This window comes from Phoca vitulina, unplaced genomic scaffold (genome assembly GCF_004348235.1).
Source record: "Phoca vitulina isolate PV1807 unplaced genomic scaffold, GSC_HSeal_1.0 scaffold30, whole genome shotgun sequence".
Lineage (NCBI taxonomy): Eukaryota > Metazoa > Chordata > Mammalia > Carnivora > Phocidae > Phoca > Phoca vitulina.
Window position 1 is genome coordinate 1816103 of NW_022589733.1, and position 139611 is coordinate 1955713.

At 43.1% G+C, this 139611-nt stretch overlaps 2 protein-coding genes across 2 annotated transcripts in view; both read right to left on the reverse strand.

Moving 5' to 3' along the window:
- The window catches only part of LOC116644454, a 22434-nt gene extending 11569 nt beyond the window's left edge, over positions 1–10865 (reverse strand). The window contains exons 1-2 of the mRNA XM_032424031.1: positions 10799–10865; positions 3886–4046 (exon numbers count right to left, since the gene is read on the reverse strand). Coding sequence (XP_032279922.1) covers positions 3886–4046; positions 10799–10865 — 228 coding nt within the window. The remainder of the gene's footprint in view (positions 1–3885; positions 4047–10798) is intronic.
- Positions 10866–54278: 43413 nt separating this feature from the next.
- Positions 54279–121679, reverse strand: ABCC12 (ATP binding cassette subfamily C member 12). Its single transcript, XM_032424303.1, has 29 exons — positions 121561–121679; positions 118284–118439; positions 115840–115987; positions 115317–115550; positions 113604–113777; positions 112998–113145; positions 109685–109833; positions 107144–107251; positions 105069–105344; positions 97089–97160; positions 94633–94757; positions 86941–87013; positions 85072–85275; positions 81568–81702; positions 81378–81459; positions 81229–81303; positions 78258–78347; positions 77492–77595; positions 75369–75566; positions 74385–74611; positions 70171–70308; positions 66258–66414; positions 61820–61909; positions 59335–59524; positions 58682–58841; positions 57576–57654; positions 56437–56550; positions 54774–54938; positions 54279–54669 (listed from the first exon to the last, which is right to left on the reverse strand). The coding sequence occupies exons 1-29, from the start codon at positions 121677–121679 to the stop codon at positions 54577–54579; spliced, it is 4083 nt and encodes a 1360-aa protein (XP_032280194.1). The 3' UTR covers positions 54279–54576.
- Positions 121680–139611: the final 17932 nt, after the last annotated feature.

Genomic DNA, 139611 nt, shown 5'->3' on the forward strand with positions numbered 1-139611 from the left:
ATTGGTATGTGCACAAAAGGATGGTCATTTGGGATTTACAATGCAAGATAAAACAGCATTGTAAATGAAGCCAGGCCCAGAGGAAGAGGAGGATGTGCCCTAGTGAAGCAAGAAGAGGGGGCACCTTTGTCAAAGACACAGGGTGGGGAACCCCCAGTGTGGATTGGAAGGGAGCACCATTCCCACAAGGCTATGTATGTCAGGAGCACAGAGAGGGGTGCTTAGAAATCCTCACATACAAAATATTTTTCCTTCTTTGCAAAAGTCCAGGTCTCATTTGCTTTTAGGCTACAGCCAGTCACAAAACACATTCCAAAAGAGATTTTTGTAGCCTAGGCAAACCTGGAAGCTTGCAATGCACTAATCGAAAATTATACACTTGGTTTTCTGACTACCATCTGCTGTCCAAGGATGATCTTAAATATGGGTCTGAGCACACAGTTTACCCGACTCCTGACTCACAGGCTGTGTTTATTGAGCAGCTGAAATTGCTGGTGAACCTGCAGAAATAGCCCAGTTTGGCCCGTAAATCATTGTGTTCAGGCCAGAAGCTGCATGCCAGCTCCTTGCCTTTGCCCTTGCCCCACAGGACAGCCAGTCCAGGTGCTCCGAGAGCCAGGTGGTCAAGGGAGAGATGTGTGGGTGGGTGTCCACATGAGTGTACATGTGTGAATGTGTGTGGGCACACGTCCACATGGAGGGCAGCAAAGCACATGGCTCCCAAGAGCAGTGAAGGAGGAGGTTATGTTCCTAGACTATTTGCTGCTTGCACCTTAGGACTAGGATGGGAAAGGAGAAAATGATGTTGAGCATAGTGCTCGAAAAGTGACTGATATTTGCTGAGCACTTATTTTGCAACAGGCATGGTGCTAAGCTCTTTAATTGCAAAGTCACATTCACTCTTCATGATAGCTATGAGACAGCTGTTACTATTATCCCCACTCTACAGAAAAGGAATCTGGGGCTCAGGGATGTCAAGCAGCTGGTCAGTGGCCAAGCAAAGACTTGGACAATTTGACTGAAAGTATCATCCTCAGGGAAGCAGCCAACAGAAGCATTTTCCATCGGGGGAAAGGTAGCCTTCCAAACTAGGCTTGAGGCCTGTCCCAGCTTTCCAACTTGAGATGCAGGGGGGCTGCTGACATCTTCAGACAGGTTTGGATGTTAGGGACCAATGGGGAGGGACAGGGAGGAGAGCTGGAGGGCTTTGCTTGAAAGCTGTCTTTTCAAGGAGTGTACACTCTAAAATATGTGAGCTGGAATGGGCCTTTAACTTTGAAGATAGTGATATTGAGACCCAGAAAGGGGAAGTGACTTGCTCAAGGCCACCCAGCAAGTTAGTAACAGAGCCAAGATGAGAATATGCATTGACACTACATCTATATCTTTGGGGTAAATGCCTAGTAGGGCAATTGCTGGGTTGTAGGGTAGCTCTATTTTTAACATCTTGCAGAACCTCCACACTGTTTTCCAGAGTGGCTGTACCAGCTTGCATTCTCACCAACAGTGTAACAGGGTCCCCCTTTCTCCACATCCTCGCCAACATTTGTTGTTTCCTGTCTTAATTTTTGCCATTCTAACTGGTGTAAGGTGGTATCTCATTGTGGTTTTGATTTGTATTTCCTGATGGCTAATGATTTTGAGCATTTTTTCACATGTCTGTTAGCCATTTGTATGTCTTCTTTGGAGAAGTGTCTGTTCATATCTTCTGCCCATTTTTTGACTGGGTTATTTGTTTTTTGAGTGTTGAGTTTGAGAAGTTCTTTATAGATCTTGGATATCAGCCCTTTATCTGTAATGTCATTTGCAAATATCTTCTCCCATTCCGTGGGCTGCCTCTTAGTCTTGTTGACTGTTTCCTTTACTGTGCAAAAGATTTTTATCTTGATGAAGTCCTAAAAGTTCATTTTTTCTTTTGTTTCCCTTGCCTTTGGAGACATGTTGTGAAAGAAGTTACTGTGGCCGATAGTTGAAGAGGTTACTGCCTATGTTCTCCTCTAGGATTTTGATGGATTCCTGTCTCACATTGAGGTCTTTCATCCATTTTGATTTTATCTATGTGTATGGTGTAAGGGAATGGTCCAGTTTCATTCTTCTATATGTAGCTGTCCAATTTTCCCAGCACCACTTATTGAAGAGACTGTCTTTCTTCCACTGGATATTTTTTCCTGATTTGTCAAAGATTGGTTGACCATAGAGTTGAGGGTCCATTTCTGGAATCTCTATTCTGTTCCATTGGTCTATGTGTCTGTTTTTGTGTCAATACCATGCTGTCTTGGTGATCACAGCTTTGTAATATAGCTTGAAGTCAGGCAACATGATGCCCCCCGCTTTGTTTTTCTTTTTCATCATTCCCTTGGTGATTTGGGGTCTTTTATGGTTCCATACAAATTTCAGGACTTTTTGTTCCAGCTCTTTGAAAAATGCCAATGATATTTTAATAGGGATGGCATTGAAAGTGTAAATGCACCCTAAAAAAAGTAAATGCACCCTAATGTTCATAGAAGCAGTGTCCACAATAGCCAAACTGTGGAAGGAGCTGAGATTCCCTTCAACAGATGAATGGATAAAGAAGATGTGGTATATATATATACAATGGAATATTATTCAGCCATCAGAAAGGATGAATACCCACCATTTGCATTGACATGGATGGAACTGAAGGGGATTTATGCTAAGTGAAGTAAGTCAAGCAGAGAAAGACAATTATCATATGGTTTCACTCATATGTGGAACATAAGCAATAGCATGAAGGACTACAGGGGAAAGGAGGGAAAACTGAAGGGGAAGAAATCAGAGAGAGATGAACCATGAGAGACTATGGAGTCCAGAAAACAAACTGAGGGTTTCAGAAGGGAGGGAGTGGGGGGAGGGGATAATAGGGTGATGGGTATTAAGGAGGGCATGTGTTGTGATGTGCACTTGGGGTTATATGTAACTAATGAATCATTGAACACTACATCAAAAACTAATGATGTACTATACAGTGGCTAACTGAACATAAAAGAAAAAGGAATCTGCATTGACAGACTCCTAGTCCAGAATGCTCTTTCCACAGTCCCAACAACAAAAGTAATAGCAATACCATGCACATGAATCGAGTGCTTATTATCCTACCAGAAACCATGCTAAGTATGTTATATGTATTAACTCAGTTGTGCCTCACAACAACCTGATAAGACATGTACTACTATTATCCCCATGCCACAGCTAAGGAAACAGTGACAAAGAGGTTAAGCAACTTAAGATCACACAGCCAAGAAATACTCCATGTCCTTCAAAGCCTGCAAAAAAGGTTATTGCCCATCCTGTTACATTTTCTCAATTTAATTGGCTCAGTTTCCTCCCAATTTCATGTGCCCACAGCTGCCTGCTCTCCACTCTACCCCACTCCCTTCCCAGAGAACCCAAATGATCTTTTCCTGGCCCTGATTTCAAGGAGGTGAGGCCAAAAAGTCTCGAAGGGGTGGGAAGGAAGTCTGCAGGACCAGGAGAAGGGTTTTGCTCTTCTGAACAGAGGTTTCCTAAATAGCCTGGCTGCTACCCCTCCTCATCATGCTGAGTAACATCCAGCCACCCAAACAGCTTCTGGCCACTAGGCTGGGATGCACCCACTGGGTTTGATGGGCTTATGCTAGTCATGACTAATGGCTTTCCACCCTCCCCAAAAATTCCATTTTGATCAGGTGTCACCTTAGACAGAAAAGGCTTTTGTTTAATTTGGGTTATCTGGGTAGCAGTTGTTTTTTTTAACTGCACCTTACCCTTTTTATAGCTGTAGATAATCTTTCTTTCCATAGACAGGCCCAGAAATGTAACTCTATTTATGGGTCAGGCTTCGCACACAATCATCACTCAGAAGACGGTGATGGAGCAATAACTCACTGGAACAGCCGTGCCACCTTCACACACTTGGTTCTCTCTCCCTGAAGCTCGCTGCCATGGAGGGTTGGTGAAGGTGACCCCCTCTGGAGTGGAATAAAAGATGAGATTCCAGCCCAGGAGCAAGGAGACTGAAAAGAGGATGGAAGCAGCAGTCCAGAGACCTAGAGGGGCATGTGTAATGTGGTTATTGATCTGTTGTGACCTGCCCAGCACAGGGGACAGAGTCCAGGCCTCCTTTGATCTGCCCAGTGTGGGAGACAGAGCCTGGGCCTTTGACCTGTCCAGGACAGGAGACAGAACCCTGGCCTTTGACCCGTCCGGTAGAGGAGACAGAATCTTGGCCTTTGACCTGCCCAGGGCAGGAGACATAGCTCTGGCCTTTGACCTGCCCAGTGCAGGGGACAGAGCCTGGGCCTTTGACCTGCCCAGTGCATGAGACAGAGTGCCAGGTGCTTTGGGCCACAGGCTCTAGAGTCAGACACAGGAGCTCAAATTCTGCCTGGTCCACTGACCAGCGATGTGTTCTGAGCAGGTTACTTAACCGCTTTAAGCCTAGTTTCCTCAACTGCAAAATGGGGATAACACACTGTGGGATTATTACAAAAATTGAAAGAATGTAAAGTGCAGAACACAGTGCCTGACAACCCAGGAGGGTTAAAAAATGTTGGATGTTATTTGCAGGAGTGTAGATGAACCTTGAATCATTTTGTTGAGTGAAAGAAGCCAGACACAAAATAGCACATGCGATATGATATCATTGAGCTAAAGTTCTAAAAAGGCAAAACTAATCTATGGTGAAAGAAATTAGAGCAGTAGTTGTCCCTAAGGTGGGAGCTGGGGACAGAAGAAAGGGTCACAAGGGATTTTCCAAGGGTGATGGAATTGTCCTGTGTCTTGATAGGGATGTGTGCATGCATTTGTCAAAACTCATGGAACTGAATACATGAAATCTGGGTATTACTGTGTATAAGTTTTATCCTCATCAAAAAATTACCAGTAAAAATAACAATTATTATTCTACTTGTGCTTAACATTTTGAAATCTTAACGAGGAGTCCTTCAGTGGTGGAGACTAAACTTGATTCAACAAAAAGGGAATTTATTGACTGTCTTGTCTGGAAAGTGCAGGAATAGTTTGGCTTCAGGAATAGCTGGATTCAGGGGCTATGTATGTCTCTTCTTCTCTCAGCCTGCTCCCTACCACCAACTTCATTCTTGAGGAGCCTGTCCTCGCATGCTGAACAAAGGGCCTCAACATCTTCAGATTTACCAACTACCAGTTTGGAGACCCTGAGCAGTGGGGGCTGGCCTATTTGCTGATTACTCCTGCAAAAGCCCTGGGGTTGACTCTCGGGGTTCTCTTGGATGAAGAACAAGGAAGGGTGCCCCAGAGATTTCAGTCAAAAATGGTGTCCATTTTAGGCCATGTTTTATTGTTGTTGCTATTGATCTTGTTATTAAACCCTCTGATGAGGAAATTAAATAAATTGATTTAACTGAATTGAGAACCAACCCTGAAAAATTAAATAATTTTTAAACCATCAGTGGTTTCTTCATATGAGGCAATACTTCAACTTCCCTAAGACCCAAGCTGAGAAGATGAAAAGGACACTCATTTCTTATTGATGTCTCTGTGACCTTGTTTCTATTTTGTGAAGTCTCTTCTTCAATTGTGGGGTCCCTTCAGAGTTGCTGTGTGCAGACCCTCATTTGGCAACCAACAGAACTTTTGCAGATTTGATATCAGTTAGGCTTCACTCTCTTTTCCTCCTCTCAAAGGTGCCTATCAAGTAACCCGAGGATGTTTTCACCTTTAAAAAGTTGCTCTAGGATGGGGCGCCTGGGTGGCTCAGTCATTAAGCGTCTGCCTTTGGCTCAGATCATGATCCCAGGGTCCTGGGATTGAGCCCCACATTGGGCTCCCTGCTCAGCGGGAAGCCTGCTTCTCCATCTCCCACTCCCCCTGCTTATGCTCCTGCTCTCGCTATCTCTCCCTGTGAAATAAATAAATAAAATCTTAAAAAAAAAAAGTTGCTCTAGGAAAAGAACACATTCCAAATGTCTTACTAGGCTTTTCACACAGTTGTTTTAATTCCTGCTGACCTGTGTGTGACCTTGGGCTGTCATTTATCTCTCCTATAAAATGAGGATAATGTTGGCTTTCCAGTCTGCATCATGGGGATTATAAATTCCAAAGAAGCTAATCAAGTGAAGGTATTTTGAAAATCACAAGCATTTATAAAAGATTGTGAGTTATAAGAAAGACTCCTAAGTGCCCAAGTAGAGAGACCCTTGTCTGCCCCCACAGTCACCTGCAGGTCACCAGTTTCCTTGAGTAGGGTCCTAAAGGAGGAATTTGCTCTCCTTCTAAGCTGCAACTAATGACTGAGCAGAGATGTTGATTTAACCCTTTGTCAGGAAGCAGCCATGGCCTCAGAGACCCTGCCCTGCTGGGCCCTCTATTCCGTTGCCCCATCTCTGGAGCAGAATTTGAACTCTACATCCCCTTTGACCCAGCCGATGCATTAAGAGATTCTCCCTCACTGAAACATTCATTCATGCAAAAGAAGAAACCTGTAAAAGAGGGCTCATTTTACCACGTTTGTAATGGTGCAAAATACCTGCAAAATACCCAAGGAGATGGTTGAATATGTTAAGGTACATCTGGATTATGGAATGCTTGACAGTCCCTAAAAAGGGACGTAGGTTGATAGCTCTGTTTCTTGGAGGGAAAAAAAAAGTAAGTTGCTGAACAACATTCATTCATTCATTGATCCAGAATTCAACAAACATGATTGGCTATCTACCTGGGCCCTCTCCTGGGATCACAACAGTGAGCAAGACAGATATAATCCTGGTTTCATGGACCCTATTTTTGCCCCCCCCAAAAATGTGCTTCAGAAAATGCCTGCTCATAGCAAGTACCCAGCTACCCCTAGAGAGTGGGATTGGGGGATGGGCACAGAGGCATAGGGAAAAGAGGAGGGTGTTTTCACTTCTTCCATTATGCATGTCTATGCTATTTGAATATTTCACAATGAGTATTTATCACACTGTAATTTTTATAAAACCAACAGAGGAAACAAAATAAATGAACTGTGTGCACGCATGAGCACACACCATCCATAAAGAGCCAATCTGGGAGGAGATAAGGAGGAGGTAGGGGGAGTCCATGTGAGAGACAGATACTCCCCACGTGCCCAGGGAGACAGCTGAGAGGAAGCTGTTTCTGGAGAGAGCAAGTTGCTAAAGTGTTCATTCCCTTGAGTGTTTCTGTGCCAGGACCGGGGCCAGGCCTGAGAATGTGGCTCCTTGGGGTCCTGGGTACAGTGAAGGCAGATACCAGCTGGCTGGTGCTGTCCCCTTTTTGGGATAGGAGGCAGGTTCTGTCCCTGACTTCACCAGGACTTCGTCATCCCTGCTCTGTGCAGCACAGAACAACTCATGCCCTTATATTGTAATATAGAGTTCTTTTTTTTTTTTTAGCCTATGAATTCTTTTATTGCAAACAAAAGCAACACATGAGCAGGAAGTACAATTAATACAGGTGCACCCCTGAAACTTAGGAAATGCCTGTTGTCTTGAAAGGGGGAAAAAAAAGGTCTTCTCCAAGTCCCTGGAGGTTCTTTTCATGTTCTTTCGGGGAAGAAAGAAGGACTTGAATTAGAATATGCTTGAAGGGGAAAGGAATAGCCCTTTATGTTCAGGAGAAGCCCCAAGAGAGACCCCATGTGAGGAGCTGTAAATTGTTTAAGGACTTAGGTTATTCAGGGCAAGTAAAATGTTGAGCAAAACTGACCCTCATGTTAGCATTTGGGGACAAAACCCATTCAGCGAAATCATCAGTTTTATCAAGTCTAGCTGTGCGGCTCATGAGCAGTATAACCCCAAGCAACTCCCTTCTCCTCCCTGTGCCTCAGCTTTCTTACTTATAAAGTGGAGATGATGATGATGATAGCTGTGCTGAGGATTTAGTAAGTAAATACATGCAAAGCACTTAGAGTAGCACCCAGCACACAGTAAGAGTTCAGCAAGTGTTAGTTATTTTTAGAGCTGTTATGACAACTGCCTCCTACCGTGATGAGCCTACTATGCAAAAAGTAGTACATGTTTTCTGGCTCTTTTTACTTGGCTCCAGTGACTTGGGATTGATTCCCATCCAGTAAATCTGCCCTCAGAATTGGACATCTCAAACCCAAAAATCCTTAGAGATACTACAGACCCAACTTCCATTTATAGATGGAACCACCAAGGCTCAGAGAGGCAAAGCCTGAGCTCCTGAAACTCAGTGGGATAGAGAGTGAGGAAGGTGCATGAGGATGGGTTCATCCCTCTGCCCCTGCATTAAAGAGCTCTGGGGATATGCTAATTTGATCTCTTAATTTAATCAGCCTTGCTGGGACAGTTGGATTTTAAGCACCATAGTCTGCAGGGTAAAAATGATGCCACTAAAATTTTCTGGTGATCCTCTTATGGATATGACTAAGTATAAATTCCTTGCTGATACATGTATTTTCATCTTGGATCATTGTCACAGTTAATTTTGTGTGCCAACTTGAGTGGATTACAGAGTATCTAGATATTTGGCTAACCGTTACTTCTGGGTGTGTCTGTGAGAGTGCTTCCAGATGAGATTAGCATTTGAATCAGTGGGTTCAGTAAAGTAGATTGCCCTCCACAATGTGGGTGGGCATCCTCCAATTTATTGAGGGCCTGAACAGAACAAAAGGAGAAGGAAAGGAGAGTGTGTCCCTTTTTTGCCTGATTGAGCTGAGACAGCAGTCTTCTGCCTTTGGTCTAGGAATTACACCATCAGCTTCCCCGGTTCTGGGACCTCCAAACCCAGACTGAATTATACCTATGGCTTTCTTTCTCCAGCTTACAAACAGCAGATCATGGGACTGCTTAGCCTCCACTATTGTGTGAGCCAGTGTCTTATAATACCTCTGTCTATATAGGTACAGATGTAGATGAAATAAATGACATATGTAAGTATAGATGATAGATCTATAGATGAAAGAGATGCAGATATAGTTATGAATGATACAGCTATAGATCTTAGTAGTTCTGTTTCTCTGGAGAACCACAACTAATACATGTTATTTTTTTTTAACTTTTCATTTTGAAATAAATTTAGACTTTTTCTATAGAAAAGTTGCAAGGAGAGCAGAGTTTCTATATACCTTTTATCCAGCCTCCCTCAAATGTTAATGTCTTCCATGAGCATAGTACAATGATCAAAACTAAGAAACTAATATTGATGCAATAATATTGACTCAACTACAGACTTTATTCAGATTTCCTTTTTCTGTTACTGGATCCAATCTGGGACACCACATGGCATTTAGTCATTATGTCTCCTTAATCTCCTCTAATCTATGACAGTTCCTCAGTCTTTCCTTGTCCTATATGACCTTGGAACTTTTGACAAATGCTGGTCAGGTAGTCTGCAGGCTGTCCATCAGTTTGAATTTGGCTGATGATTTCTCATGATAAGATTGAGGTTATAGACTCGGGGAAGTGTACCACAGAGACAGGGAGCCCTTTTCATCCCATCATACCAGGGGGTAGGGGAGAGCAACATGTCTTACCCTGGTGATGCTAACTTCCATCACTAGATTAAAGTGGTGTCCATCCCAAAGTTATTAGTTTTCCTTTCTGTATGCTATACATTAGACTTGAGTCAGGGAATCAAGTCACATTCAAGGGGAAGGGAGTTAAGCTCTACCTCATGGAGGAAGGAGTGTCAAAGAATGTATAGATATATGTTAAAGGCACCACCGTAGTTAATGTGTATATGAAGGGAGATACATTGAGGCTATGCAAATATCTTGTTTCTCCTTAAATTTTACCTCACTAATTTTAGTATTCATTGATGTATTTTGCCTGAAGCAATGATTACTGTGATGCCCTAATGGTGATTTTCTATTTCCCCTCATTCCATCCCAGTTATTAGTTGGAATTCTTCTGTAAGGAAGAGTCAGCTTTTCTTCTCCATTTATTTACTTATTCAATTACTTATTTATGTCAGTATGGACTTATGAATAAGTATTTTCCTCTTTGGGAGATAATTCAACACTATTATTATTTACTTTGTTCCAGTTTGACCCTTGGGAGATCTTTCAGGTTGGCTTCTGTGAATTTTTAATATGTCCCCATCCTTTTGGGGGGTTGTTTTTGGTTTGGTTTGGTTTCTCTTTTTTGGCACAGGCCATGTGTTTCTCTTTTTCTTTTAAGATTTATTTATTTGAGAGAGAGAAAGAGAGGGAGAGAGCGGGGGAGGGGCAGAGGGAGAGGCAGAGAGAAACTTGAGCAGACTCTGTGCTCAGCACAGAGCCCAACGCAGTACTCGATCTCACAACCCTGAGATCATAACCTGAGCCAAAACCGAGTGGGCTGCTCAACAAACTGTGCCACCCAGGCACTCCAGCCATGTCTTTTTAAAGCATCAATTAGATCATGTTAATCTACAGCTCAAAACCCTCCCACACATTTCCACCATACTTAGAGTAAGCCCCAGAGTTCTTCCCCACTCCCCTGCCCCACACAAGAGCCCCTGGGCACCTCTGACCTCACCCACCACTCCCACACCTACTTCTCTTGCCTCTTGCTGAGCTCCAGTCCCTCTGGCTTTCTTCCTGTTCCTATGACACACCTAGTTTGTTCTCTGCAAGCCCCTTGCTCCTAAGTCCCCTCTGCCTGGCACCCTTGCACAGATATCACCTTGGCTGACCTTTGTCCTTCAAGTCAAACCTCAAAGAAGCCTCCCTGACCAAGCATGAAGTGGCAGGAGCACTCAGAGTAGGGATTGAAGAGAGTATAACTAAGGTGTATTTTACAGAGGTGAGGATGGGTTATGGAAATTGAGATGGAAAAGTGAAGCACACAGGAATGAGCCAGACAGGAGCCATTACCAATCTCCAGCTTGGAGGGGTGAGAGGAGAAAAAGGTGTAAACATTCCTGGCAAGAGCTGAGGCCATAGGTAAAGGAACTCAACCACTGCCCAAACCGTGGAGCCAGCTGCAACAGGGGTGGGTCCTGGGAGGCATTAACCTTTCCCTCCCCTTCTTCAATCTCCTGTCAGTGTTCCCCATTGGCCAGGGAGCCAGGGAACAATTCTGCTGCTGCACTCCACAGAGGCTGGCCTCCTAGGACACAGGGCAGGGCAGAGAAGGTGAAGAGTGTGTCTGCAGGGGCAAATGGAGAATACCCGGCTCACCACCAAGCTGTCATCAGTGTGTCACTTCACCTGCTTCTTCCCCACCCCTTCATGCATTCACCATTACCTGAAACTATGGTAGTTACTTATCGCTTGTTTATTGTCTACCTCTCTCCAATAAAATGTGATTTCAATGGGGAAGGGACTGTCTTATTCACCATTATATTCACAGTCCTTGGCACATAGTAGGTGTTCAACAAATATTTGTGCATGAATAAAAAAAAATGAATCAATGTTCAGAGACCAAACATATGTTCAGGTTCTTGGTACTCCCTTCAGGATGCTTCTTGTGGTTGGGATTATTTGTGCCACTCCAGAGTTGGAATTCCTCCAGCCCTTCTGATTCCCCCTCTCCTCCCATATTCCCCCATCAGCCTGGCTGAGCTGACTCCTGGCACAGCAGTGATGTCTCATCTGCTGTTGCTTTGGCCGTCTCTCTCCACCTCCTACCCCTGAGGCCCAGCTCCACCTGCTTCCTCAGGAGCCCCTCTGCCTTCTGTGCCCTTCCTGCCCTCCTCACTCCTCTTTGCAGACCAGTTCCCAAGGCCTCCCAGTGCTCCTATTTCTCTATACTCTCACTGTTCTATATAGTAGCCACTAGCCACATATGGCCACCCAGCACTTGAAATGTGGCAGGTCAAATCCAGATGTGCTATAAAGCACACACCGGACTTCAAAGAGTATGTATAAAAGAAGGTAAAAATCCTTTTTAAACTTTATTTTTTTATTGAAGTGTAATAAACATAGGGTGTTATATTAGTTTCAGGTATGCAACATAATGATTCAACATTTCTGCATATTACTCAGTGCTCATCAAGATAAGTATACTCTTGACCCCCTTTATCATTTCACTCATCCTCCAATTTCCCCTCTGACAACCACCAGTTCATTCTCTATATTTAAGGGTGTTTTTTTCTCTTTTCTTCTTCATTTGTTCATTTGTTTTATTTCTTAAATTCCATATATGAGTGAAATGATATGGTATTTGTCTTTCTCTGACTAACTTATTTCACTAAGCATTGTACCCTCCATCCATGTAGATGCAATGGCAAGATTTCATTCTTTTTATGGTTGAATAATATTCCACTGTGTGTGTGTGTGTGTGTGTGTACCACATCTTCTTTATCCATTCATCCATGGATGGGCACTCGGGTTACTTCCATATCTTGGCTATTGTAAATAATGCTACAACAAACACAGGGGTGCCTACATCTTTTCAAATTAGTGTTTTCATTTTCTTTGGGTGGAAAACAGTATGGAGGGGTTCCTCAAAAAAAATAGAATTACCATATGATCCAGTAAAAAGTACAGTTCTTTTTTTTTTTTTTTTGTCAGAGAGAAAGAGAACACAAGCATGGGTAGCAGCAGGCAGAGGGAGAAGCAGGCTCCCCACTGAGCAAGGAGCCCGATGTGGGACTCAATCCCAGGACCCTGGGATCATGACCTGAGCCGAAGGCAGACGCTTAACCGACTGAGCCACCCAGGCGTCCCAAAGGTACAATTCTTGATTACATGTTGAGATGGTAACATTATGGCTTAAATAAAATATATTATTAAAATTCACCTGTTTTTACTTTTTTAATATAGCTACTAGAAAACTTAAAATTATATATATGGTTCACATTATATTTCTGTCAGACAAAGCTGCTCCAGACAAAATGTCTCCAGAAGCATTGTTTTATTTGCCACGGCATTCCCAGGGCCTGGCACAGAGCCTAGCATGTAGTAGGTGCTCAGTAAATAACTGTTGAATAAATGAACACTTCCTACTTAAGGTCTTTTCCCCAGAGGGATCATGAGCTCCTAGAAGACAAGGCAGGGATTTTTCTGTTTGCCTCACAGGTGAGAGTCACCTCTGACACACATTTGCTGAATAAAGGTGATTAGGGAGGTCCAAATCTAGCTGAAGCTCTAGGAATGAAACCTGGTGGGGCCTGATGTGTGAATCAGGAAGTAAAGTCAAAAGACCAGATTGGAGAGTGAGTGGCATTACCTTTCTATGAAGAATAACTCACTTGAGGGTTTTAGAAGAACACAGGACTCTTAGAGAAGAAGCACAGGACCCTGGTGACCTGTTTTAACTCAGCCAGGGAGGTTGTTCTGTGCCAATTCTCTTGACAGGAAGATGCTAGCATCTGCTGGCTCTGCACATTTTTACCTTCAGAGGGGGGAAATATGTAACCTTTTCTGCTGCAAGAGGTTGTAAAAGGAAGAGATATCTGCCTATGTCCAGAGGCAGATCTCGAGCCAGACACTGTCATGAGCACTTTAGAATTGTTATTTCATAAATCCCTTCCATGCCTCTGAAAGGCAGGTAGTATTACCAACTCTGCTTTACTGATGAGGAAAATGAAGCTCCAGAGGTGAAGTAACTTAGCCAAAGTCTCAGATATAGTGGCAGAAAGAGCCCCAGAACATAATTTTCTTGATTCTTTATCCAGTGTACTGTCAACTGTATTACACCATCTCCATCCTCAAATTGAAAGAGAGGGAGAGAGGGAGGAAAAAAGAAGGAAAGAAAGAGAGAAAGATGTGGAGTGGGAGAGACAGAGTTTTGGGGTCTGTAATTCATTGTTTTTCTCATGTAATTCTTCAATGATAGAATTTTTCAAAGAGTATAGGTGCACTCTCCATCAGAGCACAGCTGTGTGACAGGAGCCCAGATCTAGAATTCTAGAATCAACACCCATATCTGCCTCACTTACTGTCCCACCACTAGCTTTCTGAGTCCCCAAGGATGATATTTCCCAGCTCCTTGTGTTTCTCTGTAAGATGGAGAGCTGAGATGCTGTGAATCTTCAAGTTTCCTGGTATACTTATATAAAATACCACCCACTAGCTGTTTGACCTTGGGCATGTAGAACACCTGTATCAATCAGTTATTGCTGCACCACAGAGTATCCCCAAATGGCCAATCACTCACATGTATATAGATCTATGGGGTGCTTCTGCTTCACAGACCTCAGCTCAGGACCCAGACTGACGGAAGGGGCATTAGCCACACAGGCATGGTCTTCTCATGTCAATTGCAGAAGCACAAGCAGGTAAACCAATCAGTCAAGCATACCTCAAGTCTCTGTTTGTAGTCTCATCTACTAACACCTCATTGGCCAAAGCAAGTCACATGGCCCAGCTCAAAGTCAAGATGCATAGGCGTTTACTCTTCCTATGGAGATTGGATGAGGTTGGTAGAAGAAAATATTTTTTTAAGAACAATGTAATCTACCATATCCTTTCGTCTATCTAGACCTCAATTACTATTGGTTTCAATGATCAATTGGTCAAGGAATAGAAACACACATCATGTTTAAAGGGTAATATTAGGTATATTCTTGATTTGTGGAATAATGCTAAAATAGATTTCTATTACTTGACTAGCTCATTACTTCCTTGACTGGAGTATTTCACAGGTCACATTCTATCTCTGAAACTGAACAACTACATCTGATTTGATGCAATTGGCCAATATATAAGTCCCATTTCCCATTACCAAGGTGGTAACATTTCCACTGCAATACTATAGAAACTTACCCATAGCATTGGCAGTGTTCTGTTCTCCAATGACAGTTTTCTCCCTGCAGGAGTTATTAATACAAAGGCTCTCCTTATAGATCTATTCACTTTTCCATAGCCCTCCCAGATTTTAGAATTTGCCACTTTTCTAAGAGAGTTGAATGAAGATTTCTTGTATTTAATGGCAAATGGATTGGGCATGCTTATTAGCCAAGTAATCATAAATATTTAGGCAACAGTTACACACAGGGCATTGCAGCAGGGAAGTGAAGACAGACTGAATGGTGAGAGACAGCCCCTACCCTCAAGGAGCATAGCATCTGGTTGGAAAATTGAGATACTCTCCCATATTGACATAGACCAGGCATGCCGGTACTAGAGTGTACATATAGTTCAGGTCAAACCATCACTGAAAATATCACCTTTTTTAAACATGTTTCTCAACCCTGATATCTCTAGCTTGGATTTCAGAAGCAAATCTGAAATTTTGAAAAAATTTCAGTTTTCTGAAATGATGGTTTTAAATCTCTGATCAGCAATGTTTAAACTTCTCTAGCATTCTTTTCAGCTGAATTTCTCATCTTGTAGAGGGTATTTTTCAATTTAGGAGAGAAGGCTAATTTTGTTTAATAAAAGAAAAATAGAAGCACTAGATGGTACACACTTATCTTGCTTTCAGTTGATGTTTCATTACAAATTTCCATTGCATCTGACACTCTTGCATTAACGAATCTTTGGATACATCATTTTGGAATTAAGACAATAATTTGCCTGCAAATTTGACAAAAAAATTCAGTAATGCTGAAGATCCATCATACAGATATAATTTGCTACTGCTGTGATCATTTTCAGTAAAATGATCCAATTATACTCCACATAGCTTGTTATTAGTTTCCCTCCCTCGACCAGCTGGAAAAGGGAAAATAGTTTCATGTTATTAGTAAATGGCTAAAGTTTGTGCAACTCCAAGTCTGATTCTGACAGTGAAATCTGGGGACATCAAGCCCCAAACCCTGTAATCACTTATTTGCTCAACAAATACACATTAACCCTCTGAACTATGCAAGACGTTGTGCTGGATATGAAGAGGAGTAAGAGGACTTCCACAGAAAGGAATAAGACAAGGGGTCCCAGACTCAGTGCCTCCAGTTGCCAGGCTGCTGACATAAGTTGCTGAAGTGAGCACAGGAGAGCTTGGCAAACAAGAGACAGCATGCCCTGCCTACTCAGCTCCAGTCACCTATAACCTGGCACAAAGGTGAGACTGGTGTGACTACAGCATCTAAATTTTTAAAAGAAGCCAAAAACCAAGCACCTGGGTGGTTCAGTCAGTTAAGTATCCGACTCTTGATTTTGGCTCAGGTCATGATCTCGGGATCATGAGATCGAGCCCTGCATCAGGCTCCATGCTGGGCATGGAGTCTGCTTGGGATTCTCTCTCTCCCTATCCCTCTGCCCCTCCCCCAATCCTTACCCCTTAAAAAAATAAAAGAAGCAAAAAACTGGGGCATTTGGTGAAAACTTCTGATTTGAAAAACTTGTGTATTGACCTATGGGCTACTAATTGGGACCCCCAGTTGGAGGCAGGATTCCTGCCTTCAAGCAACATAGGCAGCAGTAAACACAGGTCACTTTGACACAGAGCAGAGTGAATTAGTGGTGTGAGGCATGCATCTCCAAAGTACTAAAGAAGCAGGAAGGATGGGGAGAGAGCCCTCTAGATGTTGGTTTCAGCAGGAGTCTTCTCTTTTGAGGCATCTGTAAGCCCCAAGCATTTTTTCCTTTGAAGGCTCCACCCCAAGACATGGTCGTCATATTTAAACACATCCAGTTCTCAGATTCAATATATTTCGTTGTCAAAAATTTGTTTTTAATATATTATTTTGATTTTTTGTTTTTCATATTTTGAGGACCATTATTCTTTTCCCCCTTCACTGCACATCTGATTGTCATAGGCTCCTGAAAACTCTGTAGGGCCTGATGAATAAAATACTCCAGAAGTCAGGAACAGTGTCATAGATCTTGAAAGATGCGTGTATTTCCACCAGTAGTGAGGGAGCCGAAAGGCTTTCCAGAAAGGAAACAGGGGAGGACATTCAGGAACAGTCTGGAAAGGATAAAGTATTCAGCATTTGCCAGAGGCAGGTTAAAGAGAGGTCTAGAAAAATAGGTAGAAGACAAATTTTGGAGACAGGATATGGATTTTAGACTTTATTCTCCAGGCCATGAGGAGCCACTGATGGTTTCTGAGGGAAGCCTGATCTTTCCAGAGTATTATAGGTGGGACCGGCCTGGAAAGGCTTCAAGAAGGTGAATCTAAAAATTGACTTTGAAGAATTGAACCTCAGAGCAGAGCTTGGGGTAGAACTCAGTGCTGTATGCATTGACTCTACTCCCTGTTTTCCTATAATTCCTTCTTGCCTTTGCCTTTCAAAGCTCTTCACTCCCTTCCCCTGCCACCATGCTCCACATAACACATTCTACTCCTGCTTCCTGGTCTAAAGTTTCGCTTTCTAGAAAGGACTTATTTCATAGAACTTTAATGCTGAAAGGGAAATTAGAAGTCAAAGATTCTTCATTTCTTCAGCTTATAGTAAAGGAAACTTAGCTTAGACAGGAAAAATGAATTGCCTAAGGTCAACAGAATCAGAGCCAGAGTTGAGACAAGAATCTGTGTCACCTGGTTCAAATAATGTTGCTTCTTTGCACCTGGCCACCTCCTGTGGGTATAACCTAGAGATTGAACTGATAACTATACAGTGGTATGAGCCATCAGACCTCAAACACATGACTGTTTTCTGAATTAAGATTGGTGTCCTTTGAGACAATTTAGAAATACTTTTAGTAAGGGGGCCCTTGGCTTTGTGACCAGGCTAAGTTGTTTTGGGACTAGTTAGACTGACCCATAGAATGCATTCTCCATGGATTCTCCAAGTCAGTCTCTGATTCACTTTATTTTTCAACCTTTTTAAATAAGAATGAATGAAATAAATGTTGGGGCTGATGATCCACCCTTTTTCTGATCTTCTGAGAGGAAATGTCTGACCAAGAAATAACCACTTTTTTTATTGGAAAAATTTGACATATTGGATAAAATTATTGGATAATTTTGACAATAACATTATATGTGTTATTTTGATACATTTATATATTGTAATGTGATTGCCATTGTAGCAATATCGATCACATTATATAATTATAATACAGTATTGTCTATATTCATTATACTGTGCATCAGATCTCTATGGCTTGTTTATTATCCATTGCAAGTTTGTACCCTTAAGCAACATCGCTCTTATCCTCCTCTCCATCCCCTGCTAACCACCATTTTACTGTTTTTTTATGAATATGACTTTTTGAGATGCCACGTATAAGTGATATATAGTACCTGCCTTTCTCTGTTTGACTTATCACACTTAGCTTAAGGTGCTCAAGGGCCATCCATGTTGTCACAAATGGCAGGATATACTCTCTCTTACGGCTGAATTGTATTCCAGTGTATATGTACCACAGCTTTTTAAAATCTTTTTATCCATTGATGGCCATTTAGGTGGAAATAACCATTTTTTTAAAGGCTGCTGTTCATCCTTGGAAAAACAGTGATGTCAAACAGAGCCACGAGTTTCTTCAGTGCACTAACCTGCCTTCCCCCACCATTTTAACAGTGAGGGCTTCCCAGGTAACATGAAATTTTCATGAAAGCTTCGTTTGTCTTTATTTCTTTTTAAATTTTATTATGTTATGTTAGTCACCATACAGTACATCATTAGTTTTTGATGTAGTGATCCACGATCCATTGTTTTCATATAACACCCAGTGCTCCATGCAGTACGTGCCCTCCTTAATACCCATCATTGGGCTAACCAATCCCTCCTCCCCCCTCCCCTCTAAAACCCTGTTTGTTTCTCAGAGTCCATAGTCTCTCATGGTTCGTTTGTCTTTAAAAGAGATTTAGTGCTAAAACTTTCCATGACAGTCTGTTAATGTCAGTATAACTCATGTTGTGTTGGGCAGGCAGTGGAATTGAGCAAAATAGCCATAAAACCACCCAAAATGGATCTGTCTCTCTCACTTTTCTTGTCTTTGAATGGCTATCACATCCCTTCCTGAAGATCTTCAAGAGGGGAGATGCCATAGCCTCAACCTGATGTTTTATCATTAGATTTCACAAAGCTGATTCTCCTATCAAAAGTGTTATTCCTTTAACGTTAAACTTTTCCTTTCTCAGTTCAGTCCCTAAAGCACAGAAATCACTGCCCAACTTTGTTTTTCTCCTTCCTGTTCTTGCAGATGACATTGCACCAAGGGCCCTTGAGGGTAGAGGCAGCTTGCAAGGAAGGTTTCCCTGAGACTCATGACCCCAGATTCTCACCCTCAGCTGCATTTCAGATAGGCCCTCTTGAAGATGTTAGTGGCTCACTTCTCTGCTGCCTCTTCGTTTCTTCAGGATTCCAATGAACCTACTGCATGCAGAATGAGTTCTTCCCTTGTTTGAATCTGTGCTTACAGTTCCTAATTAAATAATAACTTGCACAGCACTCTGCTGCTCTAAGCCTGAGCAGCATTTCCATTACCTCTTCTCTGAAGTCAAAATTATAGGTCTGTCATTTCCTGGATTTTCTCATAAATGCAAGCATTAAATTATACCTACACTCACCCATTAGTAACTTCTCTTTGTAGTGGGTGTTTAAATGTCTTATAATGACTCTACTCTTTCTTCAACTTTCCATCTCTCTCAGAATATTAATAAGTTCCACCTTGTTCTAGAGTTCCTGTCTACTTTGTCTTCTAATTTCTTGATATAATATGAATGTGATTTTATAAAGCTCTTTCTTCCTTCTCTTTGGGAAGGGAGAAGGGAAACGTCTTTCTTAGGCAGTTTCTTTGAAGGGCAAGAACCTGAGAGAAGAGGAATCACTTTCAGATTTCAAATTTTTCCTTGAGCAGAAGTGCAGACAGTTTGGGTCCAGTTGCAGACAGACTGATTGAGGCCCTCTGTCTCTCCAAATAATGTTTCGCCACTTGATCACACTTTGATAGTGACACTTATGTCCTGGGTGCTTTATATGTATTAACTCTTTTAATCCTCACAGTGACCCTATAAGGTAGGTTCTGTTTTTGTTACCATTTTATAGCTGTGGAAACTGAGGCAAAGAAGTCAGTAAACTTTTTCAAGATCACAGAGCTAACAAGTCTCACATGCAGATCGAACCCAAGCAGTCCAGCCGAGTCCACATAATTGTCAGGGCCTTTTGAGTTACAAATGACAGAAGGTCAACGCAAACTGGCTAGGCAAAAAGGGAGAGTTTATTTCTTCATAAACTAATCCTTGAAAATAACAAGAAGGGAGCTGCTCTCTGAAACAACAGAGGCTGGGAACATGGCTGCCCTCATGACTCCATCTCTGATCTCTGGTGTTTGCATACTTCCCTCAGGCTAGCTTCTTCCACAAGGCTGCAGTGGGGGCCACCGATTATTTCCTAGCTGACACCCTCCCAGCTTCACAGGGAAAAGAAGGTTCTTTCCCGCAAGTTCCAATTAAGGAAAGAAAGAAGAAAGAAAGAAAGAAAAAGGGAAAGGAAAGGAAAGGGAAAGGAAAGGAAAGGGAAAGGAAAAAATTCTAATTGTCCAACTTGGGTCACATGACCAGCCCCTGGACCAATAACTGTGGCCAGGAAGGTGAGGCACTAGAATCAGTTTAGCCTGGGCTAGGTGCCCGTTCTTGGAGAAGTTTTGGCGAAGTTACTGTGTAGTTATCGTGCAGTCATTGTGCAGCTACCAGAAGTAGCTTCTGGTAAATTACATTTTAGAATCATGGAATAAGAGAAAAACAGTTCCCTAAAAGTTGGGGGTGGGGTGAGGTGGGGGGAGGTAGCACAGTTTTGCCACTGGTGCAGTTACTGTAAACTGAACAGCAGTTTACAAAAAAACATAAAAATTAGAGAAATAGAATGGGTAAAATAATTCTTCCTGAAACAGATGGAATGGATCTGCAGATCTGGCAACACCCGACTTGCAGGTCAACAGTTAGCTAGAGCTCAGGACCAGGTTCCCCTTTTTGGTGGGATGAGGACAGCCTACTTTCCAAAGCCACCATCAGTCCTGCTTTGTTCATTTATGTTACCTGCCCGGCCCCTGTAGGCATTTGAGTTTGAGGCCTGTGGCTTAGCATATTGCCAAATAGCACATTCCATCATTGGGGCAACCAACTAGAGCATTCATTTCCTCCATCATATTTGGCCAACAGCCCAAGAAGAAGGTTAATGCTTTGAAGAAAAAAGAGGCAAAGCAAAGGATCTGGCAGTTAAAAACAAGAGATTTCTTGACAGAATGGCTTATGGCATTTGACAGAATTTTTCAAGGCGCAGAAAAACAAGTTTGACAGCATGTGTTTTAAGCAGAGATGCATGTATGGCACTTCCAAAATCAATCACTGCCAGCCTTTGTGTGAGGTGGGAGTGGGGAGGGAGGGGGACTTTTTCTCTCTCTTTTCTCCTTCTTTGCACCCAGAGCCTTGGCCTGCCCTCTTTAGATGGTTGTGTGAAATAGGCAAACCTATTTCTTTCTTGTTCCCACTAATTTCTAGGTCAGCTCTCTGCCTTGGCATTCCATTTGTAATAATGCCCAGGGGCTCCAGGAAAAGCCATGAGCCCCAGGGCATTGTACAACACTGCACTTTTCAAGCTGTGGCCCTGGAGATTCTTTGCTGTGTAAGCCAGGAGGTGTTTTCTGGCAAGATGCCTGCCAAAAGCCTTCTAGGGCTTAGAGAAAAGATTTTGTTTTCCCTGATAGGCTGGGATGGAGTAGGCTAGTAATGGAAACACTGGATGAAGGTGTTATGCTTCACATTCAGTCTTCATTTTTCTCCACCTCCAGATCTGTGAAAATATAAAGAGACTCTGTGGGTGGGGGGAGAGGGCAGTGACCCTGAGCTGGGAAGTAGAAAGTGAGTAGGAGGTGATCATTTAGGAAAAAGCATTACTCTTGTCAAGCAAAAATGCAACTTTCTAGTCTCCTCTCAATGAGTGTCCATGAGAGGATGAGTCTCTTGCTTCCTTTTATGGAATTATTGGTGCCCTTATCACATTTGGGGTGGAGAGCAAGCTTGGCTGCCAGTGACTGTCTCCTTCTTCTGTCCCTTTTGGAATAAAACCCATATTTGTGCAGCATTGCTACACCTCTGGGCACTATTGTCTTCCCTGTAACTTGTGTAATCACCCTTCTGCATTCCTAAATGATTTTGGTGTTCATTTGTATGTTTTCCTCTCGTTTCACTGAGAGAGAAGAAACAGTTTATTGCTCCCTATTGCATCTCTACAAAGTCTCAGCTTCATTGTCCAACCCCTTATTTTGCTGATTTTTTAAAGATAAGAAATAATGCCTTTATCAAATTCAGTTATTGACCTGAAGAAAATAAGAATGTGTTTTAAATCATATTTTTTTTCAAATTTATAACCTGTGCTCAAGGTCATCCTTAATCTAACAAGTAATTATCTCTCACACCACATTAATCACTCATCTATCTATCTTTCCATTCACCCATGCATCCACCCATCCAACCATCCACCTATCTAGTCATCCATACATTCACCATTCTTTCATCCACCCATTCATCCATCCGTCCAACCATCTGTTCATACAACCATACATCCAGCCATGTATCCAATCATCCATCCATGCATCAATAACATTTATTCAGATAAAAAAAATCAAATAAAAAACCCATTTCTTTGATATGTTCATTCATCTCAGTGACCATATGGAATCAGCTGCATCACAAGACATAGCTACTATGCAGAAGTCAGTTTTTAAAATTACCAAATAGGATCACCTAGGTGGCTCAGTCATTAAGCGTCTGCCTTCGGCTCAGGTCATGATCCCAGGGTCCTGGGATCGAGCTCCACATCGGGCTCCCTGCTTGGCGGGAAGCCTGCCTCTCTCTCTCCCACTCCCCCTGCTTGTGTTCCTTCTCTCACTGTGTCTCTCTCTGCCAAATAAATAAATAAATTAAATTAAGTTAAATAACCAAATAAAAAATTTAATTAGGCAATTATTAAATGTATAACTGGACTTTTCTGGAAAATATTATTACCAAATCTTTAAAAGTAATTTTTAGTTGTGAAAGTTAAGTATGACTATTTCTTAAAAAGACAAACAAAAGGAAGGAAAAGAAAGAGAGGAAGAGAGAAGAGAGATGTGAGAAAATCACAGATATCTCTTTGCTAACGTCTCTACTCTTCATGCCCAACCTTGGTCCCCTCCCTTCTCCCTAAAGGCCTTCATTGTTGAGGTAAGATTTGCCAACCTTTTTAGATGCATTTATATAGATATACAGTATGATACAGTTTATATTAAAATACACACAAAATAAATCCACGTATTTGCTGATTTTTTTTTTATACAAGGAATTTCAAATATTTCCCAGAGTTTCAGTAGAAAGATACTAGGGTCATTGTTTCCTTGCTTTTTGGTAAAACTTTGAAGGCCCTGCTTAAACATCAGTGTTTTGGGTGGCATCAGTGTCAGAGCTTGGGTCAGAATATTAGCATAAATTTGGAGAAATGCAATTTTCCCAGATGAATTCAAATTTAAAACCACCCACTTTTACAGAGGGCACTATATTATCAACTCTCCCAGGGCTTTTCCTTAGTAGGGGCTGGAGATTAGGAAAAACAGCCTGTCCCCACCCTGATTTCCACAGGCTAGGCTTCTCCCACCAATTCACTTGCTCTCAGCTCACTCTCCCTGATTTGAGAGCAGAAAAATTGACACCCAGGGAAAAATAACTTGAACAAGAGAGAGTCTTAAAGCATGGGACTGTCTCTATATCAAGCCCAAACTGGAGGTGGTGGAGGCATAAAAAGAGAGCCTTAAGTCACAATGTTAAGCTTGCTCTCACTCTGACGGGAGTCTTTCCTTTCAGCTCTTCCCTCACATCATTAATTCACTGTAAATTCACTTTTTGCTTCACTCTGGTAGTTCTGATTGTAATAAATTCATTTGCCTTTAAAAAAAGTTTGTTCTTTACCCTCTGCCCTAACTTTGTCACCAGTTTTGCACCCCAACATGGATTAAGAAAGCATGGGTACCATACTTCAACAATGGCATAGCCATATATTAACATACAGAAACATTTCCAAATTGGAAGACTTTAAGCTTAAAAAATATGGATCTGTGTTATAAATTAGAGGGATTTATAGATATACTCAAATAGTCCATGTAAACATGAGTAATCATGTATGTTATCCTAAGAATCTATATTTTTTTTTAAAGATTTTTATTTATTTATTTGAGAGAGAGAGAATGAGAGAGAGCACATGAGAGGGAGGGAGGGTCAGAGGGAGAAGCAGACTCCCTGCCGAGCAGGGAGCCCGATGCAGGACTCGATCCAGGGACTCCAGGATCATGACCTGAGCCGAAGGCAGTTGCTTAACCAACTGAGCCACCCAGGCGCCCCTCTAAGAATCTATATTAAATTATTCATCTATACAGCAGATTTTTCAGTGAACCCAGAATCTTTTTCTTTAAGATGGTTTTTTTTTTAGAGTAATGACTGTATTGGGCTTTAAAAAAATAGTTTGTGTTTGTTCTAAAGAATTTAAGCAATGCCAAATCTACAAAGAAGAAAGTAAAAGAATTATACTGAATCTAACCCCTAGAAATGGATATTATTAAAATAACATGAATATTTTTTCAAATTGTCAGAATATCATTCCAAATACCTCTTTTTCTTTTGCATATATACAGATGGGAGGACAGATAAATCATGTAAAACATGTTTCTATGAAGTAGATGATACCATACATGCTACTTCTAAAAAAAATAAATTTATTTTACTTGAATTTAGTAGGAAAAAAATTGACATTAAACTAAAAGAATCTATAAATTTCAAGTAACAGTTACTGTACCATCAAAGGTATTAATTCCTAAAAGAGCTCCCTTGGATTAAACTAATAATAACAATTAAAACTTGAAAATACCTAATGGTATTTTTAGCTATCTATATCAATTTTTAGGTGTTGTTTATATATACCAATTTCAAATATTTACTTACTCCATATGGAAATCAGCACTGCCCTACCCTTATTTTTGTTGGTTATTTTTTCTTGATTTTCAAGGTTTATGACATTTGCAGGCTATTCTATAATTTTAATTCCCAATTATAATTTATTTAGTTCTGGTTCACAATTAAGTGACTCTAGTATTCAGAACCTGCCCCTTTCCATGACTTTTCCACCCCTACTTTATTTTGACTTCTCTCTTAATTGGCTATATTTTGTTATTGGGTGTTCTTCTTTTTTAATTTTATTTTGTTATGTTATGTATGTTGTATGTTATGTATGTAATGTATGTTAATCACCATACATTACATCATTAGTTTTTGATGTAGTGTTCCATGATTCGTTGTTTGCGTATAACAGCCAGTGCTCCATTCAGTATGTGCCCTCTTTAATACCCATCACCAGGCTAACCCATCCCCCCACCCCCCTCCCCTCTAGAACCCTCAGTTTGTTTCTCAGAGTCCATAGTCTCTCATGGGTGTTCTTTTCAAGAGGACTCAGGTGGGTTGTTTTTCTATGGTTCTTTCCACTGAGAATCTCAGTCTGCAACTGTTATAGCCAAATGACATCTTGTTGGAGTAGAATAGATTAGGAAGGTCTGTTACACCCAGACCCCGAAAGCCTTGGGCAGAGATCTTGACAGTATCGTACTCAGCCTGTTGGGTCCCAGTGGTCTCAAAGCAGTAACACTTAGAAGCAAAAGGAAGAGGAGGAAGAGGGCAATGTATTGGGGCAGGAGAGTGCAAATAATTCTGCAAGAACCTGTATGAGAAAAAGGTACCCTGGTCCTTTGTGGGTGCCAAGGTAAGGCCCATCAAAGGGTGAGCCCCACACTTGTTCCAGCTCTTCTATCAGCTACACATGAAACCCAAAGGAGGAGAAGAAATGCCCTCATGAAATCACAGAAGCAGAGATGGTGAGCAAAAACCAGCCTGCCAGGGAATGGAGGAAATTCTGCCACCTGAAAGCCAAACCCTCTGAGGAATAAAGCAGAGTAAAACTAACCAACTAAATAAATCAGAGCAAAAGCAAATTAACAGGGGCAGTGAGGATAGGAGGGAATGAAAAGCTGGTGATCAAGCACAGCTGGCCCATTCAGAACAAGCTTAATATCTCTCAATTACAGGATGAGCTCTGCTCTTCAAAAACATTTATACTCATTTCCTCATTCAGTTCACAGTAACACTGCAAAGTTGACAGGACTAGCCCCATTTTACAGACAAAGACACCAAGCTGGGATATGGCGGGTCTAGGACTAGGTCCCTAAACACTAATCTAAATGGGGGTTCCTTTGTGATGTTTCTGGTGTATTCAAAAGACAAAGAGGATAAAACTGGGAGAGCTTTAGACATCTTCCTCTGGATTTTCTTTTGGTTGTCTTTTGCAAGATGGATGCTGGCCAACTATGTCATGGACATCCATCAATGGCCCACTACTTTCCTATTGGGAAATTACTTCCTGTGCTCCCCATTGGGGATAGTCTTGGTGAAAAACAATTCCAGATGATCACCTTTCACTATAAAACTAAGGGAGCTACTTCAGGATAGCTACAGCAGATGCTCTCTCTCCAGACTTTGAATCTTGAAAAAGTGCTGAAAGGAAAAGTAAAACCATTTAAAAGTAATTGACCCATGATGAGGCCATTCATCATGGTAATGGTGGAGGTGGTAGCGGCCATGGCATCCACAATTGAGATAGAATCACTCCTACTTGTTATATCTTTCCCATCAGTCTCCATTTGTATAAAGAGACCAAAGGTGTTTTCTGTTGTGTGCAGCCCAGAATCCTAACGGACACAAAGGAGTTGGCAGGGCTTATAATCTTCTCAAAGCTCCAGCCCCCTACGTGGCCACAGAGACCCTAGATGGACGGTCAAGGAATTGGGAGGGTAGCAGAGAGGACTAAGTCTTTCTTGGGCCATGAAGCTATAGATGAACAGATCCTGTATGGCAGATGTGCAGCAATCCTTGTCTAATCAGTGAGAAATCCTTGGAGTCTCCAGAATGGTGGATTCATGGCCAAACAGAGGAGTTCCTGGGAGACTATGGGACTGAAGTCTGCATTAAGCTAGAGTTGCCTGAGGGAAGGGACACAGGCACATTCTTCTGGAAATGTAGAAATGTGTCTCCATCACCAAGCTTGTTCAAGGTGTCATTTTCTCCTGCAAATGATTCCCTGCACCAGCAGAATGGCAGGTGTCCTGAAGAAAGGCCATCCTCCGAGTCTCACTGTTTGCAGAAGAGATGCTTGAAAGAACCTGCCAGGAAATGTCAGTGGGTCAGCTCTTAAGCACTCACCCCTGGACCTGTACCGGGGCAGCCTGTAAACATGCATTTTCCATTTTGTGGCAGAGCTTTGTTTCCAGAGCATTCAGTGGAGTGGCCTAGCCAGTGGGCCTCCATAAATCATACCTCGGAGCCCACTTCACAGGCTCTTTCCTGCCACCTGAGGGCTGAAGGATGACTGTTTCCCTGATGCTGCAGGTTTCTGCTTCTCTCCTCTTTCCCTCCTTTTGCTGCATAGGAAAGGCAACGTAGTTCTAATGGTGGGAGTCAGTGTTAAAGGAAAAAGTTGGTTTGGCAAGAAACAAAGAGCTTTTATTTTACTTTATTCATTCCCTCAGTCTTAAGGCTGCTTGAAAAACAGAGATGAAGAACCAATAGTGTGACAGCAATAGAAGAAGCAAATCCTTCTCTCCTGACTCTCCTCTCATTGCCTTTCCAGCAACACTGCCTGAGCTGCAGTATGTGGGCCAGAGCTCTTGGACGAGAAGCTCATTTATGGGCCCTCTGTTTTTGGTCTTTCCCTCCTAGAATAGAAGATCCATGAGGGCAGATGCTGTTTGCTCTAGTTACTGCTACATCTCCAGGGCCTGGGAATGTGCCTGGCACTGAGGGAGAGGTGTGCTCAGTAAATATGGTGGGAAGGAAGTGGTGCTCACCAAGTGGTGCTATGTGGCAGGGGGTCTCTTTTTCTTCTTTTTCAGAGTATCTGGAATAAAATGTAGAATGTGAAGGGATCTTAGTGATGTACTCCAATAGCCATACTTTAGGATGAAGATGCCTGGAGAAATAAAAGCATTTGCCCTTGAGTCACCAGCTAATTAGTGGTAGCTATGGATCTCACACTAGAGACTTTAGACAATTCTGTCCAGACCACAGAAGTCCCCTTAAATTATTAATTTTTCAGGTTATATAAGAAATATGAAATTTTTAAATTTAATTTTATAGTGGCAAGAACACTTAACACTCAACAAATTTTTAAGTGTACATACAGCATTGTTAATGACAGGTACAACATTGTACAGCAGATCTCTAGAACTCCTTTATCTTTCTTAACTGAAACTCTATACCTGTTGATTAGTAATTCCCCATTTCCCTCTTCCTCCAACCATGGGAAACCACCATGCCACTTTTTGCATCTATGGATTTGACTATTTGAGATAATTCATGTAAACGGAATCATGCAGTGTTTGTCCTCCTGTGACTGTCTTATTTCACTCAGCATAACGTCCTCATGGTTCATCTCTGTCATTGCATATTGTAGAACTTCCCTCTTTCCAAGGTTTCATTTATTTTTTTTTAAAGATTTTATTTATTTATCTGAGAGAGAGAGCACAAGTAGGGGCAGAGTAAGAGAGACAGGGAGAAGCAGACTCCCCACCAAGGAGGGAGCCGGATGTGGGGCTCGATCCCAGGACCCCGGGATTGTGAGCTGAGCCAAAGGCAGATGGTTAACTGACTGAGTCACCCAAGTGCCCCTAAGGTTCCACTTATGTATGCACCACATTTTCTTTACCCATGCATCTGCCGATGGATATTTTGATTGTTTCCATATCTTGGCTATTGTGAACAATGCTGCAATGAACATGGGAGTGCAGGTATCTCTTCAAGATCCTGATTTCAATTATTTTGGAAAAATACACAGAAGTGGGATTGCTGGATTATAAGGTTAAAAAAAAAAGAAATATATGATCCTGTCTAAGTGCCAGATTTCAAGAGGGATTCAATAAATATTTTTTGAATGAATTGATGTTAAAAGAATTACTTTGACAACTGGGATGAATTGAAAAAGAATGACAACGAGGTTGGAAAGCCGTATCATTTGAGAACCAGCTGAATACATTGGGATCCTGGAGAAGGAAGGGCAATGGGGTGCAGAGCTGCTATCTTCACATACATTTCTTTCCTCCCCCACAAACACTTAGCACAGAGTCGGCAGACCATAAATATTTGTTGGGTGAGTCAATTAATTGCTTTGCTTGGAGAAGAGAGGACTGATATACTACATGCCGCTTCAGAAAGCTCATGATAGCTAATGAGTAGAAAAGTTTCCAAGAGCTGGCTCTCTTCGGGGGAAGTGGGTGGCATCTGTCAGAGTGGAAGGAGAACAACGCTTCTCAAACTTCAATTGTTCATGAATCACCTGGAGGTCTTGTTAAAATGCAGATTCTGATTTATTAGGTCTGAGGTGCAGCTGAGATTCTGCATTGTCAGTGAGTTTCCAGGTGATGCTGGTGCTTGCTCCTCATAGACCACCTTTTGGGCAGGGAGGATATAGATGAAACTCCTTAGACGGGTTAGTGTCAGTAATCATTGTAGGTCACCTCCATCCCTAAGAGTCCCTGAGTGCTGAGCCTTCAAAAAAAAGACAAAGTTGAGAAATCTGGTAGGGTGTGATTTCCAGACATACAAATTAATCTTTTATTTATTTATTTATTTATTTATTTATTTATTTATTTATTATGTTATGTTAATCACCATACACTACATCATTAGTTTTTGATGTAGTGTTCCATGATTCATTGTTTGCGTATAACACCCAGTGCTCCATGCAGAACATGCCCTCTTTAATACCCATCACCAGGCAAACCCACCCTCCCACCCCCACCCCTCTAGAAACCTCAGTTTGTTTCTCAGAGTCCATAGTCTCTCATGGTTCATCTCCCCCTCCGATTTCCCCCCTTCATTCTTCCCTTCCTGCTATCTTCTTCTTCTTTTTTCTTTTTTAACATATAATGTATTATTTGTTTCAGAGGTACAGGTCTGTGATTCAACAGTCTTACACAATTCACAGCATTCACCATAGCACATACCCTCCCCAATGTCTATCACCAGCCACCCCAACCCTCCCACCCCCCACCACTCCAGCAAATTAATCTTTCTATTTATGCAAATCCAGAGATCTCTGTGCTGGGAACTGTGATCAAAGGAAGGAGGAGGTATTTGTATTTTCACACCAGAAGAAAAGCATTCCTGGTGGCTATGATTCTACTAAAATGCTCAGCATAAGTGTGCTGCATTTCACAACAAATCTGCTCAGTTTGATGCATTTAAAAACCTGTCAAATGCTTTATAAGAAGAAAATACATAACTCATGCAGAACCTGTAGACACTTTAAAGCCCCTTGCTGTTACTCTCAGCAAAATGATCTCTCACCCTCCAACAGCCTCTCCATTAGGTGTGTTTCTGAGTCACCAGTTTTCCATTCAGACGTCCACCCTGATGCTGCTCCTTTACTTGGCCCTGGAGAGTGGGAGAAAATGCCCTCCCCCCTTCAGCTGACCACACTGGCCATTCCTGAAACACCAGATAAAAGGCCAGTTCTTCCTCACCAGAAATCCTTAGATTGACAACTTCTGGTTGACACAGGGGAGCAAGTCAACAGGGAAGGAAGAGGAGGGAATCACATTTGTTGAGCACCTGTTACATGCCAGACAATGGACCAGACTCATTCCACACATTTTCCCTCTGCTCATTATACATTGTTACAAGGCAATAGAGGGTAAAGAAGTTTCCAGATATTCATGGGCTTTGGGGGTGAGCACACATTTCCCAGACTGCTCCCGTGTCCCTTTATACACAGATCGTGACTTTGACTATGTCCCAAAATCTCCCACTTTGTCTAGAGGGCCAGAACAGATACCAAAGCATGCCCAGACTGCTGCATGAGGAGAATATAGTAAAGGTGGCTGTAGGCTGTCATTGTTTCCTTCCAGTGTTGTCTGCTCCTGGGGGAGGGCTGCAGAGATCAAATGCAGAAGTCCTGCCTAGATTCTGCCTTCACAAAAATCCTTTCCTGGGGCCTGAAGTGCCAAACCATAAGAGTGTTCAAGCCCAGACCATAATGCTGAAGCATGAAGATCCCATTATTAATGCTGCCAATTTCAGGTCTATTTCCAGTAGGGGAGGAATGGGGTTTGATTTTGAGGCTAAATTGATAAGTAACAATGCTTGTCCTTTGCAGACAATTGCTCACACTGACAAAAAATGTCCACAATAAGAACAAGAACAACAGCAGCAATAACAACAACAATAATAATAACAAAACAATGCCACCATGACCTTTTAGCAATATGGAGGAAATCATTCTTCAGCAGGGATTCATTTTCCCAGCTTTCATGCTTTTTAGTCATAAGAAATAAAGAAAGCACACACCTTATCCTTTAATTCACTGTTTTCCCCTTCCAGTTTCTGTTTCCTGGTAAATTAAATAAATGCAGTTTACAGGTTTTTCTTACTTTCCTTGCTCCTGTGAGCTGTTTTCAAAAGCCTCTCAGTTCTTCCCCTACGCCACCTTACAAATTTCTAACTTGGCTCTTCCGGAGGGCTTATATAAATACTCTTGAATTCAATCAGGTATCCTGCACATATAGGTGCCCGGTAAATGCTGTGTGGGATTAAATTGAAGCACTGACAGTTTCTTATCTTGGTGTTAGCCCTATAGAGAACTACAGAATCTGGGGAGATGGACTGGTCACACTTTGTCCCCCAACCTAGTTTGCTCTCTTCCACGTTCATTACCTGACTTGCAATGGAAAATCCAACTCCGCTCTGTATCCTCAGAAGAGCTTTTCCTCCCTAGAGACTGTGTTGGATGAAGCGTGGAGTCCAGCCCAGCCCGCATCAGCCATGACAGCCCGCACCTGTGAACACAAGGCCTGCAGATCAAATGGAGGGGACCTTCTAATGGGGCCGTTCTGGCAGGGCCACTCTGAAGAAAGGAGTCACATACTTGCAAAATGGGGGCAGAGGGCAAGCACACTACCCAAATCACAAAAAATAGTCACGAACTGAAATAATCATTGCTTTGTCTTTTTTTCTCTTTTTCCGTTTGTAAACAGCTCTAGGTTCTTGGTTCTACTCCCTGGCCACAGCAGCCCCTAGTGGCAGGAAGCTGCAACACACAGGACTGCAAAAGGATCCCAAATAGAAGGGCTTCAGAGTTTAGATTTTTCTAAATATGTCTCCAGATGTTAGTAGGAGCCTGAAACATCTTCACCACCACTCCCTGCTCACCTTCATTGATTTTATTTCTTAGGGCCTAGGTTAGTTGTAGACTCATACTGACACCGTGTGTGAGGCCTGGGAAAGCATCTGGGTCAACCAGTCCCTGGGGTGGGGGGTGCAGAGCTGGAGATTGGTGAGGACAGGAAGTGATTCTCAGCAAATTCCCATGTTCACTGACCCAGTGTATCTCGTGAAGCTGGGGCCCAGCTCTGACTTGATTTTTGTCCAGAGGAATTAGCTGTCAAAGAATGAGGGGTAGGCAAGCCAGACCTCACCCAGGGCTCACAATCTCTGCTTTTATCCTCACACCCACACAAGGAGCTGCCACCAGCCAGGGTGAGAAAAGCATAATGGCACCCGTTGAGAGAGAGCCTTGCATTAGCAGCAGAGTGTCTTCTCTCTTCCCAGGGAATGACTTAACAAAACCTGAAACTCCTACCTTGGATGACAGCTTACCCAACCTAAATGCAAAAGCTTATTTGAAACAGCATACCAAGGGTGTCCTTGGATGCCTTTCCCTGAAGGGAGTCTAAATAGTCAAGGTCCCCTGAAATTCCCCTTCCTAGGATCAAAGGCCGGTGGGAAGCACCAGCCCCTGCCCAGGGTTGGAAAGGGCGGGGGAAATGGATTTGTGAGTGCCTACTGAGTCCTGAGACTCTGCTGGATGCTTCCTTCATTAAACCTTAGCTCACTTCAAAATCACACAGAGGAAACCAACATGTGAAGAATTCCTCTGGGAGGGAATTGACACTTGGAGGAATGGAATCCTGCCTTCAATGGACTCTGCAAATATGTGAACTGATTTAAATACAACTGAAGCTGAGTTGGTGTGTGTTTTTTTTTTAATTTATTATCGAAGTATAGTTGACATGCAATGTTATATTAGTTTCAGGTGTGCAACATAGTGATTCAACAATTCTACACATTACTAATTGCTCACCACCATAAATGTAGTCACCATCTGTCGCCATGCAATATTATTATAATATTATTGACTTTATTCCCTCTGCTGTACTTTTCATCTCTGTGACTTATTTATTTTGTAACTGGAAGTTTGTACCTCTGAGATGGGTGATTTCAACATTGATTAATATACTCCGATAAAGTTAGTAGAAGGGATCTTTGAATTAAGCTCAAGAAAAAAAAGAAGAAAGACCAGCCTTTATACTTCCTACTTTAAATTTTAACAGTGTATACAGGGCAATTCCCTCAAGGCTTATTACAAAGACTCAGAAGATGTTAAATCCACAGGAAAAATCCCAGAGCTCTGGATCTTGGAGGAAAATGTGAGTTAGTCAGTAAGGGGACAGTAGATCATTTTAACCATGTGTGATAATGGACTTGGTGTGGCATGCTTCCCAGCTGTTTGAAGGTTGGATGTCAGAGCAAGCTGGCTGGGTTCTCAGGAGTGCACTTTCAAGCCATGATCAGGAGAAATCTTCCCGAGGGACCCAGGCATTTTTAAGAACCCCAGCCCCCACCCCATCATGGCCTGTCCCTCCTATCAACCTGAACGTGAAAGACTGTCCCCTTCCCACATGACCCTTCATTGCCCAGCATTTGTTCCTCTCAAGTCCCTAAGCCTGAACTGTTTCCACCTCTTCAACCCCCCCTTCATCAGGCTGCATCCACTGACTTGGCTTTGGAGAAGTTGAGTATGTTGAGTGCCCTCTTACCATCGAGATCCATGAGCCTCCTCTCCCCTTCCTGCAGTTGGCCTGCCTCTCTGATCTGTTCTCCTCATGCAGCTCCGGAGACATGGCTCCTGCTCAAGTGCCCTTTCCTCCTCTGTTCTCCCTCCTGTCCCTAAAGCTGACCTCTGTTAAGTGTTAATGCTCTCTGTGGTTTGGTAGCAGACATCCAATCTTTATACGAACCCAGCATCCACTTCCCTATTCATGCCACAAATACTCATTCAGTACCTACCATCTATCAGACATTCTGCCAGCATTGGGCGTATAGCAGTACATATAACAGACAAAGTTCCTGTTCTTATGGACTTAGGTTCTAGTGCAGGTGTTGGCAAACTTTTCTGTAAAGAACCAGTATATTCTTTAAATTTTAACAATGTATACAGGACAATTCCCCCATGGCTTATTACAAAGATCCAGAAGATGTTAAACCCATAGAGAGAAGCTCAGAGCTCTAGGTATTGGAGGAAAATGTTAGCTGGTTTGTAAGGGGACATAATAGTAGGATAGTATATATTACAGGCTTTGCAGGCCAGGTGGTCTCAGTAGTAATGACACATCTCTGCTGCTGTAGCTCTAAAGCTGCCACAGACAATGCATAAACATGTGGATGCAGCTGTGTTCCAAATAAACTTTATTTATAAAAATGGGCTGTAGGAGGGAGGATTTGGCCTGAGGACCCCTGTTCTAGTGGATTGACAGCACCTCCAATTTTCCTTTGTGCAGACATACCTTCTCTACCCTCAGTTTATATTGTTTCAGTGGCCCTGAGCCCACTCCTCAGGCCTAAGGGTGGTCATGTAATCCAGGCTCAAAGTCATGGGGATTGTCTCAGGGATGGGCACAAGAACAACGAACTAATGAGAATCAGTCTTGGTTCCTTTGCTGGAACTGCTGAGAAAGACATGACCTTTTTCTGTTGGTATTTCTAAGTTATAGAATAAAGCCTCGGGGTCATTTTTGCCCTACATGGGAAGAACATACCTGAGAATGAAGCCATACAGAAGGAGAGCAGAAAGAAGAATCCTCATGACATCCATGACATCTGTGACACTTGGAGGAATGAAATCCTGCCTTCAATGGACTCTGCAAATATGTGAATTGATTTAAATACAACTGAAGCTGAGTTGGTGTGTGTTTTTTTTTAATTTATTATCGAAGTATAGTTGACATGCAATGTTATATTAGCTTCAGGTGTGCAATGTAGTGATTCAACAATTCTACACATTACTAGTGGATTGACATGTAACCATGTGTGAAGCCACGTGTGAACCGCCCCTGGTAACTTCAGTTACTGGAGTCAATAACATTTCCTCCCTTCTCCATTTTTGTTCTTAAGCCACTTGAGTTAGGGTTCTATCACTTGTAACCAGAGTACTGACGGATACAAAAACCATTCTTGAAGGCCCTTTCTGCTTACTCTGTATACTTTCCCTGGGAAATCTCATCCACCTCCATGAATTTCTGCTATAACCTCTAAGTAGATGATCCTCCTATCTTTATTTTGGGCCCTGACTTTAGTACTGGGCCTTTACTACCTACTGCCTATTGGACATTTCCACTGAGATATCCTGCAAGTGTAACATGTCTAAAGCTCAACTCATCCTAACATCTTCCCCTATGTTTTGTAACAATACTAAAAATAATAACACCAATTGGGTTACTACTCTGTGCAAGGCCCTATGGTAGCATTACATATACATTATTTTTAATCTTCCCAGCTAGGATGCAAGGCAGATATTTTAAGCTCCTCTATACAGATGAGAAAACTAGATCTCAGAGTCTAAGCTCATTTGTTCAGTGAGTGCCTGACCTGCAGATGAACTTCAGGCCAGCTGTCCTAAACCTTGATCCTCTACTGTGCTAGTCTGTCAGCCCTCCTGTTTGGTTAATAGCACCAGCACCCAATCAGGCAACCAAGCCAGAAACTTCAATATCCCACTGGTCACGAGGACCCAGTGACTCTTCTTCCAGACCATCTTCTTTAGCTTCTTCTCTATATATAGCCTTTGTCTTGGTCAAAGTTCTCATTCCTGAGGCGATACAATAGATTTCCAAATACCCTTCCGTTCTCCAGGTCCTTCCATTCCACTCCAGTCCATACTACATTTCATTACATTATAAATCCAAACTGTGAATGAACAAAAATAAAAATTCTCTGCATCTTGAACTCCCCTTCTCAGAAATCAACAGAACAGTTCCTCCATCACCCAAGCACCTTAGTTTTCAGTCAGGGCCAGTTTTATCCTTTTTCTTCTTTCTTTTTAGAGTTGGGGGAGGGGCAGAGGGAGAGGGAGAGAGAGAATCTTAAGCAGGTTCCATACCTAGCACAGAGCCCAATGCAGGGCTCAATCTCACAACCCTGAGCCAAATTATGACCTGAGCCAAAATCAAGAGTCAGACGTTTACCCAACTGAGCCACCCAGGAGCCCCTCCTTTCTTCCTTTTTTAAAACAACTTTATTGAGGTGTAATTGATATACAAAAAAGGTACATATTTAATGTGTACAATCTGATGAATTTGGACACACACATACACACAAGAAACCATCATCACAATCAAGATAATAGACGTACCCATCACTTCTAAATGTTTCCTTGTGTCCTTTTTGTATATGTGATAAAAATGTTTAACATAAGCTCTACCCTCTTAACAAGTTTCACATTTTTTTAAAGATTTTATTTATTTATTTGAGAGAGAGAGAATGAGAGAGAGCATGAGAGGGAGGAGGGTCAGAGGGAGAAGCAGGCTTCCTGCTGAGCAGGGAGCCCAATGCGGGACTCGATCCCGGGACTCCAAGATCATGACCTGAGCCAAAGGCAGTCGCTTAACCAACTGAGCCACCCAAGTACCCCCAAACTTCACATTTTTAAGTTCACAATACAGTATTGTTAACTAAGCACTATGTTGATTCGTATAAAATTTCAGTTATACATGATGAATAAGTTCTGGAAATTTGCTGGGAAACATAATCAAGGCTGACTTCAATCCAGCCTGTGACCAACCTTTTTAATCTTCTCTTGTAGTGACCCACCATTTAATATATTCTTGATCAAGCCACTGCTTCCAGAATATAACAAGTTTAATCTCCTTTTCTAGAGCTATTGGGCCACTTCAGCTTGGAATAATCCAACTGCTATCTGACTGTCCTTCAGTCCCTTCTCAATTTGCAATTCTTCCACAAGGCTCTCACAAAGTCTTGAAACTACTCTTCCCTCCACACCTTCCTAATTTGTTTGTCCCTTGGAGTTGTTGTCTCATTTTTTTAGTTAATACATACACTGTTATTTAACTGCATATATTTCCCTAACTAGGCAGTAAGTACCTAGAGGTCAGGTGTTTGGTTTTGTTTACTTGTTTTTTTTGTTGTTGTTGTTTATCTTTCCACAGTTCCTAGCACATTTCTTCTCAACTTTAGTTGTACATTAGAGTCTCCAGTGGAGCTTTTTAAAAAATACAAATGCTATGTCCCATCACCAGAGATTTAGATTTAATTGGTCTGATGTGAGGCCCAGGCCCAGGTGATTCTAATGTACAACCAGGCTGGGAAACTAGTGGTCCAGCACATCAGAGATACTCAGAAAATGGCTGATGGACATCTGATTGATTGGCTTGAGTCTAGATGTGGACCCAGATTTCATAGTTAATTACCCTAAATATATTTGGCTGCCATAATAACCTAATTAATAAATATTGTTTGGGATTGAGGATGATAATGTCATTGATGAGGACGATGATGATAGTCATGATGATACAAACCTGAAACAAATTCCCTCTGTGTTCTACTTGCAGCACCAGGCAACAGTTCCCCAGCAAGAAATCAGGTCAGCCCCAGTTCAATCTCTGCAAATTCTTTTCTTCCCTAATAGGTGCCTGGTGCCTTCCCAGTCACTCCATTCAGGGCTGTTTGCAAGACAACAGGCTTCCTGCATCAGTGGAGCAGACTCCCTGGGAATAACCCAGTTCCTCCTCATCCCCAAGGCTGCAGTTTATAAAAAGTTTAGTTAATTTGTCATTCCGAGGAACTTTTGGACCTATCTAAGTTCTTTTCTTAATGAGGCCTGGCTCCCAGGGAATAGGTAGGGGCACAGCCTTTTAGTCTATGGCCTAAAACATTCTTGGAAGAAAAGGAGTTGGTGTCAATGGCTGTTGCCAGTTGTTTAGAGACATTTGCTAATGAGGCTGGTGTCATGGCTCCAACCCCTCATAGAGTAATGAGCTTTGTCCATTCTGTGAGTGGAGCCCACCCCTGATCTCACTCAGCATCTTGCAAATGCCCTCAGACATTCCTATAGATGGTAAGAGAGTGTGGAGGGTGGCTGGTTACTGCCAGATTAGAAAGCACATGTGTATTTATGAAGTAGTCCCCATAGTTACAGCCTAAGTATCAGGACCTGGGGGCTGTCTCTGCCATTTTATGGCAGTGCTGATTAGGGACTTATCTTGGTTAGAAGTCAAGTGAGATCTAAGATGCAAAAACCGGACATGTTTTTATTTCTTCTGTAGCCCACCTTCCATTTAAAGCCAGAAGAAACCAGGACAGGTCTGAGTAGATCAGAAACAGAGGGTCTTGGGCAGTGCTTATTTTGGGGACCATGTGGAGAACATGTCAGGGGCTTGGAGTAGTACAGGGGTCAGGAGTACAAGCTCTGGAGTCACACTGAACTTTGGCAACTGACTTCATGTTAGCCTTTAATTTCTATATTTGTAAAATAGGATAAAAATAGTAAGTAATAGTAACAATCCTAGAATGTTCTGGGTCAGGGCAGAAGGAACTAATTGTGGGAGCTATGGCACTGAGAAGCCTCTATGACTATTATGTGATAATAATGTTGACCCAAATCCTTGTTCCCTGTAGCCTGGCTTCTGTTTAGCACACTCCTCAAATGGGAGAATCAGCTTCTCATCTCATTGGTCAATGGAGGGTAATAGGCACTCTTTTGTCCTTGACCCACAGGATAGACCACTATAGTAATGAGGATCCAGTCAGAAAAGCAAAAGTCAGTCCAGGTCTTCCAAGCAGAAGCAATATGATATGGGGAAACTGTGACACAGATAATGCAAAAACCAAGATGCCACGCAGAGGACAATGTGGAGAGCCAGAAATTAGCAACAGTGACAAGTCACCATCACCTGAGGTCTGGAAGGATGATAGGAAGAGATGGGCCCACAAAGTGCAGAAGCTAGGCCTCCTGGTAGGAGCTAAAACCATGGCAGGGGCTTCTGGGAGGTATCTGGGACAATGGAGGGAGAGACTGCCTGGTGGAAGCTGAAATAGCAGAGGAGAGACAGCCACTTACACCCAAGTAGGCAGAAGGAGGTGAGAAGAAATACCCTGGCTTTTCTCCTTCTCTCACCCCACCCCAGGGAGCAAGGGAGTCTGGGAAATGTAGTTTCCAATGACACCACATGGATTTGAGAATGCAGGGAATGGATCTGGAAGCAAACAAGTGCCTGAGGAGCATAGCCTCCTTCCACAATTCCTACTGCACTTGTTTCCCCTGGAGTCAGCACAGAACTTTGTCTCGTTGGATGAACTAAAATACAAAAAGGTATCTCTCACCTGGGAAGTGTCAGAAGGCACGGGATAAACTGAATTAGAAGGGCCCTGGAAACACACAGCATACCCAGGGCTGCTCTGTTAGAATACAGAATACTACAGAGAGCAGAAAGGCAAGCACTTCTGGGATTTGGGGAATTCGATTAGCTTGTTTCCTTTAATTTTTTTTCTGACAAATGCCTCAGTTCTTTTTTATTATTAATCTTGGATTTTTCTTTCATGTTCTCCATGCATCTTTGGAAGATTAATTTAAACCAAATCTGTAGGTTCCCAAGAGGCTAATCCATTTTTCTGACTCTTTGAACAAAAGACAGCTATTATTTCTTATCAACAGAAAAGCACAACTTTCTGTTAAGAGTACAGGAAGTTCCCTGCCTCCTCAGCAATCTGGAGGCTTGAGACTTGGTTAGGGATCTCAACACAGACTGAGTTTCTTGTGGGACTGCTAATGTGATAAGGGAAGAGAGAGAATGGCCTTTGCCACACTAGGTGATGACCTCAGGCCATTAGCACCTCAGGCCATTACCCTTCTTTGCCCTCCTCCCATCCCAGTTCTGTGAAAGAGCAGGCTTCCCCTCAGCCAATGGGTAAATCTGTAATGAGGAGGAGAAATGAGTCTTCCATCTTTTGTCTGAAGTTCAGAAGCTAGAGCCTTGCAGCAAAAAACAAATAATGGCTGAGGCTGTCCAGGGGGCACTGAGAGACACAGCTAGTGCTAGAGATGCCAAGTAAGCACAGAAACTGGAGATAAATGCCCTGGCTTTTTTTCCTCTTCCTGCCCTCCAATCCTGGAGGACAGGAAGAGAAAATGAAGACTTTAAAATAATACAAACTCAGGGCGCCTGGGTGGCTCAGTCAGGTAAGCATCTGACTCTCAATTTTGGCTCAGGTCATGATTCTCAGGTTTGTGAGATTGAGCCAGCCTCAGGCTGGATGTGGAGCCTGCTTAAGATTCTCTCTCTCCTTCTCCCTCTGCCCCTTCCGCTCCCTCCTTCTCTAAAAATAAAATAAACAAAATTTAAAAACCACAAACTCAGAACCCAAATGTCTGGCCTTCTAATAAATGTCCCCTCCCTTAATATCCCCTCTCCCAACCCCACTACCCCACCCCAACACACAGAATCCTGATGCTGTTAGAATATGTCCAGCACTGGGAAGTTCACTTCCCTCCATCCCTTTGGTGGCGGGTCCAACCACTACACTTCTTCCTTTCACTGAGCCAAATCTGTCCACTGCATTCCAGAAAAGAAGGGCTCTTCCATGCATCAGTTTATTTCTTTTTTTCTCCTGGCTGAAAAGCCTGATAAGCACTACACTCAGCTCTGATTTTGTATGTCTACCTATTAAGTATTTGAATCAGATTTATCCAAAATTTGTCACAGTGTATGAATTGATGATCTTCGGCAAATACCGTCAGCATCCATCCATATTCTTCGCTCGCCCTCCTTCGGTGCACACCGGCCCTACTTCCACGGTCAGCGCACACATTTCTGTTCCTGAGGGCCTTGTTTGATCGTTGGAACCCACTTTGCTCAGCCAAAGGCAAGTAAGAGGTGTTGAGAAATGAACACACCTGAGGAGGAGCCCTCAAGCAAAGAGGGATAGAGGTGGTGTGGAGCTACCCCAGCTCTCCTGCACCACCCTCAGGTGGGATGACAAGCCTGTGTTCTATCTGGCTGCAAAGGTCCACAGTGGGATTAAACTTCAGTTCACAGTGGTAGCTGGTCCTCTAACTCATCCTTTACTGGCTGCTTTCCCTTTCCTGACTCACTTCACCACTCTTGTTCTGCATCTTCCAGGAATCAGGAGTCTCTATCTCAGTAAATGCTTTTGGGAAGCCCAAATTAAAACACAGCCAACTTGCACCGTAAATCTCCATAGTCTGAGGCCTTTCGCAAATGTGTTTAATCAAGGAACCCTTTTCTCACAGTTCATCTTAGGGACCAGGGTTCCAGAGAACACTCTTCTTTGGGAAGCCCTGTTCTAATTCCTAGGCAGCACACACTCCGGTCACTTGTTGTTGAGAGGAAAGAAGTTGAGGATGGATGCATAAGGCAAGATGATGCTAGCTAGGGAATATTCAGCCACCTAGAAATGCCTGAGATTAAGATTCCTCAGGGACAGAGCCCAGTCTGCCAGAAAGTGGCCAACGTGGTCGTTAAACAGGTTCATCTGTTGTTACAAGACCTGCTTGGAATTATCATTCTCACACTTAAAGTGCAGTGTGTGGCCCAGGCTAATTCCTAGAAAATTCACACTTCATGAAAAAATTATATTTTCACTGTCTATGAGGGAACTAACCCTCCTGCTCTGCTTCTATCTGTAAGGAAATGGTACCAATCTCCTCCAGCTGCGAGACAAAGAGGCAGAGACACCCCAGGATTAGGCAATTATGTCAGGAAATTCAACATTTGAGATGAATGGAAAATGGCTGGGGAGTTTTTTTCAACAACTTGGCTTGAGCAGGATTGATTCCAGGACTGAGAAGCATTCAAGCAATACAGTGCCTACAGTGTTATAAAATAGGATCATTTTATAGTTGGAAAATCTAAGGTGTGCCCTACCATCAAAGCACAGACATTTAATAATGTTGGTTGAGAATGTGGAAGCAGTAAGGGGGAAATCAACCATGAAACGCTCGGTCAAACCTACATCTGGAGTCTGGACCATCACAGAGGCACAGGGAGACATCCTCTAGATTTTGACATGAAGTGGGAGCCTTAATTTTGCCCTAGAAGGACTGGAATGTTCTCTCTGGGACACTTCACAGCACTGTCCCAGGAAATCTCCATGATTCAGGAGTGCTGTCTGAGTCTGCACAGATCCTTAGGGCTCCACCAAACATTGGCTTTACATTTGGCATTTGGTGGTCGGTGATATGTGATGGAATATAACATTTAAAAGATGAATGTTCCCAGTCTTCCCTGACCCCTTACCCACTAATGAGCATTCTGGCTGAGCCTTCTCCCTATCCATTAAGAAGGGCACCACTCGGCAGGCCAGCTCTTTAGACTCAGTAGCGCAGACTCTAGAGAAAGGGAGAAGGAGGAAAATACAAGAGGTCTTGGGGAGGCAGGGCTGAAAGGATGAAGATTTTCAGGGTGGTTTGGAAAATAATAAGTCTGGAATGCTATAGCACATGAACAAAGAGGATGAGAGAAAAAACAAAAATGTGTTAAGGATGACGAAGTTCAACACGTGCTCTCCTTGGACATCTGACTGGTCCAAAAGGATAGGAGTGCCTGCTTTGAAATTACTCTCGATTGTGGTTTCTCTGGACCTCTAAACCACCCTGGCACTGGATTCTGTGGGTCATGGCTTAAAGCATTACATAGATGTATACCCAAACCCTGAGCCTATAAATAAATCCACCCAGGGGCACCTGGGTGGCTCAGTCGTTAAGCGGCTGCCTTCGGCTCAGGTCATGATCCCAGGGTTCTGGGATCGAGCCCCGCATTGGGCTCCCTGCTCGGTGGAGAGCCTGCTTCTCCCTCTCCCTCTGTCTGCTGCTCTGCCTACTTGTGCTCTCTCTCTCTGTGTTAAACAAATAAAAAAAAAAAATCTTAAAAAAAAAAAAATAAATAAATCCACCCATCCACAGAAGGTTTGGCTAATGTCCAATAAAAATGGACATTGGGACCTCCAGCCTACTTTACAGATTAATGTCTTGGATCTTCTCTCTCCTCCCATCCTGTTCCTCTAGTCTTTTACTGTTTAATCTTTTCTTGACTTCTGACTTTCAACAATTCTCCCATTTTTGGCCCTGACCTTCTTTCTTGAACTTGAGCACAGAAGTTGACTTCCCTGGTATTGATCCTTGCTGTCCATAGGAAATAACTTTTTTCCGTTGCTGGCTCTCTCCTATCCTAAGCCTCCAGCATGAGCACCAGCCCAGCCTGGCTCCAGTCCCTGGACCACCATGATGCCTGTTAGCTGGGCTTGCTTCACACCCCACTTTGGCCTTAAAGGGTCATTAGATAGTGTAGAACATGGCTGTTTTCCCAGCAGCCTGTAACTACTGGCTGTAGTACTGTAACTACTCAAGATCCCAGATAGGTCTGGTTTATCATGGTGTCCTCCCCACTCCTATCCCTGCACCTTGTCTAGAGCAAGGGTTTATCAAGTATTTGTTGATTCCCAGACACAAGATCATCTTTAGATCTCAGTCTGGGGAAAATGCCAGTAACAACTGTGACACTTTGAATTTACCATCGAGATGTTTACATGTGTTAATAGAAATTCCAGAATGACAGAGAGGCTCCTGGAGAAATTAGAAATTGTAGGAAAGAGAGATGCTATTTTCTGGTCAACAGTCAATGCACTAATGACTGAACAAAGTCAATAGCTCATGACATCTCCATGACCTTACCTCATTAAATTGCTGCCCCTCCTTTTGCTTTTAAAGGTCGGTCCTTGCCTGGCTCAGCTGATTTTTCCCAGTTGGACTGCACTTTCTCTGGTCCCTAGACTCCTTCCTGCCTTGTTGTAGCCCCTCCCCTCTGATTTCCTCCTCCTCATTACACCTAGAACTTGGAGCCAGATAGAAGCCAGATTCCTTAGGTCTGTGATGAAATCTTGAGTTGTTTCTGATTTGATTATTCATTTTTCCTGGTTTTATTTACTTAAAAAAAATTTTTTTTTTTTTTTTAGTATGATGAGTAAGCCCCCTGCTGGTCTCTAAGAATATAGTGACAGACCTTGACATCAAGGTTCCAGCACACTTGGGAAGACAGACAAGATGGTGGTGAATTACAAAATGCTATTTTGGTGGGTCTGGAGTGTTGCAGAAGCATAGAGAGGAGCCAAACAACCTAGCCTGGGTTTGGGGTTCTGTGTGTGGTGGTGGGTGATGAGGGTGGTAGGGGTAGAGGTGAGAAAGGCTTTTGGAAGGAGCAATGCCTGGAAAGATTTTAAAAAATAGATAGCAGGTAGGTTAGTCCAAAAGAGAAGCAAAAGGCAAGTGTTCTAATCTTCCTGAATTCTCTGACTTGAGTGTTCTTTGAGTCTTCTTTACCTGATACATCCATATACTTCCTCCAAAGCCCAGCTCAGACATCACCTCTGTAGGGTCTTTCTGACTCCCTTACCCCACCTCCGCTTCTGGGACTCAGCTCTCTGGTTTCCTCATGGTACTTTTGAATCCATTGCAATAAAACTTCTCCCACTACATCATTATTATGTACCCATGAATCTATCTCCCCAGACAAATGGAAAGTCCCTAGGTCTTGTTCATCTCAGTAGCCACAGGGCCTAGCACAATCCTGGACCCTAGTAGGTACTCAGTGTTTGTTGAGTTGAAACAATCAAATCTTAAGATAGCTTACTGATGTCATAGAGCTTTTGCAAGTATCAATTTGGATAATGGTTGGTGCCTATTAGGGAGTGTATTAGTCAGAGGATGCTAGGCCATGATACTGTAATAAGATCTCAACCCAACAAAGGTTTATCTTATACTTAATATGGCAGAAATTTATTTCTCACTCATACCACCTAATCTATTCAGGTCAACCTGTGGTAGGAAAGGGAGGGTAGGAGAAATTCTTCTTCACCTACTTTCTCAGGGACCCAGGATGGTGGAAGCTTCACCATTTGGAATGTGGCCAAAACAATGGAAGAGATAGCTAGAGGGTTTTCGCTGGCTCTTCCATGCATCCGTTTATTTTGACATGTGTCACTTCCATTTAAGCCTATTAACCAAAATTGTAAAAGAATTGCAAAAATCTCTCCCCGATAGCAAGGGAGCCAGGAAAGGAGGCGGTAGGGAGGCATAGATGGAATGTTTGGTGAGACCACTGACCCTGCTACAGGTAGAAACTAAAATCCCCAACACCTTTTCTTCACCAGATGAGGAAAATAGGCACCATTGGGGGAAAGTCACCAACCCACACAGCGTGGCCTGAGATCCCATTGTCCTGGCTCCAATTAATTCACAGAGAACTTGTGAAGCCTGAAGCCCTAGGAAACACTCATGTTTTGGGGGGTATTTTTGTTTTTGTTTTTGTTTTTGAAACACTCATGTTATATTCATCTTTCCTTGGAAATGCTAACCACTGTTCAGATCTGACTGGTCCCTGGCCTTCTCCAGTACAGTCACCATCCCCATTAGAAGAGCTCCATCTTAATGCAAGTGCCAGAGGCCCAATGAGCAATGCTTCTCTGTCACTGCATCCATCAATGTCCAGTGGGACTCTGTCCCCATGGACTCCACTTTGCACACAGTTGCAAATGCAATTTTGTGGAGTCATGCTCTTCACTTTCTTGATTTTCAAATTTTCCTCTGCTCATCTTCATTCTCCTCTCTGGTGCCAATGTCTTGAATACTGCTATGTTTTCATATTGCAGTTTAATCAGATAGCTCATCTCTTGAGTTGCTGTTACCAAGGGCTTCAAATAAATAACTTTTGGTAATCATTTTCAAAGTCTTCCCACCCTTCCCTGTGACCCCTCCCCCACCTTCTATTGTCCTCTGCATCTTCTTTCTGTTCTGAGCTTGGACTCATTTATGAAAGTCATTTGAATCTGTTTTCTGCTTGGGTCTATTAATACAATGCATTTCTATGCTATTGCCCTCATTAATTCTACTTGTGCTGCCGACTCCGACTCAGGAGATATCCATCAATCCACACGTTAGCTTTTTGGAAGGGAAAGGAAAGAGGCTTGGCTAGCGGTGGGAGTTCGCATTGCCTCTACTGATCCACTTTCTTCATTACCTCTCAAGTGCAGTTGGTAGTTTTCATTTGCTTGGGTTTTTCCTTCTGACTATGGATGGCCCCTGGCTGTCTCCCTCATATCTTCTCTGCACTGTGATACAGGGCTTGCTGGCTGTGGCTGCTCACTGGCCGGCTCGTCTGGCTGATCCACTCCCATCCTCCTCCTGCTTGGCTCTCTCAGACACTCAGTCTGGGGGTGCAGAAGAAGGCCAGAAGCCTCTCAGCAGCCATGTCATACGAGAGCCCTGACCATCCCTAAAAGATGTTCGTCCCTTCCTCATGTACTTGCTTCCCCCTTCAGCTTGTCTTCCCCTAAAAATTGAGGGAAACTTGGAAGTCCCTTGGACACTGTGGACACTTCCTGAGGGAAATAAAGCTATTTGGGTCTATTTGGGTCTAGCTCATCAGAGGGACTGGGACTACCACAGACCCTCTGTTCCTTCTGAATTTAGAGGGTGGCCATTCTGGGTAAGGAGATGGGAGTGAGGGTGGAGAGGAGTAGTTTCTGAGAGGGTGGGTAGGTGCAGTGTGTGTGTGTGTGTGTGTGTGTGTGTGTGAGAGAGAGAGAGAGAGAGGGAGGGAGAGGGAGAGAGACAGAGACAGACAGAGACAAAGAGAGATACAGAGACAAAGACACAGAGAGAGAGAGAGTCACACTTCTCCAAGGAGCAGGGTACAATACAAGAACTGGGAGATTAAGACTCTAGACGCCAACTTGCATTTAGGCAAACCTCTTTGTCTTTTGAGCCTCTGTCTCCCCTCCCGTTAGATGAGCAGTCAGAATTGGGTGTCTTTAGTAGTTCCTGCCAACTCTGAGCTTCTGTGGTTTTATGAATGAATGCTGACTTAAGAGTCATAGTTTGACCATTGGCAATTTATCTCAACTTTTTATGCTTTTAAAAAAAATCCTAAATGAGGGATAAAAATCCCAATTCTGGAAACTATTGTGATACTAAAGTAGATTAAAGATGTGAAATCATTTTAAAAACTTAATAGTACTTTAAAAATGCAAGATCCTTGGGCAAGGAACTCAGCCTGCCTGTGCTTCAGTAAAATGTGGATAACAAACACATGTGCTCATCGAGCTCTTGTGAGAAGTAAATGAGGTTGTCAGGCAAAACTCATGAAACAGTGTCTGGCACATGGCAAGCACTAAATAAGTGTCTTATTATTTATATGCTTCAAGATGCCTGTAGGACAGTGTAACAGAGGGACCTCCCTGTGCTGAGACCATGATTCAGGGACTGATCTGCCGGAGGAGGTGTATGCAAGGGAGGCCTGGATCTGAAAGAGCATCTAGCTCCTAGTCTTGCCCCATGGGCTGGGGTGGGGCTATCTGGTGAGGGCCTTCTTCCCATTTAGGGCATGACATAGCACGACTCTGACACAGTGGGAGCATTTAGGTCTTTGGGGGGTTAGGAAGCTCTGGGGATACCAGAAGTCAGCAACCCAGGCAGGCCATCAGTTGCTAGTCCCTCAATAGGGACTATGCTACCTCATAGCAGATAAGTAATACCCAGGACTTATGGTAACATCTTCTCCATATCTGGGCTCTGTCTTTCTTCTATGTTGGCTTCACTCTCAGGCAGACACTCTCCTTGCAATATTGAAAATGGCATTTGGAAGCTTTAAGCTAAAGAGGTCTGTGGACCTCACCATACAAGAAGGAGAACTCCCCATTTTCCTCTTAGTTCCAGGGTTTGACCTTGACTGGCCCAGCTTGGGTCATGTGCCCACCCCAAACTTCTCAGAGTACCACGGAGATGTGACTCATATCAGCCTGGCCTGGGTCCCCAGGCCAGGGCCTCACCCCTAGAGGTAATTGTTAGGGTCAGCCTGAACTGCCTAGATCCTGGGCTAAGACTAGAGTGGGCAGTTGTCTCCCAAGAGGTGCTGGAGACTAAATGATGGATTTGCTTCTAGGCTTTTCTGGTTTTCCTCATGAGTGGCTCCAGTAGTGCAAGGCAATCCTGAGAAGAGTTAAAGGTAAAGACCAAAAGCACGCTGAAACAAAGAAGAAGAAGGACCTGGGCAGAGTACTAACAACGCTTCCTAGAATCCTAAAGCCTAGGCTTGTTTCTCTACACCATGCGTCCCTGTCCTCAGTTGGCCAATTCAGATGTTAACATGTTGCCTTTGCTTAGACTGAGGTTTGGCTCTAAAATCCCCTCATCAGAGAAAATGGAGGAATTTGATTAGTGTGGTAAGGCCATTATGACCACTTCCCAAAGAACCCCTTTGGCTGCCAAGCCAAATGTGCTCTCTGCACAGAGTGGCCTCATCATTTCCGAAATTATCCTGCTATGCAGATGATCTCTGATTTACCAATTGCAGAAGCAAAGAGGCACACAATTGAAATGGATGCAGCAGAAGGAACTTGGCTTTCCTGTCTCTTCCACTGCATGCCTGAGAGAGAGAGCTTCCTGCTGGTGGGGGCAAGGTGCATGTTACGGATCAGCAAATGTGACCCTTGTGTGCCACACTGGCAGTTTCTCCTCGGGATGCCCATCCTGCCCTGGAGAAGGGGGTGATGTGTTGGAACCACCAGTTTTTGTCCCCCATAGCTTGTTGGCTCTGCTGCAGTGGGACTGTCGGAAGCCCTGCTTTTCCTTGGCCAGACTCCCATGACTGCTAATGGGTTCTTCCCAGCGCTGCCCTAATTGTTTCTACAACAAACTGTTCTCCCATTACCAATTGTATCCAAGCCATTGGTGGTCTCCAACTGTGTTTGGAGGCGCAGACAGTGAAATACCTGACAATTTTCCAAACAGTCATCAGCCCTAGTTAGACAGTTGCCTGCTGTCTCCCCCAACCAAGCTAATCCTTATCTCTAGGTTTCTGGATGATTCCCCCAACCAGAATCATATTCATGGCCCCTCCTTGCCCTACAAGGGCCATTGGTGGTTTCCAGAATCATCTTCATCTCTGCCAACCTTCATTCACCTCTCCCTTTTTTAAATGGAAGGATGGATCAAAAGAATGAAGAATCAGGTAAATGAGTGAATGAATGAATGAAAGGATGACTGAATGAGCTCACATCTAACCTTACACTCTGTCCTCCAGCATGTTATGGTATTCTCTTTGGCACTTTTAAGTCATCTCTCCAGTAATATTATAAGCTACCTGAAGGAAAGTACTATTGTTTTTTATTTCTTCTATGACTCGGGTCACAGAACTGGGCCACCATTGGCCTTTTTGAGAATAGTCTGTGCATCAATCAATGTGAAGTCATGGATATAACACTAAGTTGGAATTCAGGATACTAATCCTCCCCTGCAGCTCTCTGGAAGACTTTAGACCAGTTTTAGGCTTTGTGGGCCTTAGTTTTCTAATCTGTGAAGTGAAGGGATTGGGCTGAGAGAGTAGGCTCTGAGCTTTCCCCTACCTACCATCTAGGTAACCTTGGGCAAGTTGCATCATTTCCCCAAGCAAACAGGAAGAACCATTTCTACCTCGTGAGCTGTTTTAAAGACTTAATGATATGACATACATCAGGTGCTAAGTCCATAGTTAATAATTATATTCTCTAAATTCCTGTCCAGATGCTGACACAGACTATCCACTCAAGATGCTGTATTAGAGAAGGAACTTTGCAAAATGGTAGAACACGTCTCTTCCGTTAAGATTTTTACATGCTATGTAAATTATCTTTAAAGAAATGCAAGGCCAATAAGCACATGAAAAGATGTTCTGCATCACTAAACATTAGGGACAAGTCAAAACCACAAAGAGATACCACTTCACACTTACTAGGATGGCCTTAAAAAGGAATGAATATCTAGTATCATATGATCTCACTGATATGAGGAATTCTTAATCTCAGGAAACAAACTGAGGGTTGCTGGAGTGGTGGGAGGTGGGAGGGATGGGGTGCCTGAGTGATAGACAGTGGGGAGGGTATGTGCTATGGTGAGCGCTGTGAATTGTGTAAGACTGATGAATCAGAGACCTGTACCTCTGAAACAAATAATACATTATATGTTAAAAAAAAAAAAAAAAGAAAAAAAAGAAGATGGTAGGAAGGGGAAAATGAAGGGGGGGGAAATCAGAAGGGGAAACAAACCATGAGAGTCTATGGACTCTGAGAAACAAATTGAGGGTTTTAGAGGGGAGAGGGTGGGGGGACAGGTTAGCCCCATGATGGGTATTGAGGGCATGTGTTGAATGGAGCACTGGGTGTTATATGCAAACAATGAATCATGGAACACTGCATCAAAAACTAATGATGTAATGTATGCTGACATAACATAATAAAATAAAATTTAAAAAATTAAAAAAAAAAAGGAATGAATGTCTGACATGTGTCTTGAGGACACTATGCTAAAAGAATTCTTCCAGTCACAAAAAGACATCCTATGATTCCACTTTTAGGATGCACCTAGAGTAGTCAAATTCACAGAGAAGGAAAGTAAAATGGTGGCTACCAGAGAGGTGGCGGGGGGGGAGGGTGGAATGGGAAGTTATTGTTCAATGGTTAGAGTTTCAGTTTGGGGAGATGAGAAAGTTTTAGAGATGGGTGGTGGTGATGGTTGTACAGCAATGTGAGTGTACTTAATGTTTTAAAGAAATGTAAAACCAAAATTAGTTTCCTTTGGGTGTAATTTTTTGCCAGGTGAAGGAGGCCCAGAGCTCCAGGGGCTCCTGGAGCTGAGAGTACAGATCATGCTGCCATGCTTTGTGCTGAAACCCTAAAAACAGACTCAGCCTGGCCCTTTAATGCCAGTCCCACCATAGAGAAAGCTTTTCAGCAGGAGCCATGAACAGGCACATTGTGAAGTCAGGCAGACCTTTTCTATGGAAATCAGCATTTATTTGAAGGCTTTAGTGCCGGATTTATCCTCACCCAGAGGTGACCTTCTACACAGGGCCAAAAGAAAAGTGATTTCTTTGATCGTCCATTTGACCCCAACTTTGACTCCTGTGCTTTTCAATTCATTTTAAATCATGCTGTTCTGGCCAAAGCGATCCCAACTCTTAGCAGAGAATATTTCACATTTTTACCAACAATTCTGGGCCAATTTCAGATCTGTTCACTCGAATAGCAAGAACAAACTCTGTGAGTTCTTTCTGAGTCTTTCTGATCTTAAGCAGCAGGGAGGAAAGTTGAGGGAAATATTCATAAATGGCATGGATTTTTTGGGGGGAGATGTGAATTGGAAACTCCTCCTTGCTTAGATATGACCTAATGCTCATATGGGCCACATCTAAGATAGGGAAGACAGGTGACTCCCAAGGCAGGGACCCAGATTCTCTTCCCCTTGAGTCAGAATCAGAAATGTCCCGGGAAGGAAGACATCACTGTCCTTTGCACTGTTTATGATGTTGTGGGTTGTAAGTAACAGTAAGCCAACTCAAGCTGGCTTGAACAATAAGGAAAATGCATCTTCTAGCACAATAAGAGGTGGAGTGAGGGCAGAGTTGGTAAGCCAGCAGATCAATGTTATAAAAAAGGACCTATGCTCTGTCCATCTCTCCACTTCCTCTGTGGTCATAAGAGAGCTGCCACAGCTTCAGACACCAAATTCACACCAGGCAATGGGAGAGAATGCTTTCCAGAACCTGCCCCCCAAGCCCCAGCCGACTTCCCTCTCATATCTCATTAACCTGAATTGTATCACACACAAATACCTAAACCAGGAGTGATCAAAATTTTCTGTAAAGGGCCAGGTTAGTAAATATCACTGGCTTCGAAGACATGTTTTTGGTTGCAAAAACTCAGCTCTGCCACTGGAATGTGAAAGCAGCCATAGGTGATGCGTTAACAAATGAGAATGGCTGTGTTCCAATAAAACTTTCTTTATAAAGACAGGTGGCAGGCTGGATTTGGCCTACAGGCTATGGTCTGCTCACCCCTGTTTCAGATCAACCATTTCACAATTAGCTTCAGGACACAACTAACTGGGAAACATGTCACAGGCAATTTGTTATTAATTTATAATAATAATATTTATAAGTGGTTTATTCTCTGCTGGCACACAAGAAAGGATATTCAAGAGGTTCTAATTCATAGAAGATCGCTCAATAGGTAGGCAGATGAACAGAGCACAGTAGAACTGGGCCACCAAAATAAAGTGAGCACAAAATTTCAAAGAAGTTCTTATGTGCAAAGAGCCTCAAAGGAGGCACTGTGGAAGACTCAGAACTTGGTTAAACTTTGTTCAACTTATTTTACAAATATAACCTTTACCAGAAATGTTTTAGTTATAGTTAGGGTTCACTGTAATTCCCCTAAAAGTTTAAATTCCACTCTTTAGAAAGTGTTTTCATAACCTCCTTTTTTTCCCTCCCATAGTTAAGTCAGGACTGGAAAGAACCTTAGCACTCAGTCTAAACCCCAAATTTTATAGATGGGGGAATGGAGGCTCAGAGGGCAAGCTAATTCCCCCAGATCACACAGCTATCCAGTGGCAAAACCAAGACCCAAATTCAGGCTGTGGTAGGTTGTAGTGTTATTCAAAATACCTGCTCCCCCTCCCAAGAGGTGGATTATCTAGCTTCCTGCAGGGACAAATTCCACCATGTGTTTGTGGTTCCCCTCCTTACTGTTGAGCTCAGGAGTGGCCATGTGACTTGCTTTGCCAGTGGGACATGGGTGAAATGGCACGTGTCACTTCTGATTGTCATGCGTGTCTGCCCTCTGCCACAAAACTGGTGATGTGCTAGGCAGAGGCTGCCCTGCCAGCCTGGACCACAGAGTGAAGAGGATAAAAAGCACAGGCACAGCTGACCGGGATGGACATGTCACACAAATCGGGAATATACCCCTGAGATCTGGGGCTGTTTGTTACCACAGCACAACTGAGTCTATGCTGACAAATACATGGGCTGTACAACACTAAACGCTGGGCTCCTTCTCACTTGGAGAATCTCAGGTTCCAGGCAGTATTCAATGGACTGAAGAACACACATTTTGGAGTCGGCCTGCCTGGGTTGAGATTTCACTAGCTGTGACATTGGTCATGTTACTCTCTGGCCCTCAGTTTCTTCATCTGCAATATAACACTGGTGCCTACCCCTTGGGGATATGGTGAGGATTCAATAACTAATCCTGTGTTGGTTACTATGTTGGTTACTATTATTCAGCATAGCCTCTCCCTGGGGACAGTTCAGCAACAGTAAGTTGTGGGTGGTGGGGGGCTCACTAAGACTACTTCGTGTCATTACACATGAAAACAACAGCCATCCTTCCAGAAGTCACTCTCCCCGGTGTGCAGTGCTGACAGTCATCACTGTCCCTGCTACAGGCCGAGGGGAAGGGACATAAGAGGCTGTTGCAGAGGGGTTAGGAGCAGGGCTCCTAGGGTCAAGCCTGATTAGGGTTCAAATGCTATCTCTGTCTCTCCTTTCTGTGCATCTGTAGCTAAGTTATTAACCTCACACACTCATGCTACTCATTCTTGAGTGCTCATGTGTGCCAGGCATGTTTGGAAGGATGGGGAGAGGTATGTGACTAAGACTAAGAAGGGGAGGTGTATAGGAGATATCAAACAGAAGCTTTGTTGGCCATGGCTGCCCTTTGCCACATCTAGAGCTCAGCCTGGGGGCTGGGAGGTGAGTCCAGAAAACCTCACCAAAACATCACTGGGAAATTCAAAGGTAAAAGAAGACAAAGAATCAGACTGTGGGTGTGCCCTTGGCAAACACTGCACAAGAACCCTTTGGATCTTTTTTCTTTTCTTTTTTCCTCTTTTCTCTTTTCTTTTTTCTTTTCCTTTCCTTTCCTTTCCTATTTTCTTCCAAATGTTACCATGAATTAACAGCACTCACTGCCGGGCTACTGGAAACATATCTTTTCTGTTTCTGACATAGCATACCTTAAAGTTGGAAAGGAAGCCTTTCATTTGGGGATGCTGTGGGGGTTTATTACTGAGTCTACCCAGAAAGCAATTAGGGTCTGTGAGAGGAAGTAGTACAGAAGGTGGAAGATCTTCAGTAAAATAATTGCAAGGCAACATTTCAGGGTAGTTTAATTTCCTACTGCATTTTAGTGACCAATATAGAAGATATAAAAATGTCATTTATAGAGAAACTCCAACCTTTTGTTTTCCTCGTTATTCTAATAGATCAAATGGAACATATAATATGATTTTTTTTTTAATTTTTCACCAAACACTGTAATCAATCTTTCATGCTACAGATCTGTGTAGTTACTGCTTGTCACACACTCAAAATAGATGTGAATAGGACTTCAACGGAAAGGAAACTCTGCTCTTTTCCCTTCTGGTAACAAGGCAGGAAACTTTACAAATTCCATCCTTAGGCATTTTCCCATTCCGTTTGAGCAGGTTTAACTGAAAGTTACAATGTTTCCAATCTCAAGCACTGAGGTGGTATTGATGGAGACACATTGATGGGGACCTTGGGGTTTTAGGAGGTGAGGGGCAGTTTTTTAATCCATTAGTTTCTTCTGCGTCAGTTCACCACCCAGAACCAACCCCAAGCCTGCCAGGTGAGGTCGGGAGGCATGGGCTGGGTAAGGCAGGACAGCAACCTCCGCCCTAGCTCAACTTATGTGTCAGGGATGGAAGGGACAATGGGCCAGGGCTGCCTGCAGAAATGGCAGGCCCTTCTCCTGCAGGCTCCTCCAACTCATCTGAAGCATCCTCCTCCTCCTCTAAAATCAGCTGATGTGGCCCCATCAGGGACCTCTACAGTCGAACTTTGTTTTCTGCGGCTAGTAACATTGCAAATGCAGAATCTGGCTTCTCAGCAAGGACTTCAGGCTTGTCAAACTCGACCACCTGAAAGTCAGAGAAAAAGAGCTGAAATTGGCAGAAAAGATCCACTCACCTAGAGTCCAAACCACTGAAGCTTCTGGGGAGGTTACGCCAACAACTTCCTGTACCTTCCCATTTTCCATGACCAGAACGAGGTTGCAGTTGAGAACCGTGTTGAGGCGGTGGGCAATGGTCAATACCGTGCAGCCTTTGAAGGCATCTTTGATGGTGCTCTGAACAAGGGTGTCGGTCTTGGAGTCCATGGAGGCGGTGGCTTCATCAAGGAGAATGATCTGTTGAGGAAGGCACATCGTAAAAGTCGCACTAAGCCAAGACTGCAGCTGAGGGAAACTCACGGTCTTAGCTCTACTTATTAAAAAAAGAAGAAGAAGGGCTGAAAAGTCATGAGCTAAGTGTCCATCTCAAAAGGTTAGAAAAATAAGAGCAAAGTAAAAGCCAGTTCACACCTCCTCCATCTCCTTCAGAGGGACTGACTGAAAGAATAAGGTGATATATGACTTACGTCTCTTTTTAAGTTGTTTATTCTAATCTTACAACCTGGTAGGAGGGTTTATCTACCATGCTAACATGAATCAGCATGAGCTATAATAATGTATTTGTTTCTGATCGCAGCTATAACAAATTAGCACAAACTCAAGAGGCTTAAAAACAACACAAAGTTAGTGTCTTGCAGAGCTGGAAGTCAGAAGTCCTAAAGTCAAGTTTTGCCAGGGCTGCATTCTTTTTGCAGGCTCTAGGGAGAAACTGTTCCCTTGCCTGTACCAGCTGCTCTGGCCTGTGTTCCTTGGCTCGTGCTACCTTCCTGGCATTGCTCTAATGTATACTTCCATCGGTCACATCTCCTCTTCTCTTTCTGACTCTCCTGCCTCCCTCTTAGACAGATCTGCATGACTATACTAGGCCCACCCAGGTAATCCAGGAAAATCTCCCACCTCAAAATCCTTGGCTTAATCACATCTGCAAGGCTATCAGTACGTGGACATCTTTGGAGGGGGAGGGCACAGTTCTGCTGACCACAGTGCTGGTTTGCAAGTCAGAGGGCTCGAGCTCAGCTCTAGCTGGCTTGACCGTGGTTAAATTATTTAACTTCCCCAAGACTCCATGTCCTCATCTGTAAAAGGGGGTTATACCTTCTTCGGGGCATGAAACACAAAGACAACACAGCACACAAACCACTTAGCAGCGTATAGTGCCTCAGTCAGGATGGAATGCATGCTGGGGCTGGCTCCCTCCCTGCCATTAGGACATCTACACAACATACACGATGGGTTACACTTTGATCAGGGTTCAGAGAATGGGATTTCTAAAGCAACTGCAACCCGTTCCTTGAAATCAGTAGCCAAGGATGACTAAGTCACTAAGAAAAATGAGTATAAATTTTACAATTCTCATTTCTTAGCATTCTGAAGGTGTTCTTTAACATCCTGGGTGTTGTTTATCAGGCCTCAGGATTGTTCAGGGACAAGGCAAAAAAAAAAGTCAAGAGGCAGATTTCTTATACTCAAACCACTTAGGAGAACAGAGAGAATACCTAAGCAAGGCTTCCCAGGGGGAGGCCCAGGGGAGGCAGGTGCTATTGCTGTAAATGGCTGTTATTTTTCAATTTTTACCCCTTACAACTTTGTCTTAAAAGAAAGTGATCGGTTTTTAAATGGCTCAATTGTTCTCTCTTTGGTGAAAGACAAACGCGTGGCTCTACCTCCTGGATTGAGTGGCGCTGCGGGAAATATCCAAAATTTGACCAATCCATTTTCCGTGCTGTTTCCTTACTTTTGAATTACGGAGAAGCGCTCGGGCCATACAAAGCAGCTGACGTTCCCCTACTGAGAAGTTTTCTCCATTTTCTGTGACTTCTGCCTGTAATTTTTCCGGGAGTTTCATTATCTATAAAACACAGAAAATGTCACATTTATGCTGATGATCTATAAAATTGTCCTGCATCGTCTATATTGATTGTCCCCTTCTCATGCATTCATCAGCTGGCTTTATTTTACTGAGGAAAAGAAAATACAAAACAACAATCATTTCATCGCAAACAGGCACCAGGGAAAGACCAGGGAGTAGGCGGACATTAATAATTTAAAATCACAGTATGATTCATATAGCCCCGTAGACACCTTGCCAAAAGAGGACAAATGGTGCACATATGGCTCCAGACAAACACAAACGAAGCGTAAATGGCTTCCAGGGTCCCTAGTTCCCTAGACAAAATAGACATGGGATGGGAGAGTTTTCTAGTCATCAAAGAAAGGCAAGGAAGTATCTGATTTATACAGTCATAGTGGCATTGGGGCATGCTCACCTTGGTACCAAGTCTTGGTGGAAACAATCCCCTCTATGCTGCAGAGGTGGCCACGCTCACCTGCTGACCCCAGCTGCAGCTCTTATAGGACAGGACCCCATCTCACAGAAACTGGCCATATTTGCCATTCCTGGAGCATGCCATGCCCCCTCACCTTCCTGGGGCTTCTCTGTTCCCAGAAGCAAATAAGGCTATTGGCAGAGCAGAAGGATGCCCCATCTGCTCTAGAGTCAGATGCACTTGGGTTCAAGTCTCCATTCTGCCATTTACTAGCTTACACATATTTCTTCCCTGAGTCTTCATTTCTGTACCTCTAAAAATCAGGGTAGGAGTCCCAACCTCAGAGGGTTATAGTCAGGACAGGACCAAATGAGATAATGCATGCAGAGCTCTTGACTGGACCATTGCAGAGGCCTAATACATATTATCTATTGTTGCTTTAAACAATAGAGAGTAAATAAGGATCACATTCTACTGACATATGTGATGCCAACAAATAAGCCTGGCCAAATGCTGGCCCAGCGCTTGTCCAATTCAAACCTGGGCCAGGTATTTGGGGCCCTGGTGCTGAGAAACAGGTTCATCCTGGACAGCCCCAGAGACCTACTGTGTCTCTCATGAATGTCCTCTCCAGAACCTGCCAGATCATCTCATCTGAGTGGTTCTCAAAGGGATCCAAGTTGTACCTGCAATAAAGGAAAGAGCAGGGAGCTGGATTTCTGAGGAAGACAGGATGGGGGGAGCATGTTTTCTGCAGCCTGTGGGAGAGAGTAAGAGGTGGTGTGTGATGACTCCTTTGCCTCCAAAAGTAGTGCTTAGCCCAGGACAATGGTCCGTAAAATAACCAACCTCAGACCAAGAGAGCAAGAACCCACAGCTCTGTGATGGGGCAGAGACCACCAAGGCAGAAGAGATAGCACTGAGCAAGGCACTCAGGAAGACACATTTGTCCTCACAATGGCCGTTTACGGCAGAATGCATTTGGCCCTCTGCAAATTCTTGGTGGAGGTGAAGGGGTGGGATTCACTCTGCCATTGCATTCACTACACCTTCAGAAGCAAGAGGTATAGCTGCAGCTCCCAGGCCCTTGCCCAGGGTATGTATCCCACTTGCAGGGTGTGAGTCTAGTATACAGCCTACTACTTGATCTGGTGCTCCATGGGAGAAATATTCCTCTCATCAGAGGGGCAGCCATTGTGCTGGACTAAATGAGAAACTGGCTTTCTCCTTGTCCCTTAACATCAGATCTTGAGTCCTAAAAGTTGCAACCCTACCATTCTTATACTTGAACAACTTCTGTTCACTCCCCAGTGGGAATAAATTGATGCACTGTCCTATGGACGGCTACATACACAGGGAAACCACTTATTTTATTTCGCAAAATGGGCTCTTCTGAGAGTGGCCATTGGTAAACATGATAGGATGCTGAGACACAGGCATAAACCGGGGCTCTCCAGGACCAACTGGGATATCTGCTTACCCTATGTGTAAGCATCTCGCTTATTGGTGATGTAGCTCATAAGATACAGGTAATGTTCAGGGCCCTAGTCCTTGGCTCCTCCCAAGGTTTCACTGAAGAGCAGGTACTTGCAGTGCTCGTGAGCACCTCAGGATGCTGCTTCTCTTATCCCCACTGTGGGCACTTCACCAAGCTCCTGGCTGGTCTGATTTTACCATCCAAAAAATAGATGCATGACGATCAAAAACAGCTACCTTACTGTACCTACAAACAGGACAGGATCCTGAGGGATCACAGTCAGCTTGGTTCTGAGGTCTTCCAAACCAATCGTGCAGATATCCACCTCATCAATGAAGATCGTACCACCGGCTGGCTCCACTAGACGAAACAAGGCCATTCCCAATGATGACTTTCCTGGGAACAATAAAAGCAAGAACAGCAAATCAAACATCAGTTTGCACTTCCATCATATCCAAGTATCTCATCAAGGGAATTTCTAATGCAGTGAAATGTCTCCATGCAGATGACCATGCAGACAGAAAGGCCTCACTCTGTGCAGGTAATCCACTGCCCTAACGCGGCTAACCTGCCCATCCCTGCAGGGGCTGTTAACACAAGACTCATCCTCTGGGCCTCGTTTCACCAGAATGATTCTCATTTAATTAATTCAAAAACTGATGTGTGATTGTTTCCAACTCCGTACACCCATTCAACCTGAAATCCTAATTTACAGTAAAGAGATTTGAGGGGAAAAAAACCAGCCAATCCACCACACACACACACACTCACACACACACACACACACACACACACACACACACACACACCACCCTCTGGTGTGGCTTAACCAGCACACCCAGTGGAAATGCAAAGAAAACAACCTGAAAAAAGCATAGTCAGAGCTCACCAGAACCTGTTCTTCCAACAATCCCAACTGTCTGCCCACTTTGAATGACCAAGTTCAGCCCGTCAAGAACAAGGGGAGTGTTGTCTCTGTATCTCATCTGATAGTCTCTGAATGTTATCTCCCCACGGCTGGGCCAGTCATGCGGACAGGTTTCCACTCTGAGGGGGTGAGTGCACTCAGGAACACAGGTCTGAAAAGCAGAATGACCAATGACAGGTTAATAATCATTCACTTTTCCATCCATTTAATTAATTCATTCATTCCCACAATTCTAGGTCCTCGTGTTCTTGGTGGTGAGCTAGACCAATAAATTCAGTCAAGAACTTACATTCCAGTGGGGAACTCAGATGATAAACAAGAAGTGAAATCAGAAGTGACGACAATAAAACAGAGTATTGTAACAGAATACAGAATGTGTGTGATGGAAATGGGAGGCAGAATAAAAGTAACTTAAGGGTTGAAGAAGGCATCTATGAGGATGTGGCATACAAGCTGAGACCTGGAATGCTGCAAAAATGCCTGCTATAAGAAGATTTGGGTCCAGAGCCTTTTAGGCAGAGTGGACAGCTAGTGCAAAGGCCCCGAGCCCAGGGCAAGCTTGGTCACTTTGAGGAATAGAAAGAAAAATCATGTGGCTGGAGCTTAGTGAATAGAGAGATGGATAACTATAAGGGACAGCTCCTACTGGGCCTTGTGGGCCTGGGCAAGTGTCAGCCGTGTGACCTTGAAGCTATATGACAAATCCAGACCAAATCTTGAGACTTACAGAATTCAATCAGATATAATTTCAATATCTGCCAGAGTCATCATGGTGTTAGAAGTAAGAAGATGACAAGAAGGCAGAATGTCAGGTTCAGAGGTCTTTAAAGTGACATGGAAAAGACATTTTAGTTTCCAAAAAAATCCAAGAAATGCAAAGTCTAAGTAAGGAGCAGAGCAACTTGGCTATGTTATAAGACCAACCCCTCCTCTGTAATGATGAGTCTTTGTTAGAGATAAGAAGACCCTCATGTGCCCTTGTACGGTGGTTGACCAGCCCAAATCTGTGATAAGCAACCACAATTAGCTGAGAAAATAACTGTATTCTTAGTGAATATTTTTAACCCCCAGTTGACCTAGAATTCATAACAAAAATATTTAAGAGAAGTTTGAGGCACCTGGGTGGCTCAGGCTGTTAAACGTCTGACTCTTGATTTCAGCTCAGGGTCATGAGTTCAAGCCTCACATTGAGCTCCATGCCCAATAAAATATATATATTTAAATTTATATATTTATAAATATATATATTTAAGAGAAGCAAAATTATAACAGTAATATTATCAGTTTAAGGATTCTGCATATTTGGTGTTTTAAGTATAATAATATTAGTAACATAAGGGCCTGTGATTCTAATTTAAAATGTATAATTGAATAATTTATTTAAACATGATTTTAAGTTAAAAGCTTACTGTTCATCTACAGCATTGGGATGGTTATGCAAATTTAAAGCTTACTGTATTTATAAGTGTAATTTATTAGATTTATATAACCTCTGGAAGGTTTGCTTGTTAAATCAGATAATCAAGATACTTAAGAAGGGAATAAAATGCGCTAAATTTTAAAATACAGTTTAAAATGTTTTAAAGAGATTAAGTTTGTAAATGGGGCTAAATGCTATTCAGAGTCCCTTAAAAGTGATTGCTTAACTTGTCTAGGCTTCTTTTCAAAGAATTGCAGGATTTGTAAGTTGAACATAAAAGCATTTAGAGAAGGGGCACCTGGGTGGTAGAGTCAGTTGAGCGTCCAACTCTTGGTTTCGGCTAAGGTCATGATCTCAAGGTCATGAGATCAAGCCCCGCATAGGGCTCCTTGCTCAGTGGGGAGTCTGCGTGAGATTCTCTCTCTCCTTCTTCCCTTCTTCCTCTCCTGCCCCACCCCCCGTGCTCTCTCTCTAAAATAAATAAATCTTAAAAAAAAACCTTTTAGAGAAGAGTTCAACCATTGTTTTTTTGCAATTTACAATTTCAGCCAATCAAATATTAATTTTTAGGAACTAAAGTTAGCCACTGATTTCTCTTTTTGTGTGGAGAAACTGCCCTCGAGGAAAAATGTTTTAAAAGGTGTATCTTCGGGCACCTGGGTGGCTCAGTTGGTTAAGCAACTGCCTTCAGCTCAGGTCATGATCCTGGAGTCCCGGGATTGAGTCCCGCATCAGGCTCCCTGCTCGGCAGGGAGTCTGCTTCTCCCTCTGACCCTCCTCCCTCTCATGCTCTCTGTCTCTCATTCTCTCTCTCTCAAATAAATAAATAAAATCTTTAAAAAAAAAAAAAAAGGTGTATCTTCTTCAACCTCAAGAACTTTAGAGTAAATATGGGTTTTAAGAAGAGGGTTGTGGTCCCATTTCAGTTTTCAAAAAGATGCCTTTCACATGTCTAAAAAATCAAATGCCTACATAAGTTTTGCCAGAGTTAACTAGCCCCTCCTCTGGCATGCACAAATTTCTTACCAAAATATACTCTCTGAGCAACTCCACGGAGGTGAATTTGGCCTGGGTCTCTGTCCCTGTGCGCACGCACACTTGGAGCAGTCCACTTAGCTATTGTAGAGAAGCAAGCAGCTGGGTTAGAACCCTTTCCTCCCTTGGATTCCACTGTCCCACTTTCAGGGGAAGCCCTTGTGAAGTACCGTTCCCCAGTCTCACTCAAGGCCACACAAAGAGTAGGCCTGCATTCCCAGCCAAGTGCTTAGAAGTGAAGATACTGGGGTGTTTTGCCTTTAAACATTTCCTGTGCATTTAGAAACAAATGGGTAATGACATTTTCCCTGGCACTCCAGATGGCAAGTACCATCCCACCACAGTATCACTTGATCACTCTTAGTCTGAGCGACAGGAAGATGCTGATGAGCTGGAATCTCCCAGGGCCACAGAACTGCTGGGTATCCCCCCACCTTGCTGCCATCTGGTGGGGTCCTGTACCTCTATGCCCTCCCTGCTTTAACCTATCCACAACGAAACAGCAATTGAAATCCAATCACCACAGATCATCAGAGTAGAAGAAAACCATTAAGCCCGTCTGTTTGCTTCAGACATGAGAAAATCTAGGCTCAGAGTGGGGAATGTGGCTTGTTAAGGTTACCCACCTCAGGCCAGGATCCCCCAGAAGCCAACTCTGAAATTTGAGTATAAGCAGTATATTAGGGCAGATTGAATGGTGGTCCCCCTAAAAGGTATGTTTGCACCCAAATCCCTGAGACCTGTGAATGTTACCTCATTTGAAAAAATGATCTTTGCAAGTGTAATTAAGGATCTTGAGATCATCCTGGATTAGATGGACCTAAATCCAATGACAAGTGTCCTTCCAAGAGACAGAGGAAGAGAAGACACAAAAGAGAAGAAGATGCGAAGGCAGAGGCAAAGATTGAAATGATGCAGCTACAAGCCAAGGAATGCCCAGGAATGCCAAGAGCCACCAGAAGCTGGGAGGGACAAGGAATGGACTGTCCTCTAGAGCATTCAGAGGGCACAAGGTCCTGTCTACACCTTTGGGACTTCCGACCTCTAAAACTGTGAGAGAATAAATTTCTCTGGTTTTAAGCCACTAACTTATGGTAATTGGTTACAGCAGCCCTAGGAAACTAATCCAGGAGGTGGACCCTAAAAGTACCAGTAGGAGCTGGGAGAAGTGGGGCACAGAAGAGACGGTAAGTCACAAGAGGTTTAGTTGTGGGCAACTGAAACTTGATCCCACTGGAAGCTCTGGGACACTGCATGGAACACACTTGAGTTGTCCTGAGGAAGCTGGGCTACATCTCCACTGACCCCCTTCAATCATTGCTGGGCCACTTCCAGCTGGGGGAACTCCCCACACCTGTAGGCTGCTCTGGGCTTGGACTGATCACCTTCCTTTAGCAGCAGGATGCCAACTGACCTGCGCTGGAAGGTTGGTGCACCAACAGCACCTGTCTCAGTTGCAAGGTGGGCTAGTGGGCTCGAGGCAGGACCAGGTCTTCTTTCTCTAGGTGAGCAGTGACTGTGGGCCAGGTACTGCTGGGGGGTCCTGGTTTTCCAGGGCTGAATATGAAGAACAAAACCCCTGCTCTCATGAGGCTAATGTTCTAGTAGGCTGGCAGGAGAAGACAGGGGTAATTTCAAGAAATGGTGAGAATGCCAGTAAAACAGGATGACGTGAAAGAGGGCCAGGTTTGGGGGTGGGGTTGCCTCAGTTAGGGAAGTTAAGGAACTGTGTGAGTGGAGGCATTTACAGTAAGAAGTCCATGAGGTAAATTCAAGGTTTGGGTAGCTCTGAGTAGCAGCAAGTGGCCTTAACAGGAAGGAGGCAGTGTGGCCCAAGCAGGTGAATGAGGGGAGGAGTGGTATAGGTCCAGACCCTTTTCAGGGTTCCCTTGCTGCTTCCCGGCTTAACACGTGCCACTGGCTTTCCATTTCTCTTAGAGAATGGCTCTTGACCTGGGTAATTATGCCCTTCAGGAGACATTTAGCAATGTCTAGGGATACTTTTGGTTGTCACAGCCTTGGAGGAGGGAGGTTCTACTAGGATTTCCTGGTTAGAGATTAAGGAGGCTAACATCCCACAACACATAGGATAGCCTCTCACAAAGAGGATCATCCAGCCCAAATGTCCATAGTGCTTCAGTTGAGAACTCTTTCTTAGAATATAAGCAACTCCCCTGCCATGGGTGACAAAGCCCTGCAGAGTCTATCCCTGCCAATGCCTCAGACCTTATTTTCTACCAATCTGGTCAAACTATATGACCTTCTGAGTTCCTCAAATGCACCAAGCTCCTGCTTATCCCAAACCTTGCCCTGGCCCCTCAGCCTGAAGCATTCTGCCTTCTATCTTCTCTGGTTCTTTGTCATTCATGTATCAGTTTGGAAGTCACCTCCTGGCAGAGGTCTCCTCTGACTATAGGATCTAATGTTGCTTCCCCACTGACAGTCACATTCCCTGTCTTATTATCTTCATAACACTTAAACAATTTCCAAAGTCTTCTCATTGATTTACTTGGGCACTTATTTATTCCATCCCATGTTATATCTCTTTTTATCCCATGGAGTATAAGCTCCGTAAGGGCAGAGACCTGTCCAGCTTGTTCATTGCTGAATCCACAGCACCTCCCAGAGTTCCTGGCTCATGGTAGGTGCTCAGTGGCTATCTAGTCAGTGAATGAATGAACCCTGCCCTTGAGAAGGGCTTATACATGTTTTGTTAAATTCAAGGGTATCAGCCCCTCAAGGCTCCGGGCAGCCCTCCACAAGTTTAGAACTCCCCTGTCAGCACAGTGCTGGCCCCAGTAAGTGCTCATTCTCCTCCATGATGTTATGTGATGTCACTTTACATTCACTTTCTGCTCTGTGGGACTTCACACATCTAGGGAGTCTCATCTGTTCTCAAGGGAAACTCTGTCATTTGGATTCTGTGTTCTCCAAAGAGGGCTAATGCTCAACAAAGCCATAAAGCCAGCTAGAGAAGTGTTCCCCTAGATCTCAGTGTGTTCAAATTCTCTAGCCTCACAGCAATGTTTGAAAATAATCTTATGGAAAGCTGATGATACCCCCAAAAAGCACAACCTCAGTTGAGGAAAGCTGTTTCTCTTGGACCAAGTATGGGAATCTATTCAATATCATCTGCTTTCTATCTTACTAGGCAACAACAAATAAAAACATCCATCAATTAGGGAAACTGCCTACCCAAGAAAAATTCATTTTTTCCCACTTAAGATAAAGACCTGAGAATATATTTTTGTTCCTTCCCCTTCCCAAAATGCCATTAAAATGATATCAGAGAGATTTTCAAAAAGGAATAGACCTTTAAGGGCAAGGGGGTTGGGAAGAGATATCTGAATGAAAGAGTCACAGATTTCTGGAAGATGGAAAAGGGAAGAAAAGCCTTTTGACAGAATGGAGGCAGAATGTCCTGCAGGGGCTTACAGAGCCTTCTATCTAGCAGAACTCAGACAGGCTCTGGGTGTGAGAAGGAGCCACAGAGAGACTGATTTGATTGGTAGTCTGTCTATAGACCAATCTATTCCCCTCCCCTCATCTTTCTCCCAACCAGAGGTAGCGGGACACTTTATCCCCTAGACAACACGCACACCAAGATTCACACTCAGATGGGTATCAGACCCAAATGACATGGGTTCAAAGCATAGCTCTCACACATGACAGGTGTGTGATGTTGGACAAGTCTTTCTGAGCCTCAGTATTCTCATCTGTAAAATGAGGACTATGGCAGTACCTGACTCATAGGGTTGTTATGGGAATAAATGAATTAATTTACATACAAGACTTACAACAGTACCCAAAATGGCATGTGTTTCCTGATTATTATTATTATTCTCTATTACTATTATTTCCCTATTACTGTTACTTTCCAAAAGAAAAAACACCAAAGCAACCAAAATGAGAAGTCAGTATTATTTGTCATGGACATCACGGTTGTCTCTCCAGCATTCTTTTCCTGCTCTCTATTGTGGGACAGCTGTGTGACTTGGGGGTCAGATGGGGTATGAATCCTAAGCCAATCATCCTAATTCTATTGGCCTAAGCCAATCATCACAACTCTATCCAGGCACTAATTCTGGGATGCCCAAATTAATCCAGTAAGAGTAAAGCTCAGGGCTTTTGCTCAGTGGCTAGGGTAGGAAAAGCTCTGTTTCTCCTTCCTTCCTGTTACAGCCCTCAGAGACTGTCAGTCGCCATTGTACAACCATGAAGGAAGTCATCACAGAATAAGGACAAAGCCAGGGGCTATGATCCAACTGTTCCTGAAGCCCACATAACCGCCAGGCCTTTTAATGATGTAAGCCAGTAAGTTCTTTATTCTTTGAACCCATTTGAGTTGGATCTTCTATTACATGCATCCTCCTTGATATGCCCTATGCCAGAGCCTCCAGGCCAAGCCTAACCTTACATGAGGTGTTACCTGGATGATGTAAGACAAAGACAAGCCTTTGGATGAAGCACTAATTGAGGAGAAGCTCAGGGTCACCAACAAGGCCACAATGAAGGTAACGATGTTCATGAGGACGTCCATTCTAAGAGCAAACCACCTGAGAGCACAGTTAAAGTATAGGAGGTGGCTCGAGTTTTCATCATTTAGCATCTTAAACCTAAAATTAAAAGATCAGACAAAACAGGAGATCAGGTGTGCTTCCAAAACTTAGGGTTGGGGCTACTGGAAAATTAAGGCAAGGGGAATTTTTAACCAAGGGCTAATGCACTTTACATAGGAATCCCTTACAAAGATAGAAAAATATCCATACTCTAAAATCTGCTGCCATAGGTATCTTTGATTTGCACATATCCCATGTGACAGTATTGTGCTGAGTGGGTTCTTTCTCTTTCCCAGAACTGGCAACTAGAACTCACAGCTGAGAACAAAAGGTGCTCAGTATCTCATGCTCTACAATCAAAAGATCCCTATTTTGGAGTCAGCCACTCCCTACAAAGGCCTTGTGGAATTGATAGTTGGCCCCCTTGATCCATAAAAGGGGGGAGGGCTGGTTTGTGGAGGAGGTTGCCTTTAGGGAGAATCAATGTTTATGACGGTAAAATAAGGGAAAGGAGGATGCTTGCTTCCCTCCTCAAATCAGAGAAAGAAGATTCACGGCAATTGCTTATAAAGCTGGGGGTCTCCTTTAGAAGAAAAAGCCAACATCTTGTACCCCTGCTGTGTATTCACTGAGCCAAAGAGGAGAAGGGCACAGGGTAGAGGGACAGAGCGATGACAACACCAAGGTTGAGGGCAAGACCCGCCCCTAGAGTTGCTCATTCCCCAGATGTGTGGAAGACAGATCCTGCCCATTCCTGCTGTTGCTGCAGTTTGGGGGTGCAAAGAAGTGACTTTTGGTGCTGCAGTCTTAATGCAGTATTCTTCCGCATGAGGCAAAGAGGCCCTGCATCAAAGGAATGCAGTGTGAGACTGCCCAGGAAGAGCTCTCTGGAAGACCCAGGCAGGTCTTGCCCATCAGCAATGCCCAGCAGAGCTGCTAGGGATTTGGTCCTGTTGGAGCCCCCACCTTGCCACACCAGATCACCACAATTTGCTGGACTAGCAGAAATGAGCAGCAGGAAGGAAAGAATGGCCCGAGGATGTGTCCTCCCCCACTCCATTCCCCTGCACCAGCTTCAGGGAACCAGGCTCAGAGAAAAGGGGGAGGATGTTTAAAAGAATAGATCAGGGGTTTCCCAGCAGCACACCTGCCCCCCATCCTGCACAGCTCATACACAAAGCACCGTGTTACTACTCCAAGCCTCTGGGTATGTTAGGGAGGGAATACAGTGGACCCTTGAACAACACAGGTTTGAACTGCATGGGTCTACCTATGCATGGATTTTTTTCAATAAATACAATGTGGTACTGTAAATGTATTTTCTCTTCCTTATGATTTTCTTAATAACACTTTCTTTAGCTTACTTTATTGTAAGATTACAGTATGTAATACATACAACCTATGAAATATGTTGTTAATTGACTGTTTATGTCATCAGGAAGGCTTCCAGTCAATAGTAGGTTATTAGTAGTTAAGTTTGGGGGGAGTCAAAAGTTAGATGCAAATTTTCAACTGTGTGGGGGGTTGATGCTCCCAAACCTGCATGGTTCGAGGGTCAACTGTACATTCAAGATGGAAATTTTAGCTGAGCTGAACCATTAACCACAAGAGACATCAGGTCAACTGCCACTGAAGGTTCCCCTGATCTATTGGGAAAGGGGCTTCATCAGAACAACTGGTAGAAATTATTGCGAAAAAACGAAAACCTTTCAATGTTTAAACCCCTAAAGAGTTAAGATTCCTCCACTGCTACAATCACAATCATCCTCAGGCATTGCTGTTCCATCTTGTTCCAGAACTCCTCAAAAGACTGTCTGGAAGCACCTCTGACCAGCCGTGCTGGGGCCTGTAACACCCTCCCCCTTCTGTTTCCACCCTAACTTATTTTCCCCAGAGCTTAGTTAAAATATTCTTCCAAACACCGTGGTGTTTCTATCCTTTAGCTTATAAAGCCTACAAATGCAGCTGACGGTTTAAGTGACTTAGAAGTCATGTGTTGTCCTATCTGTGTGGTTGGTTAGACTGCACAGGAACAAAAGAAACAGATTGGAATTTGACCTCAAGGCTCTGTTCAGTCCTGTGGCATTTTTGTCTGGTGACAAAAGCAATACATGTCAGAAGCCCAAGCCCTCTGGAAAGTCCACGGCAGGAAAGAAAGTATTAAAAGAAGGGGACCAAGGACCCCATCAATCATGTAGGACTCAGCTGTCCCATAGAATTTCCCTGAAAACCTTGGATGAGAATCTGCAGGAAGACAAAGCTTGTATCTGTTTTGTTTGTCCTGAGTAAGTCAATGAATGACTCCATGGACAGGAGCCTTTCCTCATGACCAGGACATGGGAAGGTCCATGTGTGATGCAGGACTCTTGACAGATGACATGCAGGTTAAACTAGGAACAGCACAGCCACTGATTGAACTAAAGGCAAGCTGGCATGCCGAGTCTACACTGAAATCCTAGGTAGCGAAGTGTGGGAAGAGAGAGAGAGAGAATTAGACCCAAACTTGGAGTGTGTGTTAGGTTTTTTTTTTTTAAGATTTTATTTATTTATTTGACACAGAGAGAGAGCACACAAGCAGGCAGAGCAGCAGGCAGAGGGAGAGAGAAAAGCAAGCTCCCCACTAAGTAGACAGCCCAATGTGGGGCTCAATCCAAGGACACTGAGATCATGACCTGAGCTGAAGGCAGGTGCCCCAAGCTTTAGGTTTTTAAGGTGGGAAAATATAGGGAAACAAACAAACAAACAGAACAAAATGGAACACCCAATGTGGCAGATATTGCTATGGATTCACCAAACTCCATTTTCTTTTCCTCCTATGGGCACAGCTGGACTCCATTTCCCAGCCTCCCTTGCAGTTTGGTGAGCCCATGTGAATGAAGTCTGGTCAATGAGTGTGCAGAAATGATGAGTATCTTCAGTGGAGTTAACTCATAAAAATTTCCCATGAGGTTCTGAATCCATTCCTCACCTTATCTTTCAGTTAGACACAGAGGATCCTGGAGAAGACCCCCAAGGCCTTCAGGATGGAAAAGCCCCAGGTAGAACAACACCCCTTTCCCCTGCCCTATGGACTCTCATTAAAATGTGACTCTAGGAAGAATAAACACATACTGTGTTAAGCCCCTAAAATTTGGAGGTCTTTGCTACCACAGTGAGCCTACATGGTTGATACAATTTATACTGTATTTTAGAAGTTTGGAGCTGGAAGACTCCAGAGAAATTTACTCATCTAGTCCCCACATTTTAAAAAGAAGGAAAGTGCTGTATCCATCAAGTAAAATATAATATGGCCTTTAAAACTTTATATTTATGAGAAATATGTTATAACATTTAAAAAATGCCATTTAAAAATAAAACGAGACAAACATGATTATGAGTACTTAAGAAATAGAAAAAATGAAAGACTGGAAGGAAATATATGAATATACTAATGGGATTTGGGTTGGGGACCTATGAGTGATTTTTTTCCTTCTTTTTCCTGCTTCCTCCTACTTTCCTGAATTGGACACATTTTGCTTCTACTGCAAAAAATAAAACATGTAAATTCACATGCTGAGGTTGTCATTGAATGAGCTCACCACTTTTGGGGCCCCAGATACTAGGGAGAAAGTCCTAGTGCCTTAGACTGCTCCTTCTTGATTCTGCCAGCAATTCACCAACTGAGTCCCCAGCATCCCAACTTCCCTTCTCAGAGCCAGAGAAGCCATCTATTCCTGTTACCTCCCATTCAGGGTCAGGGGTGAAGTGGGGAGCCCTGGAGCAGGGGCCCGGCACTGGACTCACTTGCTAATGCAGTCCTCCTTCTTGTCATAGGCGTGGATGATGCCCAGGCCCTGCATGGATGAAGTGATGTGGGAGAACCAAGGAGACCGGCTGATGTTCTCCACCTTCTTGAGTTCCTGGACTCCTCTATGGAAAATGCTGTGGGTAAATCAAGAGGGCCACAAAATGGGGTCTCGGAGGGCTCGCTCTTAGCACACACAGGTCCGACTATGCACTCAAGACAAAGTTTAAGTCAGATGGATGCCATATAACTAGGGAGAAGGGGTTGGCCCACCACTCTCCTCTAGGACAGGCCATCCTGGTTGTGGGACAGATGGGGTCTCAGAAATGTGTCTCCGACATGAATAAACATTTTTCCAAAGAAGACATCCAGATGGCTAACAGACACATGAAAAGATGCTCAACATCACTCATCATCAGGGAAATACAAATCAAAACTACAGTGAGATATCACCTCACACCTGTCAGAATGGCTAAAATTAACAACACAGGAAACAACAGATGTTGGCAAGAATGCAGAGAAAGGTGAACTCTCTTACACTGTTGGTTGGAATGCAAACTGGTGCAGCCATTCTGGAAAACAGTATGGAGGTACCTCAAAAAGTTCAAAATAGAACTATCCAGCAATTGCACTACTAGGTATTTACCCAAAAGATACAAAAATACTGATTCAAATGGATGCTTGCACCGTGATGTTTATAGCAGCATTATCAACAATAGCCAAATTATGGAAAGAGCCCAAATGTCCATCGACTGATGAATGGATAAAGAAGATGTGGTATACACACACGCACGTGCACGCACACACACACACACACACACACACACACACACACTGGAATATTACTCAACCATCAAGAAAGAATGAAATCTTGCCATTTGCAATGACATGGATGGAGCTAGATTGTATTATGCTAAGTGAAGTCAGTCAGAGAAAAACAAATACCATATGATTCCACTTATATGTGGAATTTAATAAACAAAACAGATGAACATGGGGGAAAATAAAAGAGAGAGAGGCAAACCATAAAACAGACTTAACTATAGAGAACAAACTGTGGGTTGATGGAGGGACATAGGTGGGGGAATGAGTTGAATGGGTGATGGGCATTAAGGAGGGCACTTGTGATGAGCACTGGGTGTTGCATGGAAGTGATGAATCACTAAATTCTACTCCTGAAACTATTATTACATTATATGTTAACTAACTGGAATTTAAACCTGAAACTACAAAGGAAGGAAGGAAGGAAGGAAGGAAGGAAGGAAGGAAGGAAGGAAGGAAGGAAGGAAGGAAGGAAGGAAGGAAAGAAAGAAGGAAGGAAGGGAGGAAAGAAAGAAGGAAGGAAGGGAGGAAGGGAGGAAGGGAGGAAGGGAGGAAGGAAGGAAGGAAGGGAGTCTCAGAAATGTGAGCCATTCCTTGCTGTGGTCTCAGTTTTGAGTGCTTCTTGTAGCATGAGTGTCTCGCTGCAGATGTGATTCCAATCTTTGAAGACCAGAAATTTTCATACAATGCAGCTCCTAATACAAGCCAACCACTTTTTGGGACCCAACCAAAGAAAAAGTGATCTTTTCCAATTCTAGAGGAAAATCTGGTCCTCAACTGCCAATGCGTGGTCTTCTAAAGGCATTTTCAAAGGTAATTTGAATCATAGCCTCAGGAGCTGACTTTAGAACCAAACCCCTCCACAGGATGCAACTCCCCTGGGTGTTGAAGCTCCAGGACCCTGCTGAGCACCAGACTACTGCCCTCAGGCATGCACATTGGCAGGCTGGCCCATGACAGCGAATCAAATCTGCCCTCCAGACTCTCAGCTAAAACTACCTGGGGGAGAGGAAGGAAAACCTCATTAGCTCAGAGCTCAAGTGAGTTAGCTGGAAATATTTAGGTGATTCAGTCATAGCCAGCCATGGTCTGGCCTGTCTTTGTAGCAAGAAGGAGGGGTGCAGAGCAGAGAAAAACTTTTGCTAAGTAAATCAACAGTATAAACTGGAGAACAGACGGAAACAATGGTCGGTCAAACACAGGGATTACAAAAACAAGCACCAGGCCAAGGAGTCCATTTTAAGAAGTGGTATCCAAGACATCTTTATCTTTGCAAAGGACTTGAAGAAAGTATTTTATTGGGTCATCACAATAAACCCTTGAGGCTGGACAGTGAGGCCATGTGACCTTTCTTGGAGTCACCAGGGAGATAGTGGGAGACCAAAGAGAGAGCCCAGGGCACTGGTGCTAGTTCTCACGGTCACACCAGCTCCTACACAGAAGCCAAGGATACAGAGTCCACCTCTCCAGCCCCAGTGCATCCCTATACCCTCCCTTCCCACTGTCTGTTGGCACCATCTGTGGACTTGACCCACAAACTACAAACATCCAAATGTAAGCCCACAGACTTGATTACCCAAACCGCTTCTCTTCCCATATCACCTGTATCTCTCTTCACGTCACTCCCTATCTTGGACCCATCCTTGGCCTCTCCCATCCCCCAACCCCAAAGACCATCTCAGAAATGGCTCCTAAATCCACCCCTCTTTTCTGTCCCCTACTGCTTCCGCCTGTCTCATCTCTCATTCAGACTCTACATTTCAAGGGTCTCTCATCCCATAGCCCTGGTCTTGATCTTTCTGTAGCTCCATCCATCCTCCACACTGGGGCCAAAGTGATACTTCTAAAACTCAGTTCTGAGTGTGGTGTCGCTGGATGAAAACAAACTTGCTTACAGGTGGAGGCAGGTCCAGGATTTGGGGCTGAATCCTTTACAATTTGGGGGACCCTCTTTGAGACCCTCAGTGTCCAGCCCCAAATTCGGCACATCTAGGAGCATAATAAACATATTGTTGAGTTTTATGAAAACTCAAAGTTTCTATAACATTGTACAGCTGACCTTTGAACAGTGCAAGGGTAGGGGCGCCAATCCCCCATGTGGTTGGAAATCTGCATATAACTTTTTTTTTTTTAATTTTATTTATTTATTTGATAGAGAGAGACACAGCGAGAGAGGGAACACAAGCACGGGGAGTGGGAGAGGGAGAAGCAGGCTTCCCGCGGAGCAGGGAGCCTGATTCGGGGCTCAATCCCAGGACCCTGGGATCATGACCTGAGCCGAAGGCAGACGCTTAACGACTGAGCCACCCAGGCGCCCCTGCATATAACTTTTGACTCCCCAAAAACTTAACTACTAGTAGCCTACTGTTGACTGGAAACCTTATCAATAACATAAACGTCAACTAACACATATTTTATGTTATATGTATTATATACTATATTCTTACAATAAAGTAAGCTAGAGAAAAGAAAGTCATTAAAAAAATCAAAAGGAAGAGAAAAACCATTTATAGTATGGTACTGTATTTATCAAAAAAAGAGTCCACATATAAGTGGACATGAGCAGTTCAAACTCATGTTGTTCAAGGGTCAACTGTATTCCATTTTTAATTTATAAGCCACTTAGAGTCCTATAGTCTCATTTGATCCTCACAATAACCCCCTGGTTCATGTGCCAGGTGTACGTTTTAATGATTATCTTTAGGGATGAGGAAACAGGCTTGCCCCAAGCTCCTCCAGCTAGTTTTGCAGTAGGGCTGGGGGTCTGGTGCAAATTTCTCTGATTTCCAACCATCTGGCCTTACACAATACCGACCATGCTGCCCGCTGAGGGCTCCAGCTCACCCCAGCAACAGGGAAGAACTGGGTTCCTCGAGGGCTGGGGTCAATCCACCCTCCTGCTTCCCTCCAAGGTGGGTGAGGAAATAGCAATGGGGCACAGCCTCAGCAGGACTCCCCAGTGCCTAGCTGCCTGAAGCCTTTCTCTAACCATATCAGCAGTTAGGGTGGGGGCTAGTTCCCAAAGCTCAGAGTGACTAAGGACTGGTCTCTCTCTTCTCCAGCAATAGGATGGCAGAGAGAGCTCTGTGACTGAGGACACAACAGCAGACAGACAGCAACCGTGGTTACTAGTTTCCTGGCCTAGGACCATTGACTTAACCTTCCCAATCACGCCCACCTCTCAGGGTTACCCTGAGGCTAAAATGCCAGATGTATGCAAAGCACTGAGCATAGCACCTGGCATTTCATCGAGACTAAAAATCAATATGCTCCCACAGTCAGAGAAGACAGCAAGGATTCTGCATCACCTGATACTACCCCGTCATTGAGCAGAGTTAACCAAATACATAAAGGTTTCATGTGCTCCTTTTTAAATAGTGCATCGACCTACCGTAAAAGAATGAAGAAGCCAACAGCAAGGCCGGCCAGGACTAAAAGGACAGCAGGAAACACAGCAGCCAATATCACAAGAATAAACAGCACCATAAAAAATTGCTGCAGAAAGTTCTCTGCGTGAAATGGCAGCCTCACATCCAGCTCGTCCATATCCTTGGAAAAACGGTTCATTAGCCTGCCAGTGGGAGTCGTGTCAAAGAAGCTCATTGGGCTCTTTAGGATCTGTGGATAAAATCAGAGAGTCCGAAATGAGGTGTGTGTTTAGGAAACACCGACCACTCTGCTGGGGCTGGGATACTTCGAGCAGCTTGAGCATTTTTCCAGGGCCTAACACCGTGTCCCAGGCCATCTTGGGAAAGTGAGGATGCACCCCATTCTTATGCCCCCCATGAATGAGAGTGTGGGAAAGATTCAGCCTGTGTGTGGAGCCCCAGGGAGAGCCCCCTCAGGTCAGGCCTCCCTCCAAACCTGGGATGCAGCCCGGGATGCCTTGGGAGGAAGAGGGTATTTTGTGCCCAGGGGCAATAAAAAGCTAAGTTCCCCTGTGTCTCTCTGCCTAGTGTGAGCCACACCTGTGGGCCCTGGCAATAAAATAAATCAATAAAATAAATCAATTCTGCCTACTGCAGCAGTGGAATGAGGAGGTAGCCAGAAGCACTTCTGGAGGCCGTCTGTGGACTCAGGGCTCTTTGGAGCTGGAGATGGCCTGCTGGCCGGCACATGTCTGTTCCAGTGCAGTGCAGTGTCCTCAGGGAAACCTTCCTGACCACCTTCACCTCCACCCCCAGTCTAGCCTGAGGGCCCCTGACACATCCTCACAGTCCCTGGAGTTTGCCTTCACAGTCAACAGTAGATACTGTAAGCCCCTTGAGCATGTGTCTGTGCCCAGAGCCCAGCACAGTGTCTGATGTGTCATAGGTTCTCAGTAAATGCTATTGACTCAACGACTAGAATTGCGTGCAGCCCCTGGGAGCAGTACCTTGTCAAACACACGGTCGTGTAACGAAGAGGACGCCATCAGTGTGGTCTTGGTGAAGGTGAAACCTTTGATGACACTAAAGGTCAGCACAGATACCATGCTCCCTGCGTACACCCATTGGTACACGCGCTGCCCTGTGTCTGCCAGCACTGCGCCCATCTCACACGCACTCTCGTTGCCCTGGGGCCCACAGGTCATCTTTGGAGAAAAACAAGAGAAGCACCAAGAATTGGTAAATTGTCAGGAAAAGTGGGAATTGGCCAGATGATCTTTCCGGAGAGAAGAAACAAAGGAGGTACATGATTGCGAAGAATGAACCAGGTAGTAAAATCAGGTCACTTCCCTTTGAGGACCTCTGTGCTTTGCCTGGGTCCTCCTGCTGGGCTCCCTGCCGCCAAGGCACCTGACTTACGAGGCTCGAGGCTCGGCACAGTCAGTGGGCAAGCAAAGCAGACAAACCAGGCAGGCACAGGGCAGCCAGATAACTTCTGTCCCGGAAGCGAACTATGCATCAGAGATGAGAGGTGATGTTGGGCCAGGAAGATTACAGAAGCACAGGAAATCTGGATTCCGTGAGGCTGGCTGAAGAGCCCTCAGGCAGCCCATACAGGACAGGATATCAAGCCAACCCCACAGTCCCCTCCCTTTCCTTTTCTCAAGGAGAACCTTGGGGGGCACTGGTCCACTGCCCTGAAGTCCCTGGTAGGGCGGAGGGAGCCTGGTGAACCTCAGGGCTCTGGGAAGATTCAAGAAGACCACATGCGGCTCCATCCTGCTGGGGGGAGAACACACATTTCTGCTAGCACTTCTGGGGAGAGGCCATCTCCTCCTCCTGAGAAATTGGCAGCTTCATTTTTCTCTGAGCCATGTGCTGAAAGTCAAGACTGCCTTTGGGGAGCAAACAAGCATCTTTCTTTTAAATGCCATTTTGCTGATTACAGCAATAGCGGAAATGTAAACCAGAGGTGACGGCTGATGGATGAATATCCATAAAAGCAAAAGCATCCCTGGGGAGCTAATTGATGAAAGGCCCAGCTTGAACAGAGGAGACTTCACTGTGCATCAAGTTGTGCCCACAGTGTCTGGGGGCAGGGCAAATGCCTGGGTCTGCCATTACTGCTGCTGCTCAATTAGCTAGTGGCACTAGCCCACTGCGGAAGCACCACACCTAGGAGGAGGTTCCATCCTGACCAGAAACTTGGGGCTCTCCAGGGAAAGAGCTCTTAATGAGCCAGGGAGGATCTGGGAGAATATTCTAGAAATGGCGCTCTTCCTACACAGTGCAGAGCACCCACTGGCTTCTCCCCTTGGGAAAGCCCTCAGGAAGCTGTGCCAACTTCCAGGAGAGCTATGGTGACCTCTCCCCTGCCCACATCTCCCCAGTGCCTTCCCACTTTGGTTGTCATAGCAACAGAACTATACCAAAATGTCATCTTGCAGGATGGGCCCACACCATTCCCAGGGGCTCCAGGAAAGCTTAGAAACCATTGGCCAAAAGCTGGGAGAGTTTTTATCAAGCTCCAGCAAGAGCAGAATTATCAGTCCTTTCCAGGAGGCGCCCTGGTCTAGAGGAGACCCTTGGGTGGCAGATACCCGGTGTCTCAGAAAGATACAGGGTAGCTCTGCAGCACAACCAGGAACTGAGTCTGGCTTTTGCATGTCCAGTTCCTGTAGAGGGACTTTGGAGGGCAGAGAGAGATGAAACCCTCTGACACCTGACAGTGTCAACAATAAGATGTCAGTTTCTGTTCAGAGGCAGGAAGATTAAAACCCATGCTAGGTTTCCCCGGCCCCTCCACGGCCATCCTCAGAGGTGCCTCACAATGGAGGCTTCAAGACTGACTCTATCCTACACAGGCATGACTCCACAGACATGCTGCATTTGCCTGGCACAATCACAGTCTTTTTAGTCAGTCCTTTAAAATCTGAAGGTGGCACATAAAAATCCAGATGCCCTGCCTGTCTTGCAAAATCAAAGGGAATTTCCGGAATTGAACTGTGCAGGCAACTGATCTCAACTTCATGGAAAGAGGCAGTGGGAGGTTCATTGTGTGGTGTTGGGTGCATTCATGCTCTCCGTCAGCAACTGACTCATCATTTTCCAATGCCAAAGGGAAACTCACCTGTGAGCCCTTGTCTAGCCAGAGACCCAGCCACCAATTGCTGAAGGCAGAGCTGCCGATCATCAGGAGGAAGAGGGACACAGCGAACAGAGAGAGGAGGTACCCTACAAGAGGAGAGGAGGGGTCCAGGGGGTTACAGAGGAGGGGGCTACAGTGGGCCCAGCCCTGATAGAAAATTCAAAGCCTGCAGGAAGAGGGCCCCCACCCCTGGGAACTGCCTTTCAGGCTACTGTCACAAGTCTGGGGGTTGTGACCCTGAACCCCGAAGGGGACATGTGTTCCACCTGGTTGGAAAATGGGTCCAAATTGCCAATATATTGAAAAAAACTACCAATATGCACCTTAATAGAAGCAACTCAGTGTTCTTCAAAAACAAACAAAAGCTCAGTCTTGCTGGGCAGAGACAGGGAATAAAACTGGAAGGTATTTTTGCACATCGAGATGGGGACCTTGCACTAAGGCAGGCCATGAGCAGACTGCTGCAGTGCTCAGTGAAAAGGCAGCGAGGTGCGGAAGAACCACGGCTGGTTCATGCTGCTGCTCAGTTTCAATAGAGTCTGGCCGCTTTAATGGAGATAAAGGGTGATTCCATTTAAAAGGCTGTATTATCAGACTTCAGATGGAAAAAAAAAAATAAAAGCATTGATAAATAGCTCTAGCATAAAAGGAGTAATTGTTAAGGAAATCATAAAACGTGAACCCAACAGTTTGAGAAAGGATTTTCTAATGCAAATTAAATCAAGAAACCCGTTGTTTTATATCGAACCTCCAGAAGCCTTAATGTACGTGTGATACGTTTTCCAGGTCACGGTTCCTTCCTGAGGGGACTCAGTCTGGACGAGCTGGTGCAGAGGAACTACGGAGACAGACACAAGTCCTGTGGCGCCTGCTGGCGGCGGGCAGGAGGGAGCCCAGTGGGTCAGACACACCCCTCTTGCATATCCACACCCCCAACGGGGGCAGTTTCCACCCTTCCTTCCATTGTCCTACACTTTGAAATTCCCAACACATTTTTGCTCATGTTATTTGATTTGATCCTTATCACAGCCCTGTAAGGCAGGGGGCTTTCAGTATTTCCAGAAATATTTATGAAGCAACTACTATGTGCTCAGCCCTGGGATACAGGGGTTGTTTGGGTCTAGTTCTCCAGAAGTAGTTCCTAAGAGGTGGGTATGAATGCATGCAGTTTATTCAGGAGCTGTAGGGCATGGGAAAGGGAACAATAGAAGGCATCTCATCAAGCCAGCGAGCCCTGTGGGCAACTGGAGCTTAATCCTATGTAGAGAAGTGTCGGAGCCAGTGTGGAACACCCACATCACAGGTTTTCACCTGACCAGACGGATAGAGGATATTTCTACAAATCCCACTGGCCCCTGGGTGAGGGCTCCTCCCTGTGGGGCTTAATTCCCCAGCCCTTCTAGCTTAATCTGAGGCTGGCAGCTTGCAGAGAGAGCCCCCAGGCAAGAGAATACAGCTGGGAGTCCAGCTTCAGGCACTGAAGTGCTAAAGGCACCCACAGCAACTACTGAAGGGTGAACAAGAAGGAGGTGGCTCCTGTCTTCTCAGAGCTCATGCCTTGCAGAATAAACCCAGGGCATCCTCCTCAGTCAGCCACTGCCTGGACTCCCGATCCCCTCCACGGGGCTGTTCCAAGTCCTCTCCACATTCCAAAGGGAAGGGAAAATGACTGTCAAGTTCTCATGGAAAGCACATCCAGAGGTCCAGGGATGCTGGGTCAAGCAGCTCCCAACAGTCAGAACCGAGTACTTGTCTCCTTCCTCTCCTTCACAGACAAGCATGAAAATGTCAGCTCCAAAGCAGAATCCTAAACCATACATGGCTATTATAAACAGAGATAAATAGAGCTAGACCCAGGGGTCCCCCTGAGCGTGTGTGGGCTCTCTGCACCTTGCTCCAAGAGGAATAACCGTCACACCTCAAAGGTGCCATGAATAGAGCTATGATTATACCCTCTGCCTGGGAACCTTCGTGCTTCTTTGAAAGTGCTCAGCCTGACTTCCTCTCATTGTGTCTCTCTCTGGGCCTGCAAGATGAGGGAGATGCCTCAGTGGGTCGCCGGAGCCTAATGAAAGGCATCGTGGAGCACAAAGGGAACTAGTCAAATCCCACTGTAGCCCACCAGCCCAGCCAGGAGTGCTGATGATGCTCTTCACCTTGCTGTGCTCTAGAAAATGCCCTGATGCCAGGCGTGGTGGGCACAGCCGGCTTTAACTGGCTCCCTTCCTATAGCTTTCAGAGCAGTGATTTCACATGCTCAGTATCCCCTCCAGAGAAGTGGGGTGAGGAGAAAAAGAGGAGCAGGGTTTACTTTCTCCACAAGACCTCACATCCTAGGCAGCCTGGAGCTTTCCTGGGAAGGCATGGAAGAGATGGTGGGTACCTCACTTCAGCCTTGGCCGCCTCCAGAGCGATAAAAATATGTTGTCTTTCCAAACGTGCATGCATTTGTCACAAGCACCATTAATGGTGCCAAATTTCATCGATTCAAAGACTCACATTTTTTTTTTTTCACATTTTAACATCTCTGAAATCAGGATGTGCCTTCCATTCGGTAGTATGCCATATCATCTAATTGGCAGAGATTTTTCTTTCTAAGTGGTACATAAAACGATGGTGATCTTAAAATGGATGCTATCTTAAATTTGATGAAATACACTGAGGTTTGTTTTTTTTTTTTTTTTTTTTTTCAGCTACACATTATTGAGGAATAGAGCTCTAACTTGGAAAGCCACCAATGGCACTTTGAGGAAAGAGACAGTGGATCTGGATCCCTGCCCTCTCCGTGCCCAGCCCCGGGGAAGGGCATAGAGTAGGTGCTCAACAAGTGTTGAACAGATATCAGGGTGGAAGGGAACAGTGTGTGGGGAGGAGAAGAGGGAGCTTGACGAGGCTGACCCACACCAGGCTTATCTTATCTCCCACATCTCTTCTCTCTGCCTTCCTGGAATTCCTTCCTGCCCTCAGCCTCAAAATCCTCCCCCTTCCCCACCTTCTCACCACAGTGCCCCCAGAAAATGTCTACATATCCTCGAAGGACTAGTCCCAAGGTTGCCACCTCTGTGAGGCCCTCCCTGACTTGTTATGCCCACTCCAACTTCCCATTACCCTTATCCCAGTTTCCCAGAATTATCCCCTTGAGTGTGTTGCCCACCAGACCATGAGATCCTGAGATCTCATATTTTTGTCTATGCAGACAAGTGTGCTGCCCAGCACATAGCAGAATGGTTAGTCCTCCCACCCAGTCTCTTCAGTGCTGCACATTCCTTTCTCAACGCTCCCCATAAAGAATGTGACACATCTCTCTTGTGTGTGCTTTTGCCTCTAACCAATCTTTGTGCACTGCTTTGACCTCTCTAACTAATAACAATAATAAAAACTGTTGAGAGTTACTATACATCAGACACTGGGCTAATCATTTTATGTGCAGTTTCTCATGTAATCTTTGCAAGAATTTATGAGGTTGGTTATTATCTCCCCATTTTATGGATTAAGAAACTAAGGTTCAGAGTGGACAAGTATCTTGTGCCAACTCATAAAACTAGTAAGTAGTTCAGCCAGAGTTTGGACTCAGGCAGTTGAACCCCAAGGCTCACATGACAGTAAGCTGTATTAATTCTAGCTGCCCCCAAAGGACTTACAATGTGCCTACATTTCTCTATCCAGAATGCTCAACAGATATTTAAGACTATATAACTGAGGGAACGAATAGCAAATACCTGTTATGTCTATAAATTCTGAGTCCGTTTCAGGTTCTTTTCCTTCATCTTTCCCATCTCCTGGAGCCAGAGCTAGGGTGAGAAATAAAGAGAGATCTGTGTCCGCTCATGAGCCATGGGCAATAAGAGAGGAGTGGTTCGAACTTGGATTGTACCAGCATCTTCATCTCTCTCAGCGGGGCTCTCCTTAAGGGCTTCCACCATTGCTGCATTGTAAATGTGTTCAGGATCCTGGAGACAAAATGACAGTCCTTCTGAAAGCTACAGGACAGGACTTCTTCCAGGCTAGAGATTGAGAGGGAAGGACCCCATCTCTTACACCCAGGTGTAAAGAGTTACCTTGAATTGCAACCCTCGGAGATTGTGAATCAGTTTTGCATAGCACCCTCTCTCCTCCATTAACTCCTTGTGGGTTCCCTTTTCACAAATCTCTCCATCTTCTAACAAAATGACTTCATCACAAGACTCCAAGAACTGCAAAGATATTAAAATGATCTACAGCGAACTTCTGCCTAGTAAGAGAAGAGTGCCATGCCAAACTTCCTTCCAGTGGCATCCCAATCTCCTCTAGTACAGAGGTTCTCAACCTTGGCACTGTTGGCACTGAGGGCCAGATCATTCTTTGTTGTTGGGGCGGGGACAGGGGCTGTCTTGTGCATTGTAGGATATTTAGCAGCCTCCTCCTTCCCTCTACCCCCTAGATGCCAGTAGCACCCCCTTACCCCAGTTGTGATAAGCAAAAATGTCTCCAGCTATTGACAAAAGCCCTCTAAAGGGCAAAATAGCCACCAGTTGAGAAGCACTGATCTAGTGCCTACTGGTGTCTTGAGTACAAAGGGGGCTTCTGGTTGTCACTTGAAACACTGTTCCCAAAATGAGCTGCCCTGCTAAGAAATCTGATCAGGGGGCAGTTGGGATTTGGAATATGAAATTGACAAGTTACTGCAAGACAAGATCTGGTGGAGACCTCAGCAATGACCTTCCTTTGATATAACGTTACAAGCCCACCTCATCATCCTCATCTAGCCCAGGAGAAGCAGAACATGGAGCAGTCTCCAGCCACCAGGCCCTACCTCCCCTGACCACCCCCCACCACACCAGGCCTGAGGAGTTTACACCAGCTTTATCTGTATGATAAAAATATAGCCACATTTTGCCCAAAGCACTTCTGTTTTTCTAATTTGAGTTCCCTTCATTTACATATCACTCCTGAGATCAAAGAGTTCTGCTAATAGGGGTTTCCTCTTATTTGAAACTAGATAGATTTCTCTCCATAGGATCAACCCATCTAAGAGCAGGAAGCCCCTCCTACAGGAACAAAATGCTGTGAGATTTAAGATGGTTCAGCCTAATGAAGCCTTTGCAATACAGGCCAGAGGTCTTCCCCTAAATTCGGGGTCCACTGATTCAAAGCTTGAGAGAAGCAGCTACATTTGGTCACTGTACTCCCGATGGGGTGTTGGGGGAATGAGGGTGGTGCCCAAAAGACCAGATGACAACAGTTCTGACAGCTTGGGCAGCTCCAGCCTTTCTGCCTCCCTTGGACTAATGACTCAGCTCCTTATCCACTTTCCCAGATAGCTAAGCAGCAACAGCCTAGCTTTTAATGTCCAGTTGAGACACTTTCTGAGAGAATCTTTTTCCTGAAAATAACCTCTCTCCTTTATATAGCATCTTCTAGCTTTTCAAAGCCTCATCTTCAAAGTTTGGCTCTTATGTCTCAATCTCCCACAAGCCAGTAAAGGAAGTGGCAGCTTTGTTATCAGCCCATTCTCCAGATAGGGAAACTGAGGCACCAGTGTGGGGTATGTGGCAGCCTCACAGCCTTTTCTTCCTCTCTGGGGGCCCACATTCTAGCCCCAGAAGTTCCTGGTGAAGGCCCTCTGGCTAGTGAGCCCCCAGTTCATGCCAGTGAGATCTGGCGTGATTTGAGCAGCTTTGTTCTGCAAACTCTCAAAATCTGACCCTGGGCTGGTTTTCAGTGGTGACCGCAGGCCTCATTTCATTTGTTTCCTCATGGAAAAGAAGAGCAATCGCCCAGCCCAAGCACTGGAAGCATCCGGATTGGCTGTGGGCCAGAGAGTAAAAGCAGTGGAACACTATTCTGGAAAAGCCCTGGGGCTTCAGTTCAGGGGCTCGGAGCCCCCTCCTCCCCAACAACGGACAGCTGGACTGAAACTCCAGTGCCATCTGGTGGCTGCTTGCATTTTTCAACACTCAAAGAAAGAGAAAATGACCTTGGTGAAAGGTAGACTCTTTGAAGAGACTTAGGCCTGGGGAAAAGATAGTTCTTGCCTGAGGTCATGCTTCTAGTCATCAAGGTTCAAAGACTGGACCAGGGCTGAGGAGACGATTCCCCCCAGTGAAGATTCCTGCAAAGACAACTATGACCCACAGTTGTCAGGGGCCAGAAGTCTCCCTCCAGATCCCCAGGACCCCTCAGGAGGACAGCCCTCCCCACTGCAGGGGGTCTCCAGGGCTTGGACCCTCACAGTGCAGAGCTGTAGTTACAACATTTAGCACCCTGGCTGGGCAAGAGCCCATTCCCACTGACCTCATGGGGGTCCAGAAGAAATCCAACCTTCTCTTCCACTCTGATGCCTGGCCAGCAGAGTAACTTGTCGGCACCACACTGGATGCTTCCTGGAGGTGACCGAGCCCACTCAGAGGGAACCCAAAATTCAGATGCTTGGAACTTATTCTGAGAACTCTAGTCTCCAGCAAAGAGATACAAGCTGGGGGCAAAACTACAGCAATGGGAAGGAATGGCTTTCCTGGGTCTTTAAGAAACTTCCCCCTCTTCAAGCTGGCCCTTCTGGCCACTGATAGAAGATCCTAGAAATGCTGGTTAGAGCACCCTGTAGCCATGGTGATCTCATCAGCCTCCCCCTCCCCTAGGTTGACTTACCCTTGCAAAGACCATGAGGTCTGCCTCTTGCTCTCAGACCAGGCCCCTGTTGAATATTTTCCCCACAGGCGGCAAGAGAGGAAAGAAGATAGGACTTCTGCTCCAACAGTCCTCTCAATGCAGGTCAGTCCCATGGGATCTCTCCTCCAGCAGGAGATGCACACATGTATATACACACATATATACACACACACATACCCCACACCTATAGGGGCTCACCGTAGAGAGGGGAGATGGAGGCAGGGGGAAATCTGGTTTGTCTCAGGGTAGAGGGGAGTCTTGTATTCTACCAGGCATTCAGAACCCTTGATGAGGCTGACACTGTGAGAACTCTCCCCACCCTGCCCAATCCTCAAGCGCATTCAGGGCAAGCTTAGTAACTCCTCAGCAAGATTCATGTTCCTAAGCCTAAGAGAGTGGCTCTGAGAAAGGAAGAGTCTTGCCTTAGCCCAAAAGCCCTGGTCTCTAGCCAAGGGCATCAGAGCCTCTTATCCCCCTCCCAGGCTCTCCTGTCCTCAGGCCCACCTAGCCCTTGCTGGAGGAAGGGTGGGGCCTGAATTATTTGCTCCTGGGTTCCCACCTCCCCACAGTCAGTGGTCCAGAGCTGGAGGAAGTGGCCCATGTCCACCCCATAGATAGGGGTCATTTGCTTCTGGAGAGTCTATCCTCTGGTGGAAAAAAGACTTGGCCCCACTGAACCCAAATTTAGAACCAATAGAGGCTATGCCCAGAGAACAGTAGGCAGGGCTATGTGCAAGCTGGGATGGCTGGGGAAAATCATGAATGTAACCTACACACCTTGCTCTTTCCATCCCCGACCCTGTCCAGGTGACGCCAGCCTCGGATGGGACAGGTTTAGGCAGAAGAGGAGACTCTGTGAGCATTAGGTGCCACACCCATCCTGTGACCTCATGAATCCTGCCAGTCCCAGTCACCTGCAGCTGATGGGTCACCAGGACGATTGTCTTCCCCCTGAGCGTCTTCTTAATGCACTCTTCAAAAACATGCTTCCCCACGTGGGCATCCACTGCTGACAGGGGGTCGTCCAGCAGGTAGATTTCGTGGTTTGAGTAGACAGCACGGGCCAGACTGATCCTCTGCCGCTGCCCCCCAGAGAGGTTGAGGCCCCGCTCCCCAATCTGTAGACAGGAGCAATGTTACTGTCCATCTCTGGGCCCCATTCCCACCCTGCAGTCTTCAAGGGAACTAGAGCTTCTTGAATCTTCTCAAGACTCTTCTGCAGACTGATGATTACTACATTCCAGATCCTCCACCCTTCGCAGGGACCACCTGACTGCACTAGATGCCCTGGGAAGTGGAAGACTCACTTCTGTAGGAAACCTGGTGGGCAGTGGCAACTAGAGAAAAACTCCAATGTTGAGTGAGGGGGACCTGTCCTTCCAGTGCATAGCCCATAGAGACGGGCTATGTCTTGACCACTAGCACCAAAGGCAATTGTTGAGCAGAAAGCTCTGGGAGAGTGGACAAGTAAACAGGAGGGACCAGAGCCTGGGAGAAAATGGACAAGGAGGCTCTCAATTTGCTTGCTTGTGGACCAACTCCCCACCTCCCCTAGAACCTCTAAGCTCTACAAAGACAGAAGGCATGTCTACTTTGTTTATCACTATATCCCTAAGGTCTGGCATCACACCTGACCAAGAGCAGGTGCTCAGTAAGTATTTGTAAGAAAGGATGAAAAGCTAGATAACCTACTTTAGGTTATTCTGTCCAACTGACCCCAAAGTGAGCCCCCATTATGTTCAGCCAGGCATTGGGCTGAGCACAGGGGAAGGACACATGAAGCTGGACAAAAAAAAGTCCCCTATCTACTGGGAGTTCACATATCAGCAGAAAGTGGAGGCATGGTCATGCACATAATAATGGTACAAAGCAGAATTTAACAATTGCCAACTGAGAAGCATAAGATACGTATTCTGGGGCAAATTACTGCAGACTGTGGGATTCAGGAAAGTCTCCCTCAACGGGGTGGATTTGTGGTTGGAACTTGAAAGGTGGTAACAATAGCAGGAACAGAGGTCTAGAGGCTGGAAGGCAAGTGCACACTTAGGCAGGTAGAGATGAGTAGAAGCAAACCCTGGGGAGGTGGGCCAGGGCTGCAGCAAGATGAATGCCAGGCCAGGATGGCTGTGGTGTCCATTTCCTTGACATAGGCACATTGAGGGCCCTAGCAGAGAAAGGCAATGTATTCCAAACTCGTCTTTCTTCAAGACTCTCTTTTGCTTTTGGGCAAAGTGGAAGACTAAGCAGAGGACACACTGGGATGGGGAAACAGGAAGATGGCATGGTGACCCCCTACCTTGGGTCACCTGAGTTGGCAGGCTCAACCCTGTGCCCAGGCAGCTTTTTGGACAAGCAGCTGGAAGCAATGTTTGGAGGGCAGAGTAAATGAGCCAAGAAGGGGCCCTTGAGACTCCAGCCACAATGCAGCATCCCTGGACCTCTGTGTTTGGAGGACAGAGCCAGTCCATAAGATATGGAAGCAGCTTCCACCAGAAACCTTCTCTAAGTTAACAGGCAGATTGGGAATGGCTCCAGGAGTGACCACGCTGAACCCAACACAGGTAGAGTTGGTACCACATCCGTTGTAATATTCCCCCAGAATAAACCCAGATGGAGAATTCAGGATGGTAGAACTTGGCTTTTCCCATACTTCCCAGGACCTTTCTGTCTTCCAGGGCACCCAAATGTGGATGGAACCAGGGCCTGCCAGCCTCAACACTTTCAACCTGGACAGCCAGGCTGCCATGCTGCTGCAGTGCAGCTGAGCTCCTAGCTCTGCTCACCTCAGTCAGGTCTCCATAAGGAAGGCTGCTCAGGTCCTCCTGAAGGGCACAGACTCGAACCGTGTGCTGATACCTGTGGACACAAATGACAGAAGTCAGCGTGGTAACAAAAGACCCCATTGCTGGTATCACTGGGCTAAGGCAAGGAGTTGGCCAGTTGCTTCATCTTTGATGTCCAAAGCCTCCCCTTGACCCCTAGGCATTCCCCACACACCTGATGCAGAGTTGACTCAGGGATGGCTCCTTCCCTCACAGGCTTCCTGCCCTGAGGGGAAGATGATTCAATGACGTGAAACTTCTGAAGGCAAAACTGGGGGCACCAACTGCTAGCATTGCTCTTGGAAGTCAGAGAAGGGAATGACCAGTGTGAGCTGAGGTCAATGTGGGAGGCTTCCCAGAGGATGCAAGACCGTGAATGGAAGAAATGTGTGCGGATGGAGGGTAACAGCAAGGTGCTGGGATGATTACTAATGATGACCCTGACATCTGCTCCAGGATACTCCTCAATCCACCAGTCACTCTTACCAGGTTAGAAAGAGCAGGCTTTCTCCCCCTGAGACACCTGAGTACGCTGGGCACAGAGGATACTGTCTGAAGAACAGAGGCCAAGCAGGAATAGGATCTCAGTGCCTTGGACCTCCTAGCTTCTTTGTTTTGTCCCTCAGCATTGCCCACTGTCTAGCATTGGGCCAGTCTGTAGGGAGTCTAATGGGCAAGGCTCTAACCAACTCTCAGCAGCCATGCTGCTGGGATCAGCACCTCATCCTGCAAAGGACAGCAAAGCTGGGGGACCCATGACCTACCAGGCATGACCCCAGTCTCACTCCCTGGGAACTTCAGACAGCAAGGGATCCAGGAAAGTCAATAAGTTAGTGGGTAGGAACTGGAAAATGCTCAGGCCTCAAGATATGGGAGAGTTTCACACCCTCCTCCCTGGGTTTTCTCTGTGCCTCATTCCCGCTCAGATGGCCCGCACTGTAGATAGACTGTTTCCCAGGGCACCACAGTACACCATGTCGCTGCTTCAGGGACTAGTTCCTGCTCTGAATTCCCTAATGTTCCTGGTGTCAGTTCAAGCTCATGCCCTATGCAAGGAGCAGCTGGTTCCCACCACTGGCCCCTAGGTTTCTGTCCCTGAGTACGCTGGGCACAGAGGATACTGTCTGAAGAACAGAGGCCAAGCAGGATTAGGATCTCAGTGCCTTGGACCTCCTAGCTTCTTTGTTTTGTCCCTCAGCATTGCCCACTGTCTAGCATTGGGACAGGCTGCCTGCCTCCACAAGGGTTAATTAGTTGACTAATTAATTGATTGATTGATTAGCTGGTTGATATCATCAGCATCATCAGCATCATTGGGGTCCTCTCTTCTCAATGCATGACAGTGGGCAAGCCTCACAACTCAGACTTTGCAGGACACACTCTCCCAATAAAAGGCACCAACAAGAGAGTGAGCAGGCAGATCATGGGTAGCTGCCCTTCAGGTGGCATGCTGACCCCTGGCAGAACTTAACGTCCTGGAACAGAAGCTGGGCAGAGCCCTGAGCATCATGCCCATACACCAAATTTAGGAGTGGTATATATATGGTGGTTAAGACTGAGGCTTTGGCAAGGTAGCAATATTTACATTAGACAAAATAGACTTTAAAGCAAAGACAAGAGACAAAGAAGGGTATTACATAATGATAAAGGGATCAATCCAACTAGAGGATATAACAGTTGTAAATATCTATGCATCCAACATTGGAGCACCTAAATACATAAAGCAAATATTAATGAATATAAAGAGAGAAGTTGATGGTATTACAATAATAGTAAAAGATTTTAACACCCCATGTACATCAATGGATAGATCATCTAGGCAGAAAATCAATAAGAAAAGTGTCTTTGAATGATGCATTTGACCAGATGGACATAAGAGATATATAAAGGACATCCCATCCAAAAATAAGAAAATACATTATTTTCAAGCGCACATGAACCATTCTCAGAATACATTGCATATTAGGCCACAGAACAATCCTCAATAAGTTTAAAAAGATTGAAATCATAGCACGAATCTTTTCTAATCACAACAGTAATAAAACTAGAAATCAATCACAAGAAAAAAAAACTGGGAAAAACACAAACACATGGAGTCTAAACAACATGATACTTAACAACCAATGGGTCAATGAAGCAATCAAAGAAGAAATAAAAAAATATATGGAGACAGATAAAAACACCATGGTTCAGCATCTTTGGGACACAACAAAAGTAATTCTAACAGGGAAACATATAGTGATACAGGCCTACCTAAGAAACAAGAAAAAGCTGAAATAAACAATCTAACCTTACACTTAAAGTAACTAGAAAAAGAAAAACAAAGCCCAAGAGGAGTAGAAGGAAAAGATAATAAAAATCAGAGCAGAAATAAATGACATAGAGATGAAAACAAATCAGAAAAAAAATTAATGAAACCAAGAGTTGATTCTTTGAAAAGATAAATAAAATTGATAAACAGCCAGATTCGCCAAGAAAAAGAAAGGACCCAAAAAAATAAAATCAGAAATGAGATGAAGTAACAACTGACACCACAGAAATACAAAAGATTATAAGAGAATACTATAAAAATTATATGACAACAAACTGGAGAACCTAGAAGAAATGGATACTTTTCTAGAAACATACAATCTTCAAAACTGAATCAAGGAGAAAAAGAAAATTTTGACAGACCAATTACTAGTAACAAAATTAAATCAGTAATAATGATAATAATAATAATAATGACCACCTACTGAAAAATAAAAGTCCAGGACCAGATAGATTCACAGGTGAATTCTACCAAACATTTAAGAAGAGTTAATACCTATTCTCCTTAAACTATCCTAAAAAATAGAAGAGGAAGGAAAGCTTCCAAATACATTCTATGAAGCCAGCAGTACCCTGATATCAAAACCAGACAAAGACACTATAAAAGAAAAGAAAACTACAGGCCAATATCCCTGATGAATATAGATGCCCAAATCCTCAGAATATTAGCAAACCCCATTTAACAATACATTAAAAGGATCATTCACCATGATCAAGTGGGATTTATTCTGGGGATGCAAAGATGGTTCAATATTTGCAAATCAATCAACATGGTACATCACATCAACAAAATGAAGGCTAAAAATCATATGATCATTTCATTAGATGCAGAAAAAGCATTTGACAAAATTCAACACTGTTCAAATAAAAAAAAAAAGTCCCAACAAACTAGGTTTAGAGGGAATATACCTCAACATAATAAAGGCCATATGAAAACCCACACCTAATATCATACTCAATGGTGAAAAACTGAGAGGTTTTCCTCTAAGATCAGGAATGAGACAAGGATATCCACTTTTGCCACTTTTATTTGGCATAATACTGGAAGTTCTAGACACAGCAATCAGACAAGAAAATAAATGAGGTATTCATATTGGCAGAGAAGAAGTTAAACTGTCATTATTTGTAGATGACATGATACTACACATAGAAAATCTTAAAAACCCCGCCAAAAAACTACTAGAAGTAACAAATGAGTTCTGTGAAGTTGCAGGATACAAAATTAATACCCAGAAATTGGTAACATTTCTATACACTCATAACGAAGTAGCAGAAAGAGAAATTAAGAAAACAGTTCTATTTACAATGGCACCAAAGAAAATAATAAAATACCTAAGAATAAACTTAACCAAGGAGATGAAAGTTCTGTACTCTGAAAACTATAAAACACTGATGAAAGAAACTGAAGATGACACAAATAAATGGAAAGATATACAGTGCTCATAAATTGGAAGAATTAAAAATGTCCACATTATCCAAAGCAATCTATAGATTCAAATGCAATCCCTATCAAAATACCAACAGCATTTTTCACAGAACTAGAACAAATGATACTAAAATTTGTATCTTTGTATACAAAAGATGCCAAGTAGCCAAAGTAACCTTGAGAAAGAAAAAAAAGCTGGAGGTATCACAAGTCCAGATTTTAAGATATACTACAAAGTTATAGTAATCAAAACAGTATGGTATTGGCACAAAAATAGACACATAGATCAAAGGAACAAAATGGAGAGCTCAGAAATAAACCCATACTTAAATGGTCACTTAATCTATAACAAAGGAGGCAAAAATATACAATGGGAAAAGACAATCTCTTCAATAAACAGTGCTGAGGGGTGCCTGGGTGGCTGTTGGTTAAGCGTATGCTTTCGGCTCAGGTCATGATCCCAGGGTCCTGGGATTGACCCCGCATCAGGCTCCCTGCCAGCTGGGAGTCTGCTTCTCCCTCTGCTCCTCAGCCCGCTCATGCTCTCTCTCTCCCTCCCTCTCTCTCACTCACTCTCTCAAATAAATAAATAAAATCTTTTTTTAAAAAATGGTACTGAGAATACCGGACAGCTGTGTGCAAAAGAATGAAACTGGGTCAATTTATAATACCATACACAAAAATAAACTCCAAATGGATTAGACCTAAATGTGAGAACTAAGGCCATAAAAATCCTAGAAGAGAACACAGGCAGTAATTTCTCTGATATTGGCTGTAGCAACATTTTTTTAGATATGTCTCCTAAGGCAAGAGAAACAAAAGCAAAAATAAATTATTGGGACTACATCAAAATAAAAAACTTTTGGGGGCACCTAGGTGGCTCAGTCAGTCAAGCATCCAACTCTTGATCTCAGCTCAGGTCTTGATCTCAGGGCCATGAATTTGGACCCACTAATAAACAAACAAACAAACAAATAAATAACTTTTGCACAGCAAAGGAAACCATCAACAAAACAAAAAGGCAACCTACTGAATGGGAGAAGATATCTGCAAATGACACATCCAATAAAGGGCTAATATCCAAAATATATAAAGAACTTACACAGCTCAATACCAAAAAAAAAAAAAAAAAAATCTGATTAAAAAATAGGCAGAGGACCTGAATAGATATTTTTCTAAAAAAGACATACAGATGGCCAACAGACATATAAAAAGATGCTCAATATCATTAATCATCAGGAAAATCAAAACCATAATGAGATATCACCTTACACCTGTCAGAATGGCTAAAATCAAAAAGGCAAGAAATAACAAGTGTTGGAGAGGATATGAATAAAAAGGGACCCTCATACACTGTTGGTGGGAATGTAAATTGGTGCAGCCACTCAGAAAAATAGTATAAAGTTTCTTCAAAAATTAAAAAATAGAAATACCATATGATCTAGTGATTCCACTATGGGGTATTTACCCATAGAAAACAAAGACACTAATTGGAAAAGATATATGCACACCTATGTTTATTGCAGCATTATTTACAATAGCCAAGATATGGAAGCAACCTAAGTGTCCATTGATGGATGAATGGATAAGGAAAATGTGATGAGTGTGTATGTGTGTGTGTACATGCACGCACACGCATGGTGTGTAATGGAATATTACATGACCTTAAAAAAGCATGAGATCATGCCATTTGCAACAACACGGATGGGCCTAGAGGATATTATACTAAATGAAATAAGTCAGACTAAGAAAGACAAACACCATATGGTTTTACTTATATATGCAATTTAAAAAAAACAAATGAATAAACAAACAAAAACAGAGTCAGACCCATAAATACAGAGAACAAATTGATGGTTGCAGGTGGGGGAAGGAAGTGGGCAAAATGGGTGAAGGGGGTCGGTGGGAGGTACAGGCTTCCAGTTATAGAATGAGTAAGTCATGGGGATGAAAGGTACAACACAGGGTATCTAGTCAATGATACTGTAATAGAGTTGTATGGTAACTGATGGTAGCTACACTTGGGGTGAGCACAGCATAACATATAGAGAAACTGAATCACTATGTTGTACACCTGAAACTAATGTAACATTGTGTGTCAAATACACTCAAATAAAAAAACTTTTTTAAAAGACCAGGGGCTTTGGAATCAGAACAATCTGTGTTTGAATCCAGCTGGGTAACCTTGGACAAGTGAATGTACCTCCCTGATCCTCACCCTCCCCTCTGTAAATTGGGCTAATAACTCTCATTGGGTTTTGAGAAGGAAACAAGAACACATGTGTAGAGCCATTAGCACAATTCCTGGCACACTGGAAATTCTCCATCAGTGGTGGTTACTATTAATATTATTACCTTTGTCAATCTTTAACTATGAGATGCAGATTGCTCAGCACCTCTTCATTCCTTTGCCACCCTTACCCCCCTTCTTAACTTTCCTCCTACACTCCTGCTTCCTGTGGCCTGAGAGCCACCATGGTCACCCTAGAGATGCCACACACAAAGGGTGCCTTGATCTACTCTACCCTCCCAATTCAAGCACCACCTTCTCTTCCTTCTCATGATCTCTGCTGCCTCTGAATAATCCAAGAGGACCTCCTGACACTTGGCACATTCCTTCTTGATGCACTGTTATTTCTGTACATCCCTTACTGCCCCTTCCAAACTTGTAACACCTCAGGGGCAAAGATACATCTGAGCCACGCTTCTTTCCCCCATCATCCTGCATGAGCCTGAAAACTGCAGGTATTTGGTAAATATGTGCCCTGACATTCTGCCTGATAAAATAGGAATCCTTCCTCCTAGCTGGCTACCACAGAAAGAAAAACCATTCCAGGTGGGGTGGGGAGGAGGCCAGGAAATGCTGAGCAGAGCAGTTTAGCTGGTGCCAAGGAATCCTGCACTGATCAGACCTTCCTGCCGCTCTTGAGCCTCCTGGCAATAGGATGTCATGGCCAGGGAAGAGGAAGGGAAGTAATAGACCTCTTGCTGGGAACGCACATGCTGGCCAATGTCAGCCAGGAAGGACAGTTTGTGGGTTCAGACAATAAAATATGAAAGTCAAGACTATCACTGGAGAGCTGACAGCCAAATTTTAAAAAAACAACTCCACTGGTCTTTACTTCAGCATCGTGGAGCTTGGGGAGGCTTCAGGGGGAGCCACATGACAGGAAGCTCCAGTGAGAACAAATGATGTTGGCCTGGTATTCAAGACTCAACCCCTGCCATTTAATAGCCTTGACCTTGGGCAGGTCAACTCCCCTTCTGAGCTTCAGCCTCTTCATCTGTAAAATGGGGATATGATGCCAGGATCTCCCTAAATAGGTGTTTATAGAACTCTAATGAGAGAATGTACATGGCAGCATACTAAATCCAGGAAGGAATCATAGAAAGCTATTACTTTCCAGTGCTTAAAATAATGGTCCAAACTGTATCCAAAAATTATGACTTGAACTTTGATTTTCTTCCATTAGATCATTTTCAGTATATTAACGGCAATATATCCTTATAGATGTGATGTCAATTAATAATTTCAGGGGTGATTAATTTGCATACCTGCTGCTCATGATTTCAAGCAGTTTTGGTTACTTGGCCTAAAGCAAAATTCCCAGATATATCTTCCTCCAATCAGACAACATATGCACTGTTACAGAAAACCTCAGAACATATGCTACTCTGCACTGGGAATGAAGTGCCAATTTCATCCATTTCTCAGAGTGTGATCACAGGTCTGCAGAAAGCGCCTCTCCTGAACTCTTGGGTCAGGAAGAGAAAAACCAACACCCATTTGGATCTGATGAACGTTTAATCAGAATTCATTAAAGAAACCCACTGAGCAAGCATTACAAATGGCATCAGCATCTATAGCAGAAGGTATCAAATATCAAAGTGCCTCATCGTTTCAAAGTTAATATTACCTTTGGTGATCATACTTTTCTCCAAATAGTATGTTTTCTCTCACATTTCCATGAAAGATCCATGCTTGCTGGGAAACATAGGCCACAGTCCCATTGACTGCCACGATCCCTTGCTGTAACTGCATCTGGAGCAAAATACCGGAATACCTTCAGAAGCTAAACCTCACAAACTTCTCTTCAGGGGCCCACTAAACCCTTGCCACCCACTTATTCCATGAACATTATCTATGATGGTGCAAGAGGGTCAACAAGATGTCTTAACCCACACTGCAAAGCACAACCGTATAGTCTGATGGTCGCAAAGTCAAAAATCTGTAAGTGGCCAGGCAGGAATGTCACAAAAGAGGCAGTGGTGAGTTCTACTATAGGCTGGAGAGGCTGCATGACACCTCCGTACAACCAGAACAAGATGCCCTCTGAGGGAACCCATCACAAAGGTTCCCTTTTCCTCCAAGTGCACCAGCAGGATCCCACCCTCCTCAGCCAGGCCCCAGGGGCAGGATATAGCCTGCATGGCTGTGAAGGTGGTCCTGGTATGCCCTGTCTCAAGGAAGCAGCCTGTACATTTGGTGCAGGGCCTGGTACAAGGATTTGGGCTTGGTGCAGCCAGAATTTCTCATTCTTCAACAGGAGTGGAAAATCCAGTTTCATGTAGCACATCAAGCAATCCAATTAAAAACTTACATGGGCTCTAGTGTGTGACCCTGAGTACATAAGTTCACTTAAGATGATCCCACATGGTGGGCATCTAACAGGTAACAGTGGACACTAGTGATGATACCCTGTTCAAAGCTTTCAGGAGGCAGGATTTGTGAGAGATGGCATGGTGCTCAGGGCTGATGCAGCAGCAGCAGTATGTCATGGACAGGGAAGGAAGGTAGCCAAAGTCAAAGGATGTGATGCCATTTCACCTCAGGAATGGTCCAAGGGACAGAGAACATTAGACTTGGAGAAGAGAAAATGATAATGACAATAATGGTAATAAATATAGCTAAATGAATAGAGTATATGCCAGGCACAGGGTTAAGTACATACAAAATGCTGATCACCACGACTGTCCCTGGGAATTACCCTATAACTATTATATACATTATCTTGTGGAATCCTCACCATGACCCTCCTAACCCCCATTTTACAGATGAAGACACCAAGGTTCAGAGAGGCTCAGTTACTTATCCAAGGTTAAACAGTGAGCATGAGGCTGAGACAGGTGGTAAACATAGGCAGTCTGGAGCCCACTCATCAGTCACCCTGCTGCCTCTATCCCAGTGACTACAGTGAGGCATCTAATCTCACCACTGTCACATGGGAGATAGATTCTATTTTCTCTGAGAGATTCCAAAGGAGCAGATCAAAGGGCAGAAGTTAAAAAGAGGTAAACCCTACGTCCATATACATCAAAACTCTCCAAAGAGGGAACTGAACTCCCCATTGCTGGAGATATCTGAGCAGAGTTGGCTCAGCTATTAGGGCATGCTGTGGAGAGACTCCTGTTATTAAGTAAAGAATTGGGATGGGTCACCTGTAACACACCTGCTGACTCTAGGGTTATGACAGAGATACACACACAGAATCCTAGAGCATAAGGGACCTCAGGAGCTCACCTAATTCTGCCCCCACCTCCTTCAGACAGGGAAGGAGTTATCACTCTTTCTAGAATTGAGTTAACTGAGGCCAAAAGAAGTCACCCTAGTCTAGCGGGCTCTTCTGAGCCAGTGTCCTTGTTTTTTCAGAGGTGCCTCCTCTCCCTACTACAGGCATCCAAACTTCTCTTTAGGAACAGCAGGGTGGGGAGAAAGAGGACTTAATATTCATTCATTTGGGATGAGAAACCATATCAGTTTAGAGCCCTGTGAATACAGTAAATGGCTTGGCTATTTTGCTGGGGTCACACAGCTAGAAGTAGCAAAGGACAAAAAAACCTGGGCTCTTCCCTCTTCCTACCACAAGGTCTGCAGAGAAGTTGAGGGCAAATTGCTGTTTTAGTTGATGCATGCATTCAGCCACTCCATCAAAGAAGCTTTGACTGAGCCAGTGTGGTCTGGGAAGACACTGGAGATATGGAGATGGACATGGGGAAAAACACATCTAGAGACATGGTGAGTCATAGGTTCCTCAGTCCTTCCCTGCCAAGCCACCTTGCTGGCCTTTCTAATCAGAATAGCCCAAGTCATGGGAAACACCATGTACTTAATGACTTGTCTCAAGGAAACAGTCATTGTTTAACACATGTCCTTAGGAGGTAAACCTAAGGGTGTATGAAAAGCTCAGCACCACCTGGAAAAGGAGCATGGAGCTACTGAGCACATTAACCTCCTGGAAATCACTATTAACTGTGTGCACAGCATCCAATGCCATCGAGCCCAGCTGCTGGGTCCACTGTTCTCAAAGGGCCCCAGACATGGCAGGTGGGGACCATTTGACTGTCATGTCAGTGCTCCATCTTCGCAGCTTACCTGTCCTAGGAGAGCTGCAATGAGGGAGCTCTTTCCACTTCCAACATTCCCGCATATTCCCAAGACCTTCCCCTACCAGAGAAACAGAAAAAAAGACACAGTCATTCCACCAGTTCTTAGAGGGTCTTGGGCCAAAGGTGTTGCCCACAAACTGTGCTGGCCAGGCCAGGTGGTGACCAAGGGGTCACTGCTGGCTCTAAGAGGTGGCAGCTACAGCCTCACACCCCAAACCTGAAACACAGCCTGGGAGGAGGCAGGAACCTAAGTCTTAATTAAGTGCTTTCCTTGGCACAGCACAGCAGAGTGCCCGGAGGACTTCCAGAAATCATGTACAAGCACTGATGCGAAACAGCCTTGTGCTGGTCTGGGACACACAGGCCCTGGACATGAGGATTGTCCCCCTGCCCACACTCCAGGAAAGCAAATCTAATAGAAGTTAAAAGCTGTACAACCCAGGGGGACAAGGGTAGCCTTTGAAATACAGAGAGCCTAGTGTTTTCCAAAAGTCATTTTTAAAGTATCCTTCCACCATACCAAAGCGTAATCTGAAATTACTGAGCAGCTATGCTATTCCAACACATGGGGCTCATGGATTATTCTACAGCTACAGATCTATTAATTCAACCACAAATCATTGTAAGAGACTGCTATGTGCCAGTTGCTCTTCTGGACACTAGCAATAGCACAATACAGAAATGTACATGACAGACAACAGTTTCGCTCTGTCCACAAGGAGCTTACGTTTTAGTTGGGGGGCACTGACAGTCAACAAGATAGGTAAGTAAAATATGGAGAATGTCAAGTACATGCCACAGAAACACATAAAGCAGAGAGGAGATAGGGAGATAAGAGTGGAGGGAAACTTACTGGAAAAGTAAACATCTTAGCTTGAGTTCTCCCAGAAACAGGCCCTGAATCAAAGATTTGAGTGAAGGTAGTTTGTTTGGGAGGTACCATGGGAAGGGGAAGGTGGCCCATCAAGGGTGTACTATTATATCAGCTCCCATGGGAGGCAAGTGAAGTTCAATCCTGCTGGGAAATTCCGGGAAACTGAGGATTGTTCTATGTCCCCAGTGGCTGAGGGAGTTGGGGATAAATAGCCAATAGTCAGTGCTTGAGAGCGGCTCCCTTGTCTGTGGATGTCCTGCTGTTTTGGGGGAGGTGGGGAGGGCCCTCAGGCACAGACACAGATCCCGCAGTTGGAAGATGGCCAGGACACATGGATGGCTCACTGACAGTATCTGCTACAGGCACCATTTGAGTAAGACCTGAAGGAGGTGAAGAAGTGAGCCATATAGATATCTGGGGGGAAACAACTGCAGGCAGAGCAAGAGTCCATTATGGAAACTTTTGGGCAGACATGTGCCCACTCTTGTGTTCAAGCAAATACTGTAATGCTGCAATTGGAACATCTAAGAGCATTCTCATTAAGACTTGCTCTCTGTGATCCCTTAGAGCAAAGATGCCCATCATGAAGCTAAATATGTCTCCCTTCCCACCTGAGATAGACCAGAAGGGTCCTGTCTGCCACACCCAGCATGTGAAGATTGCTTCTTGTCATCACGAATTTCATTGACAAGTCTTTATGGAACACCAGGCATCATGGTAGGCATTGGGGATAATGCCTAAAAGCAACATAGACCAGAAAGGAACACAGACAATATACAGTAACAGTCACCTTACAGGTAATACAATGGCACTAAATTCATATCTTTCAATAGTTACCCTGAATGTAAATGGGCTAAATGCCCCAATCAAAAGACACAGGCTATCAGATTGGATAAAAAAACAAGACCCATCGATATGCTGTCTGCAAGAGACTCATTTTACACCCAAAGACACCCCCAGATTGAAAGTGAAGGGGTGGAAAACCATTTACCATGCTAATGGACACCAAAAGAAAGCTGGGGTGGCAATCCTTATATCAGACAAATTAGATTTTAAACCAAAGACTGTAATAAGAGATGAGGAAGGACACTATATCCTACTTAAAAGGTCTATCTAACAAGAAGATCTAACAACTGTAAATATCTATGCCCCTAACATGGGAGCAGCCAATTATATGAGGCAATTAATTGCCAAGAAACATATCGACAACAATACAATAATAGTGGGGGACTTTAACACCCCCCTCACTGAAATGGACAGATCATCTAAGCAAAAGATCAACAAAGAAATAAAGACTTTAAATGACACACTGAACCAAATGGACTTCACAGACATATTCAGAACATTCCATCCCAAAGCAATGGAATACACATTCTTCTCTAGTGCCCATGGAATATTCTCCAGAATAGATCACATCCTGGGTCACAAATCAGGTCTCAACCGGTGCCAAAAGATTGGGATCATTCCCTGCCTATTTTCAGACCACAATGCTTTGAAACTAGAACTCAATCACAGGAGGAAAGTCAGAAAGAACTCAAATACATGGAGGCTAAAGAGCATCCTACTAAAGAATGAATGGGTCAACCACGAAATTAAAGAAGAATTTTAAAAATTCATGGAAACCAATGAAAATGAAAACACAACTGTTCAAAATCTTTGGGATGCAGCAAAGGCAATCCTAAGAGGAAAGTATATAGCAATACAAGCCATTCTCAAGAAACAAGAAAGATCTCAAATACACAACCTAACCCTACACCTAAAGGAGCTGGAGAAAGAACAGGAAATAAAGCCTAAACCCAGCAGGAGAAGAGAAATAATAAAGATCAGAGCAGGAATCAATGAAATAGAAACCAAGAGAACAGTAGAACAGATCAATGAAACTAGGAGCTGGTTCTTTGAAAGAATTAACAAGATTGATAAACCCCTGGCCAGACTTATCAAAAAGAAAAGAGAAATGACCCAAATCAACAAAATCATGAATGAAAGAGAAGAGATCACAACCAACACCAAAGAAATACAAACAATTATAAGAACATACTATGAGCAACTCTATGCCAGCAAATTAGATAATCTGGAAGAAATGGATGCATTCCTAGAGATGTATTAACTACCAAAACTGAACCAGGAAGATATAGAAAACCTGAACAGACCTATAACCACTAAGGAAATTGAAGCACTCATCAAAAATCTCCCAAAACACAAAAGCCCAGGGCCAGATGGCTTCCCAGGGGAATTCTACCAAACATTTCAAGAAGAATTAACACGTATTCTTCTGAAACTGTTCCAAAAAATTGAAATGGAAGGAAAACTTCCAAACTCATTTTATGAGGCCAGCATTACCTTGATCCCCAAACCAGACAAAGACCCCATCAAAAAGGAGAATTACAGACCAATATCCTTGATGAACATGGATGCAAAAATTCTCACCAAATACTAGCCAATAGGATCCAACAGTACATTAAAAGGATTATTCACCACAACCAAGTGGGATTTATCGCTGGGCTGCAAGGTTGGTTCAACATCCGCAAATCAATCAATGTGATAACAATACATTAATAAAAGAAGAACAAGAACCATATGATCCTCTCAATAGATGCAGAAAAAGCATTTGACAAAGTATAGCATCCTTTCTTGATCAAAACTCTTCAGAGTATAGGGTACATTATAGAGGGTACATACCTCATATCATAAAAGCCATCTATGAAAAACCCACAGCGAATATCATTCTCAATGGGGAAAAACTGAGAGCTTTCCCCCTAAGGTCAGGAACGTGGCAGGGATGTCCACTATCACCACTGCTATTCAACATAGTATTAGAAGTCCTAGCCACAGCAATCAGACAACAAAAAGAAATAAAAGGCATCCAAATTGGCAAAGAAGAAGTCAAACTCTCACTCTTTGCAGATGATATGATACTTTATGTGGAAAACCCAAAAGACTCCACCCCAAAACTGCTAGAACTCATACAGGAATTCAGTAAAGTGGCAGGATATAAAATCAATGCACAGAAATCAGTGGCATTCTTATACACCAACAACAAGACAGAAGAAAGAGAAATTAAGGAGTTGATCCCATTTACAATTGCACCCAAAACCATAAGATACCTAGGAATAAATCTAACCAAAGAGGCAAAGGATCTATACTCAGAAAACTATAAAATACTCATGAAAGAAATTGAGGAAGACACAAAGAAATGGAAAAATGCTCCATGCTCATGGATTGGAAGAACAAATATTGTAAAGATGTCAATGCTACCTAGAGCAATCTACACATTCAATGCAATCCCCATCATAATACCATCCACTTATTTCAAAGAAATGGAACAAATAATCCTAAAATTTGTATGGAACCAGAGAAGACCCCGAATAGCCAGAGGAATGTTGAAAAAAGAAAAGCAAAGCTGGTGGCATCACAATTCCGGACTTCAAGCTCTATTACAAAGCTGTCATCATCAAGACAGTATGGTACTGGCACAAACACAGACACATAGATCAATGGAACAGAATAGAGAGCCCAGAAATGGACCCTCAACTCTATGGTCAACTAATCTTTGACAAAGCAGGAAAGAATGTCCAGTGGAAAAAAGACAGTCTCTTCAACAAATGGTGTTGGGAAAATTGGACAGCCACATGCAGAAGAATGAAACTGGACCATTTCCTTACACCACACACAAAAATAGACTCCAAATGGTTGAAAGACCTCAATGTGAGACAGGAGTCCATCAAAATCCTAAAGGAGAACACAGGCAGCAACCTCTTCGACCTCAGCCGCAGCAACTTCTTCCTAGAAACATCGCCAAAGGCAAGGGAAGCAAGGGCAAAAATGAACCGTTGTGACTTCAAGATAAAAAGCTTTTGCACAGCAAAAGAAATAGTCAACAAAACCAAAAGACAACCGACAGAATGGGAGAAGATATTTGCAAATGACATATTAGATAAAGGGTTAGTATCCAAAATCTATGAAGAACTTATGAAACTCAACACCCAAAGAACAAATGATCTAATCAAGAAATGGGCAGAAGACATGAACAGACATTTTTCCAAAGAAGACATCCAAACGGCCAACAGACACATGAAAAAGTGCTCAACATCGCTCAGCATCAGGGAAATCCAAATCAAGACCTCAATGAGATACCACCTCACAGCAGTCAGAATGGCTAAAATAAACAAGTCAGGAAATGACAGATGTTGGCGGGGATGTGGAGAAAGGGGAACCCTCCTACACTGTTGGTGGGAATGCAAGCTGGTGCAGTCACTCTGGAAAACAGTATGGAGGTTCCTCAAAAAGTTGAAAATAGAGCTACCCTATGACCCAGCAATTGCACTACTGGGTATTTACCCCAAAGATACAAATGTAGGGATCCGAAGGGGTACGTGCACCCCGATGTTTATAGCAGCAATGTCCACAATAGCCAAACTGTGGAAAGAGCCAAGATGTCCATCAACAGATGAATGGATAAAGAAGAGTGGTATATATATACAATGGAATATTATGCAGCCATCAAAAGGAATGAGATCTTGCCATTTGCAACGACGTGGATAGAACTGGAGAGTGTTATGCTGAGCGAAATAAGTCAATCAGAGAAAGACATGTATCATATGACCTCACTGATATGACGAATTCTTAATCTCAGGAAACAAACTGAGGGTTGCTGGAGTGGTGGGGGGTGGGAGGGATGGGGTGGCTGGGTGATAGACATTGGGGAGGGTATGTGCTATGGTGAGCACTGTGAATTGTGCAAGACTGTTGAATCTCAGATCTGTACCTCTGAAACAAATAATACATTATATGTTAAAAAAAAAAAAGAAGAAGAAGAAGATATCAGGAGGGGAAGAATGAAGGGGGGGAAATCGGAGGGGGAGATGAACCATGAGAGACGATGGACTCTGAAAAACAAACTGAGGGTTCTAGAGGGGAGGGAGGTGGGAGGATGGGTTAGCCAGGTGATGAGAATTAAAGGGGCACATTCTGCATGGAGCACTTGGTGTTATACGCAAATAATGAATCATGGAACACTACATCAAAAACCAAAAAAAAAAAAAAAGAGAAAAAAAAAAAAAAAAAAATAGGAAAAAAAAAAAAGAACAGTACAGGTATTAAAACTGAAGAGAATATGTCCTAAGTGTGACTTTGCAGAGGTAGGGAAGAAATTGAAACCCCCTGTGCTAAATGAAACAAGCAGGTTAGTAATATTTTGTAGTTATTCTCCTGATAATCTTAATTTGGAAATCAAATAGCTATCTTTATGTTTATAGACACATTAAAGATACCTGAAAAGATACATACTAACATTTAATAGTGGTTGTTAGGGTGATGGGATTACAGGTGGTTTTCCAGCCATGTGCTCTAGATTTTTTTTCTACATCATCTATTTTTATAATTTCTGTAGTACATATTTATAATTTTATGTTATGTTTTACTTTATAATCACTTAAAACACCTCTCCCTACATGGAAAAATTAGAAATTTTACCTTCACTGAGAAAAAAAAAATTTTGGGAAAATATGGATGTTCTGAATTTAGGATATTTAAGTGCAGCTCTTAAGCTGGACTTGGTTGTGAGAGAAAAAAGGCAACAATAGCTAACATCAGTTGAGACTTACTATGGGCTTAGCATTTTTGTATGATATCTCTTTCAATTCTCATACCCACCTTGTGAAGTGCTGCTATTATTAAAATATCCATTGAGCAGGTAAAGGAGGAGAGGCTCTAAGAGATTAGGCAGTATATTCAAAGTCACACAGCTGGCAAGTGGCTGGGACTGGAACACATGTACACCAGGTTCCAGAGGCATACCCTTAATCCACACAATGCTGTGTTGCCCCTTTGTTTCAGAAAACATTGACCATGTTCTTGATGGACAAGCCCAAGGGTCACCAACATAATGAGAAGGAAGAAAGCAATGAGGGGGCTAAAAGGCAGCTTCTTTCTTTAAAACACAAGAGTAGTTCACTGAGGCCTCTCTGGAGCAATTCCAAAGACATGGTTAGAGCAATCCAGGTGCTGCATGCACATCATTGGCAGGAGGATGGGGATGAGAAAGCAAAATGGGTTGCACCCAGCAGGACTTAACTGAGAACCTAGCTCAATTGCACTCAGCTAAGCAAATACCATTTCCGATGAATACATGGCAGACAACCTTGTTAACAACAAGAAGTACCACTCTACACCAGCTATTGAGCTTAGCGTCACATAATAAATAGGAACCTCTCCTTCTATAGTGCTCGCACGGGGAAAGGGTGAGTCAACAACATGGGATATTAAAATACTAGGCACAAGATTAATGCTGAGCCCTCTGCAGCAAAATCAACAAATACTGCCATCCCCAGAGCACTGCTGCTGAGTTCCCAGTGCAAGAGAACCACATGCAGGAGAAGGCCAAACATTCCATAAATGCAGAGCTTTGTCTAAAGACTCTATTCCCCAATCCTGAGGGGAGAGGCCAGCAGACTGGCTGGCTTCCTTTGCTGGGTTGCTTGTTGATCTCATTTGCTTTTAACAAGTATGTTGCTGAAGAGAACAGATTTTGGGGCCACGTGCCCTGTGTGTGCAACCCTCTTCTCTCACTTTCTAGCAGTGTGATCTTGGGTGAGATATTTAACCTCCCTGTCTGTCAGGTTTCTCAATCATAAAGTAGGGGTAGCTATAGTACCTACCTCTTAGGGTTATTGGGGTGGTTAAATGAGTTAATTATGTACCTGGTAAATAGTAAGTGCTCATAATTGTCAGTTACTGTCTATCATAGTTCTCCAATGTGAAATTAAGAACAAATCTAAAAAGATTTATAAAAGATCATCAGTTTGAGCCTAGCCACCTGAAATGTATTGTCCATTCAACATTGCAACTGGCTCCTTTGGATTTTGAAGATCAGTACTAATACAAACACCATCTTCTCTCAGCCTGAAGAGAATGTCTCCATTATCCATGTACATAGTTTTAAAATTGGGGAAAGAAGACAGCCTATTAGAGACATCCCCCCACCACCACAACCACCTCCAGCTCAGACTGAATTATGTTAGGCCTTGGTAAGGCCATAGCTGTGTGATACAAGGAGGAAAGATGGAAGCCACACCTGTAGAGCTATTTACCCACCTTTCTCACTACGAAGTTTATATTGTGCAGAACCAATTTGGAGCTATCACTTTGCTCCTCTGGGCCAGCAACTCCCTGGGATGATGAACTCAAACGGTATGCCTCTAGGCTCTGTTTCTTGAGAAAATGCTTTTTCTGGTTCTGCACTTTCTTTAGGTCACTTTTTATGCTGGTTTCTTGATCCCATGTCAAGGTGGCATTTGCTAAAAGCAAGACAGTATCTGGGTCTTCTGGTTGGGTGATGTAAGATGGGGGGCTTTTATCTATGAGAATTTTCTAAGATTAAAGAGACAAAATTAACTGGGCATACATTATCCATTTGCAAGAACCATCCCAATATATCCTCTAATGACCCAAAATCATAATCTGGGCAATTTTACTTAGGACACTCAGGGATATTCTGAAGATATTCCCCTAGGAGAAGCTGCAGCAGAAATAGTCTACTAGCTCATGCTATCTAGGACAGATGCCTCCTTAGCCACAAGGTCTATGTGAGTCACCCACATTGGAGAATGCTAATCTCAGTTACATTTCTTCCTCATGCCCAAGGTAATAAGCTTTTGCCAGTCTTTGGGTAGTGGGCTTCATTGCCTGGCACTAATGCTTATGAAACCAAGGTCACATGCTCAGCCTCTACTGTGTCTTCTTCCTAAGACCCCACTCAGCTCAGTTCAACAAAACATTTGCCAAGTGTCTACCCTCTGCCATTCTGGGATAAATGCAGAAATGCAACTATGAATAAGGCATGATTCCTGTCCTTAAAGAGATTACAGTCTGAGGGAAGATGGGAACATACACAGACATTTCAGGGAAACGTGACAAGAACAAAACACTGCAACTTCTAGAGAAGGGAACTTGGCTCCCCATCCTGAGGGCCATGTATCAGTGCCTGAGCTGAGTCTGTAAAGGTGCTGTACAGGCAAAGATGAGGGAAGGAAGAGGAGATTTGCATTAGCAAAGGCAAGGAAGCATGCAACACCATGGTTTATTGGGGTGGGGGCATGAAACAAGCAATTCAGGATTACCACAGCTCTCGAGATAGGGAAGGTATAGGAAATCAGGTGGAGACATAACTAAGGACCTGCTGATGGCAGTAGGGACAGACCAAAAGTTGAGGAGTCAAGAAATAGCATTGTTCCTCTAGCCTAAGATATCTGATATAATATATACAATTAATGTGATGGTGTTCATGCTTGTGTTTTGTTCAAAAAGTGATGAGTCAACAGTGCCACCTTCCAAACCAATCTTACAAACAGCGCCTCTTAAAATTGAAGAAATACAGTGAGCAGAAGATGACCCAACAGGGTTCTTGATTGGTTGAATGTGGATAGTAAGGGAGAAGAGGGATACAGCCACCTCAGATGCCTAAGATGACTTCCAGTTGCTGGCCTGAGTGAATAAAATCATTCAGTTAATTCACACATGTCTGGAACACCCTCTTCCTTTTCCTTCCCTTGCCTGAACTTCAAAACCACTTTATGTACAAGTCATGTATCCTTACTGCATACATCAATTCCTGGGATACCTGGTCTTACACTAGACTGAAGGTTCTTGAGTGTAAAGACTCTCTCTTCCTCTTATTTGCATTTCCCACAATATCTTATATATAGGAAGCACACAGTATATCTCTGATGGATGACTGACTGAATGAATAAAGCAACTGAGTGCATAAATGTGGTGCCCCACTACCCTCTTCATCACTACCATCACCACGCCCATCATAGGACAAACCAAGTAGGTAAAGGGGAGGAGGATGGTTCAGTGAAAACTCAACCCCACTCCTGGAACAACTTAAGATTTATAGCTTGGAAAAAGAGTAGAGGTCAAGAACATCATCTCCATGTATGGAGATTCTATTTCATTTTTACTAAAAGGGCAGACCACCTTATAAAGCTCTGCTTGTACCCTCCTTGATGTACATTTATTGATCCAGCTCTGAATGCAGGGCCTTCTCCCAATGTTCTTCAAACCAGTGACCCAGCCCTCCAATGGGTTTACACAGCTTCCCCATATCTGAGAATTTTCCCACCCAAAAATGAGATCTCTCTTCCCTACTCACCCAGCATTAGTTATACCTTCATTCTCCTCAGAGAGACATTGGCTTCAGCCATTGCTTTGACAGAGAAAGGCAAGATTGCAATTGAAAACTTCATTACATTAAACATGGCAATCACACTAAATGCCTGAAGAACAAAAGAGAGGTATAGGGTTTAGGATGAGATATTGCCTTGGCTCTGAACAATTATATCCATGGGAATTACATTTGCTGAGATGAGAAATGATGGCACAGTTGGAATTCTTACAGGAATTTTTTTTTTTTCATGGTTCACAAACCATGGGCTGGCAAATTAGGGATAGCAATATCTTAATCTCTTTTGCTTTGAATTTTCATCAAAATGGTGGGAGATTTATCCCCTTTTCTTTGTCAGTCCAGAGAAGATAATGTCCAAGGAAGGCCTCTAATTGAATGTGTTTGGAAGTCTCCATCCACATCCTTACATGGCCTAGACCATTCACTCAAAACCCCATGGATTGTCCTAAATTATCCCCTTCTCCCAGTTACTTCAGAGGTCTCTGACCCTTCAGATCTAGAGCATCCTTTTCCATACCATATTCAGCCCCAGGATGAAGACAGAAGATTCCTGGAGGGACGGGTTGGCCCATGCTGCCTGGTGGAGAGTGACTTCTGGCTCTCCTGCCCCGGGGGTCTAGCCTCCACCCCTTGCCTCACCACATGCCTGAGACAAATTTGAAAGCCTCTGTTCAACTGCCATTCCCAAAAAATCACCTCCCCTCCTTACTGGGGCTTTTCTCACTGAACCCTGCCTGGTAGGTGGTTAACATCATACAGCCTCAATGAAGATAAGTTTCCTTGCTCCATTGGTGCCCCAAGGGTGCATGATTTCATCTCTCAGATTTCATCTTCTCATCTGTCTGACTTGTAATTAGCAGCTTCTCCCTAAGCACCCATTTAAGAAATTAATAACACAATTTCCATCAACAAATCCAGAGCGATCCTTCCTGCTATTGAATGGGCCCCATGGACAAAGCCCTGGGCTTCAACTAACCCTCATTAGTTCGGTAAGGGGACAATGAAGAATGCTGCCCTCATCACATCTGGTCCCAAATCCATCCCCAAAGAGAACTCAGCTCCCCCAGGTCCCCAGGCACGATCTTGGCTCAGAAAACCCAGGCCTTGGTTGACAGAGCACTCAGGCTTCCTGATGTGAGCCAGCACCTGGGGCTGACCTCCTACTGATGTGGCCCTGACAGAGAAGCCAAGGGATTCCAAATCTGAAGAAATATGTGCCTTGCATTCAGGGGAATTTGTTCTTGGTCTACATTTCTTCTAAATCATCATTTTAGAAAATATTAACCATGTGCACTCAATTCGGTTTTAAATTTGCTTGGTGTGTTGCTGGGGAAAGAATGTTTTGTTGTCGTTTGGGATCACAGAACACAGTCACAATAATTGAGAAGCATTCTGTTGAGGCTTTGGTATGTCGTTGCCATTCATTCTGGCTTTGGGTTCATGGCTGAATTCAAGCCCCCAGAGTGTGTGAGTAAATTGCATGTGAAGAACCCAAGAAAATAAAAAGCACATCACAACGAAACACAGGGAAGTAACAGGACTGACAGCCTCACAACAGATGCCCCCCCACCCCCACCCCAGCAAAAGCATCCTGCCTTCTCACACATCCCCCTTCCCTTCAAGATCTGTGATTTTTGGTGCAACTATTGCTCTTCAAGCATACTTGCTTATTTCGTTCTCTCTCTCTCTCTCTTTTTTTTCTTGCTTTTATTGACTTTCCTCCATTCACTTACCCTTCAGACACTGGGTTTAATATCTCAGCTGTTTGTTTATTTCAGCCAGGGGCTGTTTCTGATCTAGCCCAGAGTTTCTTTACCTTTAAGTGCACAGGCCCCCTTATAAAAAAACCTGAGCATCTCACATTCATTCTAATTCTCCCTCTGAGGCTTTCAGCCCAAAATCTCCTGGCCTGGGTGAGCATCAGGCTAATAAGAACAACAAACACTTACACAGCATTTACAACGTACCAGGCGCCGTTCCACGTGCCTTACATAAAAGAACTCCTTCAGTCCTCACAACCACAGGGACTATCATAACCCCATTTATAGGTAATAAAACCAAGCAAGAGAGGTTCAATGAATTGCCTTCCATCATAGTAAAGTACCAGAGTTGGGATTTAAAAAAGGGGTATTCTGACCCTAGCATCTCCCAGTACCTACGACTCCTCCCACCCCACCCAGAGAACTCCCACAAACTTTCCTTCTTATAAAGCATATGAATAATTGTGACTAAAACAGCCAAGTGCTCATCTGATTTCAGTTTTGTTTTCCAAATGTCAAACTGTGTTCCAACATTAAACACTACCCCTGCACTGACATAGACTGGATAAGAGTCACTGTTAGGCTCTCCTGGGCTCCTTGTCAGCCCAAGCACTTGTTTTTAAAAGTCAAGATAGAATTCTGGCCCTTCTGTGATTGGGTATTCTGGTGCCAATGCTGGGCCTTTGCAAGCAGGGAGAAGCTTCCCACCTGGCACTTGCCAGTGTTGGAGTGTGAAGGAGGCCAGTTCTAGAGATGGTTCTTACCACCGGGGCGGTGAGCCTGCGTCTCAGGAGGATGTGGCAGGTGAATGTCAATACAATGGCTATTGTAGATGCAATGGGGGCCAGGGCTGAGTTTCCACTTTGGACAAATCCAGCTTTTTCCAGTAATTTCCTTTCCCTCTTCCTTATATCTGTAAATAGAAAATAGTCCATGATGGATTTATTTTTGCAACACTAAGAAATGTATTTACCCTTATCTTATCCTCCTGCAAAAGAGTGTTAAGGATTCCTGTTGTGAAGTTTAAATGAAAGGAAGCACAGAAAGTCCTGGGCACAAACTGGGAGCTCAGCGCATGTCAGCTGCCATACTGGATGGTTTCTGAGGTCTCTTCCAAACCTGATTCTCTGTGTCAAGAGTCATACACTTGGATGCCTACAGAAGCCAGCCAAGTAATGTAAATGAAGGGAGTGAGCAGAGAGTAAGACCAGAGGGAGGGTGTGGAGTATAGCAAAATGGGGACCACATGCCTCAGTGAAAGGGGCCTCCACCTCTCAGTGCAGGGCAGCTCAGGGTCACCAGACTTTCAACTGTTCTGAAGTCTGGGATCTGGAATTTTGTGGGACATCTTTCTACTTGTAAATGTTGGGAACTAATTGAAAAAAGTTTTTAAACTGTAAAACCAAACAAAACGCATGTGACAAACCTGAAGACTGCCAGATTGGGGTTCCTGTCTTTTGTCCCAGGTACAACTACCAAAGCCCAAGAGCATTTATCCCTTTCATAAGTCCAGATGGGGTCCGTGCCTTTGCACTGTTCAAAAGTTAAATTCAAGCCTCCTTCTCCTCGTGTTTAAAGTTCTTCACTCCAATTCCAGCCTCTTCTGCAAAAACCCTTTCACACTGGCAACATGGGGCCATCGCCATTCTTACTGAGTGCTCTGGTGAGCACTGCACAAGGCTCTCATTTGATCACTCTCATCACTGTGTGACAAGGGAGAGCCTATCATTATGCTCTCTGGCAGGACAGGAAAGTCATCACAGGTTAAGTAACTTGCTTTTTAAGTGGTCATGGCAGAGTTGGAACTCAGTTCTACGGCAGTCCAAAGCTCAGCTGTCCACATGCCCTTTGCCTCTAGGATACCACCCACCTCCCTGTCCCCAAGCACGCTCTCACATACCCACCTCTAGGCCTTTGTTCCTGCTGGGGGTCTTCCCCAGCTCTGTCCATGTCTGAATCCTTGCTATCCTTGAAGGCCTTTCTAAAATGCCGCTTCTGCCATGACGCTCTTTCTGATCTCTCAATGTGATGTGCTCACCCCCTCACCCTCCTAGAACTTCTCTTCATTTCCTTTGTGGCATTTTCCCCATTTCACCCTACAGTTATTTCATGTGTTCACTCATTCAACAAATTTTAACCTGATGTCTACTATTGGCCAGGTGCTGTGCTTGGTGTTGGACAATATAGGAATAAACAGAGTCTCAGCTCTCTTTCCATAGGGGAGATAGACAATAAAGAAATAAACAAACAAATTCTATCATTACAAATTTGTTGGATGATATGAAAGAAATGAACAGGGTGAAATGATTAAAAGGAACTGGTATAGAATGGACCTGCTTAGAACTATAGTCAGGAAGGCCTCTTTGAGTCAGCAACATTGAGAAGAGTCACAAAGTCACCATGAACATCTAGCACAAGAGCATTTCAGGCAGAGGGAACAGCAATTGCAAAGATCCTGAGGCATGAATGAGCATGGATGTTGTTCTAAAAAAAGACAGAAGGTTCCATGGCCCAAGCGAGTTATCAAGGGTTAAGACAAGCTGTGATGAGATCAGAGAGGTCTTCAGGGGTCAGATCATGTTGGATAATAAGCCATATAAAGGAATTTGGATTCAAATATTTTACTTATTTATTTGAGAGAGAGAGAGAACAAGCAGGCGGAGGGGCAGAGGGAGAGGGAGAAACAGATTCACTACTGATCAGGGAGCCCAATGCGGGGCTCAATCCCGGGGACTTTGGGATCATGACGTGAGCCGAAGGCAGACACTTAACTGATTGAGCTACACAGGCGCCCCAGGAATTTGGATTTAAATCAAAAGCCCTAAATTGGAATAATCTAAGTGTGATAAGAAGCCACTAAAGATTTTTCAGCAGGGAAGGACAGGATCTGATTGACATTTTTAAAAGGTCACAGTGGTTTCTGAGTACATAATGGATTTTATGTATGGGAAGGAAGAAAGCAAGTGTTGCATCTAGAAGTTCTTTCCATAGTCCAGAAGGGAGAGCATATTGGCTTGCACTAGGGTGGCAACAGAATGAAGAGAAGCAGATTCCAGATGTATTCTAGAGGTAGAGCCAACAAACTTATAGCTATTGTTGAGCTTAGTTAACTCATTGTCCCTTCATCTTAGAAGCAGGGACCTTTCTCTAATCATTTTACACAGCTCCCATGACCTGGCACATAGTAGGAAGTTGATAAATATGTATTGAGTTAAACTGACTCAAATTAAATTGAGTTGAATTAAATTGAACTAAGTCAAATGGAATCAAGTTTAATCAAATCATTGAACTAAAGTGAGTTCAATGTGTGAGGAAGTATTTCTGGGTCTTCAAGGAAGGTTCCAAAAGGTTGCCAGTGTCCCAACCTGCAGCACTTCCTCTGGCAAGCTCAGAAGCAAGTTTTCTAAAGCCACTTCCTAAAACACAGATACACAGCTTCAGGCCCAATTACATGCTGATCTAGAAGTGTAATTGTAGATCCAGAGAGTCAATTGTAAAAGTGGTTCGGATCATTAACCGGCCAACCACCTGAGTCTATGTCAGCAATTATGTAAATGTTCCTGCAATTAGATTTGCATTTATACTTGATTGTAATGGTTTTAATATCATTTTTTTAAAGCTATATATGTGTCCTCATATCTGTGTAAGGAATGTCAAGTCAGGGGGTCATGCAATCATGATGAGGTTGCTGCAGGCAAGGAGATATATATGTTAAGTGTGAGTGTGTGCCTGTATGTGTAGACATCTTCTAAGTCAAGGAAATAGCTTGAGATAGCTCTTCTTCTTCTCATAATGTTTTCGTGGATTATTTTTGCAAAAGGTAACCGGTCAGTACCAGCATCCACATGCCTTCATAAAGTCTAAACCATATGTCGCTCACCTGCTAAGCATTTGGGTTCACCAGAACAGATGCCTGGGTCTATTAAAATCTCTGCAATCCTTTGAAAAACCTGAAAAGCAGCTCAGGGGGTCCCCACAACTCCCTTTCTGGAATGCCTGGCCCCAGGAACCTTAAGAACCCCCTAGAAGAGCACATTCTACAGGGTAAGTTGTTCTTCAAGCACTTGCACATCCTACCTTGAATGGTACTGGTAAAAGATTTCTCCCAGGCATACATTTTAATCAGCTTGATGCTGGTCAGAAACTCATTCATTGTCTGAACTCGCTTGTCTGTCACCGAAATTGCTGATCTTCGGAAAGCTGAATTGAGCTTAGCCATAAACATCTGAAATCAAGGTACAAACAGTGTTCAGAGAGAATTGCTGAGTTGCAGTTGGCCTAAAAATCCAGGGATCAGAGTATAAGTGCCAGGAAAAATTCTAAGGGAAGCTGGACTGAGATTCTCAGCCATCCTTCCCGTAAGTTGTGGCAGCCAATGTGGACCAGGGGACACCACTGGGGATCAGGCAGGTGATACAAATACATGAGTTGCTAGGATGCAAAGAGAATGTTGGGGACTTTGACAAACTGAAAAGCATGCCTCCCTCCCCCCAGGGCATTCAAATTCAAGTTCTTAAAAAAAAATACACTTTGCCAACAAAAGAAAGCACATTTGGGAGCACAAAGTGGGGGCACAGGCTTCAGTTCCCTGCCCTGGAAATGAAACCTTCTATCCAATTCAGTGAAAACATGGGTGCAAAATGCAAGCATACAGCAGTTACAATTGCAAAGACCTGCCATTACCTGGATGGGGATGAATATGATGTAAACAGATATCCCAATGAGAGCTGTGGGCCCCAGAATGAAAAAGGCATACACTGCACAAACAGCCATTAGGATAGGGATGGTGGCTGGCAAGGGACAAAACAAGGCAGCTTCAAACAAGGAATAACTATCACTTGATAGTATATTGAGCACCTGGAAAGAAAGCACATGGATTCAGGCTTTGGAAGCGTCACCCAAATATCTCCTCAACTGAGGAGAGGAGAGAAAACACTGCCTTAAGGGGGAGGGGTATTGTCAAGGGACCAACATGACGAATTTTGTGGCTCTCACGCTGATCTGATTTTGGAGAGGCCAGTATTTTAAGACTGAGAATCCCAATGAAGAAAGACACCAAGAGTAATTAATATTATCATCTAAGAGCATGCTGGAGAGATGGCTAGCTTTTTTTACCATCTACCTTTTATCTATCTCTCCTTCTTCCTGCTTTATTCAGAGCAGCAACATGCCCAGCTAAAAAAACTACATTTTTTAGCCTCCTTTGTGGAAAGAGTATGGCCATGTGACTGTGTCAAGGGCAATGAGATAGATATAAGCCAAAAATGTCAAATGGGAGTTTGGAAATGCATTCTTAAAGGGAGTCAACTCAACTTAGAGGACATATACCTTTATTCTTTTCTCCTTCCTTTTACCAGCTATCTGAAACATGACTGAAATGGCTGGACCTCCAGCATCCATCCTGAACTATTTTGGGAGCCAAGCACTAGGATAGTGACAAAGAAAGGTAGGAAGATCCAGAAGTCCCCATACCAGCCCTGAATAGCTCTCTTCCAAACTCCTTTTGCAAAAAGTGGAATAAATTCATCTTGCTTAATCTACTGTTATTTTGGATTTTCTTGTTCTATGCAGCCGAGTTCATCTTAACTGATACAGGATGCTTTGGACATAATGAAAGAGCAACTGTAAGAAAGAGGCAAGTCTTCCCCCTTACCTCACTGGAATTCCCTTGACTAGGGAAATTTTATTGTGTAAATGGTGAGGATTTTATTGCTAAGGTTCAAGGGCTTAAGAAAATATAAATTCAGTCAGTTAAGGGAATGTTGGGTGGCTCAGTCAGTTAAGTGTCCCACTCTTGTTTTTGGCTCAGGTAATGATCTCAGGGTCGTGAGATTGAGCCCCATGTTGGGCTCTGCACTGGGTGTGGAGCCTGCTTGAGATTCTCTCTCTCCTTCTACCCCTCCCCCCACCATCTCTCTTTCTCCCTCTCTAAAGAAAGAAAAGAAAAGAAAAAAAGAAAAGAAAAGAAAAAAGAAAGAAAATATAAATTCTGAAGTCCAGTAGGCATAGTCTTTATTATGGCTTTAGCACCCCAAACTCTACACAGAGTTATTGGATCAATTCTTCACTCATTTTTTAAATCCCTGTGGTATATTCCATACTGCCTCAGTGTCCCTTTTGACAATCAAAGGGATTGAATGAGGTCACCCCCAAGTCCTGTCTCAGCTGGAACAGGAAAACATTTCCAAATTCTTCAGCTTGAATGGAGCCCTCCTTTCACTGAATTCCTCTGATGTTTTGAGTCTCCATCACCTCATTTAGCAGGGAGATGGGCTATAATGGGCAGGACATGGACAAATAAAAGGAAGGCATATGCACCAACCAGGAAGCACATCTCAATCATATTCAGAAAACTCAGGATTTAATTTTCTAAAATTAAACCCTGGACCAGCTTACCTCGCCAACAGAGACGTGTGCCAGTGTCTTGAAGGACACCAGGTTTTCGAAAACCAGGGTGGAGACAGCCACCTTCAACCGGATTGCTGTGCGGTAATTTATAGCCCAGGCAAGAGCCCAAAAGAGCACTTTGGTAAACTCAGTAGCAAAAAGTGCTACGCACAGGCCAATGCCAATCCAGACATTCCTAGAAATGCTCTCGGTCTGTTGGAGGATTTGGTGAATGAGAACAGTCTGTAAAACAGCACAATGGAGAGAGGAGAGGGCCCCCGGGGATTGAGGTTGGTATAGGAAGCCTCAGATAATGCCGGCAAGCCGACTTTATGAGGCAAACTTTTTAATTAATTTCAGTGGCAGCTGCTGTGCTTGACAAGGATTAGCTTTACGAAAATTTGCCCCCAAGGAGCTCAAAGATAATGACAATGTACTAAACCCACCAGCTCGTAGAGAAAGTAACTAATGACATTCTTTGCCAGTCTGGGGACCTGTTTGACAAGGCAGGAGAAGGGCCACCCCCACTCACCGGCCCTATGGCTGCCATGATAATGCACAGGATATTGGCCACAATATCCATCAAAACACGTGTCCTCTGGAATTTCCAGACCACTCGGCCCAGAGAGGCTTTCTCAGGACCCATACTTTCTACCTCTTCATCCCAAAGGATTCGAAATCTGTGATGAAAGAACAGGAAGAAGGAACGAAAGGGACTTACATTTCCACTTGCTATTTGAAGCTACTTCGATGGACAAACCTCCCAAGGGTGCTCAGCACAACCCTCATCTCTGGCAGTGGTGGCTCCACACAAGCAGCACTGATTTTCTTTTCTTCTTTTCCAGGGCAGATGGGATATGGGAGGGACAGGAGGGCAAAGCCTTGGCACAAGCACCAGCTGGTACCTGGCACTTGGGCACTTTCCAGGCTTTCATTTCCTGCTCCTACTGCCCATCTCTGGCACAATACCAGTTCTGATAAAAAAGACAGAGGCAACAGAGAAATGACAAGAGTAATCTTCCCCAGGGTGAGGAGGAGTTTGTCCATTTCAAAGATCTGAAAGAAGGCCAGTGTGACAGGAGTGTGATGAAGGAGAAGAAGGGCTGACATGACACTGGGAGGAGAGGCAAAACCAAATCCTGTGGGACCTCATGGTTCTCAGGAAGGAGTTTAGGTTTATTTTCTCAAGCAAAGAAAGCCATTGCAGGTTTTTAAGCTGAAGTGATAAGATCATTTTACATAGCTAAAAGAACATTCAGGTTGCTGTGAGAATAGTGGATTATAGGGGGAACAAAGGCAAAAGCAGGCGGACCACAGCAGGAGACTGTTGACATCCAGGGGAGAAGTGGCAATGGTTTGACACTGGATTTAAGGGAAGTACATTTCAGGAAGGATGGACAGGGGCGTACTGATGAAGTAGACGTGAAAGAAAAGGGAAGGAGGATAAAGGACCCCAATTTTCTGGCTCAACCAAATGTGTGAATGGAGTTTGTCAAGAAGAGGAGAAGAGCATCATCAGGTTGGGGCCCAGGATCAAGAAAGTAGCTTCAGATATAAGATGCTTGTGAGTCATCCAAGTCCAGCTGTCCAGTTGGATGCAGGGCATATGAATTCAGAGTCTGGAAGAGAGGCATGGACCAAAGTGGCATGTTATTAAAAGGTTGTGTTTGGTGTTGAGTCTTTGCAGTGGATAAGCTCACCTAGGAATAGGCATAGCATGGAAGAGAAGAGGATCCAAGTTGATGTTGGGTAGATGGAAGGAAACATTAAAAATAGAAAGAGAAGTTTGGACCAGAGAAGTAGAAAGAAAATCCAATACTCCACAGGCACTTGTCCAACCCCTTCTCTCTGATCTCACTGGCAACTTTCTCTGGATTGTAGATTTGGGAAATTACCATTGAATGAGATATCTGCAGCACATGGGTGAGGGGAAGCACAGTTGTAGAAACAATTGCAAGACCATGATTAAAACTCCCAGCCCTTTAAGCACATACTCCAGGCTATGCCTTGCACTTTACCCCGTGTGGCCAAAGATAAGACTCCCAAAAGAAACAAGTGCAGAAAAGGCTTAGAGAAGTTCCACATTGTTTAAGACATTATGATTCATCACAACCTCAAAGGTCAAAGCAGCTGGTAGAAAGAATGAAGTTAATGTCTTTATCCTTATGCTGACATGGAAAAGTCTTTATAAATGCTTACTGAAAATAGCAAAATGGTTAACCATTCTATAGTATGATTCACTTTGTTTAAAGAAAAAAAAATATGACATGTAAGTGGGAGGAAGAAGAGTTACTGATCTGCAGAAGATGGTACCACAGGATATGCTTAATTAGAGTAGAAAAAATTCTAGACATATCAACACCCACATTCAGCAATGCTGACCTCTGCGGAGCAGAGCAAGAGTACAGTGGGGATGCTCCCATGGCCTAAATGTCTGTTGTTTTAACATTTTTAGAATGAATATGAATTATGTTGAACCAATAAATTTACATTTTTTGCAAGTCAAAATTTTCAAATATTGGCAGTTTCATTTGGTTCAACCTAAATGTATTTTGCAATGTAAAAGCCCAATGATGATTTTTAAAGTAAAACAAACATGATGCCTGGAGCTGCACTAGCAGCAGCCCGGGTGGGTCCAGCCAGCACAGTGCAAAGTGAAATGCTGGCCACCTTTGTCCTGATGTAGAACTCCTACAAACCAGTGACAGCCCAGCCAGCATGCTCCTGAGCCTCAGGCTGTAGCTCACAAGCAGTCCTTTTTCCACACCAACTCTCCCCAGTCCTCACCTCCCCAGAGACTGGGCCAGCAATTTCAGTCAGCTCAACCCACGTTTCAGAGAACAGCCACCAACGAGGGCCCCCAAGGACCTGGAGGTGTCCATTTCCACACCTGGGAAAGGGGAGCACTCAAAGGGCTCATGGGCCCCTGCATAGGGTGGGCTCCTCTCCTGAGGTGACCCAAGGGAATCCTGGTACCTTTTGGCATTGGTGTCCGATGAGTCATATGGTGACAGCGGGGGCAGGGTATCCACAGTCAGTGTGTGCTTGTAGCCCCTAACCATCACTGGTGTGAGCCAGGAAAATGTAGCAAAGGAGAGCAGTCCCGCATCATCCACAGGGTTGGGTGCCAGCCTAAGACAAATGAGACACTCTGTCTTCCAGGGCATAGTGGTCATTGCCCTGAATCCCTGACTTGAGTTTTTAACTGTAGTAAAAACCACAGCCACACTTCGAAGCTGTGAGTCCTACCTGTTAGCCCTTTGAGCAATGGTGTGTGCTGGGACCAGCTCATATCAGCTTGTGAGAGCTGATTGTAAAATTTTCAAGAGTTTTGCAAGTTAGTTGCTAAACATGGCCAGTATTAAAAGTTACATAATTTTAAATAAATCATCTTAAGGACAAAGGTAATAAGCACTTGAAACTCATCACTTCCTAATTATTTTACTAGATTTTGCTAGTATCTATGGTCTTTAGATTATGTAAATCTGTTGCATCTATATGGTAGAAATACCATATAATAGGGTGCTACTGTGCATCTCTTCCCAACAGTATTCAGTGACATCACACTGACTTGAAATAGGCCATGGTAGTCCATAAGAGCTGATAAATGTTACAAACCATGGAATTTTTTTTAGTGAGCCAGTGTTCAAGCCTCATGACCATCCCATGGGAAAGAGGACACCTGACCCATTTGTCATGAGGAAATGAAGACCTAGAAGCTGATTATCAGAGGAGTGAGGTGCATGTGTTGTGCTCTCGGGAGGATGAGGAAGGTGCAGAGCAGGACATGCCACCATGGGGGGGGGGGGGGCGGCGCTGGGGAAGCTACCTAAGCAGGCACATACTGGCAGCAAACTCGTGGTTCTGCAGATCAGGAGGATGGAATGAATTAAAATATTTAAAGTGCTCTGGCTACATAAATATTAGCTAGCAGATTAAAAAAAGAAGATGGAGGAGGAGAAAGGGAGGAGGAGAAAGAAGAAATGGAGAGGAGCAGGAGGAAAAAGAGGACAAAGAAGTAAAAAGAGGAGGAGGAGAAAGAGTAAACAGTTGAAGAGAAGGAGGAGAACAAAAGAAAGAAGAGGAAGAGGAAATGAAGGAGGAAAAGACCTTGGTTTTGCCCTTGAGAAATTAATCATCTAAGACAGAATAAAGTCAGAGACATGGAGTAATATCTACTGATTACTAAGTCATTAGTATATTCTGGACCCTGTAAGAGCTTTATATTTGTAGCAGATGCTGTCAGGATGCCCTGGGTCACAGACTCTTGGCTCAAGCTGACAGCATCCCAACTCGAATGAGAGCTATGCCTCTTTTCACCACCTGTTTCGGTGCATTCTCAGGAGCATAAGTGCAGCACAGAATTGCAGGGTGCTGATGCCTCCAGGAGCAAATCTTAACAAATGGAGTATAGGAGCCCCTGGATAAATGCACCCCCCTCATCCTTTGGGTGGAAAATTTTACACTTTCACAGGAGGACCTAGTAGAATCCACTCCCCATTCCTACAGCAGTGACACTGATGACACCATGTTGTCCTTCCCTGACCCACTTCCCCTAAATCCTCCCTCCTGCTTCCTGGGATCACTTCCTAAATTAGCTACCTGCATCCAAGTTCTCAACTCACATTCTGCTTTTGGAGAACTCAAGCTAAGAGAAAATTAACAATGTACTATGTACCTGGCACATGGTAAAATTTTCTAAAAGATGGCTTTTGTGATAAAGTCATACTTACCTCATAGAATTATTACAACAAATGAGAGGAATGTACAGAAGGGTAGTATAATGACACCATTTCATAGACAAGAACATCATGGCACAGAGAAGCTAAAGTACTTGGCCAAAATCTTACAGTTGATCAATGGTAGAACAATGATTCAAACCCACTGCTTGCTGACTCCAGGGTCCCATCATTCTCTTAAGCACTACACCACATTTCCTCTCCACAAAGCAATTATAAACTTAACCAAAACAGTGAGTAGTTAGTGCTTTCCTGCCTGGGGCTAATTATTCCCTCACCTTTCAAACTTCACCTCTCCCCTCAGAGAGCTCAAGGTGCATCTTCAGTCCAGAGATTCTAGAAGAGAGCAATGCTGTATCACCTCACTATAGAGATGCCACTTGGCCTTCTGCTGTTCAGAAGACAGGACACAGGACCCTTTCCATGTAGAAAAGGCAGCATTTTATAATATTGTAACTAATATAATATTAATAATATCATATTATATCATATCATGTTATAGTTAAGCATGTAAGCTTGAAAGTCAAGCTGCATGTGTTCCTATCCTGCAGTTCAAAATTGACTTAATTCCCTCTCCCCATCTGTATAACAACCTCTTGGAATGTGAGCTTGCAGCTGCTTCCATCAGTAGATCTAGTCTATTTCTCCACACCTTGAATCTGAGCTGACTTGTGACTTAATTTGGTCAATAGAATGCTGTGAAAGAAATTGTGTGCCAGTTCTGAGCCTAAGTCTCAAGAAACTACATGCTTCAACTCATCCTTTTGGCAGTCTACTCTAATACTAAGTGATCAAGCCCAGGATACCCTGATGGGGATTGATAGCCCATGTGGCCCACTTATCCCCATTGCCCCAGTCAACAGTTACCTTGCTGACCAGCAGATTTATAAGTAAGCCTACTCAAGACCAGATGAATCACCCAACTGAGCCCAGCCCAAGTTGCTGACCCAACCATAAAATTGTATGCTAACTAAATGGCAATTGTTTTAGGCTTCTAAGTATTAACAGTTAGGAAGTTTGTGTGTTACAGAGAAAAAACTAACTGATGAACTTTGGGCAAATTGCTTAACTTCTCTGTGCCTCACTTCTCCATTGGATAAAGATAATAATACCTCCATGGTGGTTGTGTTATACAAAAACAATGAATCATGGATCACTACATCAAAAACTAATGATGTATTGTATGGTGACTAACATAACATAATAAAATTAAATTAAATTAAAAAAAAAGAGTAAGTGAGACCATATTTGTAAAGTACTTGGACAGATTCTGGCACAACGAAAGCTCTCCTTAAACATTGGCTATTGTCTCTCTCTCACCAAAGGATAATAGGAGTAAAGAAGTGGTTAATAAATGGATGGATGAATGGATGGATGGTTGGAAGGAAGACAAAAAGACAAGCATATAGAGCAGCAGCATGGGGAGCAGGGCCAGTGCCTACTCTCCTGATGGGTTAGAAACTAATTCTGGAGGTTCTACCCTGGCCCTCCATCCAATCCTCCTCCTGGCTTACCTTGCATAGGGTCTCACTGGGATCATGGTCTTTAGGCTCGGGTCATATCTTTCTATAAAGGGTCTCCGATGGCCTCGCCGATCCAGATCTGAGATAAGGTAGGGGACTTCACCCACCATCCTGATGGCAGCCTGGAGCCCTGAGCTCTTGGCCTAGGGACACTTTCACTCTGGAGCAGAAAGATGAGGAAGGTCACTGAGAAATGAGGACACTCTGAAATGGGATCAGGCAGTCCCTACTCTACCCATACTCTACCCCAGATCAGCTTCCTTGCTCCAACCCCTTAGACAGTTTCACCAATTAGCTTTCTACATTTATGGGTCAGGTGGGAGGATGGGGGGTGAGGTGTGGCCAGAAACCCTGCCACATCCCTCAACTCCACTCTGAGGTTTCCTTATTAGCAAGGACATTCAGTGCCTCTTCTTTACCATTTTGGGTTGATGGGGAGCAGAAAGCCTATTGTGGATTGTCTGTTAGGAGCCAGTCTGTAGCCAACCCTGAATCCCAGACCAACAAAAGAGCTCCAGGAAAGTGTGTTTGCTGTCGCACAAATTTGCTTCACACAGAGTGAAGTTTGTCACACACACCTCTTTTTCTTTTTCTTCCTGCTTCTTGTGCGTCCACATTGTCCCATACCCAAGGACTAGAGACCTCCAGTGGGACTACCTCTCAAGACCAGGCACATCTGGACAAGCACACATTCCTCCCCCACCCCCCCACTTCTGAGACCACTGCCCCTAAGGAAAACCAACAATCTAAGTGGAGAGAACACTTTCTGGAGTGCCTGTCCCGTCCATAAACCGACCACCCCATTCACCAATCACCTAAACCTAATGAATAGAGAATAATCCTTGAAGGTTTGCCTATTCTTGGTTTCAGTCCTTTCCTGAATGAGACCCCAGCTCTGTTCTTCCCCTATGGTTCCAAACACCTCCCTCCCTATATGCTAGGGATGAATTCTCCCTTTTTACCCAATTATCTTGAGTTGGTTTCTGTCACTTACCACCAGAGGCCTCATTATTATATATATACATGGGGGTCCCATTCCCATGAATTTTCTCGAAAATTTTCATGGCTAGAAACATCCAATGAACCAATTCCCATCAAGGTTTTAATGACTAATAAACCAATGACAGAGTTTGAAATGTTCTCAAATTCAATCTTTTACAAACTCTTCATTATACAGAAGAGGAAACAGAGGCCCAAAGAAGGGAAAGGACTTACTCAAGAATATACGTAGTAGTGACACTAGCATCGTGGCTGAAAAAAGACAACCTTTGTTTGTGTTTCCCCTACTCCCAACAACAATTTGGCATCTATTCACCAGCAAAAGTGCCCTTCTGGGAGCTGTGGGATCCAGCACCATCTGCCAAGAAACCCAGGAGGAGTCTTGCCCACCCAGGTATCAGACAATGGACATAGAGACCTTGGTCCTGACTGTGGGCCCTGAAGTGGCCCATGAACTAACTCCAGCCCCCGTTAGCCATGATCTAGGAGTCCCTGAAAAATATTGCCTCAGACAATCACTAAGGACAAGAGAACCTTTCCAGGTTAAGGTTACCAGTGGAGAATTTCCAGCACACCATTGGAACAAAAAAATATATAAGCTTGGATGTATTGGAGAGGGAAAGGTTAATAGTTGACTTTATCCACACTACCACTCCCCCAAGGCAGCATAGTTTAGGGTCAAAAGAGATCTTCTCAGCCCGTGATTTCTCTCACAGGGGAAAGTGAGAACTGGCTTCCAGAGCTGGCATCCAGCTGTACAGGATACTGACAAAGAAGCCTATTTTTCTTTCACCACATTCAGAGGACTAGATTCTGAGCTACATGGCAGGTGCAGGAAGATGCTGCAAGAGAGGCACATAGGACTCTTCATGGGCATTAAAGGAACATGGATCCTACTAACTGCATCATAGACTACATCAAGAAACCTGCTCTTGAGCTGCTGAGGATACCTCATTCACACATGCCTCCAACTGGTTCACAGGCACTGCTAGAATTCCACATGCCTCATCTACACACACACCCATCCTGTGGCCAGCTCCCTGTGCATGCTGCCAATGGCTGCGGTAAGAGGAAGCTTTGACAGACAGCTAGTGAGCATGCACAGAAAACCACACCAAATCTGTGGGCTAGGGAGAGACCACAAACTTGAGCTTTAGCACCACTTTTAGAAAAACAAAAGGGAGGCTGTCAGCACCTAGCCTGGTGCTTTGCAGAATTGAGAGAAAGCATATAGGCTTAAGAATTCTGCCACAAGGAAGAGCAAGAAGTATGGAGCAGGCATATCCATAGAAGGTCTGAGAAAGCCCTAGACTCCATAGCAAGGATCATGGGAAGTATTTCTCTCCCAGAGGCAGTTAGTAAAGATTCAAGGAGGTAACTGATATTTCAAATGTGAAGACAGCAATGCAAAACTTCAAGGAGCATGAAAAATTAAGGAAACATGACACCACTAAAGGACAATAATAATCTTCCCAAAGATATGGAGATCTGCAATTAACCCAATAAAGAAGTGAAAACATCTGTTTTAAGGAAACTCGATGAGTTACAAGAAAACACAGAAAGACAATTCAGATAAATCAGGAAAACAATACACAACCAAAAGGAGAAGTTTAACAAAGAGACAGAAATTGTTAAAAATACCAAACAGAAATTCTGGAAGTGAAGAATACAATGAATAAAATGAAAAGTGTAATAGCATCAACAACAGAAAGAATCTATGAGTTAGAAGACAAGAACTTTGAGATAATCCAGTCAGAGGAGAACAAAGAAAGAGTAAAAAAAGAGTGATGAAAGCCTATGTGATCTATAGAATACCATCAAAAGAAACAGTTTGTGAATTCTTGGAGTTTCAGAAAAAAAAAAAGGGGAGAATGGGGCAGACTTATTTAAAGAAATAATGGCAGGGTGCCTGGGTGGCTCAGTCAATTAAGTATATGCCTTTGGCTCAAGTCATGCTCTCAGGGTCCTGGGATGGAGCCCTGAGTTGGGCTCCCTGCTCAGCGGGGAGTCTGCTTCTCCCTCTCCCTCTGATCTTCCCCCCTGTTCATGCTCTCTCTCTTAAATGAATAAATAAAAAATCTTAAAAGGAAAATTTTAAAAATCGAAAAAAAAATAAGAAATAATGGCTGTGACGAACCGCTAAATTCTAATCCCAAAACCAATATTACACTATACATTAACTAACTAGAATTTAAATAAAAATTTAGGAGAAAAAAAAAAAAAGAGATAATGGCTGCAAACTTCCCAAATCTAGTTAGAGATTTGAATAGCCAAGCTCATGAAGCTCATAGGTCACCAAAGAAGCTCAACTTAAAGAGATTCTTTCCAACACACATTATAATAAAACTGTCAAAAATCAAACAAAGAGACATTCTTAAAAGCAGCAAGAGAAAAGAAGTTTGTAACTTACAAGGGAAACCCAATTAGTGATTTCTCAGCAGAAACTATGCAGGCCTGGAGAGTGAGATGACGTATTCAAAGTGCCAGGAAAACAAAAACAAAAACAAAAACCTACCAACCAAGAATACCCTAACTGGCAAAGGTATTATTCAAAAATGAAAGTGAGATAAAGACTTTCCAAGACAAACAAAAGTTGAGGGAGTTTATCACCACTAGACCTGCCTTAACAAGAAATGCTGAAGGAAATTCTTCATGCTGAAATTAAAGGATACTAATTAGTGACATGAAAATATGTAACATACTGACTAATGTAAGTATATAGTCAAATTCAGAATACTCTAATACTGTAATATGGTAGTGTGTTAACAATTCTAATATGAAGGTTAAAAGACAATAATTTTTAATAAATAAAAATATAAAAGAGACAAATTGTGACATCAATAACATAAAATACAGGAGTAAAAGGGTAGAGTTTTTGTATGTGATCAAAATTAAGTTGTTATTGGGGGGAGGAGAAAGACAGCGGAGGAGTAGGAGACCTAAATTTCATCTGGTCCCAGGAATTCAGCTAGATAGGGTTCAGACCATTCTGAACACCTACAAACTCAACAGGAGATCAAAGAAAAGAATAGCAGCAACTTTCTGAACAGAAAAGCAACCACTTTCTGGAAGGTAGGACGTGTGGAGAAGTGAATCCGAGGCGATATTCGGGAAGATAGATGGTGGGGAGGGGTCCTCTGTCAGCCACTACTGGCAAGTGGTAGAGCAGCAGAGCACAAAATTGGAACTTTTAGAAGTCAGCTCTGCTGAGGGATGTCACTTCGGTGGCTAAGCGGGAAGTGGAACCCTCTCTGGGACAGTGTGGTCTCAGGACCCTCGGGGTCACAGAAAGACTAGGGGTGCCTGAGTGTGGCAGAGCTCCCAGGAATCAGAGCAGGAAAGCCAGCTGCAGAGACGGAGCCCAGGAGTGGGCTCTCAGCTCAGGGTTGCCATAAACTGTGATCCATGGCACAATCGGGCCACTGTTCTTCCAGCAGGGACCCAACAAGTGGCAGATCCGGGGAGACTCCCCCTTCTCCCCCTAGGAGGAGTGACGCAGGAGTGCACTGCAGGGATCTGCTGGGTTTGGAGACTCCACACGGGGTCGTGTGCCAGAGATAGAAATGCTCGGTCATAGGCCAGGTGAGCACAGAGTGTGGCCGGAGACTGGGGAGACGGGAGTGATTGACTGCTTTTCTCTGGGGGCTCACTGAGGATTGGAGCCCTGAATTCTCGGCTCCTCTGGGGCAGAGATTGGGAGGCCACCATTTTCACTCTCAGCCTCCAAAGCTATACGGAAATCTTGCAGGGAACAAAAGCTCCTGAGAGCAAACCCTAGTAGATTACTTAGCCCGGACCAGCAAGAGTGGGGCAATTCCACCTCCAGCAAAGACATTTGAGAATCAGGGCAACAGGCCCCTCCCCCAGAAGATCAGCAAGAACAGCCAGCCAAGATCAAGTTTACCAATCAATGAGAACGGCAGAACTCCAGCGCTAGGGGAATACTGCACATAGAATTCGTGGCTTTTTTCCCATGATTCTTTAGTCTTCCAAAGTTAATATTTTAAATTTTCTTTTTTTTTTTTGAATTTTGCTTTTTCCCTTTTTCAACCAACATCTTAACATTCCCTTTTTTAAAAATCTTTTTTATTTTTCATTTTTAGAGTCAAATTCTATCCCTTCATAGTAGTTAACCTTATTTTGGTATATATATATAAGTTGTTCCCTCTTTAAAATTTTGGGATACAGTTTCTTCTAACAGACCAAAATATACCCTAAATCTCTAGTGTATGGCTTTGTTCTAGTCTCCTGCCTGATCACATTCTCTCCTATTATTTTTTTATTTAAATCATCTTCATTCTTTTCTCAACCGACTTCTTATCTTATCAATTCCTTTTATAAAATCTTTTATAATTTTCATCTCTACAGTCATATTCCATCCCTTCATCATATTTACCCTTATTTTTGTACATATATAAGTTTTTCTTTCTTTCTTTAAAATTTTGGGAGACACTTTCTTCTAACAGACCAAAATACGCCCAAAATCTAGTGTGTGGCACTAATCTAAGGCACCAGCCTGATGATACTTGATCATATTCTGGTTTTTTGTTTGTTTCTTTCTTTCTTTTTCTCTTTTTTTTTCTTTTTTTTTCTCTTTTTTCTTTCTTTCCCTTTCTTTTCCCCTGGTTTCAGGTCTCTTCTGATTTGTTTAGTGTATATTTTTCTGGGGTGGTTTTTACCCTGTTAGCATTTTGTTCTCTTATTCACTTATTCTCCTCTGGTCAAAATGACAAGATGGAAAAAATCACCTCAAAAAAAGAACAAGAGGCAGTACCGACTGCCAGGGGCCTAATCAATATGAACATTAGTAAGATGTCAGAACTAGAGTTAAGAATGACGATTTTAAAGATGCTAGCTGGGCTTGAAAAAAGCATGGAAGTTATTAGAGAAACCCTTTCTGGAGAAATAAAAGAACTAAAATCTAACCAAGTCGAAATCAAAAAGGCTATTAATGAGGGGCAATAAAAATGGAGGCTCTAACTGCTAGGATAAATGAGGCAAAAGAGAGAATTAGTGATATAGAAGACCAAATGATGGAGAATCAAGAAGCTGAGAAAAAGAGAGATAAACAACTACTGGATCACGAGGGCAGAATTCGAGAGATAAGTGATACCAAAAGATGAAACAACATGAGGATACTTGGGAACCCAGAAGAAGAAGAGAGAGAGGGGCAGAAGGTATATTGGAGCAAATTATAGCAGAGAACTTCCCTAATTAGGGGAAGGAAACAGGCATCAAAATCCAGAGGCACAGAGAACCCCCCTCAAAATCAATAAAAATAGGTCAACACCCCGACATCTAATAGTAAAACTTATGAGTCTCAGAGACAAAGAGAAAATCCTGAAACCAACTCGGGAGAAGAGATCTATAACCTACAATGTTAAAAAAAAGAAGAGAAGAAGAAGATAGCAGGAAGGGAAAAATGAAGGGGGGGAATTGGAGGGGAAGATGAACCATGAGAGACTATGGACTCTAAGAAACAAACTGAGGGTTCTAGAGGGGACGGTGGTGGGGGGATGGGTTAGCCTGGTGATGGGTATTAAAGAGGGCACGTACTGCATGGAGCACTGGGTGTTATACGGAAACAATGAATCATGGAAGACTACATCAAAAACTAATGATGTAATGTATGGTGATTAACATAACATAATAAAAAAAATTAAGTTGTTATCACATAAAATAGACTATTATATCTATAAAATGTTTTGTGTAAGCCTTAAGGTAAAAGGTTTTTAAGCAAAAACCTACAGTAGAATTACAAAAGATAAAGAGAAGGGAATCAAAGCATACCACTATGAAATCATCAATTCACAATGGAAGGCAGCAAAAGAGGAAGAAAGGAACAAGGGATCTACAAAATAGCCACAAAGCAGTAAGATGGCATTAGTAAGTCCTTACCTATCAATAGATATGTGAAATGTAAATGGATTAAATTCTTCAATCAAAAGGCTTAGAGTGGCTGGCTGGATGAAAAAATAAGACCCAACTGTGTGCTGCCTATAAGAGACTCACTTCAGCTTTAAAGACTCGCAGGCTAAGGTGAAGGGATGGAGAAAGGTATTTTTTGCAAGTGGAAACCAAAAGACAGCAGACATTTATATCAAACAAAATAGATTTTAAAGCCAAAAATTATAACAAGGGACAAAGAAAATTACTACATAATGATAAAAGGATCAGTTCACCAAAAAGATACAACAATCACATATATATTTGTATATATATATATATATACACATTGTACACAAATATATATATAATACACACACACATATATATTGTATAAATATAAACAGATGATAGATAGATATGTTTTAACAATGGAGCACCTAAATATATTAAGCAAATACTAACAGATCTGAAGGGAGAAATATACAATAATAGTAGGTAACTTTTTTTTTAATTCAATTAGCCAATATATAGTACACCATTGGTTTTACATGTAGTGTTCAATGATACATTAATATTCCACTTTCAACATTAGCTAGATCATCCAGACAGAAAATCAATAAGGAAACACTGGACTTGACCTACACTTTAGACCAAGTGGACCTAACAAACATATACAGACTGTTCTGTCCAACAACAGTAGAATACACATCTTTCTCAGGAACACATGGAACATTCTCCAGGATAGATAATGATAGGTCACAAAACAAGTCTTAGCAGATTCAAGAAGATTGAAATAATACCAAGTATTTTTTTCTGATCACAATGGTATAAAACGAAATCAATAACAAAAGAAAGCTGTAGAGTTCACAAATATGTGGAAATTAGACAACATATTTCTGACCAACCAATGAGTCAAAGAAGAAATCAAAAGGAAAATGAAAAAAAATATATTGAAACAAAGTGGAAACACAATATACCAAAATTTGTGGGATGTAGCAAAAGTAGTCCCCAAATGGAATTTTATAGTGATAAATGTCTACATTAAGAAAAATGAAAGATTTCAAATGAGTAACTTAACTTTACACTTCAATGAACCAAAAAATGAAGAAAAACTAAGCCCAAAGTTAGCAGAAGGAAATAACAAAGATCAGTGCAGAAAGAAATAAACTAGAGGCCAGGAAAAAAAACAATAGAAAAGATTAATGAAAGTAAAAACTGACTTTTTGAAAGGATAAGCAAAATTGACAAAACTTTAGCTAGACTACAAGGAAAAAGAGAAGACTCATAAATAAAATTAGAAAAAGTAGATATTACAACTGATACCACAGAGATACAAATGATCATAAGAGATTACTAGAACAACCATACATGGACAGATTGGATAATCTACAAGTAATTGATAAATTCTTAGAAACACACAACTTACCAAGACTGAATAATGAAGAAATAGAAAATCTGAACAGACCAATACAATAAAGGAGATTGAACCAGTGATCCAAACTATCCCCCAAAAAGAAAATCCAAGACCAGATTGTTTCCCTAGTGAATTCTACCAAACATTTAAAGAAGAATTAATGTCAAACTTTCTCAAACTCCTACAGAATATTGAAGAGGAGATATTACCCCCAAACTCATTTTATAAGACAAGCATTACCCTGATACTAAAGCCAGATAAGGACATTACAAGAAAAGAAAACTATAGGCCAATAACCCTGATGAATATAGATGCAAATATTCTCAAAAAAAATTAGCAAACTGAATTCAACAACACATTAAAAGCATACACCATGATTAAGTGGAATTTATCCCTGGGAAGAAAGGATGGTTCAACATATGCAAATCAATAAATATGAGACATCAAATTAATAGAATGAAAGATATAAGTCATATGATCTTCTCAATAGATACAGAAAAATAATTAATCTGATACATTAAGATACATCTTAATAGATACAGAAAAATTACTTGATAAAATATGACATCTGTTCATGATAAAAACTCTCAACAAAGCAGGTATAGAAAGAATATACCTCCACGTAATAAAGGCCATATATGACAAGCCCACACCTAACATCATACTAAATGGCAAAAGTTTGAAAATTTTTCACCTAAGATCAGGAAGAAGACAAAGATGCTCACTCTTACCACTTTTATTCAACATGGTACTGGAAGTCCTAGCCATAGCAATTAAGTAAGAAAAGGAAATAAAGCATATCCAAATTGGAAAGGTGTAAAACTGTCTTTGCTTGCAGATGATATCTTATATATAGAAAATCCATAAGACTACAAAAAAAAAATGTTGAAACTAATCAACAAATTCAGTAAAGTTACAGGATATGAAGTCAACATACAAAAATCAGTTGTGTTCCTATACACTAAAACAAAATATATGAAAAGAAATAAAGAAAACAATCTCATTTACAACAGCATCAAAAACAATAAAATACTCCTGGCTAAACTTAATAAAGGAGGTGAAAGATCTGTACACTGAAAACTACAACACTTTGAGGAAAGAAATTGAAGACACAAACAAATGGAAAGCTATCTTGTGTTCATGGATCAGAAAAATTAATATTATTAAAATGTCCATACCACACCAGTTATCTATAGATTTGACACAATCCCCATAAAAATCCTAATGATATTTCACAGAAATAGAAAAAACAATTCTAAAATTTGTATGAAATCACAAAAGACCTTGAAAAGCCAAAGAAAGAAGAACAGAGCTGGAGGCATGACACTTCCTGATTTCAAACTATACTACAAAGCTATAGTAATCAATGGTGCTGGCATAAAAATAGACACATAAACCAATAAAACAAAATTGAGAGCCCACAAATAAACATATACATATATACTCGCATATACAGTCAACTAATATTTGACAAGGGATCCAAGAATGCTCTATGGGAAAAGATATTCTCTTTAATAAATGGTACTGGGAAAACTGGATAATCACACGCAAATGAATAAAATTGGACTCCTATCTTAACCTCACTCACAAAAAATTAACTTGAAATGGATTAAAGGCTTAAACATAAGAATTAAAACCATAGGGACGCCTGGGTGGCTCAGTCGGTTAAGCGTCTGCCTTTGGCTCAGGTCATGATCCCAGGGTCCTGGGATCGAGTCCCGCATCGGGCTCCCTACTCCGCGGGGAGCCTGCTTCTCCCTCTGCCTCTGTCTCTCTCTCTGTCTCTCATGAATAAATAAATAAAATCTTTAAAAAAAAAAAAAAAAAGAATTAAAACCATAAATTCCTAGAAGTAAATAGAGGGAAAAATCTCCTTGTCTTGGCAATAATCTTTTGGATGTGACATCAGAAGCACAAGAGAAATAAAAAGCAAAAATAATTAAGTGGAACTACATCAAGCTAAAAGTCTTCTGCACAGCAAAAGAAAAAATCAACAAAATGAGAAGGCAACCTACAGAATGGGAAAAAAATATTTGCAAATCATGTCTCATAAAGGGTAAATATCCAAAATATATGAAGAACTCCTACAACTCAAAAGCAAAATAAAATTTAAAAAATCTGATTAAAAAATGAGCAGAGGAACTGAATAGACATTTTTCCAAAGAAGACATACAAATGGCCAATGGGTACATGAAAAGGTGCTCAATATCACTAATCATTAGGGAAATGCAAGTCAAAACCACAAGGAGATATCACTTCATACCTGTTAGAATGGCTATCATCAAAAAGACAAGAGATAACAAAGTATTGACAAAGACATAGAGAAAAGGGAATTCTTGTGCACTGTTGGTGAGAAGGTAAATCGGCACAGCCACTATGGAAAACAGCATGTAAACTCCTCAAAAATTTTACAATAAAACTGCCATATGATTCAGCAATCCCAATTCTGGGTATATATCCAAAGGCAATGAAATCAGGATCCTGAAAATATACCCGCACCTTCACACCCATTGCAGTATCATTCACAATAGTCAAGATATGGAAACAACCCAAGTGTCCATTTATGGATGAATGGATTAAGAAGATGTGGTATACATACACAATGGAATATTATTCAGCCTTGAGAAAGAATGACATTCTGTCATTTGGGACAACAAAGATGGACCTGGAGGGAATTATGCTGAGTGAAGGAAGTCAGACAGAGAAAGACAAATACTGTATGATATCCACTTAAATCTAGAATCTAAAAAAGCTAAACTCATAGTAACAGAGAGTAGAACAGTGGTTGCCAGTGGTTGGGTGGTGGAGGAAATGGGGATATGTCGGTCAAAGGTAGGTAAAAACTTATAGTTATGAGTAAATTCTAGGGATCAAATGTACAGCATGGTGATTATAATTAACAATACTGTATTATATACTTGAAAGTTGCTAAGAGAGTGGATCTTAAACATTTTCACTTCAAAAGAGAATGGTAATTATGTAAGGTGATGGAGGTATTAATTAATGTTACTGTGGTAGTCATTTCACAATGAAGTCTATCAAATCTGCAGGTCATACACATTTACATGTATGATACAAGAAGTTGTATTATATGTCAATTATACCTCAATAAAGCTAGGGGGAAAGCAGAGTGTATATAAAATGAGTGGCACTATCTCATCTGGGCAGGTTAGATACAGAGAAACTGACATGCCCACTTTTTTCCAATTACCCTGGAAAACCCCTTGCATATATTATATTACAAGAAGCACTCCTCTAGAATAATATATTCTTTCTAATAATAGAATTTGAAAATTAAAATGTCTTCACTTCAAAAAGACAAATCCCCCAAAATAGAAACATAAACAACTGGAGGGGGCAAATGTTTTATAGGCAATAATTCTGCTCAAAATCTCTTCTATCATTCAATTAATGAATATTAATGACATGAATACCATGTATCCAGCTCTAGATTCCTAATTCAAATAAGAACTCCCTAAACTTCTTGTCAACCTGAGCTGTACTCCACGGCCCACCCTCCATTTGTACCACCTAACACTGCATTCCAGCAATGCCACAAGTCTGAACAAATTGCCAATTATTTCTGCTTCTTGGTCTTTGCACTCAGCACTGTCACAACCTAGAACAATGTAATATCCTTCCCTTCACTTGACCAATTCCTGTTCAGCCTTCAAGGTTCAATTCAGACATTTTCTCCTCTGGGAAAACTTTCCTACTTACTTATCTATTTCCCTAAACAGACTTAAAAATAAGCACACAATAACACACATGAAAATGTAAATCACAGCACAGTGTTAGACCTGGGGAGGGGGGGGGAACAGAAAGAAAACAAGGACTTAAAGCTAAGAATTTAATCAAAGAAATAAAAAGGAGCATAAAATAGTAGATTAACCCCAAACAGCTTTATTAAGAGCTGTTATTAACAGCTTTATTATACTTGACATCTCAATGTAGGCAAGGAGGAACAGAAAAATAAAAAACAGAGGGATAAGTGGAAGACAAATAGTAAGCTGATAGACTTAAACCCAACCACATCAATAATTACATTAAATATAAATGGAGTAAACACTTCAATTAAAAACTAGAGATTGTCAGACTGGATGTAAAAACAAGACACAATGATATGGTGCCTACAAGAGATGGATTTTAAGTATAAAGACACAAACAGATTGCAAGTAACAAGATAAAAAAAGAACTACCATGCTAACAGTATCAGAATTGTCAACTCTGTGAGAAACACCATTCTTTACAGTGGAGAAACCTGACAAACACTACTTCAAACCAGGTGACCAAGGTCAACATCAACAGTAACAAGTCATGTGTGTGGTTTGTTTTTTATTTTATAGTAACAAGTCATGTTAATCAAAAGACATAATTTTTTAAAAGATCAAAATTTTAAAAACGTTTAAAGATTAAAAAGTAGGGGGCGGAGCAAGATGGCGGAGGAGTAGGAGACCTGGATTTCGTCTGGTCCCAGGAATTCAGCTGGATAGGGATCAAACCATTCTGAACACCTACAAACTCAACAGGAGATCGAAGAAAAGAATAGCAAAAACTCTCTGAACAGAAAAGCGACCACTTTCTGGAAGCAGGGACCCAACAAGTGGCAGATCCGGGGAGACTCCCCTTCCTCCCCCAAGGAGGAGTGGCGCGGGAGTACACCGCAGGGATCTGCTGGGTTTGGAGACTCCACACTGAGTCGGGTGCCAGAGATAGAAACACTCGGTCACAGGCCAGGTGAGCACGGAGTGTGGCCAGAGACCGGGAAGACGGGAGTGACTGACTGCTTTTCTCTGGGGGTGCACTGAGGAGCAGGGCCCCAAGTTCTCGGCTCCTCCGGGGCAGAGATTGGGAGGCCGCCATTTTCACTCTCGGCCTCCAAAGCTGTACAGAAAGCTTGCAGGGAACAAAAGCTCCCGAGAGCAAACCCGAGCAGATTACTTAGCCCGGACCGGGCAAGGGCGGGGCAATTCCGCCTCTGGCAAAGACATTTGGGAACCATGGCAACAGGCCCCTCTCCCAGAAGATCAGCGAGAACAGCCAGCCAAGACCAAGTTTACCAATCAATGATAATGGCAGAACTCCAGCGCTAGGGGAATAATGCACATAGAATCCATGGCTTTTTTACCATGATTCTTTAGTCTTTCAAAGTTAATTTCTTTTTTTGAATTTTTCTTTTTCCTTTTTTCAACCAACATTTTATCAATCCCTATTTTAAAAAACATTTTTATTTTTCATTTTTAGAGTCATATTCTATCCCTTCATAGTAGTTAGCCATATTTTTGGCATATATATATGTTGTTCTCTCTTTAAAATTTTGAGATAGTTTCTTCTAACAGATCAAAATATACCCTAAATCTCTACTGTATGGTTTTTTTCTACTCTCCTGCCTGATCACATTCTCTCCCTTTTTTTTTTTTTTAAATCCTCTTCTTTCTTTTTTCAAACAACTTATCAATTCCTTTTATAAAATTTTTTATAATTTTCATCTGTACAGTCATATTCTATCCCTTCATCATATCAACCCTTATTTTTGTACATATATAAGTTTTTCTTTCTTTAAAATTTTGGGAGGCACTTTCTTCTAACAGACCAAAATACACCCAAAATCTAGTGTGTAGCACTGATCTATGTACCAGCCTGATCATATTTGATCATATTCTGTTTTTTTTTTGTTTTGTTCTGTTTTTGTTTGTTTTTATCTTTATCTTTTTCTTTTTCTTTTTTCTCTCTTTCCCTTTCTTTTCCCCTGGTTTCAGGTCTTTTCTGATTTGTTTAGAGTATATTTTCTGGGGACGTTGTTACCCTGTTAGCATTTTGTTCTCTCATTAATCTATTCTCCTCTGGACAAAATGACAAGATGGAAAAAATCACCTCAACAAAAAGAACAAGAGGTAGTACCAACTGCCAGGGACCTACTCAATACAGACATTAGTACGATGTCGGATCTAGAGTTCAGAATCATCACTTTAAAGATACTAGCTGGGCTTGAAAAAAGCATGGAAGTTATTAGAGAAACCCTTTCTGGAGAAATAAAAGAACTAAAATTTAACCAAGTCAAAATCAAAAAGGCTATTAATGAGGTGCAATCAAATATGGGGGCACTAACTGCTAGTATAAATGAGGCAGAAGAGGGAATCAGTGATATAGAAGACCAAATGCTGGAAAATAAAAGAAGCTGAGAAAAAGAGAGATAAACAACTACTGGATCATGAGGGCAGAATTCGAGAGATAAGCGATACCATAAGAGGAAACAACATTAGAATAACTGGGATCCCAGAAGAAGAAGAAAGAGAGAGAGGGGCAGAAGGTATATTGGAGCAAATTATAGCAGAGAACTTCCCTAATTAGGGGAAGGAAACAGATATCAAAATCCAGGAAGCACAGAGACCCCTCTCAAAATCAATAAAAATAGGTCAACACCCCGACATCTAATAGTAAAACTTATGAGTCTCAGAGACAAAGAGAAAATCCTGAAAGCAGCCCGGGACAAGAGGTCTGTAACCTAAAATGGTAGAAACATTAGATTGGCAACAGACCTATCCACAGAGACCTGGCAGGCCAGAAAGGACGGGTAGGATATATTCAGCACTAAATGAGAAAAATATGCAGCCAAGAATACTATATCCAGCTAGGCTGTCATTGAAAATGAAGGAGAGATAAAAAGCTTCCAGGACAAACAAAAACTAAAGGAATTTGCAAACACGAAACCAGCCCTACAAGAAATCTTGAAAGGGGTCCTCTAAGCAAAGAGAGAGCCTAAAAGCAACATAGACCAGAAAGGAACACAGACAATATACAGTAAGAGTTACCTTACAGGCAATACAATGGCACTAAATTCCTATCTTTCCATAGTTACCCTGAATGTAAATGGGCTAAATGCCCCAATCAAAAGACACAGGCTATCAGATTGGGTTAAAAAACAGGACCCATCAATATGCTGTCTGCAAGAGACTCATTTTAGACCCAAAGACACCCCCAGATTGAAAGTGAGGGGGTGGAAAACCATTTACCATGCTAATGGACACCAAAAGAAAGCTGGGGTGGCAATCCTTATATCAGACAAATTAGATTTTAAACCAAAGACTGTATTAAGAGATGAGGAAGGACACTATATCCTACTTAAAGGGTCTATCCAACAAGAAGATCTAACAATTGTAAATATCGATGCCCTAACATGGGAGCAGCCAATTATATAAGGCAATTAATAACAAAAGCCAAGAAACACATTGACAACAATACAATAATAGTGGGGGACTTTAACACCCCCCTCACTGAAATGGACAGATCGTCTAAGCAAAAGATCAACAAGGAAATAAAGACTTTAAATGACACACTGGACCAAATGGACTTCACAGACATATTCAGAACATTCCATCCCAAAGCAACGGAATGCACATTCTTCTCTAGTGCCCATGGAACATTCTCCAGAATAGATCACATCCTAGGTTATAAATCAGGTCACCACCGGTACCAAAAGATTGGGATCATTCCCTGCCTATTTTCAGACCACAATGCTTTGAAACTAGAACTCAATCACAAGAGGAAAGTCGGAAAGAACTCAAACACATGGAGGCTAAAGAGCATCCTACTAAAGAATGAATGGGTCAACCACGAAATTAAAGAAGAATTTAAAAAATTCATGGAAACCAATGAAAATGAAAACACAACTGTTCAAAATCTTTGGGATGAGCAAAGGCAGTCCTAAGAGGCAAGTATATAGAAATACAAGCCTTTCTCAAGAAACAAGAAAGGTCTCAAGTACACAACCTAACCCTACACCTAAAGGAGCTGGAGAAAGAACAGCAAATAAACCCTTAACCCAGCAGGAGAAGAGAAATAATAAAGATCAGAGCAGAAATCAATGAAATAGAAACCAAAAGAACAATAGAACAGATCAACGAAACTAGGAGCTGGTTCTTTGAAAGAATTAACAAGATTGATAAAGCCCTGGCCAGACTTATCAAAAAGAAAAGAGAAATGACCCAAATCAACAAAATCATGAATGGAAGAGGAGAGATCACAACCAACACCAAAGAAATACAAACAATTATAAGAACATATTATGAGCAACTCTATGCCAGCAAATTAGATAACCTGGAAGTAATGGATGCATTCTTAGAGATGTATCAACTACCAAAACTGAACCAGGAAGAAATAGAAAACCTGAACAGACCTATAACCACTAAGGAAATTGAAGCAGTCATCAAAAATCTCCCAACAGGGCACCTGGGTGGCTCAGTTGGTTAAGCGACTGCCTTCGGCTCAGGTCATGATCCTGGAGTCCCGGGATCGAGTCCCGCATCAGGCTCCCTGCTCAGCAGGGAGTCTGCTTCTCCCTCTGACCCTCCTCCCTCTCATGCTCTCTGTCTCTCATTCTCTGTCTCAAATAAATAAATAAAATCTTTAAAAAAAAAAAAAAAAAAACAAGAAACGTTTAAAAAAAAAAAAAAAATCTCCCAACAAACAAAAGCCCAGGGCCAGATGGCTTCCCAGGGGAATTCTACCAAACATTTCAAGAAGAATTAATACCTATTCTTCTGAAACTGTTCCAAAAAATAGAAATGGAAGGAAAACTTCCAAACTCATTTTATGAGGCCAGCAGTACCTTGATCCCCAAACCAGACAAAGATCCCATCAAAAAGGAGAATTACAGACCAATATCCCTGATGAACATGGATGCAAAAATTCTCACCAAAATACTAGCCAATAGGATCCAACAGTACATTAAAAGGATTATTCACCACGACCAAGTGGGATTTATCCCTGGGCTGCACGGTTGGTTCAACACCCGCAAATCAATCAATGTGATACAATACATTAACAAAAGAAAGAACAAGAACCATATGATCCTCTCAATAGATGCAGAAAAAGCATTTGACAACGTACAGCATCCTTTCTTGATCAAAACTCTTCAGACTATAGGGATAGGGGGAACATACCTCAATATCATAAAAGCCATCTATGAAAAACCCACAGCGAATATCATTCTCAATGGGGAAAAACTGAGAGCTTTCCCCCTAAGGTCAGGAACACAGCAGGGATGTCCACTATCACCACTGCTATTCAACATAGTATTAGAAGTCCTAGCCAAAGCAATCAGACAACAAAAAGAAAGAAAAGGCATCCAAATTGGCAAAGAAGAAGTCAAACTCTCACTCTTTGCAGATGATGTGATACTTTATGTGGAAAACCCAAAAGACTCCACCCCAAAACTGCTAGAACTCATACAGGAATTCAGTAAAGTAGCAGGAAGTAAAATCAATGCACAGAAATCAGTGGCATTCCTATACACCAACAACAAGACAGAAGAAAGAGAAATTAAGGAGTCGATCCCATTTACAATTGCACCCAAAACCATAAGATACCTAGGAATAAATCTAACCAAAGAGGCAAAGGATCTGTACTCAGAAAACTATAAAATACTCATGAAAGAAATTGAGGAAGACACAAAGAAATGGAAAAACGTTCCATGCTCATGGATTGGAAGAACAAATATTGTGAAGATGTCAATCCTACCTAGAGCAATCTACACATTCAATGCAATCCCCATCAAAATACCATCCACTTTCTTCAAAGAAATGGAACAAATCATCCTAAAATTTGTATGGAACCAGAAAAGACCCCGCATAGCCAGAGGAATGTTGAAAAAGAAAAGCAAAGCTGGCGGCATCACAATTCCAGACTTCCAGCTCTACTACAAAGCTGTCATCATCAAGACAGTATGGTACTGGCACAAA

What these genes read in the sequence shown, in the direction of transcription:
- ABCC12 (XM_032424303.1), bottom strand. Translation starts at nt 121,679, where the DNA reads ATGGTGGGTGAAGTCCCCTACCTTATCTCAGATCTGGATCGGCGAGGC. An exon ending in TAAACTTCGTAGTGAGAAAG is followed by an intron (nt 97,161 to 105,068) that starts GTGGGTAAATAG and finishes TTTCTCTGGTAG; the next exon opens with GGGAAGGTCTTGGGAATATG. An exon ending in CTTTGTCTTACATCATCCAG is followed by an intron (nt 61,910 to 66,257) that starts GTAACACCTCAT and finishes TCTCTACAATAG; the next exon opens with CTAAGTGGACTGCTCCAAGT.